We start from the raw sequence: 144,179 nt of genomic DNA, 5'->3' as shown, positions 1-144,179 counted from the left end.
CTATAGATATTAGAAAAATCTTTAATAAACACTGAGATAAGAATATATGTGACTTTATTTTATATGAACATACAAGAGCATTTTTAAACTTTTTTTTTAATTTTCTGAACATTATGGCTAAATAAATCATAGAATTAAAATTGCAACATAGCACTTAGCATATTATAAAGATACTTTACATGTAAAACAGACTATAGATATAAGATTCAAAGTTCTTTCCCTGTATTGTATTTACTCAAAACGTTTACACTAAGCTAAACATACAATTAACTTTTAGTGCCACAGCAATTATATAATGACATAGTATTTATTAACAGAGTACTTCAGTTTATAATAAATGCTAATAATATGTACATTGATTTATTATATATTTTTAGCAGAATAATCCAGTAATTATGCTTATTGTTATTGAAAATAATGTTACTATAAAATATATATTTTAATATTTTAGCACAATTTATCAGGATGTAATTAAAAACAATTTTATAAAGGTAATATTTATTTTATGGTTGGTGTTGTTTGCCAAGTAAGGATAAAGTTTGAAACAATTCCTTGTGTGTAAAGCAATGTGAATGATGTTTGATACAAATGTACAGTTACTATAATTAAAAATGCAGTTATCGAGACCCACAAACAAGGCTTGTGATACTCTTTTTCAGGTTCCTGGACTTAATGCATTCCTATACAATGAAGCCTAGTTTGGAAGAAGAAAGAGTCCCTTTTCAAATCCAGGTTGTGCTGCTTGTGAACTGTGCCTCTGAATGGAAGGACAGAAATGGTCATGTGACTGTGGGATCAGGGTGAGAAGACAACTGTGTTAGATTTGGCTACTTGACATCACTGCTATGCTTCTTTCTGTGTTGTTTTTAAAACCCTTTTAAGAGCCTTTGCTCCACAAATCTGTGGGTATTCCCATAGTCAAAGAGACTCTTTCTCACAAATCCAGCGATAGGTGTTGCTGCAAGAAGCTGAACTTATTATGTTCTGTGTGTTGTCCCAGTGCTGGGCAGCACAGTTACCTTTCTCATACTGATTAACCACAAACCTGTGAGGCAAAGAGACAAAAGAGGAGAACAGCAGTTATCAACAGACTTAGTTGACATTTGCTCGTAAAATGTCCTAAACATTAAAAGAACATTATTAAGGGGTGTAATGGGAACATTTGTGAATTGCTATAATCATATGGGAATAAGTATTAGTTTAGATTTTCACAAAGTCTAACTACACATTTTTTTTTTGCTTAAGAAGCCTCCACAGCCAAAACATTTTGTTTCTTTTCTTGTCTTTTCAGCAGGAAATAAACATTTCCTTGTCTTTTTGCAGCCTGTGCATGCTGGCACAGCAACCTACTTGACTGTTTACAATGAATTCACAATGCAGCAGCTAGAATTGTTCCTAGGAGCAGAAAGTACGACCATATAACCCGTATACTTAGCTCTCTTCATTGACTTCCTGTCAGGTACAGGGCAACTTCAAAATCCTTCTACTTACACTACTTATAAGGCTCTCAGAGGTCAGGCACCTTTTTACCTAATGGAACCTATTAATGTTTACCATCCAAGTCGCCCGCTTAGATCACAGAATGCAGGTCTTCTTCATATTCCAGGCATTAATAAAAAACAGTTGGCGGTAAAGCATTAGTTACAGGGCCCCTAGCCATGTTCGGGATGCTGAGTCAATCTCAGTATTCAAATCCAGACTGAAGAACTACTGTATTACTTCAGCCTAGCCTACTCAAACCTTACATCATAGTCTGCTGCAATCATGGCTGCTGGTGCTGCTGTACATGCTATTGTGTGTCTCTATGTTGGCCCACCAGGTAGATACATCTGTTCTGACCAAACTATCCTATTCTCCTCCCCGGGCAGGGCACCATCTGAGTTGGATGCTACATCACTGCCATGTATCCAAGAGGGACATAGTGGATATAGCTATCATTTAGGAGGATTTGGCTGGTCTACAGAGATCTGCATGGAGTACTGACATACAGAAGACATGATGGATGGACAGATTAATATCCTCATTTATTTATTTCCCTTTTTTTAATTATATAATGTTAGCATGCCCAAAGGGGTTTGGCAGCCACTTGACCTTGGACCCCTAGAGGTTTTTTTTCTCCTTACTAAGGAGTTTTTGGTTCCTCTCCTCCGTTGTCTTCTGGTCTTTTCTGTTCTGTATTCACAACAGAAGGCTTCACAGCCAAAATGTTGTATTTTCTCTCTTCTCTTTTCAGCATAGAATAAACCTATTACTTGTTCCTTTGTATGGTCACTTGTTTTGTTAAGCGTAACTGGGGCAACCTTTTTGCTCTCGTTTATCTCTTACAGTGACAGTGACACAAATTCGATAGTTTGAATTTACTGGAACAATTAGAAATTAAATTTAATCGAGGGTCAAAGTATTAGTTTTGCACCTGCTACCCAGAGCAAACTTTATGCCAGATGGCCTTAAAAAGTAGTATAATGGGTAGGTCAGGTGAACTATAAAGTCATCAATGAGATAAACAAAAGAATTACCAGATCTGCCATGTAAATGCAGTGAAAATTATGGGAAAAATGGGAACTGGATTTGCAGATTACCTCTTGTATGTGAGAGGAGTGATCTAGTTCATATTCCTTTGGTGCTTCCCTACCACCTTAACACACTCTCTATCCCCAGGACCATTAATGGCAATTTTCCTATCCTACAGGATGATCCCTCCACTGGGGTCCTCTTTTCTGACCGCCCATCATCTCATATCATCTCGATATCATCTCATATCACCAACCAACTAATCTGTGTAACCTTCTTGTTCACAGCTCCCTTGATCGCACTCAGCATTCATCCCCACCAGGCACCTTCTCCTGTAATAGAGCTTGCTGCATCACCTTCAAATACATATCTAACAACACGCTCATTCAGGGCCCCTCAAAGTCAATTCCGGATCACCCAGACAACATCCTGTACCTCCAACAACCTCATTTACCGTATCTCCTGCAAAAAATGTCAAGCTATCAACCGGAAGAAGACTAGGAGACCACTTCAGAGAACATGTTATGACTGTGATGATAAAAGATTTCTCCAAGCCCACAGTTTCTCACTTCACCTCAGATGGCCATGATCACACTGATCTCTCTGTCTCTGTTCTCAAAGCAGGGTTTCTCAACTCCCACAGCAGAAAAACAACAGAAATTAAACTCATCCTGAAACTATGTTCACACTAGGTCTCTCAATGACCAACGTAGTTTTGTGTAATCTTCTCTATTCTCATGCAGGTTTTGACTTTTCTTCACCCTTCTGCACTTTGCACTTCCTGAGTGGCCTCTCTGCCTCTCTGCCCCTCCTGCCTCCTCCCCTCTCCCAGCTTTTGTTCTTCTGTGCTATTTAATCTTTGTTGTCTGTCCTGTCTTTCTCACACCTGAAGAAGGCTTCACAGCCGAAACGTTGAGTTTTCTCTCTTCTCTTTTCAGCATGGAATAAACCTATTACTTGTTCCTATCTATAGCGTAGCTCAATCCCGTCCGGGATCGTGATATAACCTGCCTCTTCAGGGGGAACTGTATGACATTAAACCAGGGTTTAAATGGAATCTCTGCTTCTCACTGACACACTTGTCAGTGAGGAATTCGCTCACCCGGCTCCTCACTGCAAGTGCTGCTACAGTCCAGCCCCCTGTGAGCTGACCTTAGGATGATAACAGGGCGTCTCACTGCAAGACCCGGTTTCTCACTCTCCCTGTGACAGAGAGGATTTCATCCGCTTGGTGACTCACTGCGAGACCCAGTTTGGTCTAGCTCCCTGATAGCAGACAGCCAGAGACTTCCCATGAGCTCTGTCTCTCCCTGACACACCGGTGAGCATCTGACTCCCCATGAGTCAACCCAGACTAATTACACCCTTGACCCTATATAGGGAGCTTGGCTTCCCACTAGTGAGGCGAATTCTTCAATGACCTTGTGCCTATGTGATATGAACACATTCCTGCGTGTCTTGAGTGCCTCACCAGCACCCTCTGGTGGCGTAACCCTTTAACTGACACTACAGGTCCTGTTGCCCTTTTATACGTTGATGGGTGCCAGGTGTGCAAACCACTCATTTGGCTTTTCTGAAGAGTGTAGTTGTAACTAGGAGTTGACAATTCTATAATGAAAAACACATCATCAAGTTTTAGTCTGTGTTTTTCTTTGCGACGTATCTGGAGATTTTTTTACAGTACATCAGGAAAGACAATCAGACTAGAAATAAAAGGTACAAGATGAAAACAATATACTTCTTATTTACTGATGTATTAGACTGTTATTAATGACTTTATAAACTGGCGTTCACAATTCCCTCAGGCTCAGGCCATTAAAATAGTAAAAAGTATAGTTTTGTTGCTTCTGCCAATTCATCTCCAGTAGATGATGGTTATTATCTATTTGTGAAGCATATAAATACATTTCATTTAGGAGGCAATTATAAATTCCATTTGTAACCCCTATTCTGAAGTGTGTCCAACATTTTTCTGATTTTTCCCTCCTGTATATTTATGAGGAAACAATACAGGATCAAGCTTGTTAAAATGTTGTTCCATTGTTCCATCAAAAGAAAAGCTAAATTCTCTTTCTCTGCTCCGAGCCATGGAGGTCACACAGATAATGTATCTTTCACTCCGAAAGCCGAGAGAAACATACATACATGTCGGAGTTCAAAGGTTTGTTATCAGGCCACTTCCAGGTACCCTGATCCTTCTGAAGTCCTATCCAATGACCCACATCCATTTCTGTGTGATGTCGGAAAAAGATCTAGAAAGAGAAAGACAACTAAACCACATTTTCTCATTCTAGGAAGATAAAAAAGTCTTCTTGCATCACACAATCAAAGTGTAATTTTTATTACACTTTGTCACTATGGCAACCCACCGTGTCTCCATGAGGTCTGAAACATCCGCGAAGTCTGTCCAATATGGGCCTTTATCAGCCCCCCCTGCTGCTCATTAATGAGTTAATTAATGGGTTAAGTCCTAGCTGAGCCCTTGCTCATTGGGTTCTCCACTGTCCCAGCCAGGCTCCACTTGCTCGCTTTTTCTTCTGTGCTTGCTGTGTACTGACAGCTTGGGCCCTGGGTTCAGTTCCCATGTTGCTAGCTGTGTGGAGTTTGTATGTTCTTCCCGTGTTTTTGTGTGGGTTTCCTCTTTGTACTCCAGATGGCTGGTGACATACTGGTCACTTAATTGGCTTCCATGAAAATTAGCCCCGGTGTGAGTGTTAGTGTCTGCGTGTGCCTGCGATGCACTGGCATCCCATCCAGGGTGTATCCTGCCTTGTGCAATTGCTTAGGCTCTGGCTCCCCGTAGCCGGGTACTGTATAAAGCAGTTAAAAAATAGATGGCTGAAGTCATAGAAGAACTCCTAAAAAAATTACCAACAAACGATAGAACGATAGAACTTTTTAATATAGTTTCAGATACTGTTGAAACAGACTGGATTATCCATTTTAATACAGGGAGCCTCTGTTGTAGCAAAATTCAATTATACACTGAAAACAAAAGTGTGGAGAAGTGTTACAGCCTATAACGATAGAATGTATATTGATTAATCACAGGATTTTGTTAATCAAAACCCTAAAAGGCTGTTACTTTGTGAGAGTTTTCCTGTTCTCATAACCCTTATCCACATGTGTCTAGGAGTCACCCATAACATTGGAGCTCTATCCTGCTAGATCCTGCCACTTCTGGGAATTTGATCTTTCTTCCCCGGCACCTCACTGCAAGACCTGGCTTCAACCTGACAGGAGTGACAGTGAAGGTCTAGCCCTCAGTGAAGATGAGCCAACCTGCAGGTGTCTTCCTCTGAGATTCACGCCTGGTAGCAAGCATCAGATTTCCATGAATCAACTAGGGCCATTTTTCTCACTAACCTTATATAGGCTTGACTTAGGTGATGTCAGTTCCTTAATAACATCATGCATATTTGGCTTGTTTATGCATTTCTCTGTATCTGGAGCGTCTCTACACCACCCTCCAGAATTTTAACCTCTTATCTGACATTCCAGATCCAACTGCACTGCACTGTTGCAAAAATGTTACAGTCCTTCCAAAAATAACACTGAAACACTTCTCTACACATAAATTCAATGATACAATGAGAGGTTCAATACTGAAAACAAAACTTGAACATTGGTTATGAGTAAATATTTCGTAATGTTTTTTACTTTACTTGTATTTGAGCTTGTATGCAGAATCTGTAATGCACTCTGTAATGTTAATCATTACAGAGTGCATTACAGATCCTGCATACAAGCTCAAATACAATGACACTGAAACTATAAAGTTCTTGTTTAAAGTTTGGTTGCAGTCACAAGGAAAGTGTACAAGGAATCAGAACTGAATATTGAAGGTCCTTTGCAGACCATTGTACGTTTAGGCAGATACAGTTTCCACAACAACAATGCAAAATTTTACACACAATGTCATACCCAGTTGTAACAGTGTAGGTCTTTGAACCGACTTTTGGCTTGAGGGTCGATATTTTTGAGTGGAGGTAGCCAGTGTATATTTACTCAAAGTGAAGGTTTTTCACTAAGGTGAGATAGCAAGGTGTAAGAGAAAAACAAATTAGTGACAAAAAGAGTGCACCTTAGTTGTATAGTCAATAGCATAGTTCTGGGACAAACAAAGAGGAGTCACATGAGAATTTAATATGAGAGAGCATTCTCACGTGACTATTAGGCAGAGATAAACAATTAGAAGGCTGCCTTGGTGGTAAACATGGGAAGATTCCTTCTACTGTGTCACACAGTAATTAATTGCTAGTAAGTAATTACCAAACACCAGCTCTCAGTGGGGAGGAGAGCAGAGTGATGAAGCCAGTTCAAAGATGGGGATTATTAGGAGGCCATGATTAGTAAAGGCCAGGGAAAAATTTGGCCAGGATACCGGGGGTGACACCCCTACTCTTTTCGAGAAATGCCCTGGGATTTTTAATGATCACAGAGAGTCAGGACCTCAGTTTTACGCCTCGTCCAAAGAATGGCACCTTTTAGACATTACAGTGTCCCCGTCACTATATTGGGGCAATTAGGACCCACACAGACCACAGGGTGAGCGCCCCCTGCTGGCCCCACTAACAGCAGCAGCCTTAGTTTTTTCCCAGGAGGTCTCCTATCCAGGTGCTGACCAGGTTCACACCTGCTAAGCTTCAGTGGGCTGACTGCTGGGAGCTGTAGAGTGATATTGCTGCTGGCATGGATAATGACAGTGGATAATGTAATAATGGTGGAGATTAAAACAGATCAGAACATAAAAGTGATGTTTCATTTTGGGGAACTTTGGTGAATTTGCTTTTTCAATCAAGCCCTGTGTGCACCAGTGTAATGGCAGTAACAAAGACTTACTCATATTCTAACTTCATCATGAACTATTATAAAGCCCAAGATGCAGAAGGGTGGTCTATTTCAAGGACTCTCCATGGTTGTGAATTTTCTGGCACTAGCGCTCTGCTCTAAGCTACGATATTTCTGTTGCAACAAAGTTTCCTGTAACTACTTTCTGCCTTGATGCTTCAGTCCACACCTGTTTCCAATATCATCAAGACGGCTCATTCATTTAAACTAGCTTCCAGGCTTGTTCACTGCTCAGTTTTGAAGTTAGCTTCAGCCTCAGCTTTTGCTCTGCACTTATATTTGCTTTGGTTTTGACCCTTGCTTTCTCAAGACCTGACCTTTTGAGTGGTTCTGAACTTGACCCTCCTCTGCTTTTGTGGGGACACTTTTGCCTAGTGTTTGTGTTTTCCAGGCCCTGTACCTTGCCTGTCTCCACTGCTGCCTGATCCTGCCACAGGGTCCTGTTCAGTCATCACATTGGACAGTCATAGCTATTTGCCGCAATGTAAAAAATATATATCAGTGGGTATAATAAAAACGGATGTCAATTTTTAAATTATTAAGTATTAACGCATAGACCTACACTACATCTTTCTTAATAAGTTGTTTTATCAAGTCCAGTGTTCCCATAATTAATCAAGTGGTTATATTTCTGTTATCTGCATGTAACGCTCCTCACTTGCTTACATTATGTCATCTGCCATGGTCTGAAGCTCCACTATTTAGTAACCCTTGTGATGGAGTAAGCTGAGGCTTAGTTAAAGCCTCTTCTTTCACTGAAGTAAATTGTGAAATTCCATTCCACAGACAGAAATGGGATCTTCTGATTAGCCTGGAATTCCATTACACAGTAGTCCAATCTGTGAATCAAGGCAGGTGTGTCCAATTTACTTTACTAAGCCTCAGCTTGCTACATCACAGGCCTAATAATAAAAATGCAATTAAGGCATCAGAACTCACTATAAGCAAGTGGGCGGAATTAGAGATATTCACCTCTGTACATCCATAAGATAAAAAAGAAGCAAGCCTAATTTAACATCTTTTTAAAACTTTCAAAGTGGACAGCACAATGAAGAAAAGTAATCCATTAGTCGACTGCAAAGGCACTTAATTAAAACAAACAGAACCTTCTACAAAAAGAGCACCTGCTATGCTCTTCTGATCGGCATAGGTGTAGATGTAATAGAAATGAAGGAACACCTCACCAGTTCTTGATAATCGTTCAGAACTAGGAGACGGGATCCAAACTGATAGCATTGTTGACTGGCTTCTACCCAGGTTCCATATTTCATGGATATAAAGTAACATTTCCCATGCTGGCCCCTCATCCATCCTACTGGGCAGATTCCACAGGGCTCATCTTCACAGCACATGGAGGAACATAACAGTGAAGATTGAGGTGGGCAGAAATTTAGTCCAGGGTTAACATCACAAGAGCCTGGAGAAAAAACTTCACAGCTATGTAAAGGGTTCGGCACGTACACACCATAGCAGTTAAATACAGAAAATAAAAATGATTAAAGGAAACTTAAATATTAATGATCAACATTTGTTGATGAAACGTTCTCTAAAACAAAATTGTTGTAATAGTGTTTCTTGGTACAGAGACAAGAGTATGTGTGTTTTCTCAGAGTTGTAGCTTCAGATTTACAATGGCTCTTCAATGGATTCGACTTTTAACCTTTGGTGAGTTGTTTACAGAATTCCATTGGTCTTCACTAACATGACAAAACATACAGTAAGAGCAGATCTGACTAATTTTTACAACTGAACAAATTAGCACTGACCTTAACAAGGAAATGATTCCTGTCACTATCGCAAACCCCTCCTTTTAAGGGCGCTCCAGCCCTTCCTCATTAGTCTCATTCCCCGCACCTGTTTCCTGTTTCAGTTCACCTTTATAAGCCAGGCGCTCACTTCACTCGTTGCTCTGCATCTGATCTCTGCATCATGTGAGCCCGGGACCTGGTTGCGCCTGGCTCTGTTATGGTTTTAGCTTCCTGTTCCTGTTCCTGTTCCTGTCCTTGTTCCCCCCACTGGTCCCGACCCGGCATCTGTTTTTAATCCCTGGTTTGTGGACCTTTTGCTTTCGTTTTGGATTCTCCCTTTGGAATTAAACTGGACTGTTTGCCTCGGCCACACCTCCCCGAATCACCAGCACCGCATGGACACGCCCCCCTGTTTTCATCCCTGTTCCTGCATGACTTTTCCCTAGTGTTTTCCTTCCTCACTATTCTGGATTGTGTCGTCCGCATAGGGTCCGGAAAGAACTGTTCTGTTACAATTCCTAGGAGTTTCAATAAATAATATGCCTTTTTATGATTAACTCTAATTTGGGGTTTATATCAAAAATATGAAACCATTATTACTTGTAATAACTGTCACTCCAGCTGGGATTAATACAGTACAGTAGTAGTTTCATTGTGAACTTCAAATCTGCAGAATATGCCTATCCTTCTATACTCCTCAGGATCTAATGAACACTAAAAGTTCTAATACATGCAAAAAGTTTTCTTTTATTGTCTTTTTTTACTTTCTCATATCCCGAAATAAGGCTTACACTTCTAGTCTGGCTTACCTCTGACATGTCCACAAACTCGAAGGCGAAAATCCCTTTCAATCTGGCTGAGGTTTTTCTGACATTCTTGGTTGGCTTTAGTTAGAATGCTCTGAAGCTCCTGGTGTGAAGAAGTGAGATTTCTTGTACAGTCTAGTTTGGCTTCCATGAGGTTCTTCTGAATTTCTTCCTTCATTCTGCTGAGAGTTCTTTTACATACCTGCTTTGATGTCGTCAGGTTTGTTGCACACTCGTGAACTGTTTCACTGAGGAACGTCTGACATTTCCTATTTTCTTCCTGTGTTCTAGTGAGGTTTTGGAGGTACTGTTGTTCAGCTGCACGTAGAGTACTTGCACACTCTCTCTTGGCTTTTGTGAGGTTAATTTGGCACTCTTGCTCAGACTGAACAATTTGACTCTTCAGATTCTCCTCCACTCTGCTGAGGTCGCTGTGAAAAGTCTGTTGTGCCTCATGCAGGGCTCTCCTGCAGCTGAGGTCTGCTGCACTTTGAGCACTTGCACATTGTTGCCCAGCTTCGTCAAGGACAGTTTGCCATTCGTGGTCTAGCCTCGTGAGATTGACCTTACATTCCCATTGTGTTTCATTGAGGGTCCTCTCCCACTCGTGGTTCATTCTACTGATGTTGGTCCTACAGTCCATGTCTAAAGTACTGAGGGTACCCTTGACTTCCTGATGGACTTGAGAGAGGGTTTTTTCACAGTCCTGTTTGGATTCCTCAACCAAGTTTTTGTACAATAACTCTGTCCTACTAAGGTTACTTTTACATTCCAACTGTTCATCTTTGAGTAAAGCCTGACACTCTAAGTCTGCTTTGGTAAGGTTTTCTTTACACTCCTGGCTTGTCTGTAGGAGAGAAATTGAATACATCTGCTCCTTTTCATTGAGGTATTTTCTACATGTCTGGTCTGTCGTACTAAGCTTGGTCTTGCACTGTTCATCTGCTATGCTGAGGTTTCTCTTACACTCTAATTGTGCTTCAACAAGGGTAGTGTAATAGTGTTGACTCGCTTGTGTGAGGTTCCTCTGACACTGCTCATCCATTTCCTTGAGGGAAGCCTTGCACTCAGTGTGTGACAGCCTCAGTAGACTCTCACAGTTCCTATTGGAGTCGGTGAGGTTTGCCTCACACACTTGGCTCATTAACCTCAAGGAAGCCTTACACGCTAGATCCACTCTACTGAGGTTCAGCATATACTCCTGTGTGACCTGCTGAAGAGATGCTCCATATGTCTGCTCAGCAGCACTGAGGTTCCTTACACATTCGCCATGTGCTGCACCAAGGGCTCTCTCCCAGTCTTGGTTGATCCTGCTAATGTTGGTTCTAAAGTCTAAGTCTGCGGTGCCGAGGGTAGCCTTACACTCCATGCGGGCAAGAGTGTGGCTGCTTTCACACTCCTGTTTGGTGTCCTGGAGCAATTTCGTGTAGTCATACTCTGTTTTGCTGAGGTTAGACTTACACTCTTGTTTGATTTCATCGACTACTGTCTTACACTTCAGGTGTGCTTTGCTAAGGTGTTGTGAACATTCTTGTTTGACTTCCTGCAGAGTTGTTAGATGCACCTCGTCTGCAGCAGTAAGATTGCTTTTACAGTCTTGACGTGCTGCAGTGAGTGCCCTCTCCCAATTTTGATTTGCTTTGCTGAGCTTGTTTCTACAGTCTAGAACCACTTTGCTAAGTGTGGCCTTAGTCTTCTGCTGGGCTTGAGAAAAGTTTCTCTCACAGTCCTGTTTGGCTTCCTGGACAGACATGCTGTAGACCTGCTCCGTCTTACTGAGGTGACTTTTACACTGCAGCTGTTCCTCACTGATGGAAGTCTGACACTCTAGATGAGATTTGTTAAGATTTACTTGACACTCCTGTTTTGCTTGAAAGAGGGAAGCTGAATACGCTTCCTCCTTTTTATCAATGATTCTTTTAAACCACGTTTCCTGATTACTAAGGTTAAACTTGTGCTGCTGGTTCACAATGCTAACGTTGGTCTTACATTGCCAGTGAACCTCATTAAGGGAACTCCTGCATTGCACGTCAGCTATAGTTAGATTTCTGATACACTCTTTTTTCTCTGTAGCAAGGACACTTTCAAACATCCCATCAGCTCTGCTGAGATTTCTCAAGCAATCCTGGTGCATTTTGCTGAGGGACAGTTTACACTTCTGATTTGCTGTCCTGAGTATATTCTGGCATGACCTTTCGGAACCAGTAAGGCTCATCATATATTCCTCGTCTGATACATGGTGGAAACTATCCAATTCCAGTTGTAGCTGGCTGATGCTCTTTAAACACTCCTGAGTAGACCTGTTCATTGCACCAATGCACTCTTCTTCTGCTTTGATTAGGCTTCTCTTCAACTCCACACTGGCTATGCTGAGATTTGTTATGAATTCTGGGCCAGCAATGGCACTATTGTTGCTCTCTGGTATGACGAAGGAACTTTTGCACTTCCTTTGTGCTCTGTTAAGAATGCCCTTGCACCTCTGTTCCTCCCTTTTAATGGCCATCTGAAGCACTTCTTTGGTTTTCATGAGGTTGATTGTGGGCTGGGCATCTGCCTTCTGGAACACACTTCTAAAGTCTGATTTGATTTCACCAGAATAACTAGAATTCTGAAAGTCTGCAGAAGAAAGAGAAGGAGAACACAGAATATTCTGAGAAATTATTTTCTTGGTGGTAGGTCTGTGTATATACTGCATCTTAATGAAGTTAATATCCAAAATGAAAAAAATCAGGCAGTGACACCAGCTTGCCTAGCAGACAAATGTATTAAAGATAATCCTGTCTCCCCCGCCCAGGTGCCATATCTCATGGGTATAGAGTAACACTTCCCATGGTGGCCCCTCTACCGTCCTACTGGGCAGATTCCACAGGGTTTGTCTTCACAGAACATAACAGGAACATAACAGTGAAGATGGAGGTGGGCAGGCATTTAGTTCAGGATGAACATCACGAGAGCCTGGAGAAAAAATTCATGGCTATGTAAAGGGTTCAGCTCGTACATATTGTACCATAGCAATGACACTTTTGTTTTCTAAATTAAATATAGGTATCTATATATATAAATGATAAAAGTAAATTTCATTATTAATGTACTTTAATATTACATGAGTAATAGAAAAAATACAATTTGTTGGTATTAGCTTCAGACTAATAATGGTTCTTATTAATATTACATAGACATTTTTCATGATTTTTTTTTCTGTGTAGATTATTGAACTTTATGATGTCAGGCATTTCCTTTCCTGTGTAGAGCCCTTCAATGGATTACACTTTTAACCTTTGGTGAGTTGTTCACAGAATTCCATTGGTTTTCACTAACATGACAAAACGTAATCTGAAAGATAACATCTGACTCATTTTTACAATTGAACAAATATATACAGAAATCATGGATTGGCTGGATTGTGTGGTTTCTTTATACTTCAAACTCAATTCTACTGCTGCCTTCATTAGTTTCTTTATCAATAAAGATGAGAGAGGGTGTTTCAGAAATGATCATGTATGCCTACGTCTTAACTCTCCCCGAACACGCTATAGAATTTGTTTGGAAGTACAAAGATGAGCCAGGAGAGTTTTGGAACAATGTTGTTACCAACATGAACCTTTGACATATTAATAAAAAATGGTTTAAGTGTGGAGAAAGAAAGGAACTCCAAAGAGCTCCGCCTCATCTGTCTATCCTTAGCTAACACACCATACAAAAATAGCACAGAATTCAAAGTGACTGCAGTAGAGAAATGAAAAATCATTTAAAATCTGCTGAACTTACTGGATCTCAGACTCCATGGAATTATTGTAATATTTTATATCATTTATCAGCAGCTTAAGCTGATGTCACGATCATCATCCCTCCTTTTAAGAGCGCTCCGACCCTTTCATATTTTAGTTGATTATGTGCACCTGTCCCCTGTTTTGTCTCTCATTATTTAAGCCTGGCGCTCTCGCTATTCCTAGCTCAGCATTGGAAGATGGACGCCACAAGGCTTGCCTATTGTCCTGGCTCGCAGACCTTATTCCATGGCTTCCTGACCGTCTGAGTCCAGGGCTCGGAGCGCCTGGCCTCGTTACTCTGTTTTAACTCCTTGTTCCTGTTCCGGCATATGAAGCATTTGTGCTCTGGCATAGCTTTTGTAAAAAGTATAATAATTCAGGCACACTTGATTAAATAAATATGTGTTAACAGTGACAATACACACACTAAACAACACAAAACATAAACATACAACACACCCTGTGTTACAAAATACTCTATCCACCCAGACAATACGCAGGCTCCAAGGTTTCCAAGTGTTCACTCTCAAATAATGTCTGCAAAGGCCATAGAAGAGAAAAGCCGCTTTCTAAACTAAATAGAATACAACCTGAGGTTAAACATCTCTCTCTGTAAACCTGGATGACATTAAAATGAATGGGAAACTATCTTCCTATTCTAAAAATGCACGCACTAATCAGGACAGGCCGTTTTTAAATTAAGGATTCTTTACACAGGAAATCAGAGTTTCTAACATCAACAGAATAGCAAGCTCTCTTAACAAGGTTCAAATACTTAGCTCCAATCTTGTCTTTCCAGATGATTTGAATAAGGAGCTCTTGCCTTTGATAGTTTCCTCTTCTTCTAACCTCTCTCTCTTGTGCCTTGTCTTCCTTCACTTTCTCTGGCTCCCTGTTTTATATCCTCTACTGTTGATGAACATATAATCATTTACCCAGAATTAACTAAGGTAAGCCAAGGTAAACTTTATGATTGCTTTGATCACTGAATCTGAGATCACTGCATCTCAAAAAAAGTGTTGACCCTAGCCAGGTGTTACCTATTGTATCTAGATTTACTTCATACCAACATGCAAAGGCTTTCTAAATGCTGTCTTGAAATAACTGTAAGAGTAAGATGATATAATGTATTCTTTCTGGGTAAACATGGATGAGTACTCACAGACGATGCTTAGAGCAATAACGGCAGCCACAGAAACACAGCACAGCACCAAAAGAAGCAATAGAGCCCAACGATATGGAGTTGCAGTCCCTTCAGTCCCTTCGATGGTCTGCAGAGCAACTGTAAAAAGAAAAAAAACACAAAGTTTACATTGATTTACAGACAATAAGCCTTGTAGTGAAAAATGGCTTCTGTCCCATGCTGAGCCCCAGCACGTGTTCATGTTTGAAAAACATGGACAAAGAGGAAACATCAGAGCCACACCTTCTAGATTGAATTTATCATGAAAGTCTGGGAAGAGCAACAACAGCCATGTTTAACCAGCCTCAGATGTCAGATTTTCTTAATCCTTTCTGTCATTTCCTCACATTAAATTCTAAATACTATACAGTACATACCCTCCTTTTCTCCCTCTCTTTCGTCTTTTGCATTTATAGCACTTGGACTATGTACAATTCTGACTGTCTCTACCCGTTTCACTGCCGCTGGTTTTCACCTCACAATGGACTTCAGTACAAGTCAGACAGTTTCAGTTTGGGCTGTCCTGCTGATATCACAAAAGAATACTTGAAATTCAAGCAGCTGCTAGGTTAAGAGTTGATTGCATAGACAGTTATCTGCAGGTGATTTCTTTATAGGTGATTCTATAATCACAAGTTATAGATACTGTGAACATTATACTGTATATAGGATATATAATTCACAATAGGACATATTCTGTTTTTGCAGGGTGTTGCTAAAAAAGAAATGACAAGAGTGTTCCAGAGTAGAGACGTCCATGAGACTGGGGATATCATCTTTGAAAATACTGGTAAAGTCATGATTTTAATACTGTCAGATGCTAAGGTATTTTCAGCTGCCGATGATGGCTATAAGTTGTCTAAATTTTCTAAACTCTTGTAATGTATTTGTGGAGGGCTTCAAGATGGCACCGTTCCATGGCAGTGTAGCTCTCTCATTTATGTTGTTAATCTAAGTATTCAAATCCAGACTGAAGACCTATTACTTCAGCCTAGCCTACTCACACCCAACATTATAGTCTGCTGCAACCATGGCTGCTGGTGCTGCTGTACATGCCATTGTGTGTCTCTGTGTTGGCCCACCAACACAGATACATCTACACAGATACTGTAGATACATTTGTTCTGACCAAACTATCCTATTCTTCTTCCCACATATCCGGATGGCGCCCGGGCTGGGCACCATCTGAGTTTGATGCTTCATTACTGCCATGGATCCAAGAGGGACATCGTGGATATACAGTAGCTATCGTTTAGGAGGATTTTGCTGATCTGCATGGAATACTGACATACAGAAGACATGATGGATGGATGGATTAATACCCTCATTCATTTATTTCCTTTTTTTATTGTAAAATGGTAGCATGCCCAAAGGGGTTGGACAGCCACTTGACCTTGGACCCCTAGAGGTTTTTTTTCTCCTTACTAAGGAGTTTTTGGTTCCTCTCCTCCGTTGTCTTCTGGTTTTCTGTTCTGTATTCACCACATGTATGGTCACTTCCATTGTTAAGAACCTTGGGGCAACCTTGTTGTGAAAGGTGCTATATAAGGTGCTGGGGCGGAGCAGTGGCACTGTGGCTAAGGATCGTGCCTGTGGCAGGAAGGTTGCTGGTTCAAATCCTGTGGCTGGCAGAGGAATCCTACTCTGTTGGGCCCCTGAGAAAGGCCCTTAACCCCAACTACTCTAGATGTGCTGACCCTGCGTTCTGACCCCAAACTTCTCTCCCTGTCTGTGGCTCATGGAGAGCAAGTTTCAGTATGCAAAAGATGAATTCCTAATGCAAGAAATTGTATATGGCTAATAAAGTTATCTTATCTTATAAAAATAAATTGAATTGAATTGAAGTCCTTTCACATATAATACCTTATTCTCTTCCTGGGCCATTGCACATTTGTGATTCAGGAGATTACTGACATGCACGGGTTTTAAGGACATGAGGGGAGACACCATCGGGGCAGCTGCTTTGTGGCTTTTCACTCTCCTAAAATTTCTACACACACCATGTTTAGAGAGCTATAACACAAAGTCCCCCTGGTTCGCTCGGAGCTGTAATGGCAAGCTCAGTGCTGAAGTTCGTGTAGAAAATCTTCAGCTCATCTGGTAGTAGTGAATTAGCTGAGGAAATTGAGGAGAAAACTGCAAAATTTGCCAATGCCTAGGAAGACTAAGGTATTATCAGACAACTCATCCACTGATCATGGGCAACATTGACTTTGACCTTTGTTTGGCCTAAACATTAAACTCTCTGTTAACATCTGGTTGTTCCTGTTTACAACTGTTTTTTTGTGCAATATATGCTAGGGACTTGTGCAATATATTTATAATGTGCAATACAACTTTTTGTATACTGTTCTGTTTTTTTTTTTATTCTGTACTGTGAGCAACTCTTTTTAGTGTATGTTTCACTGACTGTACTGACTGTATTGTATGTATTGTTGTATTATTGTATAATTTTGTTAGACTGTGTTGTGTTGACTGTGCTAAGCTGCTGTTGCACTGCAATTTCCCTCACGGGATCAATAGAGTATCTCTCTATCTCTCTCTTCCTCTCATTTGAATGATTACTGCCCAATGGCACTCACTTCTGTGGTTATGAAGTGCGTGAAAAGCTTAGTATTGACCCAGCCACAAACTGTTCTACATTCTGGCAAATGGTACTGCACCATTGAAGCACAGACCTCTAAGCTTAAGAATAGCTTTTACCCTACAGCAGTGCACATCATTAACAGCTAACTGTAAGACAATGCCTCAGAATTCAATGCTTCTCTTTACTCCATACTTTTTACTTGGGTACCACATTTTCATTGTCCTGTTTTCCTTTTCTTCTACTATTATACTCTGGATGAAGCACTGCTTTCAGAACATACAGTACACACTCCACACAGATAGCACCCCAGAAATTGAACCCTGGGGCCCACTGCTATGATGCAGCAATGCTAACCACTGCACCACCATGCAGTCCAGTAATATATTACGTTTTCTATATAAAATGCAAGTTGTACACATCAACAGATATCTTTTAAACACTCAAAAAGTATGTGACAGTGAATACCCACATAGTCTTGTTCACATTAAATTGTTTCATCACGAGCATTTTCTGAGTTTCTAATAGTGAGACTACCACTTCAGATAGTCTAAGTAGATTGCACAAATAAATGCAGCACAGATAAAGACAGGACAGCTAAAGATCCATTTGTAAGGCTAGCCAGGAAATATATAACACAATTTCAATCAAAGATTCAATCATGGGTCAACAATATCCTGGTCACTCAACAAAGACAAAAAATGAACATTTTGGTTATAGTGCAAAGTGCTACATATCACCCAGTCAAAACCATCACCATTTTAAAGCATGATGGTGGCAGCATTATGTTATAGATATGATTCTGAACAGCAGGGACTAGGAAGCATGACTGTTGTGAATATACATTAAACAAAATACCGGTACAATGATCTAAAGCTCAAGGCTAAAGCTTCACTTGTCACGATTGTAATCCCTCCTCTTAAGGGTGCTCCGGCTCTTTCACATTTTAGTTGATCATGTGCACCTGCCTCCAATCCAGCTACTCCTTAAAAGCCAGACACACTCTATTCCAGGCTATGCATTGGAAGATGGACACCCAGAGGCCCACCTACCACCAATTCACCCTACGCCCGCAGCATAAGGGCATAGGCCTCCTATCGGCGTCCCTACCCAGCTGAGTCCGGGGCTCAGAGCGCCTGGTCCCGTCTTCCCCATTTTTATTCCCTCTCCCTGCACCGGATCCCGTTCAGGTTTTTAACTGTCTTGTTTTGTCCTGGATGGATCACCCAGCTCTGGACTCTTGCTATTAGCTCTGGATTTCCCTTTGGACACCCTTGGCCTTGGTCGCCTGGACCACGCCCCTCCGAGCACCTGTGCACCGTCGTCACGCCCCCCTGTTCGTCTACCAGCCCAGTTCCTCATCTCCTCCCCATGTCTGTTCCACTCCTGTCCAGATTCTGCCATCTGCATAGGGTCCTAATCTACGCATCGTAACATCACTGGAGTGGCTTAACAATAAGAAAGGGAAATATCCTTGACCCAGTCAAGGTCCTGACTTAAATCCTATTAAGAATCTAGGGAAAGACTTGAAAAATGTAGATCTGAGAAGAAGAATGGGTAACAATTGCAACAAGTTCATGAGCACTGTTGGTAGGCAGTCAACAAAACGTGTGGCATTAATTGCTATCAAAGGTGCTTCAAGTTCAAATGTCTGAATACTGGAGCAATTAACATATGCAAGTTTTTTCTCTTCTGTTTTTGCTGACATTCACTCTGAGTTATCTTACCATTCAAAGTATTCAATGTGAGCAATAATGTTTTGACTAAAATATTAAATTTAGATCCTGTGTAAATATTATTTTGTGATTTCAGAAAATAGGACATGATATCAAAAGCTCCAATTAGAGCAAGATTCAACAAATTGTCAAGCATAGCAGACTTGGAGAAAATTCCTAAAACGGAATTTGGAAAGGCAGGAAAAAAAACATGAAATACCCAGGGGACCTTCAAGGATGACAACAAAGTTCAGAATTTGGTGAAATAGAAAATGAAGAACCACTAGTTATAACACCTATCAGATGTTCTAAAAGAGAGAAACATTCCTCAGCGTATCTGAAGGACAGTGATACTTACTGTAGTGGTGAGAACACATTCTAGAAAATGGCAAGAATTCTCCTGATCTCACAGAAATAACAGAAGTCCACTTCTTAGAGTAAAAAGAAATTTTACTTTGTTTAAAAAAAATGCTTCTGTAGTTACTAATATTCAGAAGTATGTATATTTATTGGTATAGTGTTGTAGACTAAATGTTCTGGACATGTTAATGGGTAAATTTTATTTTTTAGGTTATTACCTGAAATAGTGGTAATCTGAGATACTGTATGTTGTGCAATATCTGGAGTTGCTACAAGATGTTGCCAATTGTAATACACTCTTTCACTTAATAATTGGAGTTACATTTAGCAGATACAGTATAAGTTGTACTGTACATATGTTCACAAAGGCTTTGAAGCCATAATACAGAGTTCTCATACTGTATGTGTAATAAAGTAGTTGTTTAGTGTTAGTACTGTCTCTCTCTTGCCTCGTCTTTCCTCTTGAAGTCTCAGCTTTCTGGCATTGAATTTGAAAGTATCAATTGACCAATCATCTTTAGAGATTTTTTTTCCCCTTACTAAGGAGTTTTTGGTTCCTCTCCTCCATTGTCTTCTGGTCTTCTGTTCTGTATTCAAAACATGTATGGTCACTTGCATTGTTAAGCTGTTACGATCCCTGTCTCCCGGCAACGGAAGAGGCAGAAGAAGGCCTAGACTTACTTCATTAGTCTACCTATCAGTGTACATATTCACCACTACACCCCCGTCTCATCTTGTACTTAAGCACTGGTCTTTTCCTACCTCCTCGCTCAGTATTGGTTTTCCTTCCTTTCCTAGCTGCGCTACGCCTTCTTCCTCTTTGTGTCTTTCTTGGTTTTCGGACTACGGTTTTCCCCTTTTACTACGGTTTTTTGGATCACGGCTTGGCTTCGATACTCACTCCCTGTTTTGTATTACTGGCTTCCCCTGGACTCTCGGATTGCTCTTTCGTCTTTGGTTTCAGATTACAGTCTGGCTTCGGTAACTCTCTCCCTGTTTGGATCTCTGGCTTCCCCTGGACTCTCGGCTCGTTTCTTAGACTACTGTTTTCTTTGGATCACGGCTAGGCTTTATCAGCTCCTGCAAGTGGGTTCATTAATTGGTTTCGGTTTCTCTTACCGAATCCCTAACATAAGCACCTTGGGGCAACCTTGTTGTGAAAGGCGCTATATTAAAATAAATTGAATTGAATTGAAGTCCTTTCAAATATAATACCTTATTCTCTTCCTGGGCAGTGGCACATTTGTGATTCAGGAGATTACTGACATGCACAGGTTTTAAGGACATGAGAGGAGACACCATCTGGGCTGGCTGCTTTGTGGCTTTTCATTCTCCTAAAATTTCTACACACATCATGTTTAGAGAACTATAACACAAAGTCCCCCTGGTTCGCTCGGAGCTGTAATGGCAGGCTCAGTGCTGAAGTTCGTGTAGAAAGTCTTCAGCTCATCTGGTAATAGTGCATTAGCTGAGGAAATTGAGGAGAAAACTGCAATTGTGCCACTGCCCAGGAAGACTAAGGTATTTTCAGACAACTCATCCACTGATCAGGGGCAACATTGACTTTGACCGTTGTTTGGCCTAAACATTAAATTCTCTGTTAACATCTGGTTGTTCCTGTTTACAACTGTTTTTTGTGCAATATATGCTAGGGACTTGTGCAATATATTTATAATGTGCAATACAACTTTTTGTATACTGTTCTGTTTTTTTTTTATTCTGTACTGTGAGCAACTCTTTCTAGTGCACGTTTCACTGACCGTACTGACTGTATTGTATGTATTATTGTATAATTTTGTTAGACTGTGTTGTGTTGACTGTGCTAAGCTGCTGTTGCACTGCAATTTCCCTCACGGGATCAATAGAGTATCTCTCTATCTCTCTCTTCCTCTCATTTGAATGATTACTGCCCAATGGCACTCACTTCTGTGGTTATGAAGTGCGTGAAAAGCTTAGTATTGACCCAGCCACAAACTGTTCTACATTCTGGCAAATGGTACTGCACCATTGAAGCACAGACCTCTAAGCTTAAGAATAGCTTCTACCCTACAGCAGTGCGTATCATTAACAGCTAACTGTAAGACAATGTAACTGTAACTGTAACTGTAAGACAACATTAATAATGCATTCACAGTTGTACCACGGGTAGCACATTGTTTCTGTTAGATGAAAGATTGAAAATCCATTTATACATTAAAGTTCAAATAAAAACTGGTGCTGTTCCAAAATACACGTATATCAACAAGGGATGGACAAGGAGAACATACAGTACACACTCCACACAGATAGTGAAATAGAAAATGAAGAACCACTAGTTATAACACCTATCAGATGTTCTAAAAGAGAGAAACATTCCTCAGCGTATCTGAAGGACAGTGATACTTACTGTCGTGGTGAGAACACATTCTAGAAAATGGCAAGAATTCTCCTGATCTCACAGAAATAACAGAAGTCCACTTCTTAGAGTAAAAAGAAATTTTACTTTGTTTAAAAAAAATGCTTCTGTAGTTACTAATATTCAGAAGTATGTATATTTATTGGTATAGTGTTGTAGACTAAATGTTCTGGACATGTTAATGGGTAAATTTTATTTTTTAGGTTATTACCTGAAATAGTGGTAATCTGAGATACTGTATGTTGTGCAATATCTGGAGTTGCTACAAGATGTTGCCAATTGTAATACACTCTTTCACTTAATAATTGGAGTTACATTTAGCAGATATAAGTTGTACTGTACATATGCTCACAAAGGCTTTGAAGCCATAATACAGAGTTCTCATATGTGTAATAAAGTAGTTGTTTAGTGTTAGTACTGTCTCTCTCTTGCCTCGTCTTTCCTCTTGAAGTCTCAGCTTTCTGGCATTGAATTTGAAAGTATCATTTGACCAATCATCTTTTTCTAGAAGGTGTGAAAGACAACATTTAAAATGAGCGGTATTATACCATCTTGATACTTCCGCCTGCTCAATGTGTACCACAAAAATACTTTCCATGAATTGATAGTTCTCTATGTAATTAAATGTTTTTAGGATTGCTAAGAATATGGCTTTTAACTGGTATCCAGTTATGTTCCAATGTTATTCTCATAACCTATGATAACCACTTTTTGATTGCCTTTTGCAGAATGCTGAGAAGATTAAGTGCTTTCATCTTGTTCTCATAACACATCACCTTAAGCCCTGTAATTTAAAAACAGCCTCTAAAGTCTGGCTTTTTTTCTTAAGCCAAAGCTAATTTGAATGAATTTCTGCAACTATATCACACTTCATCAATTAGCACGATCCGTATGATGAGAAACAGCTTCAAAATCATTTGTCGTTTAGGATAAATTCATTGTAAACAGTTTTCTAAAGTAATGGTAATAATGTTAACTTTCAGTATTATTTGATTCACTGATTACCTAAGGAACTCCAACCCTCTAAGGTATATTGTTGACAGCTTGCTCAATATCAAGTATCACTGCTCTTTATTTTCCATTATAATGAATTTATCTTATACACAGTACTTGCCTGGTGTCTTCCTCTGTACATTCTCTGCCGGCCCTTGCAGCAGGGTGTGTACACAATCCATTTCCATTTCCATTGCCTCTGCTATCCCAGTATAGCCGGCAGCACAGTGGTGAGTGTGGTGCACTAATGAGCACACTTCTTCTGTGTCTGTTTGCACGTGTGATTCATAGCCAGAAGTAGGATGGGTGTAACTAGCAGCTCACCCCTCTGGTCCCTATCGACACTTTGTTACACCCTCGGTGTGAGATCCCCTGAAATGAAATACCCTTTTCAGAATCTGATGATTAGTTTGTCAATCTGCCGATGAACAATCAGATGAAGAACAATCAGTTTTCAGAAGTCTTAGGGATATGCCAATAGGTGTTCAGAGGTGAAATAAGGAAGAGATGAGACGAGATCTATAAGGAGAGACAAGGCACTGGAGAGAGTAAGGTATGATATTGCAACGTTTTCGGGTTCGGTGAGGACTGACACAGGGCTTCAGACTCTAGTTTGAGTGAGAAGCAATGCTTTTATTTTTCGGATGAGTGCCCACACACCCGCTGAGAGAGAGAAAAGGAGAGAGAGAAAGAAAACATGTGAGAGCCAGAGAGGGGGAGAGAGCACAACACACTGGGGTCTATTTGGGTACAGTTATACAGGGATAGGGTGGCAATTGGGTACAAGTATAAAAGGGGTGCGAAACCAGGGAACTATTTACATGAATCCAGGCGATCTCACCACTCTGTACGCCTGTTTTACAATGGGTCAGCAGATCTCCTAGTCCCCTCCCTGGCCCCTACTACTCCCGTCCTGCCCCTTGCCGTGCACCCCAGCCGGGCGCTCTTCGGCCGCAGTGCCAAGCGAGGGCGCTACACTATAGTTTGCAAGGACAAGACTTTTAAATGGTTTGAAGGTATGGTAAGCTAGTTAAAAGCAGTGAATATCCAAGGCAAACAGTAGAATAAAGTAACTAGTGAGTAACATATGCGACTTAGGGGTTAGTGAAGGCAGTAATCTAAAGATAAGAAAACTTTATTGGCCATATACAATTTCTTCCATGAGGAATTTGTCTTTTCATATACCCCAGCTTGCTCTCCATGAGACACACAGGCAGGGAGAGAGAAGCTTGGGGTCAGAGCACAGAATCAGCTGTTTATACAGCACCCCTGGAACAGAAGGGGTTAAGGGCCTTGCTGAGGGGCCCAATGGAGTAGGATTCCTCTGCCAGCTGCAGGATTTGAACCAGCAACCTTCAAGCCACAGGTGCAGATCCTTAGCCACAGAGCCACCACTCCAGCCTTCCTAAAAGTGGAAGGATCTTGGATATAGTCCTACACCAGTAATGATAACTATTTCCAACACTCCACTGTACTTTTAACCAGAAATACAAAGCAAAAACAATTGGTTTATGGGTTGTCATTCTTTTTATTTGGATTGTGACTGTCTCCCCCTGGCATGTCAATGATAGTGATGAGAATGTCTGAAATACAGAGAAAGAATCCAACAGAAATGATACATTAGGGTAAAGAAATGTCACATACTTTTGTTGCTTAAGCACGAACCAGAGGAGGCCATTCACCCCATCTAGCTCATTTGCTGTTTGTTACGAGCTAAAGGATCTCGGTAGTTCATCCAGCTGCCTCCTCTGAAAGCCAGGGAATTGGCTTTAGCAACACGGTGTCAGATCTATCCTTGGAGGAGTGCTGTGGAGGAGGCTAGCTCTACTAGGCATTTCTCAAAAAGAGTAGGGGTGTAACCATGGCGTCCTGGCCAAATTTCCCCCTGGCCCTTACCAATCATGGCTTCATAATAATCCCCATCTCTGAACTGGCTTCATCACTCTGCTCTCCTCCCCACTGAGAGCTGGTGTGTGGGGAGTGTACTGGTGCATCATCCAGGTGGGGCTGCACACTGGTGGTGGTGGAGGGGATCCCCATTACTTGTAAAGCTTTGAGTGGAGTGTCCAGAAAAGCACTATATAAGTGTAAGGAATTATTATTATTATTATTATTATTATTATTATTACAGCAGCAACCATCCACGCCACTTGCACCTGTCTATCAGGCCAGCTGGTGCAGAAGCTGGCTTCACCTGTGGGCAATCACCTCCTCCCCTGTGTCCTAGTGAAGCAAGCTGTTTGAGGTCGGAGCACTGCTCCTTGGTTCTGTATTCCTAGTTCTCTGTCCTGCACTCATTTTTGATTCTCGACCCTGCTGTGTTTTAACCTCTTCTCCCAGACTTTCTAGATCTGTTTTGTAGGAAGACACCTCAAGTGAACTGGGAGGGCAGCTGAATGAAGTGCAGCCTGCATTTGTGGTACCTATCTCTTCTTTCAAATTTATTAGGAAGATGGAGCTCTTGGTAAGACTTGAGTCCAGTGAACTTGTTAGCATTTGCTTAGAGGGAGCATAGGCTGGATTGGTATTTTCCTTTTCCTTTAGGTGTTTTCTTTTCATATATAGCTTATTCTGTTTGTTATTGAAAGGCTTGCTACTCACATCTATGCAAAAAGGAACGTTTCCCTTTCAAACATACTGCAACAGTTCAGGAGTCACCACCCAGCTGAAACGTTCAGCTGGGGTTCCCTTCTAGCCGGCTGTTCTTTCCTAATTTGTTTCTATTAGACTTCCAGCATTGAACTTGAACTGAAACTTGAACTTTATTGCCATATGTAACCGGTACAATTGAATTCTTACTTACAGAAAGTCTCTTGATTGTTAAAAAAATGTAAAAACACAAAGTGCAGACAGTGCATCAAGACAATATACAAGCAAACAGTAGACAATGTACACACAAACAAGTAAACAGTTTGAATGTAAACAATGCAGACATGCAAACAGTGACGGAAGATGTGCAATTAATAAGAAATCATAATGAGGCAGATGGTGTAGGTGTGGTCCGAGGGGCATGGCCAAATGTGTTCACCAATCGCACTGCTTGTGGATAGAAGCCATTGAAGAATCTAGTGGTAAGTGTCCATATGCTCTTGTATCTTTTGCGTGAGGGCAGTGGGGTGAAGAGCTGATGCCCGGGGTGGTGATCCTCCTCTGTGATGGCCAGAAATCTACCATGGCAGCGGTCCTCATAAAACTGTTTAATCTCAGTGAGACCACGGCCGATGATCTTCAACCATTATTCCCATTATCTGACAGAAAGCCTTCCAGAAGTGGGAATCAAACTGGGGGCCTTTGTTGGAGACAATGCTAGCAGGGAATCCATCAAGCCAAAACATTTCTTTAGCAAAGATGTCTGCCATCTGAACAGCAGAAGGTAGTTTAGGCATAGGGATGAAGGGTGCTTTGGAATAGTGGTCGACCACCATGAGTATCACCAAGAGACTTCAGGTTCATGAGAGAACCATTATGATGTTTGTTGATATGTGCTGTCACAGTTGGTCTGGGATAGGCGAGTAGGTGGCTTGCTGGTGCTTGACAGGAGTCCTTTGCTTAATTGCATATGGGGCATTATGTCACAAAGGTGGTAACATCCATTCTCATGGGTGGCCACTAATAACGATGTCCGAGGAGCTCCAGAGTGCAGAGAGATCCAGGGTGTCCCATTTGTCCTTATTAGGACCTCCATAGACTTATAGCCTCATTGTTCCAGTGTTCCAGGCAGTGTGGAGGAAGAATGGTAGTTGGTTCCAGAGGGGTGTCGTTGGAGGCATGAATCCATTCATCAACCAACATGAGATGGTAAAGCAGAACCCGGAAAGAAGAGAGACCACCGCATTTGCTGAGGGTTCAGACGTTTGGTGGTCCAAAGGTATGTGAGATTCTTGTGATTGGTGTTCACCATGAATGGATGCTGAGCCCACTGCAGGAGGTGCCTCCATTCTTCTGGGGCCACTTTGTAATTCGGCTCCCAAGGCATTGAGAACTGTTCCCACACCAATGTCAGAAAATGGACCATGAGTGAATAAGAAGTCTTAAAAGATTAACAAGAGGTTTTATCTAATTCCTCAAGTTTCCTCTAAATACAGGGGATTTCTCGAAGCATAAAGCAGACACAGAAGCAGATAATACAGTTCAAATGGATGCTGCACATTGGTTGTGGTGAAGGGGAGTCCCCATGACCTGTAAAGCGCTTTGAGTGGAGTGTCCAGAAAAGCGCTATATAAGTGTAAGCAATTATTATTATTAAATACAGTTTGGGTGTTTGCTCTTTATAATGCACGGCAATACAGCTAGGGAATGCATTTCACAAGTCTTCACATGCTTTAGGTACTCAACAAATCAATGCCCAATATATACCTCACTACCATAATGTTAAAAGATAGGAAAATCATTCATAATATCAAATACGTAGGTACAATAGGTATCAGTCTTCATCAAGCCCTGTGTTTCTTTACAAATTTAAAACGGGGTTACTGCACTCTTGTCCAGGAGAGCAATAAGAATCTTCTCATTCATTACACCTAAACTCGGATTTTCTTTATTTAAAAACAAGTGGTTAATAGAGTTCATTAGTAAGAGCACATTTTGTTAAATAGTTCACCGAAAAATATTAATAACAAAGAAGTTATTTATTTTTTTGTTCTGTCTATTATTAATTTAGTTCATTGCATTTATGAAGTAAAGACTTGGATGTGTGAAAACTTTTTCTTACTCAACTCTGATAAAAATGAGGTTCTGTTGTTTTGAGGCAACAATACTGATAGGACTACTATAACTTCAGCACTTAACTCAAAGGATTTAAAAATTTGCCTCAGCACCTTTTTTGACTCAGCACGTAACCTAGGCATCATATTAGACACAAGGCTCTCATTTAACTCTCATGTTAAAACAGTATCTAAAACATGCTTCCTATAGTTAAGAAATATTGCAATACTAAGGCAGTTTCTCTCCACTCAAGACACAGAGAAATTAATACATGCTCTTGTATACAGCAGGTTAGACTACTGCAATGCCCTACTTTTAGGGAGCACCCATCACTCTTTCAACACCTTATAGCAAATTCAGAATGCAGCAGCTAGAATTGTTACTAGGAGCAGAAAGTACGACCATATAACCCCCATACTTAGCTCTCTTCATTGGTTTCCTGTCAAGTACAGGGCGGTCTTCAAAATCCTTCTACTTACTTAAAAGGCTCTCAGACGTCGGGCACCTGTCTATCTAATGGAACTTATCAATGTATACAATCCAAGTCGCCCGCTTAGATCACAGAATGCAGTGATCTTCATATTCCACGCATTAATAAAAAAACAGTTGGTTTAGTTACAGGGCCCCTATCTTATGGAACAGTCTCCCACCGCATGTTCGGGATGCTGAGTCAATCTCAGTATTCAAATCCAGACTGAAGACCTATTACTTCAGCCTAGCCTACTTACACCTTACATCATAGCCTGCTGCAACCATAGCTGCTGGTGCTGCTGTCCATGCCAATGTGTGTCTCTGTGTTGGCCCATCAGGTAGATACATCTGTTCTGACCAAACTATCCTATTCTCCTCCCCACATGTCCAGATGGCGCTCGGGCTGGGCACCATCTGAGTTGGATGCTACATCACTGCCATGGATCCAAGAGGAACATTGTGGATACAGTTATCATTTAGGAGGATTTTGCTGGTCCATGGAGAGCTGCATGGAGTACTGACACACAGAAGACATAATGGATGGATTAATACCCTCATTCATTTTTTTGTTTGTTTTTGGTTCTTCTCCTCCATTGTCTTCTGGTCTTTTCTGTTCTGTATTCACAACATGTATGGTCACTTGCTTTGTTAAGTGGCTTGGGGCAACATTGTTGTGAAAGGCGCTATATAACAATTAAATAAATTGAATTGAATTGAATAAAAACATCCATTCAAAAAATGTGACATAGTGTATCAAAATAAAGCTGGACATGGAGTTGGATTTAGATTAGATAGAGGAGTTTATTGCCATACAGTATGTACTATACATTGAGATTCTATTTCACAACATTCTTTCAAGACATGAACAGTACAGCAGACAGTGCCACACAATGGAGACAGTTCATTACCAAACATTACATAACAAATAGTGACATTTAGTACAGACAACCAAAAAACAGAACAGAAAATATGTCGTAGAATTGAAGGATTTGGATTGATCTTTGCTTTTGAGTGCTTAAATGTCTGAGCTACATCTTATTATTGGTTCAATCAACAAATGAACACTATCCTCAGGAAATCAACATTGGTTCATTGATGACCTAAATATGCCTATAAGACCTACTTGACTGTGAGGACTAGAGGTGATTCTGCCTGCTTTAGGTATGAATGCAGTAAGAGCATTAAGCTGCTATTTAGCAATCACTGCAGGGGAGGCTAAATATTAATCCTGCAATGGTTCACCCACACTGCAACGCTACGAATGGCAGATCAAGCTCATATCCCCAGGGTCCGAGGATCCACCTGGCATCCCAGGAGAATGTTCCCAGCCTCAACACATCGAGTCACATCAACCCCTGAAAGACAGGATCTGTGCTATGACCCTTCGGAACATAATACACTGTCCTCAAGAGATTAGAATACAGTATACACACACTCTGTATTATAATTTGTGTCTGGCATTTTCTGTTTTAATTTATTAACTAAATCCCGGAACAGCTTCATAGCTGGAAATCTGAAGATTATTAAACAGATTCTTTACTTTATGCCATGTCATGTCTTTTTTTATCAATAGTTTAGAGATTACGAACAAATTAAAAAAATAAATTGATAGACCAATCAACTAGTTCACAACATTGATTTTACAATCTGCATGGAGGGATTTTCATTTTAACCTTGTATTTCAATTACTTATTTTTCCCTCTTTAACTGAGCCACTCACTCACAAAGTGAACTCAAGATGTCAAACTGGAGGACAGCACACAATTCATAGGTGTAACAGTCACAGAATTTGACTGCAGTATTTTACACCACATATCAGAGTACCAGACAATATAATGTTTGTATAACATTGTTCTTAACGAAAATAACTACCCAGACACTGTAAAATGTGTAAATCTGTGAAGTTCCTGTTCTGAGAGACAGCACAATTCACTTTGAAAAAGTATGTTTTATAAAACATTCAGTGTATAATTATTTCAGCTTTTTAAGACATTGACCACACATACTGTAGTAATTATTTAGAAGTTCCATCTGAAGTTAGAAAGGTTCTGTGTGTGCAGGATTGGTCACTATTTTATTTTTTTGGACAGAATTTTGATGCAACATGTTTTGAGCTTCAGAAGAAATACTCTACTGTGTTTTCAAATTCTAGGGTTTCTATTGTAGCAGCTTACTGAGTGAAAGTGTCAAAGCACCTGGAGAATTAAAAACAGTAGCTGATGAATGATCAGAAAGGCTAAGCGATGTCAGTGAGCATTTTCTATATTCATCCATACTGTGGCAAACTTCTAACACACAGTTTTTTACGTTTTCTGAAAGCTAAAATGTCCTCCTTTTTAAAGGATTCTAATCTTGAAGCCTCTGGTATTTGATGTAATGACTATTTTTCCATTGTAACTCATTGATTGACAAAATATAAAAGAACTGTAACTTCTTTACATATAATATAAATAAATAATGTGATTTTAAAATGATTGTCAGGGTCAATTTTAAGTATTTGGTGCAGAATCTGTATATGAAATGGCGTCTCAGTTAATTACTGTACCTGACTGGGATTTAATCCAGGACACTGCTTTCATGGCCACAAAGTGCCACTCATCCTTGAAATCCAGTTTGAATCCATATAACCACAGCAGAGCTAGAACTGTTGCCCACATGTTGGTGTTCAGTGCCTAGAGAGGAAAAGCAGCAGGGATGACTGTCACCAAAATGGTTTAAAGTCACATCACAGAAAATGACATCAAAAAGATCTGAAGAATAGCCATGAAGTTCTATTAATGTAACTGCTGATTAGAATCTAGTCAGTCTAATGTCATTAAGCTCGTGCATGATTAATAGGAGATATTGCCTTTTGGTGATATATCAGTGCTCGAACTGCCTACCTCTTTAGGCATCTTGCCGGTCACCTCCTTCTTTGTTTTTCCCAAAACAGAAGCTACCGACTTGTTAAGCTCCCAGGATCCATTTGCTTTCTGAAGAGTGATCATCATTAGCATAGGATCCTCTTTTGGCTTAGAGACTGGAGACAGAAAAAACACTGGTCAAAGATGGGGATTTTGCATAGATACGACATTCTCATGTAATATTTATCGTATTTCTAGAGTTTAAGTGCAAGTCCTCTTACAGTACATATAGTAAATGGTGGAAAGAGACAAGGGTGGTGACAGACTCCAGAGTTAGGTAAAAAGAGTCCTTGTGGAGTCTGTGTGTCACATGCCCTTAACACCTAGAGGGAGCTGCTCTTCTGTCCTGTTCCTAGTTCCCTGTGATTCTTCATGTCTTTCTGGTGTGTCCTGTTGTGTTGCCTATTTCCTTCCTGTGTCTGCTCTGCTCCTCGCTCAGCATCGAGGGTCCAGATGTTGTGAGACCCGCCTCGTACCCAGGCCGCCCCCCATCTGCAGCCTGAGCGCATAGGTTTTTATACCGACATCATCTGACCCCCGTAGCCTGGGCTAACCCTCATGTTACCGCTACGCATAGGGTCTCTACTGCTTTCCTAGTCATTCCACGGCTTGCCCTTCCGCCATCCGTGACACCGTGCTGCTTGGAAAAGCTAAGAGATACAAATGATCTATGAAGTTGAATTGAAATCCTTAAACTCCTAACCAGTCAAAGCCTACAAATGAGTCAGATGAATAATTATTTTGAATTGGGAGCTCCATACTGAAGGCACTTTAAATCCAAATTAAGGGAAGAGCTAGTGAGGCTTGGCAGCTATCTGGGAGATAAATTCAAGGAGTGCTGTGAAACCGAAAAAAATGGAATACATCTAAAAAGAATCACTGAGTGTTTGTGGAAGATAGTTTAAGTATCATCTTGGCTTCTGAGGAACTCTTGGCCAGGAGTCCAGGAACATGTATTAAGGGACTCGGACTGATATAATCTATTAAAGGACTGATATAGTAATGACTGAGAAGGGTGGAAGGTGATATAAAAAAGCATTGAGAGATCCCTGATAATCAGTGCTCTGATGTGCTCCTGAAACAATTGGCACGTTTTCCTTCTGGTCCATCAATGTAAATCAGTGGTTCTCAAACTGTGGTACGCGTACCGGCAGTGGTACGTGGCGTGCCGCCCGGTGGTACGCCAAATGACCCTGGAACTGTGTTGTGTGCGCTGAAAAATCGGGACGGGTTTTCATATTTTGTATTTTAATACGTGTCGAATACGCAGCCTATGTACTACGATACATTGCGTGCTAATACTTCAGTGGACACAAGAGATACTCTGTAATTCTATACGACTCTATAGGAATGCGTGCTACGGATGCAAGTGACCAATTGTATTTAAAAAAAGGAACAAGTAATAGGTTTATTCCATGCTGAAAAAAAGAAGAAAGAGAACACAACGTTTCGGCCGTGGAGCCTTCTTCAGGTGTGAGAGAGACAGGGCAGTAGGCAAAGGTAAAGTAGCGGGAGAACAAAGGTTGGGAGGGAGGAGGAGTGAGAGGCGGGAGCAGGGGACAGAAAGAGAGGCCAATCAAGAGGTGTGAAGTCAGAATGGGTGCAGAGAGGTGTGAAATGAAACTTCCAATGAATGGAGAAAATTTAAAAGAACATTAGTCTGTCGTTAAGGGAAGGGAGAAGGTGTGATCCTAGCTGCAGAATAATTTTAGTTTCGGTGGTCTTTCTGATGTATGAGTTTGGAAAACCGTCTTTGAGAACACAGACGGAGAGATTAGAGTGGTCGTGGCCGTCAGAGGTGAAATGAGAAACAATGGGCTTGGAGAGATCTTTAATCTTTACAGCCCTGACGTGTTCTCTGAAACGGTCTCCGAGTCTCCTTCCTGTTTCTCCAATGTAGATGGCTGGGCATTTACTGCAAGAGATACAGTAAACAAGGTTGCTGGAGGTACAAGATGCTGTCTGGGTGATCCGGAATTGTCCTGAGGGGCCTTGAATGAGTGTGGTGGTGGCTGTGTATTTGCAGGTGATACAGCGAGCTCTGTTGCAAGGGAAAGTGCCTGATGTGGATGGTTGTTGAGGGCGGTCAAGGGAGCTGTGAACAAGGAGGTTACGCAGATTAGGTGGTCGGCGATATGAGATAATAGGGCGATCAGAAAAGAGGGCCCCAATGGAGGGATCATCCTGTAGGATGGAAAAGTTGTGGTTAATGGTCCTGGGGATAGGAAGTGTGTTAGGGTGGTAAGGAAGCACCAGAGGAATGCGGTTGTTACGGCGGGAGTTCCTGATCGGGTTGATGGTCCGGGGGGTGTTTTTGGCTCGGGCAAGGGCCCTGTCAATCACACTGCTGGGGTATCCTCTGTTGATGAAAAATGAGTACATTTCGAGGGCTTGGTTCTCGAAGTCGATGTCGTCGCTGCATAATCGTCGTAACCTAAGGAACTGTGAAAAAGGAAGAGAGTTTTTAGTGTGGTTGGGGTGAAATGAGCTGTACAGGAGGTAGCTGTGTGAATCCGTGGGTTTGTAATAAACTGAAGTGGACAGTCGGGGGTAGTTGATAGACAAGTGGATGTCTAGAAACGGAAGAGTAGTGGAAGATATGTTAATCGTATATTTGAGGGACGGGTGGAAGTTGGTGAAATGGTGCAGGAAGAACTCAAGCTGATCGTTGGAGCATGTGGCGGCACCGACGCAGTCATCAATATATCGTTTGTAGAGGTCAGGGACATAGCCAGTGTAGGAAGCGAAGAAGCGTTCTTCTACCCAGCCGACAAAAATGTTGGCATAGCCTTGCAGAATTGGTCCTCACACTGAACGCATTCTCTTTCAATAATCTTTTTTACCAACAGGTCAGTGGAGTTGCCATGGGCACCAGAATGGGACCCAGCTATGCCAACATTTTTGTCGGCTGGGTAGAAGAACGCTTCTTCGCTTCCTACACTTCTTCTTCTTCGCATCCCTCCATTGGGGCCCTCTTTTCTGATCGCCCTATTATCTCATATCGCCGACCACCTAATCTGCGTAACCTCCTTGTTCACAGCTCCCTTGACCGCCCTCAACAACCATCCACACCAGGCACTTTCCCTTGCAACAGAGCTCGCTGTATCACCTGCAAATACACAGCCACCACCACACTCATTCAAGGCCCCTCAGGACAATTCCGGATCACCCAGACAGCATCTTGTACCTCCAGCAACCTTGTTTACTGTATCTCTTGCAGTAAATGCCCAGCCATCTACATTGGAGAAACAGGAAGGAGACTCGGAGACCGTTTCAGAGAACACGTCAGGGCTGTAAAGATTAAAGATCTCTCCAAGCCCATTGTTTCTCATTTCACCTCTGACGGCCACGACCACTCTAATCTCTCCGTCTGTGTTCTCAAAGACGGTTTTCCAAACTCATACATCAGAAAGACCACCGAAACTAAAATTATTCTGCAGCTAGGATCACACCTTCTCCCTTCCCTTAACGACAGACTAATGTTCTTTTAAATTTTCTCCATTCATTGGAAGTTTCATTTCACACCTCTCTGCACCCATTCTGACTTCACACCTCTTGATTGGCCTCTCTTTCTGTCCCCTGCTCCCGCCTCTCACTCCTCCTCCCTCCCAACCTTTGTTCTCCCGCTACTTTACCTTTGCCTACTGCCCTGTCTCTCTCACACCTGAAGAAGGCTCCACGGCCGAAACGTTGTGTTCTCTTTCTTCTTTTTTTCAGCATGGAATAAACCTATTACTTGTTCCTTTGCAGCCTACGCATGCTGACGCAGCTACCCACCTGAACTAGTATTTAAAAAAAGCTACTTTATCTCCAGCAAATAGGGAGAAAGGAGAATGTGCGTGATTTTGGAACAATGCCAACGTTGTAAACACAGGAATGCATAGAAATACGCGCTACGAACGCAGGTAATCTTGTGAGCACACGAAAGCGTGATACCAGAAAAATATTTAATAACTGTTCTAATTTGAGAAAAATACACCGAGCGTCTCTGTGTTTCGCTCCCATGCGCATGAAATAAAAACTTTAAATACGGAAATAAAAACGGAAACGCGGAAAAATGCAGGCTTGCGGATTGCTAAAGCAGGTAAACTACACTATTTTGAAGAACCTTATTTACCGTTGGCAAAAGAGCTGACACGTATTAAGTGTGGAGAAAAAGCTGCTAAACAGCTCGACCTGCTGCCCCCCTCCCCGTGAAAGACACAGTCATTCATAGAATTATTGAAATGAAGGATTATATCAAACGTACACTGATAGAGCGCGTTAAGATGAGCAGATGTTTTTCACTGCAATTAGATGAGTCTGTAGTCGATTTGGTCAATTTCCTCGTTTACGTTAGATACGAGTTTGAGGGTACGTCCCATGAAGACTTTCTGTTCTGTAAACCGCTACCAACAGGAACTACAGGAGAGCACATATTTCAGCTTCTGAATAAATTTATCGAAGAGAATGGCCTCGACTGGATAAAATGCGTCTGAGTTTGTACAGACGGCGCTAGAGCAATGACATGCCGACATAACGGTGTAGTTGCACGAATTAGAGAGGCTGCTCCAGAAATTAATGTACGCATTACAACATCCACCGCGAGACCTTTGCCGTCAAGAAAATGCCTGACGATTTAATATCTGTTAGACTCGAAAAATTGTATCAAGGCTTGAAAAATTAATTCACCTCTGCTTTGCTCAACTAAACAGGCTCACCCCTCTCACTGAAATGGTGCTTTTTTATTAGTTGTTGTTAATGTTTTTTTTCCTGTAAAACACTTTGAGAAGCCACCTTCAAAGGCGCTATATCAAATAAAGTTTATTATTATAATATTTATTATATGTGTGTGAGTGTGTGCGCACACGCACGCTCATGTTGGTCATTGAGAATTTCTGGGGTTCCTATGAGATGATGACTTGTAGGTGGTACTTGGATGCTTTGGTTGGATTAGGGGTGGTACTTGGTCCAAAAAGTTTGAGAACCACTGATGTAAAATGATAAGATAATTTCATAAAGAGATGCAATATTGCACCACAACAAAAACATTGTTTATTCTACTTTTCAGTGTATGGAATTAACCTTCACTCCTTTCTTCGCAGCTCACGCACAGATGCAACTCCCTATTTAAAGCTCAGAATAAAAATATAATAGCAGACTTTACCTTATACAGCAACACAGTATGTGTTTATGGTTTCTAAACATGAATGACTTATCTACCCTACAGGACGGTTCCTTACATAACAAGTTCTGTCTATCTCTCTCAGTGTGGTAAGTGCTGTCAGTCATTCTCTTTATTGTATTCTGCTGTCTTACCAGGGGGAGCTGCTGAAGTCTTCTCACTTCTCACAGGAAGCATGCAGGGAAAGGGGATCTGTGTTGAGCTAACAGAAGAAGCCAACTGTTTTATGTCTTCATTTACTCCCTTATTTCCTCAATTACCAAAGCTTTGTCTTTCCTACCCATACAAGCACAGAGGTAAGGCTAGGGGAGGTCAGTGTCTCAGCTTTAAGGCTGTTAATTGATGAGGAATTCCAGCAAGCATTTGTACATGCTGCACCTCAAAAAATATCTGCACCTTGTTTATCAGAGTCTTGCCTCCAAAACTCCTTAGAATAGCAAAAACCCTAAGCATTCCAACTCAGCAGCCTAACCACAGTGTAAGTCTGCTGATCTGCTTAGCCGTTATACTGAACATTAAATACTGACTTCATCTGTTCACAAAACACAGCAATGTAGCAACGTAGCAACTGTAACAAGAGTATTTCAATTACCAATGAAAACTGCTATTGTTTTAACAGAAATGTAACCATTTGTACAGGACAACCTGAATGCAGCAAACATAATGGACATATCAAACAGGCACTGGTCTCACTCAAAAGAATAATATATGGATGTCAGATAGGCCACCATTCTGGGGAACCCAGGACCCCAGCACTGCAAAGCAGCAATGCTAATCACTGCACCCCCATGCCAACTGTATATAAACATTAACAATACAAATATTCAGTCAATGATTGAGTTACAAAAATACTTGCTACTATTCTATTTCTATTCTTATCTTTTAATTAACTGTTATTTATCAATCTATTTTGAAATTCATTTAATGAATTGTGTACAATAAAGCTTCAACATTTGAATTGAACATTGTAGTAATCATTATATGTATATAATAATTATAATTACCATCCAATGATTTACCAGATGCTTTTATTAAAGGCAGATATAGCAATGGTATACTCTGTGTAACACATTCGGGTACAGCAAAGATAAACTTAAAATAGTCAAAGATGGAAACATCCATTTAAAATAATCTTAACATTATTATTAATATTAACAATTATTTACATTAATTGTTATTGACATTAAATACTATTAACATCATTATTATTATTTATTATTAACTTATAAATCATGATTTTGTTAAGTTAATAAAGAGTATGTCAGTTTGGCTTGATTGGTGACAAGGTCTACCCTCAACAATCATTGCTAGGCACACTAAAGGTAAAGGGTAGATAAGTGTTTTGGATGATTCTGGTATTTGGAGAGACTGAACTTGTGCATTGAACCTCATTAAATATACTGGCCATGAGCTTATTCTTCAAGCTGTAGGAATATTGCATCACAACAACATGACAGGGGTTCTTGCTGACTTATTCGGCTCTGACTGTAACGCACAAGAAATGTTTTCTCACTTTCCAGAAATCCCTTCAGAATGTTAAAGTGCTCTTTCTTGCTTTGTCCAGTCAAGCAAAAGATCATCTCCTATGGTGAATAAAGTACTATACGTGAAGCAGAAAGATTTGTGCAGGAGTCTCAGAAAGTCCATGCACTGAACCTGTTGCTTTATTATTAGACGTGCCCATTTAGTTTATTTCTTCAGTCTGTCGTGTCTCTTGCGGATACTGCTGCTGTTGAAGTGCAGTCTGAAGAGTAGTTGCATAACAACCGATCCAATTTAATAAAAAACAGGATTTTCTTATATTGTACACTCAAACACCACTGCAGCACGACTGCCTGATCAAAGTGCACCAGTTGCCATGTGGGTATTTTTCTCTTGGCTTTGTAACCTCGGGAGCTGTTGTTTTCTGGCAGTGAGGGACATGAAATATGAGGTATTTATTTGATCATTTTTACCTTTCTATCCTTTTGATATCTGCTATCCCTGTAAGTTACCTGTTTGAAATTAACTGCAGAAGGTGTGTATTTTTATATAACAAAGGGTGAATCTAATACGTTTGTTTCAGAAAGTATTCATGTGGGAGTGAAATAGACCTCACTATTAGAATAGAAGGAGGGAAAAACAAAAAATCAAGATAAGGAAATCAAATTTTTAAACCAAGAATCCTACCATGAAAAGGTGACCATTCAGTCAAATCCATGTTAATTGTATTTATGATGTTGAGAATACAGTTACATACATACAGTGTAACATTATTTTATGAGCATATTTCATTAAAATATCTTCCTAATCAAAATTTTTTAAACAAAAATTCGGGGCGGAGCAGTGGCTCTGTGGCTAAGGATCTGAACCTGTGGCTGGAAGGTTGCCGGTTCAAATCCCGTAGTTGGCAGAGGAATCCTACTCCATTGGGCCCCTGAGCAAGGCCCTTAACCCCGACTGCTCCAGGGGTGCTGTACAATGGCTAACCTTGCGCTCTAACCCCATGCTCTCTCCCTACCTGTGTCTGTGTGTCTCATTGAAAGCAAGATGGGGTATGTGAAAAGACAAATTCATAATGCAAGAAATCGTAAAGGGTTAATAAACTGATGTTATTATTAAAATTATTGCAAAAATGCAATAATTGTGCCAGTTCTTACCAGGCTCTGACGAAGCGTATGGATCATAGAAACAGGCTGCTCTATAATTTGGTGTGTCTAGACGTGCTGGCTTGTCTAAAAGAGGAAAGTTCAAAAGATAAAATTTGTAAGCAACAAATTGATTCAATGCTCATTTGGAAAATAAGTCAGCATCACAAATCTGCGTGAGGAAACAGTAGCCACAAAAAACAGTCCAGACACAGCCAGGTCGCTACATGCTCTTCAAAATAAATAAAGAATCTGTACCTAATGAGAGACCTGCTTCTACTCCATCAAATGTTTGGTGGTCCGAGCTTTAACAAATTTGCATGCTACGTAATTGCCGCAATAAACATGCTGCAGTCCATTTTGATGAGTACAACAGCAAACGATTGTAATGGGAATGCAGTACTTACCTGGATTTCAAGGATACAACCCAAAGGGAAGACTGAATCAGAATTAAATAAAGATGTCTTGGAACTAACAGTCATGTTAAGATTACAGTGGAGTGCAGGCTTTCTTTCAGGGGAGATGATTAAATAAATTGGGGAACTAGAAATATTGAGCACTTTGGAATTATTAAATGGATCCTTTTCTGAAATAATATTTAGCATGGCCCCCTCTCGTTTGTGGTTATATGCTTTAAGATGTAAAAACAATTTTGGAACAGTAATATAAGCAAAACCTTTTCATTTTCATTAGTGCTGAAGAAATGTCAAGAAATATGTAATGCTGTAAAATTGGTTAAGCCTTTAAACGACTTTGTGAGATGCCAAGTTCAGATTGAAAGCTTTTGAAACCACAGCTAAAATACAACTTTGAGGTTCTGAACATTGTATGTCAAAAAAGCACTATGAATCAAAGTGCAAAAAAACACCGGGACAAGTCTGGGTCCTTTTCTTTAGGAAAGGATAAAGGATCCAATTTTAATAAATCCCCAGGGACCAACTGTATCCCACCAATTCTAGTCAAGGAAACAAGAGATGAAAATTGACAGTTCCAACAGCTGCTAAAGACAGGGGTAGTACTCAAGGTACTGGCTCTTCTTCAACCCGAGCAGCATTATACACAGCACCCACAACAAATACTTCACATGCGTGTTAGGAGTACCATACCTCGAAACACCAATGGTTCTATGCTGTAGGTTGTAGGCTCCTCAGAAAACAGCTTGTAGTCTCTAGATAGTAGGCTGCTCAAACAACGTACTGTTAATAAGCAAAAACAGAAAATTCTTAGAGTAGATTACAAGTTCTTGTGGTACTTAATAAACAACAAAATAGCTTTACAAAATTGATATGGAACAACATTCTGTACTTAACAGGAAACAGATACAAATGATACAAACACAATTATCAAAATTGCGCAGAAAAAAGTAACTAGCCTTTACATGAGATACACACACAAATTAATTTATTTGGAGGAACTATTTGCTCATACATTCTAACAAAATGGATTCTAGGAAGGAACAAAAATGACTTCTTTTTTAGTTGTTACATGAAAGAGCAGAGCCTACAGTTAAACACCAAAACAGATGACTCTCACAGCACCCAAATCCCGATTAAACCATAGCATAAACAGAAAGTAGTGCTTAGAAAGGGTTACCAATAAAACTAACAGTACAAGCACAAGTTTGTATAATAATTAGTGTGGTAACATTACTAATGTTCAACCTCAGTAACACTGTAGCAGGGCTTGCCAAAACACTACCAAACAGTTCCCATAACTAAACTGCAACATTCACTGCAGAAATTAAAACCACTTGCTTCTCACCAAGGCGTTGTTTTTATTGTGTTTTTATGTGTATTTGCCTTGACGTTTACGATCTATTGAGCTCACTAGTGTCTATGTGATGTTGTGAGATGGTTTGCCAAGCCTTTGCTGTGAGTTCTTGCTTAGTGTTTTCTGACCTCAATATTTTCTTCCTCAGAATGCAAAATGCATATGCATTTAAATTTACATCTGAAGCTTGACTTGGCCAGTTTGATATTTTCCACTTTTTCTCCTGACAAACGCCTTGTTCACATTTAGCCATATATCATGCTGCATGTTGAAGAACCCCAAATAAGTGTTTTCTTCTGCATATCCAGAGAAAACATCTCGGTAAATTTCAGAATTCATTCTTCTGCTGCCATCATTAGCTGCATCGCAGACAAAGACGACTGAGAGAGTTCCAGAAGCAATCCTGTAATCCTGTTGTCTCAATGTACAGCAAGCTGGAGTTGATAACTTCTCCACTGCACTCTGGAAATTGCTGGTGATTTCACGGACAGTTGTTTTAAGGTTTTTGTTCACAGCTTCTGTCATCAACTGCAAATGTTTTTTCTTGAACAATCCTTTCTGTACTGGGGAGTAAACAACTGTGCTTCACTGTTACAAAATTAGAATATATATTATTGAAAAGATCAAATTATATCAGGTGGGTAGCTGCGTCAGCATGCGTACTCTGCAAAGGAACAAGTAATAAGTTTATTCCCTACTGAAAAGAGAAGAAAGAAAACACAATGCTTTGGCTGTGAAGCCTTCTTCAGGTGTCAGATCAAATTATACTACACGCACCACATCACTATTACTGAACTTAAGATGGAATATTTGAACAAAGATTCTGTGTTTAGTTCCAAAATATAAATGGAAGTGGGACTGACAGCTGATGACAATCTGGAAATCTGGGTGATGCCTCATTGGGTGTGAGACAGATGCGTCCAAGGTGTGTCTTTTATGCACATCTCAGCAGTTGGGGAACTTTTTTGCAGTATTTTTCACATATAGTCTCTGAGAGTAGAGCTCAAATTTGCCCGCTCATCAGGGTAACTAGGAGTAACTAAGTTATATAGCGCTTTTCAGGACACTCCACTCAAAGCACTTTGCAGGTAATGGGGAACCCCTCCACCACCACCAGTGTGCAGCCCCTCCTGGATGATGCGCCAGTATTCTTCCCACACACCAGCTCTCAGTGGGAAGGAGAACAGAGTGATGAAGCCAGTTCAGAGATGGGGATTATTAGGAGGCCATGATTGATAAAGGATGCGTCTGTGTAGATGTTTGCCCTTTATGCCACTGCTGGCATGTAGGGCAACTACATCCTGTTGCTGTATCTGTGACATTAGTTTTTTACAGGAGAAGGTTGTTAACCTTGTGCCCAACCTCCAACATGGAGGGCCTGGCGCCCACTACCCTGAGATTATGCTCTACCAACAGAACTAGCTGGGGGCCATGATTGGTAAAGGCCAGGGGAAAATTTAGCCAGGATGCCCTGGGATTTTTAATGACCATAGAGAGTCAGGACCCCGGTTTTACATCTCATCCGAAGGACGGCACCTTTTTACAGTATAGTGTCCCTGTCACCATACTGGGGCATAGAACCCACACAGACCGCAGGGTGAGTGGCCCCACTAATACATCTTCCAGCAGCAACCTTAGTTTTTCCCAGGAGGTCTCCCATCCAGGTACTGGCCAGGCTCACTCCTCCTGAGCTTCAGTGGCCTGCCAGTAGTGAGATGCAAGGTGATATTGCTGTTGTTACACTCACTCCATCTGAGCTAATAATCCAGTAAGAAACTCTGAGCCTTTCACCCATGATATCCCAGGCTTGAAGTCCCGTATTCCAGGTACAGTGCCCTCAATGTCATCACACACTGTAAGCCTCAGTCCAATCTCTTCCTCTTCCAAGGTCACCCTCAAGTTTCTATCACATATCACCGAGCCGTCTGCTCATGGTATCCCAGGCTCAATGATATTTACACCTCTCACTCTTCATGCACATTCTCTTTAGGCAGTAGCAGTGGATATTCCTCAACTCGGTCATTCCTGTTTGGCCAGAACTGCTCTACTGCCTTTTTTACCTTACAAGTGGCCTGAGGCAGCTACTATTAGGGAGTCTTCCCCTGTTCCACAATGGCTCTGTGGGAGCCTCCCTGCTCCTAGACACCACACTCAGAGTCTATTCCAACTCCTCTGTAGACTCTCTCCCTGCTCCCTGCTTTCCCGGATAGAGCCTCTCCTGAGAGAGAAAGAGTTTCAGTTTCAGTATTTTCAGTTCTGCTGTCCATAAGTTTTGCTTCCCCGTCCTGTCCTATAATTCTATTTTAAAAGACCCCATTCTGTCCAATCCTGTGATAAACTGGAAAAAAAACGATATGATATCCACATAAAAATGCAAATAACTTCATATGTTTAAAATTTAGGATTGTAGCTGGTGAAGCTGAATTTTGATATACTGAATTTTGTTTATTCACAAGACCTCAACTCACTCATTATCCCACTTATGTTTATTTCTTATGTTTATTATTTAGTTTATTACTTATATTTGTTATAAGGTCTAATTTTGTCTTGTCTGACCACAAAACATTTTACCACATTTTCTCTTTGACCAACTGCCATTCAGTTTGGAGGGGTAGTCAGTTCTAGACAGTGTTTAACTGCCTTTCACTTCGTAGTAATCAGCTTTCCCATGCTCACCAAGCTCACGTCTTTGAAGTATTTTTTATGTCTTTCTCCTTATCTGTATCTTTATAAATCTTATTTCTGAGATATTCGGAAACTTCATTGGTCTTTCTCGTCGAAAAATTGTAATTTACTGCCTGAACTTGGGACACAAAAGAGCTAGAAATAGTGAATCTAACTGTGCAGCTACTGTAGTTATTTTTTGTCCCTAAGTTTAGGTTTGCCATAGCAAAGGGTTTCAATACTTATAAAATCTTAAACTTTCCATTTGTTATTATTGTGTTTCATTTTGAGTGTGTGTAGTATGTTGTGTAGATAACAAATATTAATTGCTACTTCAAAGTGTCATGAATGCAAGATTTAAAGCAACAAAACTTGATACTGTATATAACTTCATAAATAACCATTGCACCCTTGTGTGGAAATATTTTGTACAGTTCTAATGCATATTCAATGATCACTTCTAAATACCCATTCATGATAATAACAGACTATAAGCATTCCTGAAACATGGTTTGGATTCAGAGCACTATGGGTTATACACTTGTTGTGTACATCTTTTTTTCTCCTTAAGATATCCTTTTTCGTAACAGATTAAGACTCATTTCAAACCTTCACTGCATCCTCCTTCATCTTGCATCCTATAAACTTTGCAGTGGCCTGAATGCTTTTGAAAGATACAGTAGACTAAGGAGAAATTGCTTTGGAGAATCTCTGTGCGTCTCTGCTCCAACATATACTATGCAGCACTGAAAAGTTGCTCTAAAGTGCAGGTAGCAGGTATTCCTAGAATCCTTTTGACAAAAACAGCAAGAGCTGGCTATCCAGGGGAGTGGTCTTTTAAAACGATAAGCAGCTTTTCATTTTGAGTGTCTGCCTAGGAGTTGATATAATGAACTAAAATGTACATTGAAGTAAAAAAAACATTACTTCATGGCAGTGTAACCTAAATTGTTTTTATATCATAAGCTACCCTCTCCACAACATCCCGCATACAGTATGGAATTAAGGAAATATAATGCACTGCAAAATTAATATTTTACAACACACTAAATGTACACAAACATTTAAATTTGTAGTATAAGCTAATTCCACAGTAATCAAAATGTTTCATCTAAAGAAAAGAACCCATTGGTATTTGAACCTTGCTAAACACAGCTTGCTATTCTGTGTTTTTAGAGAACTTGGATTTCCTGAGTAAAGAATACATTGGTTAAAAGTGGCCTTTCCTCCTTGGTGGTGCATTTTTAGAACAGGGAGATTAAGTTTTAGAACAGGGAGATTTATTTGATGTCATCCAGATTTGCAGAGAGAGATTTAACTGCAGATTGTATTGTCTTTAGCTTAGAAGGCAGCTTATCTCTTATTTTGGCCTCTGCAGATATGATTTTAAGTCAAATACTTGGTAGAACTCTGGGGTTTTCTGGGTGACCTAAACATTATTCTCTTATTATTACTCTTTTCACCAAAGCTGTGACAGAGAAAAAGGAATTCACGTGCCTCTAATTATACCAACTGTTCTAGTGTATTCCTGGAGAAATCTTTACAGGTTGGGGGGTATGATTATTTATTTTAGTTATTGAATAAGCCACTCAGTTAATTCCTGCTTTATATACAGTATAAGCACAGTGCCTTACATGAGGCTGTTCTCATGCTCTGCTTTATGAAGATATTCAAGTGGACCCCAGAAGTCTTCAGTGACTCACAAATGTTGAAGTTGCAACAGAGGTGCTCCACATTCTTGTGGCTAGAGCCATGTCATAGTCTTTAATGCTCTTAAATGCTGGAAATTGCTGGAAATCATGGATGATCTGCAGGTCTATTCTTCAAAGCAACTTCTGCTGGTCTATCTCCCCCATTCCAGGGACTTGCCAGTATCGGTACAGGACCTCTGCAAGATGATCTTCATCACCCTGGGAAAGGAGTCAATGTCAGGTTTGACTACCTCCATCCTCCAGCAACGGAGCCATCTAGTCTTGGACTCCTCTGCGTACCATTGCACTAGCTCCAGGAAGTAGGCTCGCAGTGTCCAAGACTTGCATCTCATGATGGCAGTCATAGTTATGATAGGGATTGCAGCCTCCTCTCAGGCCCTTATTTTCTTGCCGAGTCCACTCAAGACATCAATGGGAGTCTCATTGTTTCTCTTTAGTCATCTTTTTAACATTTTTCACAGCCTTTAACAATCTCATGTTATCATCATGTACAGACTTCATGCCTCATGTTTCCATATAAAGGAAACAGGTATATGTAGCGGAGCTAGTTTGGGCACGGTGACGTCATCGCCCTCCCTGCGCGTAGCAGGGACCTCAGCCGCCTAGGCTGGGGGAGGTCTCCTTTAGCTCACTCGGCTGCTTCCCTGTTGCGTTACGCCAGTCCCGGGTCCGCGCCCCAGGTGTTGCAGGACGAAATTGGCGGGGTGGAGTGGCAGAGGGCACGACCCCACGCGGAACCGCGACAGTCACATATAGGCACGATGCATTGTTGAATGATTGCAGGAGAGACATGCAAGATGACCTAAATGTCCAAGCTCCTCCTCCACAGCTGTTCTAGTCTGAGACTTTATTATGCACTAAAGCATAGTTGAATGGCATGAATCTTGTTACCAAGTGATACAACGATATGGGGTCCGTAAAGAGATCATCAAACTACTGTACCTTGCACATTTCAGTTACTGCCATCTATAAACTCAAGCTTGACCTTACCAAGAACAGGTGGGCTCATGATGTCAGATGGTATTAAAGTGCTTCATCTATTCAGACCTGGGTAACTCTGTACATAGCCTGAGTGTCTGAGGTCACCACCATGTCATTTTAGGTCAGTATACACAGTAAGAACACACTCACAATTTAACACTCACAGTCAAATTCAAACTCAACCCTCTTCCCAGGGATATCCCTGCATAGTAGAGCACCCTGGACCGGCTGCTTGTTGTCTTTGTTGATGGCGATGAAGGCTGTGTGGGAGCAGCTCACTCCAGATTCAGTGCTCAGCTTAATTAATCTCTGCTTCAGCACCTCCTTCTCTTTACCCTGTGTTCTCTCCCTCTCTTGGCCCTCCAAGAAGCGGATTAGAGTACAAGCCCCAAGTCTGTGGATTGCGAGGCTGTGATACAAGGAGAAAACCACAGGAACAATTACTGAACTGCTTACATGACTGTTTTTCTCTTGATAAAGTTAAGTGATGGCCAATGAGGCAGCCTAGTGTCTTTCTGTCTTGCATCTCAGTCAGTGGTTTTATTAAATGCTAAATTATTTACAAACTAAGACTCCATTTCCAAAACACATGGGTCACAGACCAAAATGATTAAAAATAATTAATAACCACCTATAAAGGACATTAATATAAAGACACTGGATATCTTTATGTGTGTATATATTATTTATACATGGGAACAAGTAATAGGTTTTTTCCATGCTGAAAAGAGAAGAAAAGAAACACAAAATTTTAGCTGTGGTACATTTCTATTTAGAAACTGTGTCATAAAGTATCGTAAATGTAATCCTTAGAAACTCGATCAGTAGTTTTTCAAATTAAAACACAGAAGGACATTGACTGAGAAGAGACAGTCCATAATAATATTGACTTTTATCTCAGCAGAGAAGAAAATAATTCTCTTTACTGCTCTTCAGCTGTGATGTTAAGTGACAAATACCTACATGTCACTCAGATTTTCACTACAGAACTGTACAGAACAATACTAATTTTGTGGACTAACAGTTGTTGTCTTACCCACTGTCCATGTCAGAGTTTAGACTGAAGCTCAGCTCATTCTTTACAGATTTATCTCCTAGAGTGTATTGCAGACACACCGAGCCGACTGCACTGCTGTCACACTGAAGGAGAGATGGAGACAGAGAGACTTTTTGTTAGTGTTACTAACAAAGGTCTATAAAGAAATGCTTGTTTCTTTTTCTATAAAGCTTTGGCTTATGTATTATGTTCTATATAACATATTAAGTCACTGTATAAAAACATATTATTATGAAATGGCATAATACATTCAAGACAGCAGGCTGAGAGAGGTTATGTTTGATCTTTTTCTATTCTGTTTGTAACATTTTGAAGGTTTGTATTGTTGGAGCTCCTACTAAAGCACTACCATCACTAAAGAGTAATAACATTAATTTAAGATGTACAAGTACAACAAAAGAGAAAGACAGTACAGATTATAGAGGTATCAGTAAAAGTAAAAACAAATCAACTGGGCATACACCCAGGACATGTACTAACGAAAGCCTATTTATGCCAAAATTATGGACAGTGGACACCCCTTATTGGCACCCCTTGATAAACAGTTTAACAGTTTATCAAGGGGTGCCAATATAAACATGTTTCCCTCTTGTAAACATGCTGGTAATACCTGTTATTGAAGTACAGATATACTGCACCTTTTCCTTTCTGCCACAACTGTCTTTCCTGTTCACTACTGTGACGTGACATTTAATCTTTTTACTATTTGTTTTGAGTTAAACTCACAACACTGCAAAAGAGATGGAGCGACAGAGATCCGAGATCTAGGCACCCCCACATTTACAGCCAATTGTGTGATGTTTCCACCCTATGCACTTACCTGTCCTGTGAGCTGGGCATACAAAAGTGCCCTCTGACCCCGGAACAGCACTGTAGGGCTGGGTGACAGGAGGGACACCTTAATCCCAGGTGGGACATCCCAGCACACAGAGATCTCCTTGACTACAGGTTGCAGAGCAAAGCGCAGAGACTGCATCACCTGACAGGAAAGGGTTAATACAGTTACTGAGTACATAGAGCTATTTGTATAGAAAAAGGAAAGCATGTTGCAGTTTTTAGCTCAGATCTAAATGACAGTTTAAATTTCTGAGTATCATTATCACCCTCACAGGAGCGTTGCAGAGCAAGCTCACATTACCACAGAAAATGGCCACTCCTCTATTCCGTCAGCATTAGTTGGTCATCAGCATTACTTAATGGCTGCCCTGGCAGCATTCTGGGCTCTGTTATATTCACTCTGAGCCTCTCTTGTGCCTCTCAAATTCCCGTGTTCCTTACTTTATGTTTCTCTTTAGATTCCTGACCTCAGGAATTGACAGCCCGACTTCAATCCTGGATCACCCCCATGCTTGTTATATTCTTCTTCGATGACTCGGCTTGGACCTTGCTTGTTTATGCCTTTGAATTCACCCTGTGTTTCATTAAAGAGCCCTCCTGGACTTAAACCTTGCTTCGTAAGTCTGGACTGTGCCTTGCATGTTTCTTTTGTCTGCTACACACACTGTTAATGTTGAATTTATCAGACCAACATCCATACCATCATGGAAGAAACATGGATTGGGTATGAACTTTTTAACTAGCTCCTGTTACACACACTGCAAGGTCTATAGTGCATTACAGGAGTCAGCGCAGATTGGAGGTGGGATGTTTCCCTGAATTATGCCTCAATCAACTCTCAAGTGCCTGCAAAGACCTGGAGTGCATGGTGGTGCTCACGCCCAGGCTCAAACTGCAGAAGTCTAAGCTATAGAACTCAACAAGGACAATAAGCAGGTGCCCTTACTGGCTGAGTCAATAGGACACTCATTGCAATCTAAGCTCTTCACGTCTCTCAGATTGTCTCTGACCTTGGGCTGCAGTCGGTCTGTTCCAGTGATGAACTGGGGGTGTCCTGACCCTGCTCTGGCCATGCCTGTGATCAAGGAGCTGGAGGCCCCTTCCCCAATCCCAAAGGTAAAGCACCTGGACACCACAACACAACATTACACTACAAACTGAATGGGATACATATATGTACTGTAATACGTACTGTATGACCCATTAAAACCTTCACCTTGTGCACATTTACATTGATTCACAACAAAACATACATCAACCGACTGGATTTAATCATATATTTCAAACACAGTTATTAAATAAAATCACAGAAAATGTGAATGAAAATAAAGTTCGAGGAGACATGATGAGTTTTCAGTATGAAAGGTGAAATACTGTCAAAATGAAAACATTACAGAGGTAGTATCACTTCTGATCATCCCTGATGCATAGATCTGATTATAAAAATAATTGTGTAATTGTGCGTATTCTTAGTGTGACGTTTACAAGTATTATTGAATTGTTTCTATGTTTCTGCACCAAGAAACCAACCTCAGCTTCCTTGTATATGTAACATACATGGCACATAAAGTGATTCTGATTTAATATTAAGTTAATTAAGTTTCTTATTAGTGTTGGCCAGGCATTTTCCGATCCTACCAGAACTGACTTGTTAAGCACTCCCTGCAACATAATCCCCCAGTTTAAATACTACTCAACTACTCTACACATACACATCAGCCAGGACATCAGTGTCGCTCTGGTTCATACAGAACACCATCAGCCTGTCCTGCTTGTGCACATCCCATTTAATAATAATAATAATAATTGCTTACACTTATATAGCACTTTTCTGGACACTCCACTCAAAGTGCTTTACAGGTAATGGGGATCCCCTCCATGCCCACCAGTGTGCAGCCCCACCTGGATGATGCAACGGCAGCCATAGTGCGCCAGAACGCTCACCACACATCAGCTATCAGTGGGGAGGAGAGCAGAGTAATGAAGCCAATTCATAGATGGGGATTATTAGGAGGCCATGATTGGTAAGGGCTAATGGGAAATTTGGCCAGGACACCAGGGTTACACCTCTTTTCGAGAAATGCCCTGGGATTTTTAATGACCACAGAGAGTCAGGACCTCAGTTTTACGTCTCATCCGAATTCCGGCGCTTGTTTACAGTTTTGTGTCCCCGTCACTATACTGGGGCATTAGGACTCACATGGACCGCAGGGTGAGTGCCCCCTGCTGGCCCCACTAACACCTCTTCCAGCAGCAACCTTAGTTTTTCCAGGAGGTCTCCCATTCAGGTACTGACCAGGCTCACACCTGCTGAGCTTCAGTGGGTTACCAGTTGTGAGTCGCAGGGTGATATGGCTGCTGGCTTCATTTACCGTGACTGTCACACTCACTATGTTTAAAACACAAATAATATGATGTATTGTAACAATGCGCGAGTGGAGCCACGGCGAACACCAGTAAAAATTGACACCACCCCCCCCGAGGTTACGGAGGCACCGGTGTGAGGTCAGCAAAAACAAAACCAAGGAAAAAGGAGGAAAAGCACACTGCTTTGTGCAGTGTCGTCCATACTGAACTATCCATATCTAACATGGTCCAGTCTGGGGTAAAAAGAAACCACCTGGCACAGCGGCCGCCAGTCTGGACTATCCCTATTTAGTGGGGTGCTGACTGGAAGAAAAGGAGCAAGGCCGAAACAAAAGAAAACTCAACCTGCCCCGGTGAGTCATCACAGCAGGACAGGAGAAAAGAAAAAGAAAATATGCCCTTTAAGACACACTGAGCACCTCCACAGAGGGACGAGCAGAACCCCGCAAGGGGAGGACTTTCCACTCACTCCACAGCCCCCTCTGGGACTGTCGCTGGAAGGTCCTCCCCTTGCGGGGTTCTGCTCATCCCTTTGGGGAGATGCTCAGTGTGACTTAAAGGGCCCCACAGCTGCATCTCGTCCTTAATCAGCCAGGACTGCTGTGGTTGCTAAGGCAACGCGTCGTCTTTAATCCAGGGCTCCGCCTCCCCACTTAACACGTCACGTGTTCTGCCACAGCATGTACCAAATAAGTAAAAGACACAAAATTTGAACTGTCGAGTTTCAATTTTGCATTAGAATATACAGAATAAATATGTTATCCCAATGGTCATTATTTTACCGTCATATCATTTTGCAAATCTAACTGTAACAATTTATCAGACACACCTGTGAGAGAAAGCATGACTCCTTACAAGGTCAATCACTTCTTTAGTGTTGCTCACTTCTCCGTCGGTGAACACAAAGAGCTGAGAGGGAGAGTGTGAAGGACAGCAGTGTAGGAAAAGGGGTGAAGGTATGAAGAGAAAGGGAACCAGGCAAAAAAGAGATAAGAATAGTGAATGGTGAGCGACTACAATACTACACACTGCATAAGTATTTCAGTTGTTGAAGCACAGTTGTGATTGATCTGAAAGAACACAGATAAGATTCTCAAATTAATTACTTCAGACTTGTAAAAAGGACAGTCATTTCAATGACTCTGCTCTCTAGGAAATAATTATAACAATTCTTTTTGTCCTTGCTTAATAATACATTAGAATTATGGGATTGTACCAGATTTTTAATATAATATGGACAGAGAGTTGTCCTGTCCAGCCTCACTGCAGTGTGTGACAGTAGACAGAGACAGAGTTGTCCTGTCCAGCCCCAGTGCAGTGGGTGACAGTAGACAGAGTTGTCCTGTCCAGCCCCAGTGCAGTGGGTGACAGTAGACAGAGCTATCCTGTCCAGCCCCAGTGCAGTGTGTAACAGTAGACAGAGACAGAGTCGCCCTGTCCAGCCCCAGTGCAGTGTGTTACAGAAGACAGAGCTGTCCTGTCCAGCCCCAGTGCAGTGTGTGACAGTAGACAGAGACAGAGCTGTCCTGTCCAGCCCCAGTGTAATTGGTACCTGTCGGGGATGTGCTGCTTGGCAGGGTTTCCTGTAGATTTCTCTCAATGGAAAAAGAATCTCAGTTCCTCCCATATCAGCCTGCATTACCATCACTTTTTTCAGCGCTGACTCCATGGAGTCCTGAGTATACTCCACACTCTCCCTAAGAGAGAGGAAGAATGTGATCTGTAGATCACATTATACATACTGTATATAAACATATTCATGAAAATTTTGACAACATTTGAAGATTGGCAATGTTGCAGAGGTATAACTGTGCACGAATTTGCAAAGAATTATAGGTATACTCACCTTCCATCCTTCAGGACATTGGTTGCTCTGCAACTACCTACAAGTATTATTGATAGGAAATTCTCGTTCTCTTATTTACTAATAAGGGGTGGAGTAAATAACACTAATTTACTCCAAATACTAATAACAGGCTCTGTGCCTGTGGCTAGAAGGTTGCCGGTTCAAGTCCCACGGCTGGCAGAGGAATCCTACTCTGTTGGGCCCCAGAGCAAGGCCCTTAACTCCAATTGCTCCAGGGGTGCTGTATAAATGGCTGACCCTACACTCTGACCCCAAGCTTCTCTCCCTGTCTGTGTGTCTCATGGAGAGCAAGCTGGGGTATGCGAAAAGACACATTCCTCATGCAAGAAATTGTATATGGCCAATAAATGTCATGCCCAGTACACCTAGAGGGCGCTCTACTTTTCTCCTGTTCCTAGTTCCCTGTGATTATTCATGTCTTTCTGGTGTGTCTTGTTGTGTAGCCTATTTACTTCCTGCTTCTGCTCTGCTGCTTGCTCAGCATTGAGGTTCAGATGTCCTGAGACCCGCCTAGCACCAGGTCACTCCTGTCCTTGGCCTGAGGGCATAGGTTTCTATACGGCATTTCCTGAACAGCTGAGCCCGGGCTAACCCCCGTCTCGCCGCTACGCATAGGGTCTATTTTCGTTCTCCTGCCATTCCATGGTTCATCCTTTCCGACATCCGTGAAAATAAAGTGATTTGATCTTATCTTACTGGAAACAATACTCAACCAGAGACTGTGCTCTAAGTCTGCTTAACATTACAGCAGCTGGAAAAAAGTTAAACTCCTCTGCAGCTAAACCAAAGGAGTCAGTAATTAAAATCATGATGAGTTCAGTCGGAATTAAACCCAAACACCTTGTCTCCCGCTAGGAGCAGGAGTGAATGAAACTAGTCTGGTGTCAGAATGCCTGGGTAAAGTGTGTGACTTTATTTAGTGACCAGCAATGTGACTCTACATGGAATAGATATATGCGACCCAATAATGAAATTAGATTTGAACTTTGAGGCGGAAACATGACTACAGACTTGTCCAGACTCATGGTTGTGTTTCCTTACTCACGGGAAGAAGGACTCGTACTGAGATCCAAAGCTGTAGATATTGAAGTGGCAGCCCAGAGGGAGGCTCTTTAACAGGAGCACCAGTGTATCCTACAGAGAAACAAACAGAGGGAGGTTAATACACAGTCAGCACACAGCACTGCAGACACTGAAAGGGTAAGCTAGAGAAACACATTTGTGTCACTGTGTGTTTCTGTCTGTGCTTGTATGTCATTATGCATATCAGTCAGTGTATTTTTCAGAGTGTCAGAGTCTACCAGTCTCAGTGCCTATACCCTGGCACTCTCTATGCGCTGCTGTGCTCCAGATTCCCTGTCCATGGGATTCTGCATGCTGCCTGAGCAGTCCATCAGGAAAATAAATTCTCCGTTGGAGGACAGAGTTGACACTGCAGTAGGGAATTCTGGGAACAGGCTGAGCATCAACATAGGATCTGCCATCAATGTACCTAACAGAAAAATACAGAGAAGTTTCATTCAGATTTGCATACAAAAGCACTACAGTCACTGGTCAGTTTTTTTTAGCAAGTTATGTTTTAACTTTTGTCATTTATTACTCTGCAACCCCTTAATATAAGCAATGTAGTTAGCTGCGTTTCTCTGTTCATTCTACTCTAATTGATACATAATACTTAGTAATAAAGGTTTATCACTCAGATTAATTTCTCATGTTATGTTTGATGTTATGTTATAAGATGTAGAAATTAAGGAAATTACATAATTTCCAATTGCTTGTTCTTAAATTTGTCCTGATGTATCAGTGAATGAAGAGGCTGAAGGCTGAAGAGCTCCATGAAGTTGGCTTCACACAAAGACTTGTGCTGGTTTATGCCATAAAAAACAGCATTATGGAGGGCTGAGTGATCTTCTATTTTATGATTACCAAAACTGACCACAGAATTCAGATGAGATCTTATTAGTATGGCTGCAAATAAGACAGGTGGAAGAAACATGGCTAGTCCCGGCTATAGTTTTTTAATGAAACCCAGCCAGAAGCCTGAGTGAGTCTGAAAATCCCCAGTGGAATTACTCACAGGAATACGCTTGGTCTGCGAGGAGACCCAGGGCTGGGAGCTCCAGCTCGCCCATACGACTTTAAGAGCGTCAACTTTACTTCAAGACACCAGGCCTGGGGACAGTGTGTCTGTTTGTAACCAGCATTCTTCCCAAGACGTCTGTGACGATAAGACGCTCGCTCATTGACTTTGTTGTTCTTTAGAATAATCAACTTTTGTATTTTGATTTTGGTCCCTCTATATGAGCTGCTGCGTGTAAGGCTCAGTTTATTCTTTTTTTAAAGTTATGTAGCCATTGCTATGGATCCATAGTCCTGCCAAAAGATAAAAGTTTGCTTTTCTGGATTCACTAGCAAAGGTCAAACTATTGCTTATTTTTTGACAATTTTTGGCTCATTTTCTCAGGATATTGGCTTTCACTTTTCGGATTGAAGGTTAAAGGGGAACTTCAGTCCCAATTTCTCAGACCGCTTATTAAATCTTGGTAAAAACAAATAATTGGTGTTATTTCAAAATTTGACAAATTATGAATCATGCTCAATTTCGTGAACTTTGTGAAAGTACTGTAAAGTCACAATGTTGTCGCAAATCATTGGTCTCGCCAGGAGCGAGAGTGAGACCGAGAGTTTGTGAGATTGGTCACTGTAATGACTAATTTAATGTGATGGACGAGTGAATAAGTACAGGTTGTGCAGCAGACATTTTACCACAGTAAGTAGTATTTATAGGCAATATTTCTACAGGATCAAAAAATATATATTAACAAGCCTGCTTGTTTACAGTGTAATAGAGCTGCTTTACCTCACAGGAAGTTTTGTTGCCTCATTCTGAATCTCAGAATATATAGCTGTGCATGCCTGGAAATTGTGTATTTTGTGATGTAAATTCCCTTTGACTGAGGAGCTCTTTATGGCACCAAGCTAAGCAACACACTTCTGCTATCTGGAATGCCAAAGGACATCTATAGCAAAGACCCAGACAAAAGAGATTGGATATTTCTGATGTCCAGATAACTCCATCTTCAGCAAGAAAAAAAATGAGAAGCTCTTGGCCAGCATGTCTTCAAGCTTCAATCTTCAAATTATAAATATTAATAATAATAATAATAATAATCTTACTCTATACAAGTTTAATAAAGTTACATTCATGCTATAAAATTAATATTGACTGAAGAATATGAATGTTATTAATTATATGAGAGTGATTAAACTCATGAGGTAGACTATAAAAAATGTAACAATCACTCTACCGTATGTTAAATCTTGGATTTATTCATTCCTATCTTTGTAATCCCAGCATGGACAATCAGCCATTTGTATCAAAGCAGATGGTTTCAGATATACAGACAGCCACTATGTTATGCAGTACAGTATGTGTCTTTCATACAGTATATCCATTTTTTTAACAGTGTAATCGTTTAACATTGTGTATGCTTTGTATATGACTATATTAAACATCTTATGAAAAAGGTGAGTGCACATGATCTTGTACTGAATACCATTGTGACAGGAAAGGAATAAAAAGTAGAACACGCAAAAGGATCTGCCCCCAACAAAATCAATTATTAGAACTAAGAGAGGAAATGTTACTGAGGAAATGGAAAACCTTCACATTCGAAGATAGAAGATCAAACACAAAGACACATGCCTCTAAGCGTTAATTCTCATCAATTAAGGTATGTGCTATAAAATATTCCTGTTTTTCCAAGATTGGACTGAATCAGTTCCTTTTCAAAGTTTTCTTTTAATAAATAACGTACAAAAATATAGTAGAAACTGTACATGTACTGTAATTTTCCATACAAATGCATTAGACTGTCTGTAATGCTTAACTTTGTCGTGTTAGGTGCATGTCACACACAGTGTTTCAGCAGGGTTATTCCTATAACAGTGACCACCTCACTTTGTATTAATTTTTCTTTACTTCAACTGAGTCTTCAGTACAATTAATGGACTGCAGCTAGAACTCTGAAAAGCACCCTTATCATTATTACCTCAACAGTAATGGGTCCCGCGGAGAAACAAATCACACATTATACAGCAGGTTCTACCTATATTGCTACAGAGAGTTTCAAACCCCCTATAAAATGAAAAAATGAAATATGTTTGTGTTTATTCTTTTTTATGTGAAGTTTTTTTAATGTAATAATAATAATTGCTTACACTTATATAGCTCTTTTCCGTACACTCCACTCAAAGTGCTTTACAGGTAATGGGGACTCCCGTCCACCACCAGTGTGCAGCCCCACCTGGATGATGCACCAGCACACCGCCCACACACCAGCTGTATATGGGGATGATTAGGAGGCCATGATTGGTAAAGGCCAATGAGACAGCGGGGTAACACCCCTACTTTTTTCAAGAAACGCCCTGGGATTTTTAAGGACCACAGAGAGTCAAGACCTCAGTTTTACGTCTTATCTGAAAGACGGTGCCTTTTTACAGTATAGTGTCCCCATCACTCTCTCTCTCATCCTAGCGTTAATCCCGCATCAGCAGGGTCCGCTTGTCGGCACGCCTGTCTCCATTTGGTGGTTTGAACCAAATCTTTGAGCTGACGTTGCCATTAAATGCGACCGAGAATACTCCAACTGGCACGTCGCTCCACCTACCGTCGGGGGGGGGGGGGGGGGGGGGAGAGGAGAACAAAGTAATGTATCCAATTCATAGAGGGGGATTATTAGGAGGCATGGGCAATTTGGCCAGGATGCCGGGGTTACACCCCTACTCTTTTCGATAAATGCCCTGGGATTTTTAATGACCACAGAGAGTCAGGACCTCTGTTTTACATCTCATCCGAAAGACGGCGCTTGTTTACAGTATAGTGTCCCGTCACTATACTGGGGCATTAGGACCCACATGGACTGCAGGGTGAGCGCCCCCTGTTGGCCCCACTAACACCTCTTCCAGCAGCAACCTTAGTTTTTCCCAGGAGGTCTCCCATACAGGTACTGACCAGGTTCGCACCTGCTGAGTTTCAGTGGGTTGCCAATTGTAAGTTGCAGGGTGACATGGCTGCTGCCAAATAGATGATACTGTAATTTTATGTATAGTATACACACAGAATCATTTCTCTAATGCATCTACTGTAAGTGTTAGGCTCAATATTCATAAAAACCCAATAAGTATAGTGCGAAAATATCAAAATGTAGAAATTGGGTTACATACAGTAGCAGGTTCAGGAACATAACTTGGACTGTATACTGCTCCTCTTGTTGATTTCCTATACTTGTTTTGTATTAATAAACTGTTTATTGTGAATCTCTTTGTTAATCTACAGTATCTGAGTGATTCCTAATAGCCATAAAGCACTTGCAATTTTCTGAAAATGGAACCACTACATCACTGCACTCTTCACCCGAGAAGGTAGTTTCCACCCTTACCCTCGGCTCGTGTTTCACTCTTTATTCTGAAGAAGTGTGATGGGCTACCTAAGTCAATGCCTTTGAGGGTTCTGGGTGCTTGTATCAGGTCCCCTCATAATCTTCTCTACCAAAGATGTAAAAGGCTCAGTTCCTTCAGCCTATAAGTGTAGCATATTCCCTTAAGGCCCAGAATGTATTGGGCTCTGGTAAATTACTTCTGAGGTCACATCTTTCATGACTTTTGTAAGTTGCCATCAGGCTCTGGGGATTTATTCATCTTGAGTACTGCTCACTGAGGCATGTTGTTGTCTCCATCCTAGTGCACACTTGAATGACATTCATTTAATAGATCAGCCATGACCTTTTTATTGGGTAAAGTTTTTAAATTCCTTTTCTGTTGTAAATAACTTATTATAACTTTATAGCCTCCACTGTAATATTCATTTCAATTTCTCTCTTCAGTCAATATCCTTTATTCTGTGCTTGTAATGCTTCCTCTGTTAACACCTGAGTGAAATACTCATTTAATACATCAGCCATCTACCTTTCATTGTCTAGAAGTGCACCACTTTTGTCCCTGCTATATTTTACTTCATCCTTGATGGTTATTTTGCTGTTGGAGTACTAAAATAATTTTTTTGTATTTATTTTAGCTGCCATTGCAATAGTCCTTTCAATTTTCCTCCTGCCATTTGAATATCCTTTTTAAATGAATTTACAATTGTAAATTGTTGTACTTTAATAATTTTATAAAGCACTCTCCTCTGTTATTTTTCAATTTCTATTGTTGAAACATTTGGGATACTATTTTCTAACTTTTGATTTACATGGGTCCTGCCATCCCTTCAATACTGACATATCTATCCTACCCTATTTTACTTATTTTAAAATTCATTTGGTGAGGACTTAATTTGTGCTGTTTCTTTATATGCTTCAGAACACACCATATTATGATTACAACTCCTTTATGGCTTTCTCACATCAGCTTGCCTCACCAAGATCTTTACAAGAACTTCTTGGTGCTCCAACACACTGGATAAGAGAGCTGTCATTAACCAGGTCTTTTCCAGTCTACACGAGGAAAGTTGAACTCTTGAAAGTGCTTGAAAATTACTTTGTTTGCACAGAAATTCCTAGTTTCATTAAACAGTATTGAATTATAATCAACACTAGCATTTGGTGGCCCAGAGCATACTCCTAACACTACTTTTTTGAATGTTTATTGAGTATTCTGACCCATAAATTCAGAGACGCTTGATTCCTCTAGCTGAACATGAATACTCTTTTTTGATATACTGTATAACACTGCGCTGCCAACTGTTCTACCTTTTCTGTGTCCACAGAACAGATTCTATCACTAATGTCATATTCCTCACCTTCACTTTTGATTAGCCAGGTTTCTGTGATTCCATTAGCATCATAGTTGCTTTATAAAGTTGTTTATTCTTTCTTATTATCTGGTTTCTGATATTCCTAACACTTTTATGTTTTTCCTCTTTGTTTCTTCCTTGGCCTTTGTTCTCCACGTAAATTAATTTTCAGTTATCTTTGCTTGCTCTCCATACAATTCTACCTTCTGGATTTCCTTGCAGATCCTTGTGCCGAGAGGATTGGTGCCTGGTTCGTCCAGATGGGATCTGTTCTGTCGGTAGAGATGTCCTTTCTAACACATTGCAGATTCATGTGAAAACAGATAGAGGCCCAACCACACTTCTGATACCCAAGAGTCTTAAAAGCATTAAGTGTTACTGCCTGCTATTCCAATCAGGGGACATCCTTACCAGGAGAAGCAGATGGTAACCCAGCCTCGAGGATGGCAGTAGGCTGGTGGGCATGACAATAATAGACCAACAGTTCCACATCCCGATCAAACTTATGACCTGGAGACAGACTGAGCTGCAGAGATAGTAAAAAAGATAGTATTAAACAGAGCAAACCAAACCCATATTCATATCCCAAGTCTTGCTAACAGGGCAGTGCATACCTTGGCCTGGGTCTTGTCCTGGGTAAGGTATTCCAGTGGGCTGATTGGGCAGCTGCACTGCACCCTGTCAATGGCACTGGGGGAGGTGATGTGGACACTGAGAGACAGGCTGTAAGGCACAGATCCCCCAGAAGCACGGGGCAAATCTGCTGTTATACTGGCACTGCCTAACAGAGGGACATAGCAGGATAAAGACAGAGGGTCAGAGCAATAACCTGGCACAGACATCTCAAGAGGCAGCATATTGGAATATAAAAAGCCAGACAATTATTAATTTACAATTCTATAGAACTGGTATTGAACTGTCCACTGCCTGCTCTCAAGCATCATCAACACACAGGCCATCTAACCCAGCCCTGGTCCTGGGCCGCACTCACCTGCTGGTTTACATTCGGGCCAAATTCTCAGTTATACAATTAACAGACTTAATAACAGGATAAATCTGAACTGTGTGACTGTTTTCAGCTCTTGTTGTAACATGTTGGATTTTGCCTTTTAATGATTCAATTTTAAATGTAACATAAAATACCAAACTTTTGCAACTTAAGCAACTTGTTAGTTCAATTAAGGATTCATTAGGTAAAGCAGTTCGGCTGTAATGAAGGCCAGCATAGTGTGTATGAAATATATATTTTATGAAATAATGTTCTTTTTTAATCCAAATATAAATGTCAACTTTAGTACCAAGGAAGTATATTTTAAGACTGTACCAGAGCAGCTGAGTTCCAGGCAGTCAGAGTCCTCCTGTTACTCTCTTATTGCAGGAGCCACTCAGGTGTCCCAGGCAGGTATGTGAGGTAAACTTACCCACAGGAGTGTAGCGGGGGTTGAGTACAGCAGGCAGACAGAACCGCAGAGCCCTGTCCTCCTGCACGGGCAGCTCGGTGGCGTAGAACAGACTGACGGAGGCACTCTCCCCCGGGGCCAGGCTGCCCACGCTGAGCCGGAACACATCGGGGCTCTCATCGCTCTCCTCCAGGAGGAAGGCCTGCTGCCCGGAGCTCAAGGCATCGTCGTACTGCTCCCAAGCCTGGGAGACACACAGCAGCTTCACTGCTACACAGCTCCACACTGACGCTAAAGTGCAGATCAAGTGTCCGAAAGTGCAAATCAGGCACAGAGATGTGGAAGGAGAAACATGGTGACTCCCCTTCTGTGTTATCTCTACATAAATGATGTGCTGTATGACTTACTAGGCAGACAGCTACTGTATGTTTGGCTACATTACCATTCTAGTCAACCATGCTACAGGAACACAGTATCTTAGCCCAATGCTCAATTAAAGCAGAGCTAATGCCTGCACTATCAAATTTCAAATCACACACTTGTATAGAATAATGATCAGAGACTAGATGAAGCTCACCTCCTGTTTATCTCGAACCTCTGCCTCAATCTCCACCCCCCCAATTCGGGCAGAGAAGCGATAGACAGCTGAGCTACCTTCCATTGGAAACACAAAGACAGCCTCCACTGGACTGGACTCCTTGTTCTTATATTGCAGCGTGGAGGAGACATCTGCCACAAAGCCCCGCACACGGACCTCCACTGATATCGACTTCAGAGGCACTGAGACACAGAGAGAGCGTGGCTGATATGCATATTCAGCCTGACACTGACAGGGAGACATGAATACTGACACTCGCAGAGAAAGAAAGGGAGATGGATAAATACATAGTGCCTTGCAAAAGTATTCAGACTCATGCACAGTTTTTTCCCATTTTGTTGTTTTAAATCTTGTAGTCGTGACCCTTTGAAGGAGCAATTTAATTATGTTACCTCCTCCACACTTTCAAAGAAAAAAAAAAGAAGTAAACAGAAAATATAAAACAAACTTGTAAATCAGGGAAAAAAGTCCACATATACACATTAAATGATCAGCTGGTTGGTTTGACTGTTTAAGGTTCATTCTTGATGGACTAAATATGAGACAGGTCCAGGGCAACGCTGACTTGCTATGGCAACTGATCAATTACTTTATTAGGGGCAAGTCGTAGCTCACCTGCGGAAAGTAAGATCCCCAGATAACATGCAGGTTTAGGAACAGCAGAGAAGTGTTCAACAGGAAGGACAAAGGTTTATAACCCTAAGTTGTTTAGTTAGGAAGTACCTGAGTTTGGCTGAAGCCTTTGTATGAACTGATAATGACTCATCTTTTTAGAACTACTGCTTTCCTTTTATCACTCACACCTTGCACTGTTTTAGGATTTTTCTGTGTTTGTTCAAAAATCTAACAACCCTTTCTTTCTTCTAACAGTATTCATTTTTAGAAGCTCAGAAGCTCAGCTGTTTTTCTGAAGCAAATACTTGGACCTAACAATTTCTCTGCAGTATAATTTTAACAGTATTATATATGTCCTGAGGACAGTGTATCTGCATGTATTTATATTATCTGGAAAAACATTGTCTCTGCTCTTGGCACATCTAACATTATTAATATCCCAAACCTGTAAATATTTACCAGCTTTCCCACCTTCCCAGTTGTACCTTTTTTTGTTGCACAGTGTAGATTGTCATGTGAAGATCAGATGAGATCAAATTGAAACTTCTTGGTCTAAATGGAAAGTATTTCATCTGGTGCCTCATCCCTACTGACAAACATGATTGTGGCAACACTGTTATGGGGCAGCCTCTCATAAGAAGAGTCTACCAAGATTAAAACTGGGAAGAGAATGCACCTTTTGTCACGGATGTCAGAAGGGACAGGCCGTGGAATGGCAGGAGAGCGAAAAAACTACCCTATGCGTAGCGGTGAGATGGGGATTAGCCTGGGCTCAGCTGGTCAGACGATGTTGGGTAGAAACCTATGCCCTCAGGCCACGGAGGAGACGACCTGGTGCTGGGCGGGTCTCAAGACATCCGAACCCTCAATGCTGAGTGAGGAGGAAAGGGTGACCCAGAAATATATAGCCCCACACAAAGACACACCGGAAGGACAAACAAAGCACAGGGAAACTAGGAACAGGACAGAGCTGTAGAGGACGTGACACCTTTGAGCAGGACAATGAAACTACACTGGAATGGCTTAAGAATAAGAAAGTGATTTCCTTGGGTGGCCCAGGCAAAGTCCTGACTTCCATCCATTTGAGAATTTGTGGAAAAACTGCTGTCCACTGCTGTCCACAAGCAATTCCCATGAAACATGAGAGAGCTTGAGCAAATGTTACTAGAAGGGGCATAAATTGCACCAAAGACGGTAGAGAGACTTAAACAAAAAGGACTATAAAGCGCAGTAATTACTGACCAAGGTACTACTACCAAATACTGAGTTCATGGACCTCATTACTTATTATTACAGAGCTTAATAGACATACTGACACAGAGACAGAGAGATGCTAACACACAGACTGACAGCTACAGAGCAGAGAGAGGGGGTTACATACACATTAACACTGTGTCGGGCCAACTGAAAGAGAGAGCCATATGGCTTCTAAATTACATGTAAGTGGACACTGTAGGGAACAATTAGGCAATTATTTAACTGGTAAGGGTTTTAGAAACTCACACTGTCACATTGATTCAATTAATCTTTTGCTATAAAAAGGGTGTGCACAGACAGGATGGGGGTGGGCTGTTCTTTAAGTTGACTTTGTTATTGAATTGCCTGAAAAAACATATATAAAGCCTCATGGACTTTCTGTTGCAACGTTTTTGTGCCTGCAGACCTTGAGTCCGCCCTGGCCTGGTGTAACGAAGCATAGTTCTGGACCCTGTGCAGACATTATAATCTAGAAGTGAGTGGAAAAGGACAACGGGGAGGAGATGATGAGGATCAGGAGGGGTTGACAGACAGGGGGGCGTGATGATGGTGAGCTGGTGCTCGGGGGGTGTGGCCAGGGCAAACAAGTCCAAGGGAGTCCAGGGGGGAAATCCGGGGCGAAGTCCAAAAGTCCAAAACGGGGTGATCCAGCCAAGACAGGACAAAACAGTTAAAAGCCAGAACGAGATCCAGTACAGGGACGGGGAAATAAAAACAGGATGACGGGACCAGGCGCTCCGAGCCCCGGACTCAGCAGGGTCAGGACGCCGATAGGAAGCCTGTGCCCTCAAGCCGCGGGCGTAGGGCGACTTGATGGTAGGCGGGCCTCCGGGCGTCCGTCTTCCAGTGTAGAGCCCGGAATAGAGTGAACATCTGGCTTAAATAAGGAGGGGCAGGATAGGAGGCAGGTGGAATTAATCAACTAAAATGTGAAAGAGCCGGAGCTCCTTAAGAGGAAGGATTACGATCGTGACACCTGGTTCCTGTCCCACACTGAAAGAGAATGGGGTCCATACAGTGAGACTGACAGAGAAGTAAAATAAAGGCAATTCATCCACTGTGTTACTGTCACAGAGAGACATGGGGGCTAATCCAATCAGACTCTCTGGTTTTTACCTGGGTCTTTTTGCAGAGTCACAAGCCCACAGCAAATCACCATCTTGTCTGAGGAAAAAACATAAACCAACAAGTAAAGAGGTAGTTTCTCTGTTTAAATTCAGTGTTATCAAGTATAGAGACAGAACTACATACTACTACACAAACTAGCCACCACAAGAAGGTCTGCATCTCCAGTGTGATTGCTAATAAATACTTTTCTCATAAGCTTTATTACAGTTTGCCATAATTGTATGTCTATTTGCATAACAAGCAACAGTATTTACTGACATAGAGAAAATAAGAAGTAGTGTAAGTAACAAGCAGAAACTAAGAGAAATCATTGAAACTTTATTAATGGCAGTGATTCACCTCATTACTTATACTTACAGAGCTTAATACACATACTGACACAGAGACAGAGAGATGCTAACACACAGACTGACAGCTACAGAGCAGAGAGAGGGGGTTACATACACATTAACACTGTCGGGCCAACTCAAAGAGAGAGCCGCCCTCAGTCCTCCAAGTTACAAAGGTGACGAACAATCCTCAAGGAGTCACAGCATGGAACAGTGGTAATTAGAACTCAGTGAGGAATAAACCCAGAAGCAGCCAACCCTTCAGGACCAGACGTTACTATCAGTGTTGTAATCGTGTATAATTTACAACCTAAGGCCGACTGAGATAAGATCAGATCACTATATTAGCCATTTATTTAGCGACATAAAAACTCAGAATTACGACTTAATATCTCAGAATTACGACTTGAAAACTCAGAATTGCGACTTAAAAACTCAGAAATACGACTTTATATCTCGCAATTGCGACTTCGAAATAGCCCATATTTCATTGTCCTTTTGTTATTGTAATGGATTCGGGTTCTAGGGCTTGTGCCCTCGCCGCTCCCACCCTAGTTCGTACCTCACTACATGGGCTCGAACCCAGGTCTTGCCAGCTGAGCTAAAGAAGACCTTCTTTTTTTAAGTAAAAAGGGACATACAATGGAAATATGTAAAAAGTATAAGTTTCAGCTTTTGTAATTGTGAATTCCTCTGGATGTGAAGTGTCTATTTCTGTATCTCTTTTCATATTCTGTCTCCGTTTTTGTATTTCTGGTGTTTAAATAAAGACTTTTTTAAAAAGCCCACCGTCCACTATTCCATCCGGGTACTGTGGAAGCCTCACTGGCGGAAATGGGATTCCATAAAAAATAGTGTAATTAATTTGATTTTTTATCAGGGCACTGTACAAGACAAGTCTTCAGGCCTATAGATCCCATGATCCTGTACGATTCATGAATACAGTATAGTGTAACGGAACGGCCGACATACAGGTTGCACGATCTGGTTGCAGTGTGGTGACGGCACCGCCCTCCCCTGCGCATAACAGGGATGCTGGCCACCGGGGGGTAAAGAAAGTGTTCTTTAGCTCAGGTGGCAAGACCTGGGTTCGAGCCAATGCAGTGAGGCACGAACTAGGGTGGGAGCGGCGAGGGCACAAGCCCTAGAACCCGAATCCATTACAATAACAAAAGGACAGACAATGAAATGTGGGCTATTTCGAAGTCGCAAATGTGAGATAAAACGTCGAAATTGCGAGATATAAAGTCGGAATTCTGAGATACAAAGTCGCAATTGCAAGATACCATAGCGCGTTTTTTTTTGCTCCCTGGCGGAAACGGGCTTCCATATGTTGCCAATATCTTTGCAAATGAAACACATAAAGCCTTTAAACTAAATACATTTTAAAGACCGCGTATTTACGCAATTGCGCACCGACTGAAACACTGCGGGACCACTGTGAAACCCTTTCATTTCTGAAACCCTTTTTTTAATGTCCAGTTTTCATTCAGGTAAGGGTCAACTACATATACTACAATACTGCTGACAGCAGGAAACATGTACTCTTCTGTACTCGACAGCTTTTTAAAAACAGCACCCATGTTCAAACCGAATGTTTTAAACAGAAGACTGGTCTTTCACGGTCTTGCTTTGATTTGTGAAACATTTCTTTATTTTTTAGTTTTTTAATAAGACACCATTAGACACGCATTACACTGGGATAGGGGGTGCTCTTCATGAGTCAATAGCTTCAGAAATAAAACAAACTAATCCCACGCCTTACAGGCTGGATAATTGGAGACTACTTTGAGTTTGTCTCTGTGCTGTTCTGCTTCCTATGGTCATATGCGGGTGGTTCGCGTGAACACCTATTGAGCAGTATTTCTCGCATTGTGAACTTATATACTTATATTGTAATTGCGCATCAATCAAAAAGCTAAGGTTTTTAAAAAGATAATTTGCTTCCTGCTAAGTTTATGTAAAGGTTGTGAAAAATTTCACAAATCGCGGTCTTTAAATTCGTTTGGTTTGAAGGTTTTGTACGTTTTCCTTGCAAAGGTATTGGCAACAGAATATTAGTGTGTTGGCAAAAGAAATGGCGAAAAAACGACGAAGTGAAGGCTGTGAAAACATTCACAAATCATCTTATACACAGTGCAAGTGTTTTCATAACTCTTCGTGAAAACGCTATTGACGTTCCAAAATGAATACCGAAGTTCGAGCTAATTTTACCGCGGTCCAAGACCCGTCACCATACTTAATAAATTCAGAAATAGTTACCTGGCGTCCTCGCTATCGGGCAGTCTTCGGTTCCTGGCCGTCTGAAACAGACTGTGGGATCCAAATATGAGAATGCGCAGAGATACAAAGATCTGATATTGAATCACGGTTTCGTAGCTCTCTGTAACGTTCGAGTTTCCAAGATAATATCAATAATAATATTTATCGCGGCCCTTTCGCATTTAAATACTAAGGAAAATCCGCAGCTAGACGCAGCTCCGTCGTGTTCCCCTGCAAACCGCTTAGTGACTCGTATCACTCGTTCGTGCCAGTTTGGCTCTGGCTCCTGATGTATTAAGCTCTTTGTGGAGTGTATGCCCAGACCTTTGCTGTATGAGGACGTGCCTGGGCCGCATAAACAATACAGGAAGGTTATTCACAACATTGCAGTTTTCTTTCCGTTTGGAGCAGAAGGGAGGGTAGCGAATGCCTCTGTTAATACACTTAGTTTGGAACAATTGGAGTGTTCAAAAAGCACTTTTAGAAGTTGTAATCTACATCCAAATATTTCACTTGTAAACTTTACCATGATCTACACTTACATATACTGTACACTTTACCATGATGTAATCTTTCCTTTGGGATGAAATATGATTTAATATATATATATATTTTTTTGTGTAAGGTATTCACCTTTTTCTTTTATGTGCATTTAAAGTAATCCAATAAACATTTGATGCTGTCTTCAATCCTTGTGCATTGGAATAAAACAGCTAACTTCCAAAATACAGGAAGCACTTGAGTAAATGGGGGATACAAAGTACTGTATCTTGAAAGCAGGTCCTTCCACACAAGAGTAGTTCCTGATTGAATTAGGCAATTGACATCCCAGCATTCTTATGGTCCTGGATAAAAATGCTGGGCAGGTGTCACGGAGAACCGGACTTCGGTGGATTGGGATCCTATGCGAGGCACTTCTGATATAGACGGTTCAACATTGAGACGGGAGGCGAAGGCGTGGTCGAGGACTAGGCTAGGAGGTCAAAATCCAGAAAGGTTCCCTGAGTTCGAAGGTACCAGATCGGGAGGCAAAGATGTTGTCGAGAACAGGAGCTGGGGTCAAAATCCAGGAAGATATCGAGAGTTCAAAGGTACCAAATCGGGAGGCGAAGTCCTAGTCAAGGAGAAGCGTAGTCGAAATACCGGGTGTCTAGTAACAAGCAAAGTAGGGTTGGGAACATAGGAATACGGAGCTCAGAGAGGAGACCTCAATCGTGAGCGAGGAAGGGAGGACTAGTGAGGGTTTAAATAGTGCTGAGTAGATTGGTGCATGGATGTTTAGGGAGAGAAGAGTTTGTGGGAATGTAGGAGTGCTTACATGCCCGAGTGCGAATCGTGACAGCAGGCCCACCTGCCCATTATTTTGGCTACAATGGTTAGAACAAGAGATCTCAGTGACTGTGAGAGAGGGGCTGATTGTTGGATCATGTTTGGCAGGGGCTTCAATGCTGAACATGCTGATGTTTCATGAGGAACAGTGGCTGAGGTGATGTTGGCATGGGAGTCTGAGGTAAAGGTGTCATAAACGAGTGGTGTGAGACTGTATGGTCTGTCGAACTTCACAGAGAAAGGATGCAATGTTCGGGATGCAGTGCAAAAACCACATTGTGCCTAAAATTGAAAACGGGCAGTGGTCTACTGAGCAGTGGAAAAAGTCATATGGGCAGATTAATTTTTCTTCACCCTGATCTCAACAAGTGGATGAGTACATGTTGGGCACACCAAAATCCAACTACAGGCTCATGTACTTGTTTCCCCACGGTGAAGGGGGCACAGTTTAGGTCCACTCAACCCCTTAGAGGGCAAGGAAGCCATCCTGATCGATCAGTCCACTGCTGAAGCATTTCTATCCTGATGGGAGTGGACACTTCCAGGATGACCACGCTCCAATCCCCTGGGCTTGGGTGGTCACTGAAGGGTTTGATGTGCATGAAAATGCTGCACTCTGTATGCCATGGCCATCCCAGTCACCAGATCTCATGGAGAGGAGCTTGAGACACCATTTTCCTCACCACCATCAACAAAACATCAAATGATCTAATTTCTCATGGAAGAATGTTCCAGACACTTGTAGAATCTATGCCAAGGAACATTAAAGCTGTTCTGATGGTTCATGGAGGCCCAGAGCCCTGTTAAGACGCTCATGTTGGCGTTTCCTTTATTTTGGCAAATTGTATATACTGTAGAATTCTAACAGACTGAAATCAAGACATATTTTATTTTACCTTTATTTACACGTAGCACAAAATCACCAATCTGAAAACCAAACATTCTACTTTGGAAAAGTAAGTTGGATAAGTGAACACACCCCTGAGTTAGTACTTGGTGGCAGCACCATTTGCTTGAGTTACAGTCATATAATTCTGTTCTGGATAGGTCTGTACCAACGTCTGCCCATTCCTCCTTACAGGACTGTTCCAGCTCAGTCCAACTGAGAGGACACTGCTGAGGGACTGAACCTCTAAGTCATTCCACAGATTTTTAAATTGGTTTAGGTCAGGGTCTCTGACTCAGCCACTCAAGGATGTTCAGGATGTTTAGGCAAGACTAATCTTTTCTAAAATCATGATGATTGTTTCCCAGTCCCTGGGTACTACTCCTGTCTTAAGTGACTGTTGGAAGAGTTGCGTCAATGGCTTCTGAATAATACATGTATTGTACTCAAGGAAACAAGATCTACAACAGTACAGTTGTTAAAAAGGTAAAGACCAGTAGGGAAAGTTTATTTGTGGAGTAACACAGGGATATGTACTTGGACACTGCTCTTTTACATTAAATTTAGAGAAATAGCAAACAATGTGGAAGAAGCAAATATAATTTAAAGAGCTTTAGATACCTGTAGACAATGGTTTTTACTACTGTAATGCCACTAGGGGTGTCATCCTAGAGGCACAGTACAGACTTTATAGACTCCTTTGCATGTATAAAGATGGCCACATGAGAATGCCAGCACCTAAAATGGTGACACAGCCTATACAAGTTGCCTATACAAGATAATCAAGTTGCTAGCAGGCACACCTGCTGTAAAGGAAGGCTTGCGGACGATAGGTCAATATGATACAACTGCTTTGCTTTGCTAGATGTTAACACCTATTTATGTAATCCTGAGGTAGAATTGAACTATGAGATGACCTGAAGCTAAGTGAATGAATGGTATTAAATGAGGTAAAACTGCCCTGTATCAAAGGCTGTCCTGTATTATGACTATTGTGCTATTTCAAAACAGGTAAAAAAAAACACTGCTATAGCTGAAGCCAGGGGGGAAAAAATGTTTGTGGACAGACCAAGAAGGAAGACAGTGATGTAACACAAGACCCGAGGTAAACCAACAGAGTTGTACAAAAGGTAAAAAAGAAAACAAAAGGAGAATAAATGGAAAACAGATCACAGACAGGAGGTCACAGAGTAAAATGCAGACTTGGCAAAGCCAGTTTAGATTGTGATCTTGGAGAGATTTTTTGTTATAATTTAAATGAAAGAAGGCATTGAAGAAAGAATCTAAAATCCTATATATATATTGCAACAAAGCATTTAAGTGATAAAGCAAATATGTGTATCACCAGCTGGGAAAGCCATATCAGTATCTGAAAGAGACACAAAGCACAGCTGCAAGGTACATACCTAGCACTCTTTATTTACAGCACTGAAAATCTCACAAAATCCTGAGCTCCTCAATAGTCCCTCACTAACAAAACTGGGCAACTAAGCTGCTTACCAGTTTCCAAAACCATTTCTGCTAAACTCTTCACTAAAGCTCAGTCTCCCTCTGAGACACTTCATAAAAGTCACATTCAAAGTTACTCACTGTTTCAGAATTTCAGCATTTTGGTCAGATGCTCCTTCTACAGCTGGTCATTCCACACACAAACTCCATGTTTTCCAGATAGCAGGTGCAGCTGACCTAGCATACTTCCTGTTTTTGAAAGTGTCATCTGACCAATTTGTCTTCCAGCACCTGTGAGCCAGACAAGGGCATCATGCAGCAGAGGTGCTTGTACCCACAGCTCCACAGTTCCCAATAGGCTCCCAGTCCCTTATAAGATGCAAAACTCTTCCAATGCTCCTTGAGAGAAGCAGAACTAAAGAATACATTAAAGGGTCCATAAAAGCAAAGGTAGGAATCCATACTGAAGCGATAAATAATGACACCTTTCCCAGTAAAACGTTTGGCCCTGCTGCTTTAATGAGGGAAAAGGCTGAAGCTCAAGTCACTGACTGACGTTTAATGGAAAGAGAAATCAGAGTAAGAGATTGAGCCATTAATGTGAGGGACTTGAAATTCTGCAGAGCTGAACCATTAATTTTGTATTATAAAAGCATTTTGGAGAGAGAAATCGGCATTGGTTGTATTAAAAGCCATTTAAAGTCAACCAAACAACTCTGTGATAATTCATTACGAAGCTACATCTAGGTGTTTTTGTTCATGGAATATTATTTTAGATAAGAGCATCAGAAAGGCAACAGATAAGAGAAAGCCATCGAGCTCAGCTTTCTTTTTGCACCAAGGAAGGTTGTTCCAGAAGCCCACCACTGTCATCAGCCACTGTGAGAAGCCCAGTATTTCCTATTATTATATATTAACAGTTTTTGTTTTGCTGCCTACACTTGTCTACATTAAATGCCACCTGTGAATGTTTGCCCAGTCTTTTTTTTTCCATTATGCAGTATTAGTTTGTTTCCCTGTGTTGGAATTTTATGCTGTGGTTTACCTAGGGGTGTACGGATGGTACTGTGGGGAGTGTAGTGTAGTAAAATAAAATGAAAATAGCAGATCGGAATGGCAAGTCAGCTTTCTCGAATGCTTTCTTAACATAATTAGCCTTGTACAAATTTAAATTCATTAACTAAATAGTGGGGAAAGTAGAGTGAGCACTAGTGTAAAGACTCTGGATTATTTAAAACATAAAAATAACCAAACCTAATGACGAACCCTACATTCTCCACAGAATTAGGCCATTGGGAACTGTAACATTCCAAAGCTATTATAAGCAGCTCTTTAGAAAGGCAACTCACATCTATCATACCCATATATCATACTTAAAAGATACTTTCCACAGTACAAAATGTGAACTTCACTTTTGCACTAACTATACCACAATCTCAGTGACTGATAAAAAGCAAATGTTATATCTTTCATTAATGGAAAAAAATGAACGAGGTAACAAACCTTAAAATTCTGGAACCCTTAATCGGGGGATTAATCTTACACGAACCTTCCAGCCTGCTGCACGCTGAGCGCTCTTCCGATTGACCGGAACACGTGGGTTCCTGCTACAATGCGATCGTTGCTCTAACACACGTTTTCTGCTGAAGTGCTGCCGATATTGATATTTACATGGCAGCAGCGGTTGCTAGCATGGGGGAGATAGAAACTGAGCCGGTGCGGCCCAAAGTGACCGATGCCAAAGGAATCCTCCAGCAGAATCGAGAGTTCCTTGACTTTTTTTGGGATATCGTGAAACCGGAGCAAGAAATACGATTAAAAGCCATCGAAGATCTGATCTGCTATCTGAAAAACAGCGAGAAGGTAGGATTGTAATGATTATTTACGTACATTGCTATAATAGGTTTCCTGGGTTTTTGATAGAATTAGGGATATATTTAGGGGGCAAATACAAATTAATTTTAAAACAAAATGTTCAACGAAACTTTTCAGGAGTTTTGTGCATACACAAGACTTTCCAGACTTGGTTTAACCACGTGGGTTTTGGTGACACTCATGGGCTTCCTTTGCCTCTTGATAAAACGTCTTTTTAGGACCTGCTATAAGGACCTTAAAATTTAGAAGTTATGCTAAGCGAATCAGCAGCGGGTTCTTAAACGTTTGCCCAGAATCTCAGTTGTTAAAAGAAAGGTGATTTTTATTTTGTTGTTTTTGATTACTTGTCAATGCTGCGAGACATTTTATATGTCTTTGCTTTGTGTGCATTTTATTTTTGTGCATTTTTAATAATGTTACGCAAGGTTTAACATACGTTTTTTCAGCAGTTTTATCATTTCGATATTTTTTTACAATTTTACAATTCATGTTTTTACTTCTGTGTTTGGTTAGGAATTTTGTTTATTCCTCTTGCATTCTTATTATTTGATAAACAACGAGCTTTTATTAAGAAGCTTGCCGAGGACTGTATTTGCAATGAATAAATAATTGACTCGTCTAACCCAGTGAGTAACGTTGGTTAGCTATGCATTTTCATTGCTGGAATGTTAAAGAACTGATTGGGAATGATTTAGTTTGATGCCTTTGATGGCAAAGTAACTTTGTACAGTTTTATACAGCTTGGAATGGTCTTGAATGAACTTTGCTTAATGGTATAAGAGCACTATCTCACCCAGGGCGTGAACTCACAATTATTCAGGTACAAGTCTAGAGGTCTGACCACTCCTGCACACTTCAGTGGTAGTGTTTTATTTAGGCAGCATTGCTATTGTGGAGGAGTGGTGAGGACTCTGGGTGTTTGTGGTTCAGATCCTAGTGGGACACAGCAGTTGTAGCATTTAGCATAGTGCATCTCTGATATTTCTCTATTAAATTGCCCAGTTCTTTACATTTGGACAAAAGTGTCAACCAAAAAAAGCACATTATTCTTCCTTTTTATAGTTTGACCCTGTAGGTCTTCCCATGCGTAAATAATTAGGTACTTGTTTTTTACATCTGGGTGATCTGTGCCACACAAAGGGTCTCTGGGTGTGAGTGTGATGGGCTAATCTTCTCTTCTCTCTTTTGCTGTCCTTCCCAGCCGGATGAGCTGAAATACACCCTGAAGCGACTGGTGGACGGGCTGTCCCACACTAGAGAGACTGCGCGGCCTGGCTTCAGCTTGGCTCTGGCCCAGGTCAGTGTCCTCCACAGCTGTCTCTGAGTGTGTGTCAGGGAACGAAGAATCACAGCTTAAACATCGTGTTAGAACCTGTTAGTAGGTAAAAAACAAGTAACACGAGCAGTGCTTCTTACTGCCAAGTTAAAGAAGTTTTCCAGCACTGAACAACATAAGGATGATTACTTAGGAGAGGAAGCTATTCTACCCCATTTGCTAGGAGTATGATCCAAGGATCCCATCAAGCTGTTTCTTAAAGGATGCCAAAGGATCACCTTCACATGGCTGGGCAACCTGTTCCATAACTCTTTGAGTAAAGACCTGTTTCCTTTTTTCTCAGTTTTAAATATGCTTCGACCTAGTTTTCACTGGTGTCCTATGGGTTACGTTTCAAATACAAGTAAAACAGACTAGAAAATAATCACGCTTGTTACAGGTTAATTATACATGACTTAGAGTTCGAGAATTTCCAGCCCGAATGCTCGGCCACCTGAATTCTTTCTCTGCACCCTGAAGATGTTTTTTTGTCTGAGCTGTATGGAACTCAAATGCATTTGCATTACAGTTACATTGAAATGCAACTTGTGTTTTTCAACAGCTGGCTTCACTGTGGTGATTGTGTTGTACTCTTTCATAGTAACCCAGACCTAAACATATGGTATTTATCGCAGGTCCTGCAGGTGTTTGAGGAGATCCCACTGCAGACAACACTGGACCATATTAAGGAAAAGAACAACCTGGAGACAGTGAAGAAGGTCAGGAAACAGTTCTTCCACACTCCCGACTGGACACCTAGAGCTCCCAAGTACCACATTCTTGCCATGGAGTCCTCTCCTGTCCATGGTCTCCTGATCTGATGTAGATGGTCTTCCTGGCCATGGAGATGTCTGGAAAGTTTGTGGAAAATTTACATTAAACTCTAAAGTATTTGGACAGAAATGTCAACTATCCATCACCAAACATCAAATGAGTTAAATGCAAAGTATGTTTTTCTTGTAATATAGCATGTTCATAGAATTACCTCAAAATAATTCATATATTACCATTCATTATTTATCTTATCACTCATATTAACCTTGAGATCACAAATACAGATTGCTATAATAACTTGGATTGTTCTGTCCCAATACTTTAAGATAGCAATTTAGCATCTTCAGACATGGCAATGAATATGCACTTTTTTTCCCCATTTTCTTTCTGCTGAATCTGTGATCAGTCAGATACTTCAAATTGGAGCTAGAAAGTGCTTTATATTAAAGGTCATCAAAGTCCAAACTTAATCAATTTGTAAAGTCAGTTAAAATCAACATCAATATACTTTATACTGAAGGAAAGGTCTAATTAAATACTGATGGTCTTAATGTGGAAATCGATGAAGATGGCTACGTGTTTTCAGAACGGGTTTTAGTTTTTAGTAAACCTTGTGCCAGCTTCTGAACATTAGGGCGTTTTATTGGATTTTAAGACTTGGGAAACGGGTAGATCCAGCTCTGTTTGCCTTGGTTATTTCTCCGATGGCCTCACCTGATTTTTATTATTCCTCAGAAACTCAGAAGAAATGCTGCATTTGGGAATTTCTTCGGAGTGCTGGCTTTGTCCCAGTCGGGACGCCTCCCTAAGGTAACTTAAGTTTTGGAAAACGCTGTTGAGGGCTGTGCATTCAGCTCACTAGAGATTGAGCCCACGGGGGAGTGAGGTAGTTTCCCAGTTTAATACACAAATGTCTCAGGCCTGCCTGTGTGTTGCTGATAGGAGCCCAAAGTGGTCCTGGAGTGCGTGAAGCTGCTGCAGAGCCTGGACCAGTACAGAGAGCACCTGAAGGATCTGCCCAGGAAGACCATGGTGGACATCCTGTCTGAGGTGAGCCTTCAGGCCTGCAGTAACACTGCTGCAGAGTGACGCTCAACTGTTTCCTTCCTGTGGTGACTTGTTGGCCATGATGTGTGCTTTTGGCACTCTGCGGAGATTAAAGTGGATAAAGAAATTCCTTTCTTTCAAGAACAGCGTTTCTCCAGCAAGGAATTCAGTGACTGGTTCTATGAAATTGGTTAAATGTCCTTTAAATGTCCATCCTTTGAAGATGTTGCACAAAGCAGTAGAACACAGTACAGTCAGTGCTGTAGTGAAATGACAAGGAATTCATGCATTGATTCTGTGCCAACTCAGTTGCCTTGATGTTAATTGAATTAATGTTAAAGGGCTTGTATAAACCTCCTATAAAATGTCCCAATTGATGCCCTGTCATTATACTATCCCAGATTTTCAATTATGAAATTGCAGTCTGCAGTTCAGTTTTCAATACTAATTCGGAAAAACCTTCCCTGTCCTCTGGCAACATTTCTCAGTGGAAATGCTCCAAGTGGCCAGTATGTGTCACTCCTTCTGGAGATCAAACTAGATTTAAAATGCTTCCTGAGAAACAAGTAATTTGCATTTCAGGCTGAAACAGTTCTGGTTGGTGTGTGATGGCTGCAGGACCCTGCAGCTGCCAGACACTCACACAGTCAGTCTCCTTATAGAAGGTCCAGTCTCCTGGCTTTGTGGTCATTACTGCCACATATTTGAAGACCAAATCTCAGTCACAAAGTAATGAAATAACAGTCGGGAGGTTTGCCCCTGCAATCATGTCAACAGCTGTTAAGCTGGACTGGTCAGAAACATGTCGATAATGTGCCTGTCAAGACAAACCACACCTGTCAACGGCTGACCTCAAAGTTTGCTGAAAATATTTCAAAGATTGAAAGCTCATTTGGAAAATAACTTTATTAAGTCTGTAAAAAGACGAATTTATGAATAACATTTTTTGCTGTTTAATAACACTTATTATAAATCTCATGAGTTCATGGAAAATTACCAGTTTACAAAAGAGTTCTTACTTACTATCCATGATCTTTTCTAATGCAGGCCAAGAGGCCGTTCTGTCTCCCTCGCACTGTCACAGCCCCGACAGATCAGACTGTGTTCAGTGAAAGAGGTTTATTAATCAAAAATCTCCTCTTCAGAGTGTTTGTTGAACAGTATGTGCTGATGAATGCCAGTAGTCATATTGAATAAAGCTATAAGGTTGGCTTCCCCCAACACCTATAGATAGATATCAGGTCAGAGAGAAAACATGTTGAAGTCATTGATCCTGTGACAAGCATATTTTCTTTTTATGTGACTTGAAACTTGGAAAACACTCCGTGTTGCTGCTTATTTATGTAAAATCACATTTTATGAAAGTTTTGTTTGTCTTATAAAATTTTCCAGCCTTTTTATTGCTCTAGCCAGTCCCTGACGCAGCTTCCAAGAAATCCGGGCTCCTTCCCTGCTCGTTTGAAGCAGTAGAGGTGGCATGTTCGGAGCACAGTTTCCAGATGTGTTCCACCCTGTAGCAGCTCCATATTGAGGAGCTATTTCTTCCAACAAACTCTTGCATCTTTTTTTTCTCCAGACTCCAGAGGCAGTGTTTGAAGAGGTGCTGTTGGGGGCGCTGCAGAGCGACCTGTCCTCAGCGTTCAGCACCCCAGAGCGGCTGCACCTCCTGCTGGTCGGCATCCAGAAGTTCCCAAGCGTGCTGAAGCCTAAGAAACTGAAGAAGCTCCTGGGGACGTCCACTGTGGTCACAATGGAAAACATCCCAAAGTAAGAACCTTACTATATCGTTGGCTCCAGGCCTCTAGGGTCTGTAAATAGGGTTGCTGGGTGGCAATTAGATAATTAGATTATTGGTGATGGTTCTCACCTGGCATTAATTATTGATGTGTGAGCTATAAATGGTCTCATGGAGTTAGTCGGTAGTTGGGGTTTTTAGAGCAGTCTAGAGGAGTTGCTTTACGGTTTCTGTTGAATATGTTGCAGTAAAGAAATCTGGACTCTTCACTGTATAACACATGCGAAATTTCAGAAGGAGCAGACTTTACTTACATCTATAGTGCTGTAGAGTTTGAGCAATTTATTTAAAACTTATTTCAATGTCTTGAAAAAATGTAATGAATTTCCATTTCTTTCCTGTAAACGGTTCTCTCCGTTTTGAAAGTTCACGTTTAAAATGTTCAACATGATCAATCCTCATTTAGAAATGTTGAACCATGTAAACATCAAAAACGGCTCTTGCTTCCGTTTCAACGGGTTTCTATTCGTTCACTTTTCCCATTATACTGATCAAGTGTCATTTTCAGTGTAAGTGAGTCGATGCCTGTTTTTGAATTAATGTGGCATGAGGTCAAATAAAAATTGATGCTCATTTTAAGAACCATCAAAGCAGATTATTGAGAACAGGGCATTCGAAGCAGCAGTGCTTCTGTTTTTTGGGGTGAGCATGTTTTGTGCTTTATACTTGAAAGACGTGTGTCTGAAAATAAAGAGCAGGGTTCTGGCAGTGTGTTGCAGGGTTAGGCAAGCTTGGAACTTTCATTCTGTTGTAGTGGCACATGTGATCCAACAGTGCTGAGAGCACACTGGCCTGACTTTTGTATTATATATCAGTTTCAGTCAGACTTGAAGTGCAATCACAGATGAATGTCGATTTAAGGAAGTTTAAAATGAGAGGAGTCCTGTTTCCCCATCTCGTTCATTTAGTTGCTAGTTTCTTATTGATTCAAGGATATTATCCAGCGATTTCTTAAACGATCACATGCTTTTTATTTCAACAGCATGGCTGGGCAGTTTGTTCTGGATATCCTGTTTCAGTCCCAAATACATTCAGTGTTAGTTCCACTTGTGTACTCAGGTCTGTGTTCCACCATTTGCTCCTGAAGTAGCTCACGTGGTTGGCTCTGTTGGATTTTAAATGCTTCTCTCAAGCCCCCTTGTAGTCTGTTTGAGACTAGAGAGATTTAAGAACCTTAAATATTACATAAGACATTACTTTAAAGCAAAGAATTAACATCGTTGTGCATCTTTAAACCAATTTACAGAAGCAATATCCTGTTTGTGATATGTTGTCCAATAATTTAGTGAGAAATTGTTTAAGTAGGCTCTTCAACTTCTTCACAGAATTCTGTGTGGTTTTTCTGGAGGTTCAAGATGCTGGATCAGGTGTGGTTGTTCAGATTGTACCCTGTTCCTCATAACAATTTCTCACCTGTCTTCTTTCCAGGCTGATAGAGGTGTTAAAAATGGCAGCCAAGTCCGTGAAGAAGGACCACACTCTTCCTCCAGTGGGTCTAGACCTGTTACAGATAGCTCTCAGGGAGGACAGTTTCGAGCTCTTATGGAGAGAAGCTGTCGTCAATGGTCTGCTGTTAGATCAGTCAGGACCCAGCAGGTAAGGATTTCAAAAGGGCAAAATGTGATGCACTTTAATCTATGAAAGTAACCTGACCTTGTCATATCCCGCAGTCAGATCTGGAGGAAACATCAGACTTGGAGAAATGTTTCTTAAGAAAAATGAGAGAGCACACTATTATTAATACAAGAAAGGTTTTGAATAAAACAACATTCACTTTCTGTATCCTTATAAGGTAACTTGGTGATCCCTCTGGTCCTGGTCTGCCACAACGGTTAAGTCACTAATAAAGTCTTTAAGAGAGGATGTTCTAGTTTTCATTCTACGTGAACCATCACTAAAGTCCAAGAATTAAAGATCCTTTGATTCTGTTTTAATATAAATAGTAGTTTTGTCTGATTGTTTCCTCAGAACAGCTTTCAGAGACTGGCGGTGGACTGTGGTATCTGCTGCTGTAGTGTCCTGTAGTGTATTGAAAGGCGGTACCTTGCTCAGATCGGTTCTCATGGTGAAGCCTGGCAATGTCTGTGTAGAAAAAATTAGTGCAAACATTTTCAAAAGTTTAAATTTTGATGGGAGTCTAACATTGTGGGATCAGGTAGACAGTTTTACTAAAAGCACAATTTAAAAGAAGAATCACCATAATCTTGTGTATGTTTAATATGAACAATTTTTTTTATATCTAAAAGCAGCTGCACCAAAAAAAATGCTACAATTTGTGTGGGAATGTTCTCTTTTATTTGCCATTGGTTACAACCATTAACATTGTCTGGGTAATCGCACAAACAGTCCCTCTGTATGTAATGAGATCTCTTCTCAACACAGTCCTTATCTCTAAGAGACATTTATGATAAATGAATGTTTCATTTTGCTTTTTTGCTCTACTTCTTGTATGGCATGTCAGAATGCTTTAGGTGAGGGATTTGGTCAAATAAATCCTAAAATCTGTTGTTTCTAATTCAAATGTACTTCAGTTCTGACTCCGTTTGACAAAGAACGTTCTCCATTGTGAGCCACTCTCCCGATCAAGTATCTGTGACAAATGGCGTGGTGGGATCCGGTCTGGATCATGGATCTTGTCACACTTAAATACAAGCCATCTGCAAAAGCCATCTGTTGGGCGGCACCCATGAGTCCGGCAGCACCTGACACTCTGCCTTTCTCCCTGCTCCGAAGCTACATGTGTTACCGGCTGCTGGGCAGTGCGCTGCCGATGCTGTCCCTGCCACAGCTGCGCCATGTGCTGACGGGGGAGGTGATGAGGCACTATGGGGAGCACGTGGTGTCTGCTCAGGTTAGTGGTTTGCTCATGGGTATTCACTCGTGTTAGAACCTTTAACTCGTGTTTAACCTTCATGACACAGCCCTGGTCAGTTTATTCAAGGTCACAGAATACCATCATGGGCCCATTCTAAATGATTTTACTAACTGGTGCAACGGGTTCTCCCTGAACTTAAATGTTTCAAAAACAAAGGAACTGGTTATTGCTTTTAGGAAAAATACCACACCCCCTCAACCCACTATAATTGATGGTCAGCCTGTTGAAATTGTCGATGACTATAAGGACTTGGGACTGGTCATTGACAAAAACCTAAAATGGGACAAATGTTGTGACACGGTCTATAAAGAGGGCTGACAGAGACTCTTCTTTCTTAGAAAACTCGGCTGCTTTAAGGTAGATAAAACTATCCTTACACTTTTCTACAAATCATTCATTGAAAGTGTCTCAACATACTGCATCACTTGCTGGTGTGGCAACATGAGTACCGGTAACTGTAATAGACTGGTAAATTAGTGAATATAAGTGGCAAAATAATCAGGAATAATCAAATCAACTTAAGCATCCTTTACAAACAGAGGGTGACTAAGAAAGCCAAAAGCATCAGGGAGTGTGTGTCTCACCCCCTCCACTGCGAATTCACACTTCTCCCATCTGGGAGACACCTCTGTGCCCTCAGGTGTAAAACCAAGAGACTCAGGAAATCTTTCATTTCAACTGCTATTACACTCTTAAACAATGCAAAGTAACTACCTTGTCTCTTGTTTCTTTTCTCCTGTAACACTTCTGTATTCTCTTCCCTTTTGATTATGTTTATTTGGCATTGTGTTGTGTTTGACTGTGCCGTAAAAAAAAATCCCCTAGGGAACAATAAAGCTTGAATTGAATTAACTCAACTTATCAAAGGCGATGGACAGTGCACTGCCTGTTAAGGCACACTCAGATATATAAACGGGTAGTAATGCTCTGGTACTGGCTCACTGATAACTTGTAAGGTGAAGCACACCCTGTTTAAAGGGGATTTCTTCCTAGACAGGTTTTATCGTGCCAGATATCATTTAAGATGTTGAGAAACATGGTAACTAGATAGCATGCCCACTGCTCTTTTGGTTTCTATCTGCTCTTTAAGTACCATGATGGAGGGACCTTTGCCATTTTAAATCATAGAGCTTTTTTACGTCTTCATGTCTTTGCTGATTTGTTTATTTTGTCTGATATAACCCATCGGGTCAGGACAAGGCACTGATTGACCTGGGATTCTGAACATTCGCACACATTCACACACATCTTGAACAGGGGCCTGTAGCACCAGGTCACTGGGGTTTCCATGGGTTATTCATCTTCTTGTTCATAACTGGGTGATTTCCTTCTCTCACAAACACTTAGTGCAACTCGATGAGGTAAGAGATGGAATTAAGACTAGTGTTGTGTTGAATGTTGGCACATGATTTACTGATCGTGCGGTGTGGTTCTCTTCTTCCACAGCTCCCTGACCGGTTCAAGTTTGCCCCCGAGATGGACAAGTATGTGGAGGAGTTCCTGAAGGGTTGCACTGACCCAGAGAAACAGCTGGCTGTGGTGTTGAGCTTCACCTTGCTCACCAACCAAGGCTACCCTGTGATACCTACCTTCTGGAAGGCAGTGCAGCACCTGGAGCTGTCTGCCCTGCAGAGATACGTGGAGTGGCTCAAGGACATGTTCATCAACCCGCAGCTGGACTCCTGCCTGGAGTTCTCCACCAGAAGACAGCAGCGAGTCCAGGAGTCCGGAGAAAGGTGACTGTCTCCTCTTAGCCCATCCCTCTGTTCATGCTGGCATTTGGAAACTAAAGGTGTGCTCCAGGTGCTCTGGTGGCAGTGGGAGATATGAGCCCAGCTAGCTAAGTCCACCTGTACTTCATAAGAAACTGCACTACTCGTGTATCTTTGTGATTGATCTTTTATTAAAATATTAAAAGAATGTTAAACAGTTGTCCTTTTTAAAAGTTTCCTTTTTCAATCTATTAGAATGAAGTGTAGTGAATGTGCACTAAGTGAGGCTGTAACCGGGAGTTATGGGAGAAGAGCTTACCGGTCAGGATGCAGGATTATAAACATGCCTTTATAGGAGGTCAGCCTGTTGGCACAGTGGTCTTGTCTCCAGCCGGTATGGGTTGTGCTTCAGAGATCCCAGGTCTGCCTACACCCTCCATCAAAGTGTGTCCAGGCTTGTTCAGCAGCGCTGAAATAAAGGCAGGACATGGAAAAGGATAGACAGGCATCTGATTTCATGTGTGTTTATTCCCAACAGGAGTGACTCCTGTGTTACTCGCCTGCGGAAGTGGATTATCCCGCGCCTTGTCTCCATTGTGGAGAATCCGAGTGTCAAGAAGGAAGAGGATATGGTGATGGATATTGCCAGGTCAGGTGTCTGCTTTGCAGAGAGCTGCTTGAAGTTCACCTGGACAGTCCTCTTAGTTTAATTGTCTATTGTCCGTATAATGTGTAGAAGATCTTTTCATATTTAGGTGCAGTGCCATACCGAAGTTTGAAGGCACTATGTCCGTGAGATAGGAGAGAAAATGTTTTTTGTATGCTTCTGTACATTTTCTGATCCGCTTACCCAGTACTATGTATGGGAGGGTGCCCGATACTATCCTGGCAAGCAATGGCTACAAGGCAGGATACACCCTTGATGGGACGTCAGTCCATCACAGTGTAAACACAGATACAAACACACGCACACACACTCATTCCAGGGCCAGTTTTACAGAAGCCAATTAACCACCGCAACACCATGTTCCACAAATATCCCTTTAATTCACTTATTAGTCCCTCTTGGTTTCTATGATTCTGCATTGGTGGAATATGCAGTCTTGCAAAATTTTCTGTGTCTTGGAAACATTTTCATTATTTTCTTTTTGATTGCTTCCTACCGTCAATCTTTGGTGGCTCTAGAAGAGAGTATGAGTGTTATTTTTGCTGTAGACGTCTGGCAGGGTTTTAATGTGTGCTTGAGCTTAAGCCTTGGCATGTTTATAGTACTGGGACTCCTCTCCTCCTTTCTGTGATCTCAATCTCCCCTGTTCTAGCACGCTGCTCAGCTTCTGCCTGTGAGTGATACAGGCAAACCATCATTAACATGTCACTTTGTGGTTTTATCCAAAGAAAAGCTTTTCATGCATCACTTTAAGAGTAGGGGGCGTCTTCAGACTTGCAAGGGAGAGAGACCTGGGTGAGAAGCATATCGGGAAGGCTGAGGTGTTCAGCCATTTCCAAGCCTTATGGAAGATAATTTGGGCACAGACAAATTAGAGATAAATAGAGAGAGAGTCTATATTATCCCCGAGGGGCTAAGTTGTTATAGGAGGAATTGGGGGCACCTTGACTCCACAACCCCCAGTAAAAGAGAGGTAGTGATAATGGGGGACTCAGTTGGCAGGCACCTGGCTGTATACTCTGCAGAAGCTCAGGGTGGCTTGTGTTGCATTGCCTTGCATTGTGTTGGCGGCCTGGTGCCCAGGTAGCCAGCCTGCCTTGAACAAGTGGACAGGCTGCTGGTCAGTGCCAGAGTGGTTCACGCAGCTAGTCTCGAGGCTTGGACACCTGATTGTTTGTTTTTCCTCATCTCCTAGGTTTGTTTTCTTCCATTCTTTCTTTGATGCCAAGAAACCCACCCCCGACATCCCAGAGACAGAGGCCAAGCTTGCTGTGCCCTTGGACGAAACCATTCATGGGGTCTTCGCTAACTCATTTTTCGGGTAAGCTGTGGTCCTGGTCTGTGACAGAGCTGTCAGTCAGACGCTGCATTCAGGGATTGGTGACTGAAGTCCTACAGACTAAACAGCTGAAACTGGGTCCTTCTTAAGTATCTTTCTCATGCAGCAGGCAGGAGAAATTACCTTGTACACACTTAACCTATCATACTGGAATCAGAAGAACGGCAGGCTTTGTAATTGAGCCTTTCGCCTGAATGGATCCCATTAAAATGAAACTGGATCATCAGTACAGGAAAGGGAATAAGAATAGTGTGACTGAAATACACTGATGAGAACTGAATGGTTAGAATCTCCCTTCTTTCTTCTTGAGATTAAAACATTTTCTTGTCGATGGAGTCTGCTAGCAGAATCTGTATGTTACTCTGTACCCATATATTAGTAGGAGCTGTGAACTCCTGCTGAATTCACATGCTAAACTCTAACCTTCACTCTTGCTTTACCACAGATGCTTCTCCCTCCCTGTACTAAACTCCCTAATGGGGAATGTTTACACTAAACTCCTGATGAGAAAGGAATGTTTTAAGTGCTTTCTGAGTCGTGGAGTTTCTTGAGAAAACTAACTCAAAGACAGGAGGAGGAGGTTGTAGGGCAACATATATATTAGCTGCGTAGAGCCATATCCCCTTTGAACTACTATACCTACTGTGGTCCTTATTGTGGTTCCTTGTATGCAAACAATAAAGCTTGGCTTGATGAACGGACACTTCAGGCTCGAATCTCTTGGTTTCTACGTTATGAACCAGCAGTTTAAGCCGAATCTGTTTCTTAGTTATTCCAGCAAGTCTTTCATGGTGGGATTATATTATGCTGCTTGTGTGCTGTTGTGCGCCGGAAGCCATTCCCTTTTCACCCACTCTCATGGAAGTGCCCAACGTGCTATATGCTTATATTCCATCATCCCTGTATGTGTTCTGTGTCTGCAGGCTCCTCCAGCACCTGAACCACCTGCCTGTGCTGGGAGACTCGCCTGAGGTGGCTGCTCACAACGAGAGACGCGTCACTGGGGTCACTGCTGATGGCACCCTGTGGATCGTCTGCCTGGTGCAGTATGCTGACACCCTGTTGAACCACAGCAAATACGTCAGGCATGTCAAGCCCTTCACAGACCAGCAGAGACAAGCCTGGAACAGGTATGGGGCAACCGACTGGATGAAAAAAAAAACTGGAAACATACATGCATGCGGAGTCTTATAAGATTTAAGGTAAAAGGCTAAAATTGCATAGAAAAAAAGGTTAATTCCTATATATTGGGGTACTGTGCTATTTGATCTTTTGCTCCAGTGGTATTCCTAGGCAAATCTGAAAGGTTAGTGGCTGTAGATTTGATGCAGGCAGTTCACATAGTAAAAGTAAGACGTACATTTTTTTAATCCTTATGAATGTTTTGAGGCTGACGATTGTGGAACTAAAAGTGAATTCTGCTTCTTAATTTTGTCCGTCACTGCTGGAGTGCTGAAGGGTTGGGATAGAGATGCCTGGTGTAAAATGTTTGCACTGTGCTTGGTTTCTGTTGTCCTTCAGGATGTTAGCATCTGTGGAGACACTTCGTAAAAAGTCAAAGAAAGCCCAGAAAGTGGAGACCTCTGCCTTCCAGCAGCTGTTCCTTCTCGTGGGAATCTCTCTGTTTAAGGTAGACTGCTCACTGTTCACTGTGTGTAAAGCATGCGTAAAAAAACAAATAGAAAAAGGCTTATATCGCAACACTGTCAATAATAACGAACCGCTCCATTGACATGCTGTTGGTTGCTTTGTTTCAGAGCTCAGTTTAATGCTTGAGGAGTATTAGAATGTGTGAAGTCTTACACTCTTTTTCTCTTACCACTTACCTCCCCTAGAGCCAGGCCTCTAGTTGTAGTGCACCAACTCCTGAGTCAGTATGTCTGTCATTATTCCACTTAACTCTGAGTGGATCACATAGCCCTTAAAGTGAGATTAACGCAGCAGAGGGCTGTTTCTGATGACAGTTAAAATATCAAGTAGTCTGTCCTGATGGTGACATCATCTGGGTGCAGGATACAATCACTGTCTGGATTTAAATTTGCTCTTTCTTGGCATCTTCCATTTTTATGTTTCATAAGCCTTTAACATTGAGCTCCAGTTCTGGGCTGGCTGTGAGAGGGGTTCGTCAACAGGTAGTGTGCGGTTGGCTCTGCACCAGGAGGGGCAGACAGTCTGATTAGTCAGCCAGAGCCCTTGGCTCCAAGCAAAACTGCAGTCCTTGCTGCCACCGGTGCAGCGGTTGCCAACAGGCTTGCAGTGATGCCAGTGAGGAAAGGTGCCCATCTCCAGCTGGTGCTGCGTGGCTTGTAGCATGTGAAGAGATGAATGACTCTAAGGGTGGGCAGGTCAGAAGGCTTTGCACTTCCTTATGCTCCAAATGTTAGGTGCAAGTGCTAGCACTCTGAGCCCAGATGTAAAGACCCCTCTGGCAATAAAGGGTTTGAACATCAACTAAGGCCGAAAAGTCCTTACAGAATAGAATAGCGGAGCGGTGGCTCATGTGGCTCAGGATCTGCGCCTGTGGCTGGAAGGTTGCCAGTTCAAATCCCGTGGCCAGCAGAGGAATCCTACTCCGTTGGGCCCCTAAGAAAGGCCCTTAACCCCAGCTGCTCCAGGGGTACCGTATAAATGGCTGACCCTGCGCTCTGACCCCAAGCGTCTCTCCCTGTCTGTGTGTCTCATGGAGAGCAAGCTGGGGTATATGAAAAGACAAATTCCTAATGCAAGAAATTGTGTATGGCCAATAAAGTGATCTTATCTTGTCTTCTTGTAGTAGCGCACCACTTCCTAATACCAAAATTAGCATCTAAAACATAACAGAGAGAAGAAAAGATGATTAAATTTGTTCTAAAATTGTGGTTGCGTTCAGCTACATTAAAGCTTGGATCTTGTACCAAATATTAATGGCATTTGTACTGTTATCGATTGACCTTGTTTTCTCAGTCAGTGGTGTGGAATGCTTTCTCTAGGCTCCAGAAGAGTGTGCTGACCTGATTCAGGATCTGCAGAGCTGCCTGGAGAGAGCACAGGAGAAGACAAGCAAAAAGCAGTCCACTGGTGCGTGCTGGTCCAGTTTCACGAAGGAAGGCAAAGTTTGAAGTAGTGTCTTATGTTCAGAATAGGCACTATGTGCATTTGTACCTTGGAAGAGTATTCACCCCCTCCCCCGTGCAGTTTTTCAGCATTATGTTGCTCTCTGAGTTTGCAATCATAACACTTCAAAATAGGGCTTTGTTTAAAGTTCACTCCAATCTGATCAAAATAGAGCTGTATGAGTCCTTGAAGAACACTTGCACATTTCTGAAGGTGTCACTTTGTGTATCTTTTTGGAGGTTTGCTGATATTCAACCTCCTTTGCATACAAGCGTTAGGTCATAACAGTTTAAAATGGAAGGTCAACTGAAAAGATATGCATTATCTGTAATTAATCCATCTTTGACATTGGCATGGATGAGTAGTTTCTCAAGGCACTGTGTGTCTTAACTGCAGGCATCATGCCAGCCTCAGTTGTGCTGCTATTGTGTGATGGTGCTGCATATCTCTAGGAGCTGGTGCCTCTGTGTTGCAGGAGCTGCGGAGGGGGCAGAGGAGCCCCAGTGGGTGGAGGTGCTGGTGGAGATCCTGCTCTCTCTGCTGTCACAGCCGAGCCGCCTCATCAGACAGGTGTGCCGGCAGATGTTTGGGACGATCTGTCCCCACGTTACCCAGACAGCTCTGAAGGCCATCCTGAATGTGAGTATTTGGGGCACCCCAAGTCTGCCACGAAATCTGCCAATGACAAAATCCAAAGTACATAACCGACAGTTACTCTTCAAAATGTCGAGGCCATGCTTCTCCAGTGGCCTCCAGTTGTCCAGTTAAACAGAGCAGGGAAGGGCGTGGCCACCTGATTGGGGAGTTGTGGCTCCCCATGGTGGACACTGTAGTAACGTCCTTGAGCAAACTAGTTAACTCCGATTGCTCATATCCACTCGGGTATACTGTGGGTACCAGATATACCTGCAGGAGTAACCCTTTTGCACCATCCAGTTTGGACTCACACAGACGTAGCTCAGGTAATACAGTAGAAACCAGAATATGATCCTGATGGATTGCACATTTTATTTAAGTTCCTTTGTATAAACAGTGTGTTAGAAAAGAGGGGGGAATGCAGAGACAGGGTGTTGTAATTGTGAAGCTATGAGAAAGTAAAAGACACTGTTCTGATGTTACCTGTATTGCCCTCTACTTCAGACATTTCATTTGCGTCTTGAATGAAGGAACCCTTTGCTCCAGTCCAGCCATGTCTGTTCTCTTCTTTGACCAAGAGCACGAGAGTGTGGAACTGCCTGTGGTGCTTTATAGTGGCTATTGAGTGAGAAATCGAACCCTGTTGCTCCAGGTCCTGGACCCAGAAGGCAGCGAGGAGGAAAGCCTGGTGCTGGTGACAGATGAGAAAGCGTCTGGAAAGAAAGGCAAAACAGACCAGAAGACTGAGGAAGAAGAGGAGGATGAGGATCAAGAGGTAAGGGCCTCCAAAACAGGTACCCCAAGTCCATGACAAGGATTATTTCTATTCACCCCATCAGCCCATCTCTGGCTTCTAAACTCTAATATCCCTGTATTCATCACACATCACGTCAGTTTCCTAGGGCCTGGTCTAGGAAGGCAGAGCTTTACTTGGTATCTCACAGGTTGATGAAGACATCACTTTAAACGACTCACTTATAGCCAGCAGGCATATCACTCTGCAACTCTCAATTGGCAACCCACTGGAGCTCAGCAGGTTTGAGCCTGGTCAGTACCTGGATGGGAAACCTCCTGGGAAAAACTAAGGTTGCTGCTGGAAGAGGTGTTAGTGGGGCCAGCAGGGGGCGCTCACCCTGCGGTCCATGTGGGTCCTCATACCCTAGTACAGTGACGGGGACACTATACTGTAAACAGGTGCCGTCCTTCGGATGAGATGTAAAACCAAGGTCCTGACTCTCTGTGGTCATTAAAAATCCCAGGGCATTTATCGAAAGGTGTAGGGGTGTAACCCCAGCATACTGGCAAAATTCCACCCTGGCCTTTACCAATCATGGCCTCCTAATAATCCCATCTCTGAACTGGCTTCATTGCTCTGCTCTCCTCCCCACTGACAGCTGATGTTTGGTGAGCGTTCTGGCGCACTATGGCTGCCATCGCATCATCCAGGTGGTCCCCATTACCTGTAAAGCACTTTGAGTGGAGTGTCCAGAAAAGTGCTATATAAGTGTAAGCAATTAATTATAATTAATTAAAGGCATATCCATTTTCGAAATAGCACCCGTTGTTTTTTTTACCTCGTGACAAAATCCTCTTTAGCACACAGATCGCAGTGTAGTACCATAGTACCTAGCCTTGATGAGTGTTATCTCCAGGATGAAGAGGACTCTGATTCTTCTGATAATGACTCTGAGGAAGAGGAGGAGGAGGAGGAAGAGGTTGTAGATGACAGCTTCCGTCTGCAGCTCATGAAGGTCCTACAGGGTCAGAATGCCCTGGTGAGTTCTCTCGGAATACAATTCAAAAATATTATTTGCATAATTATTAGATTACTTTCAAGATGTTTAAGCTGAGTACAGTTTGGAAACTTCAGTAAATTGTCTGGTTTATTGCAGGTTCTTGTACAAGCTACTTGCTTGAGTTAGTCTCTTCTCAGCACTGCACACTGTTTTATTATACTTTTAGTCCTCAATTCTGTTTGACAGCAGATAATAACAAAGCTACCAGATGTGTTTGACGTGTTTCAGTTTTGCTGGAGGAGCAGCTGGGGAATGCTGTCTTCTCAGCAAACAGCAGTTGCTAAGAGGCGGTGTTGTCGCCATAGGCAACGGAGGAGGATGGAAACGAGGAGGAGGATGTGGATGACGAGACCATGATGAAGCTGGACCACAGCATCGCAGCACTCTTCTCCGAGCACAAGAAGCGGATCCAGGCCAAGAAGGACGAGAAGGAGAGGCTGAGGAAGGAGAAGAACCTGGTCAGAGACTTCAAGATCAAGGTACCGGCCGCATCCGCCCAGAGCTGTACGTGTGAACTGACCAATTTTTTCTTTACAAAAATAAAAGTAACTGTTGCCCACGTCAATCGAGCCACCTTCACCCAGTCTTCCCGGCATTGGGTTCCACCTGAAATACAGATTCTTTCAGGGAAATCCAGCAGCACTCTGAGCCTCAAGCGCCCCCCCCCTTGGCACCATGGACCCAAGCAGTGGGAAATTCCACATGTATCAGATAAGAATACTTTCTTGGCCATATACAATTTCTTGCATTAGGAATTCGTCTTTTCGCATACCCCAGCTTACTCTCCATGAGACACACAGACAGGGAGAGAGAAGCTTGGGGTCAGAGCGCTGGGTCAGCCATTGTACAGCGCCCCTGGAGCAGCTGGGGTTAAGGGCCTTGCTCAGGGGCCCGACGAAGTAAGATTCCTCTGCCGGCTGTGGGATTGGAACCGGCAACCTTCTAGCCACAGACGCAGATCCTTAGCCACTGTGCTACCGCTCTGCCAAAATTTCCCCCCTTGGCCCTTAACCATTTGACCAATTTGGCCTCCAAATTGTCCCCATGTATGATTGGCTTGCACTTGCCCGTCGATGGACTGGTGTTCCATCCAGGGTGTACCCTGCCTTGCTCTTTTTGCTTGCTGGATAGACTCCGGCTTCAACTTGACCCTCACCAGGAAAAGTGGAAATTTTTCGATGGCAGTGAGAATCAAAAAGCCCTGTTTAGTTGTCTTTCCTTCAGGTTGGGTTTGTGTAACTGCAGTCTATCAGGTGTGTGACTGTGTCGTCCCTGCAGGTGTTGGACCTCGTGGAGGTGTTCCTCTCGAAACAACCAGAGAGCCCGCTGGTGTTCGGCATCATTGAGCCTCTGCTGAACGTCATCCAGGCTGGCATGAGCTCCGAGTCCAACCAGCAGGAGCAGGACTTTCTCCGCAAGACTGCAGACATCTTCAGGTGGTGCACAGTGGCCAAGCCGCCTCTGCTTCACAGTTACTGGCCTTCACTGGGGAGGAAACAAAGAATAGACATGATTGACAAATGAGGCATAAGACCTTTAACGCTGTATTTTATGCACACAGGAACCAGCTGTGCAATAAAAAGCGCTACTGCAAGAGTGCATCGCACATGGGTGAGGAGCTCCACAGCATGATGGAGAGACTGCTGGCCAAGGCCCAGCGGCAGCCCGACTCCTCTGTCTCTCTCTACTACTTCAGGTAGGCAGGTAGATGTCCATCAGTTTTCACAATCACAGCCTCCACGCTGTGCCCCATGATGATGAGTGAAAATACTCAATACGTTTGATTTGCAGGATTGGAATCTGTGAAGCGGTTTGGTATGTTACTCAGTATTCATACTCGGTTTGCAATCGCACACATGCATGGAAATGTGACTTTCCATTTCCTTTCAAGTTGCATATAGGCTATTATAGGTTATTCCATATCCATTATACAGAACAATATATAAAGCAAGCAGGGGAGATTTAATTCAGATTGTGAAAATGATTTGGTTAGGATCCTCAAGCCGAAAGAAAAACTTGGCATCCAGTGTTATTTGGAATTTAATATTATTAAATGTGTATCCATAAGTGATGCTTATTGGCATCATACATCTTGAAGGAAATAACAATATTGAGAAAGGTGTTTTAGGGGAAAGTGGTGACCAAATCACTTCGAGTCTTGCTTCTCAGTGCAAAATACAAGTTACAAAGTGTTCAGAAGTAGTCACAAGCTAATCAGCCCTAGGTGTGGATATTATAAGCTAATTATCTTACTAAACATATGTTTTTAACTCTTAAAAATAGGAGTAGGTACAGACTTCTGTTAATTTAAATAAACAGGTATTTTTGTATATTGAAAAGTTAGCTTTCTCAGAGTTATGAGTAGATGTTCAGTCAGTAGATTAAGACTACCAGACTGCTACCAGAGAATGTATTTCACAGAATATCGGCTAGTGTATAGTGTGGGTGCCTTCTTTCTTTTATTAAATGGAGAGATCGATAATCAATGTTACGTGAATAAAATCAATAATTGTTCGTGCTCTTTTGTAATACAGAAGGGTTGGGTTCTGTGAGTTTAATGTGACCTGAATTTTAGCCATTGCCTGAACACATACAGAGAATCATCATTCCTCCAGAAGGCACTTGCTGCACATCTGCATACAACAAACACAACACAACACATAGCACAGGCTGACTGAACTACTGCACACGGTGGCTATCAATAGTATTCACCCCTTTGGACTTTTTTTACATTGTGTGGTGTTTCAATATGGAATAATGTATTTAACCGGGAGCTATTTTTATTGGTTGAAAGGAAACACTCTCTGTAAAGTGTCAAAATGAAAACAGTATTGTACAGATCCTCCTAAATGCGCAGAAAATAAGTGATTACTTATGTATTCACCTTTTCACCTTTTTTTACCATGACGCATCTAAATAGGTTCTGGTGCAACCTAACGTCTTTAGAAGTCATATATTGTGTTGAATGGTGTCCACCTGTGTGCAGTTAGGCTGTTTTACATGAGTTCAGGATAAATATACCTGGCAAAAAATCCCTCATAGATACGTATGATTCTATATTGTAATCTATTTAAATGTGAAAGTCCAAGGGGGTGAATACTTTTAACAGTCACTGTACAACACAACAAAACAACACGTAACACAAGCTTGCTACTGTATACAAAAAACTGCTAGTCAAGTAACACAACTGCATAGTGCTGCTTGTTGCACTCCTGTTACAGGTGAGACAAGCTTGCCTTACCTAGAAATCTTTATGGGACCCATAGGTTATTTTTGCAGCTGGGGAGGGAGTGTATTTCCTCACAACAATTCTACCTCAGTTACTCTGTGAGAGTGGGGAGGGGCTGCAAACCTGCTTTTCTGAAATATTTGATTTTATACCAAACGCAGTGTGCTCTACTTAATAGCTACCAAAGCGTCTTAAAAGCACAGAGTGTAAGTGGACAATTTTGTTACAAGAAGCACAAGTACTGAAATTGTAACAACTTACAGTTATGAAAGGATTTGACACAACAGTCCCATGTATGTGACACCAGCCAGATTCTTTAACTGAAGCCCATGGGGGGGGTGAGGAACTGTGGTGAGAAAGATCTTAAACCACATTGACCTGCTTGACTTCCTTTTTGATACCAAATGTAATATCTGACCACATAAAGGTGTTAATTCCCTTTTCAAAGGAATCGGAACAATTTTAGATGCCACACTCACTAATGTAGTCTGGGCACCGCTAGTAAAATAATTTTCAGCATTTGTATTTTTAACAAAAATGAAATACATTTTACATTTTAAAATGTAATTTTTTTAGGTTTCAGCTTCCTATTTTCAAAGTATGAACATGTTGCTTTTCATTTTTGTTTCAGTGGCGTGCTGTACCTGGTTCGAGTCCTGAGGGGGAATGAGCCCTCTTCAACAGTGCCCCCTGGTAGTAAACCTGAGGAGCAGCAGTCTAAGACTGTTGATGAAGTAGGTGATGCCCACAGGGCCACAGTGTTGTGCAACTGGTGATTTATTTTTTCCATCTCATCTCTTTAAACTTAAATTTGACAAATCGTTTCCCAGTTAAGAACACTAAACCTCTGCTGATTGCTAAACAGGACAGCAGAACTTTCTCAGTTCACTTCACAGCTACTGAATGTTTTGCCTTTATAAGTACTGATCGATCATCTCAGAATCTGTTTAACTTGCATTTCAGTCCAATAGTATAGCAGCTTTGTGTATGTGCATATTGAGTTAAATGGGGCATTCAACCGTATTACTTTCAACAGAAATAGAATAATCATTACCATAATTTCAGGTATTTAATGTTTACATTAGTACTGCAATGTTTTAAATAATTGTGGTCAATTATAGCGATAAACACCCTGTGCTCCAACAGTAATACGTTTTGCTACATTAGGATGTAGTGAAGACACAACAAGTGGTAATCGCATTATAAAAGAATTAAGTTAGGTGACTAAGAATACTAGTCATTTTATACCAGCAAAATCTCTCATACTTATTTGCTTAGTTGAGGCTTTTTTTCTGCATCTCCTATCTCCCTTTAAAATATATTAAATGCTTTTTAAATAATCGCTGTGTCTTTAATGAAAAGCACTTGAGTCTTCTTATGTTTTGGAATCTTTGTGTTGCAAATGTGGCTTTGTGATTTTCAGGTTGCAAATGTGCGTAAGGATTTTGTGCTTGAAATTTGTCATAACAAATAACAATCACAGTGTGCCAGTGTTTAACATAAACCAAAGATTGCACTGGTGGCCACGCTATGTTTTAGTCAAGCTTCAGGAGTCAAACAGGTGCAGGGATGCGTGCTCAGTTTCACCGCTCGGTTGTGTTAGCAGCTGTGGGAGTTGGGCAGAGCTAGTGCTCACAGACGCGGGTCTCTTTCAGCCCCTGGGCACCGGCTGTCTGGATGTCGAGAGGGTGAGTGCTTGCTTCAGAGAGGCCCTCGATACCTTCATGACCAGGAGGAAGAGCCCTCTGACAGGATCCATGTTCGTTGACGTCGCCACCAGATTCCCCGTGAGTATCCCTGCGTGGCTGAATCTGTGGTAATGATACAAGTGTAGCTGCTATTAAGCAGATCAGTTACCAACATAAACATGCAATGTGGAATGTTGTTTTTAGGCTGTACAATTGCAGCTGTTAGTTTCCACATACAGATGCAGCCATTCAAAATGCACGGTACAAACCCGCGGTACGGTAAACTACCCACAAGCCACCGCAGGGCACCGCGGTAAGTGATTGGCTGGCCAAGATGACCGACAGGGGCACTCGTGGTGCATTGGTTAGTAGCGAAAAGATTTATTCATTTAATCTCTACTGTGCACATTTTAATCCGCTTAGTATTGAATATTTATATGGAATTTTACCACTAAAGGGAAATTTAAGTAGCTGAGCATAAAAAGAAGAGGAGCATAACGCATCTGAAGGTCATAAACGATATTAATTTAGGAACATAAACATTACTGTATGTAAACTGTACTGTGTATGGCTTGTCTTGGTAGTTTAAAGAAAAAATACACACCAGTCTTCCATTTCTCCCTAAACATTTTAAGCATGAAAGTTTTATGAAACGGAACCCAAATATGCAATTGCTGTGTAGAATGAATTTTAATTAAAAAAAATTATTTAACACGAAAATTAAGCTGTTTACATCTTCCGCCTGAGAACAGTCACCCGTTGCTACCCAACACAGAAACACAGCCACTAACTAGCAAAGAGAGGACATTAGCTAGCCAATATGATAAAGAAATAAATGATTATTTTGTTTATTTCTTTTGCACATTTATTTGAACATTTCCATCGATTGTACAAGCACTTGGAAACTGTCCCTAGTTCGTCAGGCATTTTCTTTTACGCTGCGGGCATTCTCCCGGTCTGGCGCCGGTCTGTGTCTTCTAGGATATAATGCCAGTGATTTTTTGTTAAATTTGGGTTTCCAATAACGCCGCAGCAAACTCTTGTTTTTATGTCCACTATTACAGACAATCTCCTTTGCTTTTAACCGAGCGTTTAATAATTTCCTAAAATGAAAATGATTTACTTTATTTCCCTCACGGGATCAATAAAAGTATCTATCATCTATCTAAACTACGGGACAGAATTCTGGGGTCTCCCTATACCAGAGATTACGGTAGGGCTTCAGAATGGTGATTGGCTGACACCATCTGACATCCCTCTGATTGGAGAAAAAAGATGTGCTGGTCTGCTATACATACTGTACCAGGAAGAGGATTTCTTTCTATTCGAAACGTGTATTTTAAAAGTTTAATTAAGAAGTAAAAACCTTACAGCGTACACAGATTTCTAAACTGATCAGGAGGAAGAAAAATCACCCGTGTTTCGTGCATAAAAAGTGGTTATTAACTATCGAAACCTGTTTTATTTATTTTATTTTTATTTAGATTAAGAGTTCCCATCACCCCCATTCCCATTTAAATCACAAACCCGTGTTTAATTAAATATCTTTTAACGTAAATCGTTATCTTTGTCTTATGCATAATAATGTTCACCACTCTGTCCAGCAAGTTAATAATAAACTTTATTTTATATAGCGTTTTAAACGAATAAGTAATTAGATTGCTCATAAACCTAATCACTTATTCTACATAAACACAGCGTAATTGCTCTCTGAAAATGCCTTTTCTTTTTATTTAGGCTCAGATTTCAACTATAGATCGTACACTAATTACTAGCAGTAAATACTGATGTTTTGCTCCCTCTTACCACAAAAATATTAAAAATAATGTATTGTAGCTGGGATGAACTTTTTTTCGAACGAGTCTCTACCTGCAGCAACTCAGACACGGAATGGTTATGGCCATGGAATGGAATGGCTGTTTCAGTAACCTAAAGTATATATCTAAAGTAATAATTTAACAATATATGTAAATGTTTTAAGATATGTTTATGTTGTGAATGTCTGTAGATTGTATCTTATTTTTAGTTTTTGTTTTGTTTCAAATGGCCTTGCAGATCAGATACTGTATCAAGGAACAAAACAATTATCGCACCCGGCTCCTCAATGGAATCGCTTTAACATGCTAATGCGTTGGTGTAACACTCTGTGTCTACAGTACATTGTGAACAAACCGGTTTCACAGGTATTTTCAACCCCCAACCAATGTTGTTTCATCGGTTGTTATCCTGTAAAGCGCTTTGAGGAGCCACCTTTAAAGGCCCTATATAAAATAAAGTTTATTATTAATATTGATCATATTTTTCCTCCCAGAACTTGTAAATTGTTGTTGTTATCCTGTAAAGCGCTTTGAGAAGCATACTGTCCAGCTTGTCAGGTGCATTCTCTTGTAAAATAATAAGTAGAGCTTTGGGGTTATTAGTGCTCCACTTACAGCAACCCAATGTAAATACATGTTGTCTCCGAATCCACCACCACTTGTATGAATCATAGCCCTGCCAAACTATGCAAATTCCACTGCAATGGTTGTGTGTAGGAATTATTCAGTATGGCTTCTCCATGTTCAAGTAAACACTGCTCTGTGTGCAAATGCAAATGCATTTGCACCTTTAAAGGCGCTATATAAAATAAAGTTTATTATTATTATTAATATTGATGACATTCTTCCTCCCAGGACTTGTAAAATTGTTGTTGTTATTGTTGTTATCCCGTAAAGCACTTTGAGAAGCATACTGTCCAGCATATTGTATTTCATTGCATTTTGACAGATCGTCTTATAATCACTTGTTGTTAGAATATCCCCCAAGAGGATATTCCCCCCAAGAGGATATAGAGGATATCCCCCAAGAGGTATCCAGGTAACAGTGAAACGGGCGTACAGTCTGGGGAGATTGCCCATTTTCCATGTAAATAGTTCCCTGGTTCCGCACCCTTAAGAAATCTTAGTAGCTGAGCATAAAAAGAATAGGAGCATACTGTAACGCATGTGAAGGCCATAAACGATATTAATTTTGGAACATAAACATACAGTATATGGCTGGTCTCGGTACTTTAAAGAAAACATACACACCAGTATTCCATTTCTCCCTAAACATTTTAATCATCGAAGTCTTTAACTAACGTGATACCGGAGTCAACAAGCATACTTTTAGAATTTAATTTATAAAACCATTAATACTTTCGTTGGAGTTTAAATAAAGTTGATGTTTTATCTAGGGGCTGCTCGCTCGCCTGCATCTGAAGAGCGGCTTCTAAACTGTGAAAACATGTGTCTGTCTTTCCGTAGGGGGAAGGGAATCTGATCTGCAAGGCCCTTTGGCTACAAAAGTAAAAAGAAGGCTCTCTCTCTCTCTCTCTCTCTCGATTATTACATCCAGTAATCAAAAATGACACAATAAACATAATAACGACCAACCAACAAAAACAACCATATAAACATAATAACAACCAAAAACATAGATAACAGCCACAATACAAAATCAAATATATCAAACCATTAAACTCTCTCAAATTCCTCCAATTATCATAAACCCTCCTCCCATCCCAGTTTATCCTCTTTATTATAAACAAAATCCACCTCAATTTTCAACAAAAAGCATTCATTACACAAAATCAATACCTCAACACTCCATACTCAACAACGATAATTCACAAACAGCCAGAACATATAACTCCACATTCCCAAATATACCTCATTTCAATAGCCCCGCCCCTTATGCAAAACCAACACCCCTCCCCTGTTCTCTCTCACCGCTGGCGTTTGTAATCGTTTTTATTTTTAAATAAATTTTAGCAAAGTCATGTATTTTAAAAATCTTAAGATTTCTATATTTATGTCTTTATTTAGTGGTTTCATTAGTGACAAAGGCTAAACTTTCTTGGAAAAATGTCTTTTATGTAAACCATGTTTGCTATTAATTCATTTAGGGCTAGAATATGTTCATTGTCTTCCAATGAAAGAAGGGTTCCTTTCGCCGTAGTCAGGTTGACATTAGAAGCTTGCCACGCCTGGACTGTTACATCAACGCATTAGCATGTTAAAGCGATTTCATTGAGGAGCCTAGCTTTCTTAACTAGTAAGTACTGTACTTACTGGGTTTTTGAGGGGGGGAGGTGTCTTTGGCTGGAAATCTCGCCCCCTTCTACTTTGAAAATACCTGTGAAATTCGTCACAGCCAGCACTCCCGCAGAGAGGGGGGTTGTACTTGCAGTGTATCGGTATATGGTATCTATATCTGTATATAGATAGGAAAGCCAGAGCCGACCGCTACGCCGCCCACGTGTTAAGCTCTTCGTTAATGTCTAAGCCGGAACACATCATTATATCTCATTTTATATTTCTTAAAAAAAAAATTGTTTGCCCAGTCTAACAGTATTGTTGTTATTGTTTTTATCCTGTAAAGCGCTTTGAGGAGCCACCTTTAAAGGCGCCATATGCAATAAAGTTCATTATTATTACTATTGTTAATTTGCTGGACAGAGAGGTGAACATTATTACACAGAAGACAAAGATAGCGATTTACGTTGCATTGTGCATTGTGCTGCTGTAATACAGTTTTAAATAATTAAAAGTCTAAGCAGTATCAGCTTTATTTATGGGTTTTAAATAAAGGTGATTTAAACGCGATTTAAGTCAATATAAATGTTTATATTGTAACGCATAGGTGACTATTCATTGTTATTAAAATGACTTAAATTCGATCATGTTGTGATATTTAGAAATATAAATTTGTTTGGTGCGAGTGAAGTTTTATTTAATCTCTGAGCCAGGGAAATGTTTTATTTTTTCAAAGAAATGTTTGTTAAAAAAAAAGTCATGGCTCCAGCTGGATTCGAACACGCAACGTGTGATGTAGGAGTCAGGAACCTATCCCACAGCGCCACTGGCAAGGTCACATGAGGAGTGTTGAAAAAGCCCTACATTATCAACAGACATCGTACAGCTTGTACTATTCTTGTGTTGCGGTACATGAATATAATTATATCGTTATTAATTTCTTTAGATACGCGATTCCATATTATATTCCCTTTTAATCAAATTCTAAAAGTATGCTTGTTGACTCTGGTATCACGTTAGTTAAAGACTCCGATGCTTAAAATGTTTACGGAGAAATGGAATACTGGTGTGTATTTTTTCTTTAAAGTACCGAGACCAGCCATATACTGTATGTTTATGTTCCAAAATTAATATCGTTTATGGCCTTCACACACGTTACAGTATGCTCCTATTCTTTTTATGCTCAGCTACTAAGATTTCCCTTCAGTGGTAAAATTCCATATAAATATTCAATACTTAAACGGGCACAGTAAAGACATTAAATATAAATATACATACTGTATACAGTACAGTTTGCATACAGTAATATGTTTATGTTCCTAAATCAATCTCTTTTATGAGCATGTGAAAGGCATGGTTAATCGGAGATTCTCAAAAATTACTGTACTTTGCATGATTGGAAACAAATGCGTGATTGTGAAATGCTGTGGTGTTACTTTTACAAAGACGGTCAATGAAAAAAAGAATGTGGACCAGGGCAATACTTTGAGTTTACAGCTTGTCCAAGGTCATTCATTATTAATACTGTTAGTAATATCTTCGTTAAAGACTTTAATGGCGACAGCTCAAACATGAGAGGTTGAGCTTTATTAGCTCCACCTTGCGGAAATTCCGGATACTATTATTTTGCTTGTGGTACTATAGGAGAATTTACGGTAACTCGCGGTATACTGCGTAAAGCGCACTGCAAAATAATGCGGTATCGCCCGCTTGTTTTGAATGGCTGCATCTGTATTTGCTAGACCACTCTTATAAAGAGGTCCACAGATTTTCTCTTGTTAAAAAGTTAAAACCCAAGGAAATAATGGTCAGATAAAGTATTGGTTAGACCTCGATTGAAAAATTATGTTCAGGTTTTTATTTCCTTTGAATTTTTTACTTCTGTCAGGAAAGGCGAGATGTGAAATGCAGTTTACATAACGTCCCTCAAGCAGTAGAACAGCCAGCTGGCAGACTCAGGAATGTCTCTGACCTGCTGGCTGGCTCTTCATGGGCCGGTTTTACAGCTTGATCTGTCCTCTGTCCTGATCTGTCCTGTTGTTTGTTTGTGTCCTCTTCTGTATGGTCTGATTTCCTGAATAACCCCAAATGTGGAAGCAAATGTCCAGGACTCCTGTAAACTCAGGTTCCTCCACCGGATCTTCCAAACTCTCTCAAGGTCTTACCTCTCTCTCAGCAGTTTGTGATTTACTCTGTCATCTGAACTACAGTCTAGATTATTGATCCCCCTTCTGTGGTGAAAGGACATGCTGGAGAGAGTGTCTCCCTCTCCTGTCAGCCTCGGTCCAGCAAACTGCTCCTGTCCCCCAGCAGCACACGTCTGCATAACTGGCCCAGGCAGACAGGCTGGCCTGCGAGCCCCCAATGCTCAGAATTGGTTATGACCTCAGTACAGCCTCCGTCTAGATCTACTCACACCAGCACACAACTCACCGTGTCCTGCAGGCCTGTTAGCCACAGTCCAGCTCTAGGAAAAACTCCTAATTAAAGAGCTCTTACTCTTTGTCCATCCTTGCCTATTCCATTCAGGAGCACCTCTGCATACTAAACATTATGGACTCTAATATAGCAGCTAATGTGATTCCCTGTTCCTTGTCTTACTGAGTCTAGATGCAGATTCACTTGCTTTTCGTCAGGCAACACTTAGAAGGTTCTCAATTACTCCGGGCATGGCTAATTCCATAGGAGCTTACCCCTCCCTTCCCTGACATGGCATTCCTAACTCCACGCCTAATTCCACTCTTCTGTGTACACCACACCCCAAGCCAAGGGCTGTCTGATTAGGCACCTGTTTTTAGTAACTGTCTGCATCCATCTTGGCTCAAGGCCATACTGTGTCCCAGTTTGAAACCACAGTGGTAGATTCTCATATTGTCAACATTTTGTATTAGTATAGTATGCTAATACCTGTTAATATTTATTTGGCAAATATTTATTTTGAAATTCAGGAATTGTTTTGAAAGCAATTTAAAGGGTTGCCTGCCTCCTGCTGGGTAGTTTTTACCAACAGCAACGTAAGTGTGCTGAAAGAGCTATGGGTTGAAGTGTTAACCTACCTCTGTTTTGAGGTTAGGCATGTTTGCCCTTTCAACGGCATTTACTACTGATCAGGGCTGTAAATGAATGAAGATGGATACATGGTGACAGGCTAGCTTTCACTAAGCTTGGTCCAGTGTGCTGTGAGACCAGGATGAGTGCAGGTCTCCTGCTGCTGCTCTAATCCTCAGAACCGGCTTGGAAAAGCTCAGGTGGTTCATCTTCTTCACCTGTCAGGCAGCTGAGGACTTTTTTAGAGCCCTGTTTGCCGAGTGCGGGGGATTTCAGAACCGAACCTCTCCAATATAGTTTATAATTTGATGATATCTTTCCTTAACATAATTTTTATTGGAACAAGTAAAGGTTTATTCCCTGCTGAAAAGAGAAGAAAAGAGACACAACATTTCAGCTTTGGAGCCTTCTTCTGGTGGCTCCATAACATAATTTTTCACGTTTGCAAAAACATTGAATTTGGGTGGAGGCTTGATGCCTGTGAACTCGCTTTGTCTTTGTGTGAAGTGTAGGGACTGTGGCTAGTCCTGGCTTGGTGCTGATGAGATATGTGCAGCTCAGCTTGAGGGTTTGGTGTGGTCTTAGGCATCTAGCTTTAAATCTCGGAATGTTATTATAACTTTTCTAATGTGTCAGCTGCATGGAAAGCCACCTCTGTCCTGCACTGCAGACGTTTCTTAATGCTGGCCTGAAAGTATGCCACCTTCTCCATGTGCTCAGACACTCCCCCTGCAGCAGTGGAGAGACTTTGACGGGATCCATAGCCGACGCTGCAGTGTGTGTGACTGGGTGTTTCCTTGCTGTGCAGGTGCTGGGTCTCCGGCTGCTGGACGGTGCGCTGAAGTACATCACAGGTGGAGTGCGGCACCATCAGCAGGTGAGCTCTCGGGGGGTCTTTTAAGATTTCCCCTCTTAGAGGTCAGAGTCAGTGCAGTGTTCTTACGTGTTTGAAGAGCGAAGCAGTCTGATGAGCCAATAAGAACAGGATCTACTGTAGCACTGCCTCTCTAGTTTATTTTGTACAAAATGAGGGGAGGCTTACATTGGTTGATTGATCACAGAATCCATGCATTCTATGAGAGCTGGCTTCCTCCCCCTTCGTGTTGTTCAAGAGCTATTTGCATCCATCCTGGTATGGGGTCCAGCTCTCCATAGTCCACTTTATTACAGAGACAGGGGTGACTCTCGTGTTGGGCTGGGATAAATGATAAGAGAAGATCACTTTATTGGCCATATACAATTTCTTGTATTAGGAATTTGTCTTTTCGCATACCCCAGCATGCTCTCCATGAAACACACAGACAGGGAGAGAAGCTTGGGGTCAGAGAGCAGGGTCGGCCATTTATACAGCGCCCCTGGAGCAGCTGGGGTTAAGGGCCTTGCTCAGGGGCCCAACGGTGTAGGATTCCTTTGCCGGCTGCGGGATATAAAAATTGGTTTGTATTTCTTCCATAGAAATATAGTCTTTTCCGTGTGTAACAGAGAAGTCTCCAATACATACATTTCCTGTGACTACTAGAACAGTCATATGAGCAGAGCTCTTGTTCTTTTTTTGTTAGCCAAAATCACTCAAATGTGAACAAGTTACAGCAGCACTTTAATATCTTTAGATATCTTAAGATCTCACTATGTGTGAAGTTCTGTACAGAACTGTGCTAGAATTGGCTTTTTTGGAAGGTAAATCAGCCAGGGACAGCAGGAATACATCACCTCTTTCATGTTTTTAAAAGGCCATTCAAGAACAAATTGTCTTTTGGAAAGTGGTAAAGACATTTGTGGAATTAGCTTCTTTAAAAACTCCACAATTCAATTTCTTAAACAGAAGCATGGGCGTTATCACTTTTCATTTTTTGGTGTTCTCATAACTGGTAAAGGAAAAAAGGCTTTCGTAATGTTCGTAACGTTGATGTCTGAAAGTGGTTGGTCTTTGTGTTCAAGGGGCAGGCCTGTACGCTGGTGTTGAGGACCCTCCAGAAACCAGAGGTTAGAAAATTGCTGACAGACTCTGAGTTTCCCCCCCTGATTCGGCGAGCCACTCTCCAGGTGACAGAGGTAGGCACAAAACTGGGCTTTTCCCTCCAAAAAGAATTGTGGGGTATTTGGAAACTGCAGGCGTTATTTTACACACTGGTAATGAGTGAATTAAGTCTTTCTGTCTGACTAGCCTTCTGTGCGGACTGTGGCACTCTTCAGAACTGAAGAATGTCAGAAAGGTCTGCCAACGAGGGGGTAGTTCAGCCCACCTTGCTCATTTTACGTTCAATTAGTAGAAAAATGAACGTGAAATTGGCTCCAGGTGTTTCTTTAAGGTGCTCAGAATGAGGGTCTCAGTCACTTCCTGAGCAGCCATCTCTAGACACCACTATTTTCTGTTCTCTCTTCTGAGTGAATTTCCCTTAATTATATAATTATTAGCCCATGTCCTCACTTGACTAGTGTAGAAATGTCCCGTTGCTTAAGCCCATCTATACCCCATGGGATTGTGTGTACCTAAATCAAATCTCCAGGGTTTTAGCTCCCTCATTCTGTCCAACTATTACAATCCTGAGAACAATGACAAACCTGAGGAATCAATTTTATTGCTCTTCTTTAAACTCTTAAGGCTAAGGCTAACATTTTTAAATGAGAAATCATAGCATAATTTTCAGCCCACATGGAGTAAGGCCCAGCAGTGTGGTACAGAATGGTGTTAAATGCTGCAGAGCAGAATCTGTAATTTCAGACTTGTTTCAGTTTTAGCCATCCCTGTGCCGCTATTCATTTTCAAGCCCCCAGGAATAAACCTGTCCTTCTGCATTCTCTCAGAGTCTGAAAACGGTAACAGAACTCAAGAAGAAGGTGGACCAGGAGAAAGTGTTGAAGACCCTGGAGCTCACTCTGTTCCTCGTAAGGACTGTTCAGCAGCAGGTAAGACTAGAGAAAACTGAAGCATTTTCGGACAAACAGCACTGCTCTGGTGGTTTGTTGTCTTAAGTGGGAGCTACTGGGTAAATTAATCCTTAGTTTCTGAACCTTTTTACAATAACTATATATTGAGTTTGGAAATCTAATATCCATCTAAGGTCTAATATTTTATAATCATAGTTGCAGCTGATTGTCAGTGGCAGAATGAGAATTACTCATTTGAATACTCTCATAGAGCACAGTGGTTTTTCTACAGCCTTTTTATAAACCTGTTTGTTTTTTATTTAAACTAGTAATGAATTGTGAAATCTCCCTATAGTGAATTAAATTTTACTTTTGCAAGTGCAAGTTAATCCAAACACTTGTGGTTCTGAGCTACAGGAAATAATGTTCGAAAAGGGTTCTGTTTTTTTTCTGGTTTCGCCCTTGTCCTTATCAAGACAATGCAAGAAAGTAATGTAGAAACCAAAAGATTCGAGCCTGAAGTGTCCGTTCGTCAAGCCAAGCTTTCTTGTATGTTATTGCTATCTTGCTTGTTTAACAACCGAATAAAATTAATTTCCTGCATCGTGGAGACCCACCATTTCTAGTTCATTGTTGAAAAGTTTCCCATTATTATCTTGGATACATTTGACTCTGTCTTTTTCTATTATATAATATTAATAGAACTCTTTATTAACTTTCATTACAATATTCCTTTCTCTCTCCATCATTCCCTCTTAACTTGACTTTTCTAATATACTCCTTTTCAAGAACTGGATCCTATTCCTTTCAGTCTGTTCATAAAGTGTGTTCTTCCTCCTAGGTATTTGTATTCAAATGGTGATTTCTTATCAGTATAAAAGATGATTTATTAAATTGTGTTTTCTGTTTTTCTTATTTTTTAATGATTGAATATCATATCAGAATCTTGTCCCTTTCTTCTACTTAAACTTTCATTATTTTATAGCCTGCTGTCCTGAAATAGTAAATTGTTGATTTGTACTCTAACTTTACAGTTTCAAAGTATATGTCAAAGCACAGCATATATGAATACGCTGTGATGTTGCAACTTCTCCCCTTTCTTCCATCTGCCCCTTTCCCCTTTTTAAATCTAATCGCATCATAAGAAGTAAATGCTCTTGTTTTAGCATGTGATTGTGTTGGTCCTGGCATTATAAGCTACTTAAAAGCAGGTCCTTTGACGTTTCAGTTTTCCCTTGTGTTCCATTTTTGACTTTACTGCCTGGCAGATTCTCTTTGGATTCCACCCTTTTCCATTCTAGTTCGAATGTTTTCCAAAGATCTTTTTGAAGTCCATCAATAAATACTGCTGAATTCAAGCTTAAATAGTTTTTTCCTCACTAGATCCCTAAGAGCTATTTGCACAGCGATCGAACCCAAAAGAAGGAGGCTGTTTGCTCATCTTGTATCATCATTTTTTTTCCTTTACACCCACAATAAAAACATGTGAGGAGTGTCAGAATTCACTGCTCCTGCAGTCCACACCCCTGCTCCTCTTCACGGTTTCTGGCTCACCCAGAGTGTGTAACTCGTGTTTCCTGACTTTGTAGAAGCTGCCTGTGAGCCTGTCGCAGCTGGAGTTCGTGATGCAGCCCCTCCACCAGCTGGAGGGCTTCCGGAGAACTGGGCAGCTGGAGGACACCTACTGGAATGTGATGAAACTGCTGGGAGTCCCGTAAGTTCCTGTTTTAGCTCCTCATCTGCAGTAGATCTCCGTAACTTGGCAGGTCTGTACGGTTCTGTACATTCCAGCAAAGATACCAGACTTTTTGGTGACGTTTTATTTTAGGGGTTGTGAATCACACTTTATGAGAGCTTCACAGGTGAGATGTTCACACTGAAGTAGCCATTAATAAAGTATTTCTGAATGTAGGATGTGTCTTCAGTTAATAACCTTAAAAGTAATCATTAGTAAGGGTCTCTTTCTACCAGTGCCACTAAACAGCCTGGTTTAATGACACTGCACAAATGTTCTCTCTGTGTGTATGGAGTATAAGGGGTTCAAACAAACTTCAGCTTTGTTTGTTTGAGTTCTTTGATTGAACACTTTAAAAGCATTCACTGGTTTTGGTCAGGAGACTTAAAGGTTATATTCAGCTTGATGAGAGGAGACAGAGGTAAGCAACCAATTATGTGCCATTGAAGTTGAAGAGCTATTGCCGAGAGTAAAGCAGAAGACACCCAGGCTCTCAGGACTGAAGCTGCAGTCCATGAGTGTTACAGCCCTCACGATGATGATGATGAGCAGGTGTAGTCCCACACAGTGAAGTGTCTTCCCATCTCCTCTTTCTCTCCGCCTCGATGGTGCCGGTGTCAGGGTGGCTTCCTCGTGCGGTCCCCGTCTGGGACATCGGTGTGTTGGCCCCTGTTTCCGTGACGATCACTCTTCCTCTCTTTTTTACAGAAAGCCAAAAGTTGAGAAGGCCAAGAAACCCGAGGAGGAGAAACAGCCACAGGCTGCTCTGAAAAAGAAGAAAGGCTTCCTGCCTGAAACCAAAAAGCGTAAAAATCGCAAGAAGGCCCCTGTGGAAGAAGGGAGAGGGCAGCCCCCGAAGGACTGCAGCGACGCCGTGGAGAAGGAGGGCAAGTCCCGGAAGAGGAAGCAGGCGGACAAGAAGAGGAAGCAGGCTGGAGGAGGGGGGCCTCGCCCGTCTCCCCCCAAAACTGCAAAACTAGAACCAGCCCCCAAAAAGCAAAAGAAGAAGACGAAGAAAATGGGAGGGAATGAATAAAGAAAACAGTCCTTATGAGGGCTGATCAATCAGACTGACCTGGACTTGGCTAACTGATCAGTTTCAGCACCATTCACCTCTGCTTTGCCTCCCACTCATCATCATTTCTGGCTTGACCTGAAGAGTGAAATTTTCCCTCACGGGTTCATAATGGTCATGAATGGAGGTGCTCAGGCCAGTAGTTTTACTCCTGTGTAAAACTACTATTTTAATTCTCCTTTCTGTATGCTAAAGATGAATTTGGCTTTGAATTTGGTTTCCCAGTTCTAGAATATATGTATAAAATGATGTTATCTTCTCTTTCAGTCAGTATTAATTAATTTTACTATTGGGATCTCTGGTATACCCCCCCCCCCTTCCCAACAGCCTTTGGTCTCAATTGTACCCACATGTGTGGGCCCTCATGTCATGTTCTGCTGTGGTTCTGAGCCAAGCAAGTGATGATAACTCCTTTCATTTACACGGCACACAGGATCCCATAGGATAAGGATCTCACCGTGTTTCAAATATAAGTGCAGTATTGATCAGCTATTCACTATTCCTGTCAGTAATTAGAAGGTGTAAACAAGTAAAATATATTGTTGATTCAAAGTGTCATTTTTGGTCCAATGTAATAGTGAGCAGCTGATCACTGTCAGGTTGAGAGTGCTTGAGCAGTATCCTCCAGTTCTCATCTCAGAAAGGGTATAAGGTGGAATTTGCCAGTAAACATATTTCAGTTTGAAGCAGTTTTGAGATTCTGGCCTGACATCAAATGGTCCCGTTCAACGCCGGGCAATATAGCTACGTGAATATATTTATCTTGTAAATATTGATCTAATTGAATTTAGTCCCAGGTTTTCTGCCACTGGTGGAGTCGGAGAAGCGCTGAAGTTCAGTAACAGGTTTTGCGAGCTGATACTCCATGTCAGTCTGCTGTCAGAGCAGCGAAGTGTCTTGAGCAGGGAGGGAGGTGGTGGAGAAGATCGGTGGACACCTGCGTGAGCTTATTCAGTGCCTCAGCATCGCATCTGAGTAGATGTCAGAAAATCACCGTCCAGAACTTGAGACGGTGTGGATCTGTAAAAGTCCTGCATCACATTTCCTTCCAGTCTCTCCTCGCCAACTGATTGTTTTTAAATGTAATAACTTTGTATTGCTAAATGTTTGGGGTTTTTTTTGTAGTAATGCTTTATGCCAGGTTAGCTCAAATTCAGGCTATTGTTCACAACCTGCATCTGAGAAATTATGTCTTGGCAAGTTGAGATTTTGTTTATTCTTATGTAACATACTGGAGAAGAAGAAACGGTTACAAACAAGCTCATTCATCTGCCAGTTGGCCTGTCTGACAGTAGCTAATTGATCCAAGGATCTGATTCAGTGTCCTTGAAGAAACCAGGGAATCGGTTATCCACATGGCTGTGGGTAGCTTGATCCAAACTCCTACAACCCTTTGTGTAAAGAAGTGCCTCCTGATTTCGCATTTAAATATATTTCAAATTAATATCCACTATCTTGAGGGCAGAGCGGTGGCACTGTGGCTAAGGATCTGCGCCTGTGGCTGGAAGGTTGCCGGTTCAAATCCCAAGGCTGGCAGAGGATTCCAACTCCGTTGGGCCCCTGAGCAAGGCCCTTAACCTCAACTACTCCAGGGGTACCGTATAAATGGCTGACCCTGTGCTCTGACCCCAAGCTTCTCTCCCTGTCTGTGTGTCTCATGGAGAGCAAGCTGGGGTATGTGAAAAGACAAATTCCTAATGCAAGAAATTGTATATGGCCAATAAAGTGATCTTATCTGTTTATTCTGGACATTTTGTGAATTCACATTAGTAATGCCAGATTATCACATTGTGCTGATTTGTCTAATTCTATCATTTTACCCATTGTAAATTGTATTTGTACTTGCCATAAAGTAGAGTTAGACATCTGTTTTAATTTTTAATACATATTTACAGTGAGGGTGGCATGGTGATGCAGTGGTTAGCGTTGCAGCAGTGGGGCCCTGGCTTCAAAGTTGCACTCGGGGTGCTGTCTGTGTGGAGTTTGTATGTTCTCCCTGCATTTGCCTAGATTTCCTCCTACTCCTCCAGTTTCCTCCCACAAGACATACTGGTAGGTTAATGGGCTTCTGGTAGGTTAATTTGCCCTGGTGTACGTTTGTGCCTGTATGTGCCCTGCAGTGGACTGGTGTCTTGTCCAGGGTGTATCCTGCCTTGCACTCTTTGCTTGCCGGATTAGGCTCTGGTGACCCTGTTCTGGATGAAACAGAAAATGGATATATACTATAATGCCACAAGAGACAGTGCTGGATGCTGGCAATCTATTGAGCAGGTATCAACTGTGCCCCCTGCTCCAGTCTATATAAGTCAATATACATCACAATACATACAGTGGTGATCAAAAGTATTCCCCCCTTAGACTTTTTCACATTTGGCTGTGTTACAATCAAATTTGTTGTATTTTTTTCCATTGATCAAGAAAAGTAATTATATTGTCAAATTGAAAACAATATGCTATGTATCCTCCTAAATTAATTATAAATATAAAACAAAATAAGTGATAACATAAGCATTCGCCCCATAAAACACCCCTAAATAGGCTCTGGTGTAACCACAGATCTTTAGAAGTCACGTAACTTGTTGAATAGAGTCCGACTATGCAATTAGGGTGTTTCATGTGAGTTCAGGATAAATATACCCGTCTCTGGGAAGTCCCACAGTTGGTTAGTACAGATCCCAACAAAATCTACAACTTGACAGAACCTTCAGTGTAAATCTGGGACAGGGTTATTGAAAAGCACCAATCAGGGGAAGGGTAGAAGAACATTTCCAAGGCCTTATATCCCCCAAAGCACAGTACAGTCCATTATAAAGAAATGTATAAAATATGGCTAAACTGTGAAGAACAGGGTGTCCTCAAAAATTAAGTATCCAGGTGAGAAGAGCACTAGTCAGGGATGCCACCAAGAGCCCAGTGACAGCTCTACAGGAAATATTCTGAAATAGTCTTCCATGGCTGAAGTGGGAGAAGCAGTGCTTGCCAATTCTTGAATTGAAGCTTTGCTGTGGCAGAGCCTGGAAGACTTGTGAAGACAGAAAAATGGACATAGCGAACTACAGAGAACTGGGGACCTGTCACGCCAGATGCACTGCCAAGGCAGATCTGAAGTAGTGTGCTCCACCTGTGACGGGCGCTATAGTAAATTATGAACAGGTGGCAAAGGCTTCCTGTGTGCTTATGTAACCATGGCAACTGACGCTGCCTTACAGGCAGGGAAGGTGAGTGGCCGGGTGCCATTGCAGAGCTGCACCATAGCTCTCCAGCCAGCTTGAGCGTGATGCCTACAGTTCTGTTCCACATGAGTAGTGCTGTGTCCTTGAATTTAATCAAATCTGTGCTTTGATTTACTTCTTTTCTGGCAGAAGCTGGGAGAAGACCTTATGGCATTAGACCAATTGGCAGGACTATGTAAAACCCAGAACAGTTTCTTTGTCTTGATCTTATTTTGGTTTAATTTAATTTTGACTTTTGCTTCTCTTGCTTTGTTTTATGCTGTGAAGTGGCTCAAACTGTGGATGTACATAGGCACTAACATAGATCATTTTTAAATGGTATCTGGCTGGCCAATTTCCACCAACATACCACTAGAGGTCAGTGTAGGCTTCTGTTATCTGTGAATTAGCTCACTGGCTGGTGGTAATGGATTAGGTTGTTGTTAAGGGGTGTTTATGTACAGTCTCACTTGGGGCTAAACAAGGGTTTGTTGTATAGTGTGTGTGTGTGTGTGTGTGTGTGTGTGTGTGTGTGTGTGTGTGTGTGTGTGTGTGTGTGTAGAATTGTTTTAGCAAAGCTGTAGTAGACTGAGTCATTTTGTGCCATGATAATTGCCTGGGTGCAGGTTTTGTGCTCCAGGTTATGCGTCTTTGTACGTTGGCCTTGGATACAAGTGGTTTCCGAATGGCAGCCCTGACATAAATTCCAGCTTTGTGAAGCTCACGACGTACAGTTTTTGTTGAGACTGAGTCACAGAGGTGCTGATTCAATTCTGTGGTCATTTTTGAGGCTGCACTTTTGTGGCATTTAGCAACTATCCTGTGAAGTGTCCGTCTATCCCTGTCTATGAGTTTAGACTTGCAATCACTGTTCCTCTTTGCCCATGTTTGGCATCTGCTGTCATTATTTTTGAGACTGTTCCCCTTGACATTAAATAATTTTGCAGTTTTTGTTGCCGATGCCCCTGCAATTCAGGCAACAACAATTTGGCCTTTGGAACTCTGTCTTTGAAAACTCACACATCAAAGTGCTGTCTGACCTCTTTTATAGCTGACACTGCTAATACCGATACTGCTAATTGGCAATCAACCTAATATGACTCACCTTTGCAGCTGCATTTGGAATTGTGATTTTAGTTACTTGAAAGTTAAACTCCTTTGTCATGTGGCGTTTCCATTATTTTATCCACCCCCTGTATATGCAGACTGGTTTCAGGAATGATCAGGGTCTTTACTGAAAACACTGCAGCATACTGTCACTATGCCTGAACTCCTGTTTGCTCTGCCTGGTGCCCCCTTGTCCCACAGGACCCAGCTGTGCGAGAGCCACACCCTTTGTGTGCCATCAATGAGCTTTGCTTCACTTTAATCCATGCTTATCATGGCATAAAAATAAACTTTTACCAGGGTCAGCTAAACTCCAGTACACCGCATTTAAGACAAGATTTTTTGCATTGTCTTTCCACATTACATCACCATGAAACATCATCCTAGTTTCTCCCCCCCCCTTCCTTTCTCGAAGTTGAATCTGTAAGTTCGTGCCTTTATGCTCCTGTAACGCTTACCAGAGTAAGAGTATCAGGAGCATAAAGGCACGAACTTCCAGATTCAAAGACAGTTTCTTCCCACAGGCTGTCAGATTGTTGAAGTCTGCCCCGACCACTGACTCACACTGATGGTTTTTTTTTGGCACACTGCTTGTGCTGACGTGGTTGTATGTTATTTAATTTTATTGCTGTTGCTGCTTCTTTGTATTGGAGCATACATGAAAATAAGCATTTCATGGAACTACTGCATATGACAAATAAAGTGAACTGATAAATTAGCCAGGAAAATTGGACCCATTATCCCTGTTGTGTAGTACAACCCCTAGCCTTTAGCAGGGCTTGACAGCAGGGTTTAACGAAGCCAAGGGATTTGGGCTGGGTGTACTTTCCCAGAGTGCACCTCTTTGAGAGATCTGCCATCTTTCCTTTCTGGAGGGCTTAAAGGAGAGTTTGATTTGACTAGATAGAGTGGCCTTCACTTCCAACTCTGCCCGTACATAATTAACATAGTCCCTGGCACTTGTGGTCACAGTAGACTAAATGATAAATCAAATAATACTTTACGCTTATGAAATTCCAATGGTTTGGCTTTAAAGTAAAACACAAATGCCATTTTTGAGTAGGATTTTATTTTATTCTCCAATATACCTGCATTGGAAGATAAGGTGACAAAAAAGGCACAAATTTACAGTAATAGAAAACAATAAATCTAAGAAACCATACAAAGTTAAGCCCAGTGTGGACAGGCCTCTTGAACCATTCTCACCCGCATCAGTCACAGTCCGCTAACCTGCAATCCGTCCAGCTGTCTGATCGGAGTCTCCGTTACTGAGTAGCTGCCAGAGTGTGTGGACATTAGGGGCCAGCAGGCGATACAGACCGTTCTGAATCTGCTCTTGGCAGACTTCATTGCTTCTAATGTTTCAGATCTCTTTCATACACACAGAACATGGTGGTGACTTCTCATGAAATGTGCTCCAGTCGGAATGGTTCCAGACTCCTACAAGGTGCAGACATTTGTAACAAATGTACCTGCACTGTTCTGCCCAGAAATGAGCTGATCTCTAGAAAGAGCTGATCGCACACAGATTTGTATAGAGAGGTCAAGAGTAGATATACTAACCACACAAGTGGTCCTTTAATCCAGTTTCACAGCATACCCAGGAGTGGATAATTCAAGGTTACTAAAGTTGCCACATTTAATTACCATATAATAAACTATATGATTTAAGTTAATCTGGACATCTATGTATATTCATATGAACACAGTTATTGTTTTGCAGACAAGCATTATTGCAAAGTTTAGCAAAATCCGCTCAATGGTATTCGAAAGAAGAGCATGATGATATTGCCAGAAGACAACTCAGATTACTCCTGTCTCCCCACAGCTCATTACTGACCGAACCGTTTGACATGCTGTTCAATCATCTACCCATCACACGCTGTTCTCACATTTGCTTAATGAAGGAAAATCAAAAGGCCCTTTTCATAGGTTTTTTTTCCTGCTCTCTCAAGCTGCCTGGGCAGCAAAGACAGATCTGATCTGTTCAAAAGGTTCAAATTGACCATGAGCCCATGGAATCACCAGTCAGCTCACCTCCCTGATCCTAGCAAGAATGTGGAGAAAGCCCAGTTTACAAATCACCAGAGTGAGGTCTTTCTCAAAGAACTGACTGTTTCCTTTGACACGTTCTGCCTTGATTTGGTCTTGGCTTCTCCACAGAATCACATCTGTGGAAAAGCCAAGATACCACCTTCATGCCTTAATAACTGCTGTACAGTTCAGTAGCCTTTCTGGACCACCATCCTAAGGAGAGCTACACCCCTACCATGAAAAAGGTTCTGAGAGAAAGCTGTCCCTTTCTCCAGTGAAGAGACACTGCAGTTTTCACTCTCCTCTGGTGGGATGGAAGCCATAGGTTCCCACCGTGTAAACACTTATTTTACAGTGATCCTGTTTTACCCTGTTTAGATGGTTATTCTCCATTGCAAATGAACAAGTCCCATCACATTAACACTTTTCACCTACAGGGCAACATTGGTCCCAATCTAAAATGCTTCCTGACGTTACTTCCTCTGCAACTCCACTAGCTGACGGAAGGAGACGCAAAAGCAGTGTCACAGTCACCACATGCAGAGCAAGACAACGAACCAAGACAAGGGCTGACGGAACCTCTAGATTCAATCTAATAAAATGAGCACACAAGGTGGACCTGATCCCTAGGACCAACCGATCTTTAGGGGAGGGCAATCATTTTTTTTGGCAGGACAAATTTATATTCACAATCCACAGAGAACAACTTTCAGGCTCATGGTGCACCTTAAGAGCAAGCAGCCGTGATGAAATGTGAATATTAATTAGTCCTAGTTGTTGAACACTAGAAAGCAGAACCATCTGAACACACTCCTAACTCTGCGTGGTACATATAAGTTAAAATCTACAATTTTATATACCCGTGAAATACATATTCTTCATATGCAATATACAATACATTTGCATTTTTGTAGGCTTTTTAGAACTAGACATTCTATTGCCATTTACAATGTTTTAGTTCAGGTTATTTGCTCAATGTGTAGTTTGAGGAGGTTTCCATAGAAATTGGAAAAACACTCCGAAGGAGGTTGTACAGGAATGGGATATCCACAGGGTTTGTGGCCACTGGGATATGGTGTGGGTATAAACTCCAGAAATATCATCTTGTTACTGAGTTCCCACATCACATAACCCCTTATACTTCTTTACTCACTCAGCAGAATCTTATGCATTCTTTTTTTGTTTTTTCTAAGCTTTTCAACTCATGCTCAGACCTGACTCCGCAAACTTGAATAATCCTGCGGCTCCTGTACCTTCAAGCATGCCAGATACCCAGAACAGGGACGCAGGATTGTACTTCAGGGTAACTATTGCCTCAGACTGAGATGTGACTGTGGAGATTGAGATGGAGATTAATTGTCTGAGAAATCAAAGCGAGGAATTGGTTTAAGAAGAATTATTGCTCAGACAGGCGTCCGCGAATGTCCGCCTCACTCCTTTTTCACACGGAGAGAAACCACCCAAGACAGCACCGAAACGAAATTGGCTCAGCTGTTGTTAAAACACAACCTGTTGTTTTACAGTAAAGTCATTGGTGCACTGCAGAGCAGCACCTGACAAGCCTGAAACCATTTACTTTTACAGTAATAACATGTTTTTGCAAAGCCAAAGGAATAGTAAAGAAGGAGATGCTGCTATCTCACAAAGCGTCGTTCCTTCTCTCCAGAGAGGTGTCAAGTGGGAGAGCAGAAATCTAGTGGGCAGCTAGACATGAGCAGGGAGAGCCCCCTCAACAGGACATGGCATGTAAGTACAGCTCCAGAGAAGGTTAAGAGCTTTACCAACCCATGCCAGTGCACCATGCTTCCAGCACGATTGCCCTGAGGGGTGACAAAGACCCAGTGATCCTCTTGCTCTGGAACGGAGATCTGAGGGCTGTCCTGGCCAGTAAGATAATAGATGTGTGTCTCCTGCTTCTCAATCCAACTGTGAACTCTCACTGAAACAGTCTACCCACTTGACTCGAAGAGCCTTTTCAGGAATTCGAGAACATCTTTTAGATTAAACAGACAAAAATCTGATCCCGTTTTTATTTTTATTAATAGTTGAATATTGAAAATAATTTTTTAGAGTAAAAGCTTTGCACAAACATCAGAATGACAACCGGATCCCAGAAATGGAGCTCAAACTTCACCCCTTTCTTATATCAACCACCTTGCTGGTGCTCCTCCCTCCCATCTTTGCAGGCTGGAAAGAAGAGGTTCCTCTGTGTTCAAGCGGATGTAGTGTTTTGACTGAAATCACAGTGTCAGAAATAGAATCAAAGTGAATTTGTAACTAATGCCAAAAATCCTGCCCTTATACAAGACTTAGCTCTTTCTAAGATTAAGGAACACGTGATATTCAAGCTTAGACCATCATGTGCAGCCTCACTGCCATAACACTGTGAAACAGGCTGGGACCTGGGCACATGAGTATCCGGTAGTCAAGTAACAGATGCAATAAGACTACACATATCCCAGACTGGCCAAGATCCCTTCAACCATGTCTGCTGGCAAGAGGGGTTGAGGTCTGGAGGTTGTGCCGTTAGTAGAATGAACGGGGAGGCATGTGGAGTATCTGTTGAAACCTCATCAAAACCTAGCAAGTCTTTTAAGTAAAGAACAAGTGACAAAAATAACTGGACTACCACACACAAGTTACCTACAAGGGAAATGTTAATGAAAAGTCCAACAGTTCTGAAAGTTATTGCACTTATGGGATAAGGAAGGAAAAAAGAGTAAGGCAATCTGACAGACTACAACTGGGTTCAAAAATAGTAAACCTCTACCCCACGTCACTGATGTCTTACATCTAAACAATTCTGAACAATAAAACATCGATTTCTGCTTCTTCGTAAATGCATTGCAATCTTGCGTTAACAAAATAAAAATGGACTTTAACCACCTTTTTCCAAGTGGAGTTAAAAATACTGCAGATCTACCCTGTTACACTGCAGTCTGCTGGCTCCCACTATAGACTACCAACACCCAGAAAAGCCCTCAGCCCGTGTGCCATCGACCACTCCCACCTTTCCAGGCAATACGGAAAAACTATCACTGATGCTTTCAGGGCATTGTTTCTTCAGTAGCATTCTCAGATTGTAGGATGTCTGCCATTTTTTACTGAAGACTGCAATGAGACCCTCAGAAGTTTGACTGTACTGCCCATTCAGGAGTACGGCCCATCTGAATTTATTGTAAGTCTGAGAAATACAATGTCCAAGAGCCGAATGGACTGGTAAACATATCATTTGCAGATGCCTAAGCTGTCAAAAGCAGAGCATCTGTAGGCTGATACCATTCCAATTCGGAAGAACAATTTGGGGCTCTGCAGATATTGGGCATATTAATTCAGTATGTGGATTTGTAGTTCAGTAATAATGAACAATGTTCGAACAGCATTACTGTACGTGGAATGTGGCTTTGAATTTCTTTCAAAGCAGCTCCTCTGGCCAGATGTGGCTGATGGCTTATTTTCAGTGGTATGAAAGCTCTGTGGTAGTTTTATTCTCTGTCCCCACAGTGTCAGAGGTGGCGAACAGGGGGTTGTTCTCAGGGTCCTCAGTGTCTGTCACCCATCCCACAAATCTGACGAGATCAATGGAATCCAACAAGGCAACCAAAGGCAAGATCAGAATATTCTGAATGCCTGTATTTACTGTGCAGACCCAACAGTGTGCTAATTGTAATGTAAACTGTTTTTTGTAACTGTAAACACTTACATAGACCACTATACACAAACACATACTGTATGAACCTATGTACTTAAATACACACAAAATCTTCAGATCCGAAACACAGACATACAAACGTGTACAGTGTACACACTCTGCACAAGGGACAGGTTCACATCTGAATCATGCCCTCAGTGAGTCTTGTACGATTAGTGTGACAGCAACCAGATAATCACAAATGCAAAGGTTTTGCACGCGTACACTGTACACACCCACTCGCATATGTATGCGGAACCAGACAAGAAATCAGCACAATATGTAATATTAGGTCAGATAAACAGGAACTCTACAGAAAAAATAATTTGTTTTTTTGCTTTGGACAATAACGTAAGTGTGACTTAGTTCAGCCTTTCTGTCCGTCTGGGGCACAAACCTTTTACACTTGGAGGACAGAGTATTACAGGTGGACTGCATGGGTTTCAAATGAAAATGATGCTTTGTGTTACACATAGAGACAGATGAAATTGGGGTGTTCCTAAATCTGTCCGGCTCTGGGGTTCCCCTCGTAAAGGGGAAGGAAGAGTGAGAAGATAATCTGGTCCTCAAGCCCAGCGTCCCTGGCGAAGCCTGTGGAGCCCAGCTGCTGACATGCACAGGGCTGGGCAGACACTTCTTGTGTCGAACCGAAGTCCAGCAGGGAGACTAACCTCACTGAAACAGCGCCTAAGCCTCTGATCCCAGCTGACAGAGACTCAGGGGAGACGAAGGCTTCAGCTACCACGAGTGTCAGATGTGAGCAGAGAGCCGGCTGACCACTGTGGGACGTGTGTATCTGTTCTTGTCTCATTTAAACCGAACAACAAAAACGACTAACTTACAACTCCACAATATAAGTAATGCTTCTAGAAAAAGGAAAACAAAAAAATCAGTAAAAAAAAATCCACAAGAAAGTCCAAAATTAAACAGACAAATTCAGCTTGGTCCAAAAAACACAGAAGAATACAAACAATTATAACACCAAAACTGATATCTCTCTAATAGTAATTCAATATACTGGTATATATATATTTATTAGCAATAATTATTACATCATTAATTTCTTTAAAGATCACCTTTTTGTTTTTTCTTTCATACTGTGCTGAAATGTGGTGCATATATATTGTGTAGCCTGAACAGGTGTTTTTAAATCGATTGCTAGTTTGTCTATCAGGTCACCTCAGCCTCAGGGGCAGGTAGTGAGACAGAGCTAGGAGCTCCGGTTGGATACCCTGGGGCAGGAAAGAGAAACAGCCGGGTAGATCCAAAATTGTGCCAGTAAAAATAGGTAGGGCTGTGTCGCTGGTGTGTTGTACAGATCTGAAAAGAAAGAAGACAAGCTGCAGTCAAGAATACATAAAAAGAGTTACAGAGAGTGACAGACTTCAGCTCCTACAAAGTCATACTACTGTACAACATACAACAGCCATATCAGCCTGCAACTCACAACTGGTAGTCCTGGTCAGTACCTGGATGGGAGACTTCCTGGGAAAGCTAAAGCTGCTGCTAGAAGAGGTGTTAGTGGGGCCAGTAGGGGGCGCTCACCCTGTGGTCTGTGTGGGTCCTAATGCCCCAGTATAGTGACGGGGACACTATACTGTAAAAAGGCGTCGTCCTTCGGATGAGACGTAAAACCGAGGTCCTGACTCTCTGTGGTCATTAAAAATCCCAGGGCGTTTCTCAAAAAGAGTAGGGGTGTTACCCCGGCGTCCTGGCCAATTTTCCCCCTGACCTTGACCAATCATGGCCTCCTAATAATTCCCATCTCTGAACTGGCTTCATCACTCTGCTCTCCTCCCCACTGAGAGCTGGTGTGTGGGGAGAGTACTGGTGCATCTGGTGGTGGTGGAGGGGATCCCCATTTCCTGTAAACCGCTTTGTGTGGAGTGTCCAGAAAATAGCTATATAAGTGTAAATAATTATTATAATTATTATTAATTCTGTATGGCATTGTTTGCAGAAAGGCAAATAATCACATCACAAGAGCAAAGCTCAGGGCCCTTGGCTGCCTTCCTAGCCTCCTGCTGCCCACAGGACGGGGAGCAGAGAACAGAGAGAGGGGCAGTAGGGCTCCTGAGGCTTCAAGGAATTTCTTCAAATGGGAAGAAATGAAAAAGGCAGGTTCAAGTAGGTAAGCGTGCCAGCATGCAGAGGCTGCAAAGGAACGGGACAGGTTTATCCCATGCTGAAAGGAAAAGAAAAGAGACCCAACGCATTTCCCTCTCTCCCTCACACCCGAAGAACGCCCCACAGCCGAAATGTTGTGTCTCTTTTCTTTTCCTTGACAATAATAATAATCAACTTTATTTTATATAGCGCCTTTAAAGGTGGCTTCTCAAAGCTCTTTACAGAATGACAACAACAATAATTAAAAAGAATACATAAGATAAAACAATTACAATATACAGAGGAGACTGAGGATGGTGGTACTAAGAAAAGCAGAGGGGTGAAGAATGGAACCAATCAAGTAAAGGCTTTTCTAAAGAAGAGGGTTTTAAGCCTGGATTTGAAGGAGTTTAGAAAAGGTGACTCTCTGATATCCTTGGGGAGAGAGTTCCAGAGCTTGGGGGACAGTAAGGAGAGCAGAATTGGAAGAGCAAAGGTTGCGAGGTGGGGAGTAGGGCGATAATAGTTCAGACAGGTACTGAGGTGCCAAGCCATGCAGAGCCTTGTAGGTGAGCATGAGGATTTTAAAGTCAACAGGGACAATGAGAAAGGAGACAGATGAGGGCCCAGGGCGGGGAGAGCGGAAAGCGGTACTCACCAGTCTCCATCTGTGCTCTCAGTCTTCTGTAGCCGTCATGCCCTTCACCGGGTCCCGTACTCGCATCTGCAGACAACAGGACAGAGCTCGCATCACCGAGAGCCGCCGCAACCCGCCGCACGCCACGCCACACTGCACTCGGGCCGACTGACCTCATCCAGCTCTCTCTTCGTCTCCTCCTCCATGCGGCGGATGTCATCCATGGTGAGCTCAATCCACCTGTCGATCCAGCAGAACAGCTGCCGGTGGAAATTCGTAAAGAGACGCTTCTCTTGCTGGCAAACACATAAAACGAAACAACCGTATCAAACCGCAAGCTCTCCTCACATTTGGAAACTGGTTTTGTTCTCATGAGCACCTTCCCTGGAGCCTGACAGCGGGCCCAGGCCAGTGATCTCCAGCTCTACAGCCCTGCCATGCTGCAGGCTTCGCTTACATAATACAGAACGAGTTTACTCATTCACCACTAGGGGGCAGCAAATGCTTTCAATTCCGCACAGGATTAAAATCCGAGGTATTGCATCTGAAAAGGTTAAAAACTGAAATACAATATTGTTCTTGTATGGTGTCCTTCATGCCTGGGGATCCCAGAGAAAAATCAGCGCAAACAAGTCTAGTTACAAGCTGTTACACAAAAAATGTTTTAAACAAATTTAAACGGCATTAGAAAGTTTAATACTGATTGGGAGGTAGTTCTGGACATAAGGGCTATAACAGCTTTGAGTTCAGTTTTCAGCCAACTGAAGGCAGGGTCATCTTCTTGGTATAACCACTAACTCTACTCTAAGTAAGTAAGCAAGTACAGCCTGAAAATAGGTCTTCCTGATTGGTGGTTTTCAATTACCCTGTCCCATTTTTACTCTGAAAGTCCCCCGTCTTCATGATGTAGATTTTGTTGGGAGCTGTACTAATCAACTGTAGGACCTCCCAGAGATGGGTATATTTATCCTGAACTCATGTGAAACACCCTAATTGCATACAGTTGGACTCCATTCAACAAATTACGTGACTTCTAAAGACATTAGGTTGCACCAGAGCCTATTTAGGTGTGCCTTAGTAAAGGGGGTGAATACTTCCACAATCACTTATTTTCTGTTTTATACTTAGAATTAATTTAGGAGGATATATAGAATTTTCTTTTCACTTTGACATTACAGAGTGCCGATGAATGGAAACACATCCCAAATAAACACATGGCGATTCTATAACCGTTAAATGTGGGAAAAGTCCAAGGGGGGTGAATACTTTTGACCGCCACTGTAATAGCTGCTTGTCACGGGATAAACCAGTTGCACGTTTCCTAGGACAGGTCCGTGCCAGACTGGAGCAGCCCTGTGCTCACTCCCTCACCTTCTGGATGAAGTTCTCGACTTTGTTCTGCAGACCCCACCACTTGAACTTCACCGTCACCAGCTTGTAGGCACACATGTGCGGGCAGTCTGTCTTCTGAGGCAGCTCTTTCTGCAAAGAGGGCAAGGAGACGGAGGCTGAGCACAGACCCACGACCACAGGCCGGGGGGGGGGGGGGTAAGGGGGGCATCTTAGGCTGGGGAGGCACTGCGAGCGCAGAGCTGGAGGCAGATGTGTGCTGTCCGATACCCAGCTCCACACACGCTGTGACGAAGGGGGAGCGCAGCCACTCACTCCTCGGGCTGCCCCAGGCAGGAGCGGCTCAGAGTCCCGTCAGCCCCACGGCCTGCTGGGAGCTCCCGGTAAGGCCCTGGCTCTGATCGCTCCTGCCCCAGAACACACTGTACCTTCCAGTTGGGTCCCAGCGGCCCGCGGCCCGTCTTCACTGATTTGAACTTGGCGGGGTCCTCATCCGGTTTGTAATCCTGAGGGCCAGAGGGAGAGCGGGGTGACTTCAGCACTTGGCACACAAGACGGCCACACTGCCAGCAAGGCCCCAGGTAGACAGCAATAACTTTTTTTTCTAATAATTTCTTTTGAGTAGAGAAACGACAGATCCTGGGATAACCTACAGTTGATTTCACAGGCATTCTAAAGCTAACAATAATGATAGCTTGTATCGACTGGGATCCACACTGACCTTTGCGTTAACCTGGCTGCGGTCGGCGATGTCAATGTGCACAACCTCCACGTTCTTCCAGGTGTCCGGGTCCAGCCCATGTACCTGCCCACAGCAGAGTTCATGGTTATGTGTACCGAGGACAATGAAATGCTTACTTGAGTATTTTCCTCACATGACCAATGACATAACAGATGACATAAAAGATGATATAACATTGACTTAGTTAATGACATCACAATTCTTGGAGACAAGGCCAGGGTAGCAGCTATAATGTTAACCAGCATTTAGATAGCAGTTGTGTATGAAATTCAGCAGTGGCAGTATTTTCAGAGCAGTGCAAAATTCAAGTGGTGGCAGTATTTTGAGTTCAGTGCAAAACAGAGGGGTGTAAGTAGGGGAGGAGGATGTAAGAGGTGGAGTTTAGGAGTCTTGTGGCTTTGGGAAAGCCATACAAGGTCTTTTGACTCCCCAATTGCAAAATCAGCACTTTGAAAAATACTTTGAAAAATGTCCAAGACACTGCTGCTCTAAATCTATCGCCACCAGATCCGGGGTAGCAGACGACAAACCCACCATCCCACCAGGCAAGGCCTCCCAGCCAGAAGTGAGACAAGATCAGGGATGGGCAGGTGACCTTAGTGCCGTCAGCAGGACGGCTCTGGGCCCCAGGCCACTGGGCTCTGGGCTCTGGGCTCCAGCGAGGAAGGGGATGCAGGTACCAGCAGGGGAAAACGGAGAGAAATCTGTGTCTTCACTTACATTCTCCTGAGTGCCATTGTCAGGTTTGTGCCAGGTCTCGATTTTGATGAGGAAGTTGTCCTTCATGTACTCGTTCTGTGAAGAGAGGTAAAAGAAAGATTTGCAAATGTTGTGGCAGCTCAAGAGTGAAGTGGGAGAGCTATAATCACAATCTATGCATAATTTAGGCAAACTACTTCAGTTTTTTAATTCCAATGCACTGTCTCAAACTAATAGTGCAGTTCTTAAACACACCAGCAGGGGGAGACCTTATCCATTTGTCAGGTTTTTTTCCCACATTTAATTTTCGTTCCTATGTACTGTACATCCAGCATGACAGCAGCAGACTTCTCGAAGAGCAGGGGTTTGCAGGTGAGAGGCTGTGTATCTCCACAATTCACGTGCAGCACGAGGACTGGGACTTGGAGGTGTTAAGATATGAGGAAGGTTGAGGTTTCTCCTGAGAGGAGGAGCGATATCATGGGAAGGAAAGTTTTTATTTTTCCTCCAATTGCTGGATGTGTGGGGGAGGTGTAGTCTGCCTGTTAATCCTGATCTGATATAAGGTTGGATAAATCTGTAAAAGTGTTGAAGTCGGGTGACATAAATGCCCCACTACCACATTCAAGCCTTGCAAAATGTTCCCAAACCACTTTCTGATTTATGTTCTTCCCTGATCACCAGATCAGAGACGACCCTCGAATTTACCTGCCCATGTTGGGCTAGGCATCTGAAGGTTGTTTTTTTCCCAGCAGGGTTCACCCAGGATTTGGACCTGCTTGTGAATCAATTGTCAACACAGACCCCCAGCTCTGCTGACTGCACTAGTCTGTCCCAGGACTCTTGTTCAGAGCAACATGGCTGCTCCCCTTCCCCTGTAGGGATGTGGTTACCTTCTCCTATTACTGCTGCTCTGCCCTGCAGCCTGACTGGCTCCATACACCCTGGAGTTGCAGTCTGGGAGAGCTGCTACACTGAACTCGCCTACCTGTGCTAAAGGCATCGTTACATATTGTCAAAATGAAGTCAGTACTCCAGAATTACAGAGGTTTATCAGGCACAGCCTGAACTAATAAACACAGCCTTCCTTGACATGAAATGTTTATTTTCCAAGTACAAATCCTTGAGGAATGCATTTAAGTGTCACTCAAAGCCTCCTTTGTTTGTAGACAGCAGCTTGACAGATGTCCCAGAGCTCACTGACACCCAGACAGCCCACAATCCTAGGCAGACCCCATTGCAGCCTCACAATCACACCGGGCCTTCCTTCCTGACTAGCTGGAAAACAATCTCTTATCTTCTTAGAAACTGTGGTTCACTGGAAGTGCCGGTGCTACAGCTCCTGCACCAGAGTCCTGATGGACCCGATAGAGTCATCTCATTTGTAACCTTTTGTTTGCAGGGGTGACCACATTGCATGAACACAAAATTCACCAGCTGCTGAGACTTCATCCCAGTTTGCTCACTTGAAAACCCAAAAGGTAATAATGTCCTGGAAAGATAATCCAGATTAAATATAGCAGGTGGTACTGTTTTACATGCTGACACAGACATTACATTTAACACAGCTGAAAAAAGATAGATCAGACGATGTGTCTTATCTTTCATTATCACTGCTGGTCAGAAAAACCACAGCGTCTCGCTCTCTGCAGTCCACAGTGAATGACTACCAACACAGCAGGTTGCCCGGGTCTCTGCTGCACAGAGGAAACCCAGGATATTCAGGCCCACCCAATCCCTGCGTTGTCCCACCGGCTCAGCTTGTGCTCTGAGCCTTTACAAGCATCACAGGAGCCCCCGAACACTGCAAAATCCCAAATGCAAATACAGCTGCCGTAGAGCAATACTTACAGTAATGACTGCCCGGGGAGAGGAGACACATGGAAGAGAAAAACAGATAAAAGGTGATTAGAACAGGTTAATGCAAATCAACTGCTGCTCTGAGCTTCACTGCACCACATCTCCCTGCAGACATGAGAGCCACCATGAACTTGTGCTGTGCTGAGGTATGACACAGTGCAAAGGGACATGCTGCACAGCACAATCTACTGGGGAAAGAGACTGTTCCAGCTCATCTCTGCTGGGGAAAAGTGCCCTGTAGCCTAGAAAGGTGTGGTGCATTTGTTTTTCAAAGTTAACAGCTGGACGGCAGAAATGTGTTTTCTGAAAGAGACTGTAAAAGTCAAAAAGCTGCAAATAAAGTGAAAATCGAGAGAACAGCATCCAGTGTAGTGAAAAACAGTTTTTCATCACTTCTTGTGAGAAATAACTAGAGCCCATCTGAAGAGGAACAAACTGCTGGCTGCAGGAAAAGGCTTCAAAGTCGTCTTGCTGTCAGAAAGGGGTCAGTGCAGCGCGAGGCTGTAACTCAAACCAAGCAAGTGGCCTGAATAATTCAGCAGAGCAGCTGGCTGCTCATGGCAGGGGAGATAGAGTGACCAGGCCACAACACAGGACAGGCACAGGACATTCTAACTAACATTAAACCCCTGCAAAACACATCTGCACTGTCATGACAGAAATGGAGCTGCAAAAAAGCTGTATTCTTATGATACTAGAAAAGAAACACAACGTTTTAGCTGTGGAGCCTGGCTGCATAGCTGAAACGTTGTGCATCTTTTTTTCTCTTTTTAGCATGGAATCAATTTGCTCCTTTGCAGCCTACGCATGCTGATGCAGCTACCTCCATGAACCATGAACTTCTTATGATACTGCCCTGTTATTTATTGGACCAAAATATTTTCATGTGTTCAAATAATCAGCTATTAAGGTTCCGTCACGATTCCTCATATTGTGTAAAGTTACTCTAAAACTTCTTGAAGCTGATTTAGGATTAGTGGAGGAGACATTATTATTAATTAACATTCACTGCAATTTTAACAGCTAGAGCAAAATCCAAGGTGTTCAAGCTGACCAAAGTAAAAATTGAACTTGGGCATGGGACCTGTCAATGGTCATCCTGGCCAGCACCACCTGTCCAACACTGAAGCAGTGCTGTAAGACAGAGGCTGGGCAAGCCAAGCCCAGGATTCCACTGGGATCACCAGGGACGAGCTGGTCTGTCTCCGTTCCTGCAATTCCTGCAGCATTTATGGGCATCTCAGCAAGGCGTCACAAAAGGTCAGTTTTAAAGTAATAAAGGCAGAAGGGAGCTGTGAAAACTTAAATCTATTTCCTTTTATCTGCAGGGATTTGGGTCTAAAACCTGTCCGCTTGCTGGTTACCTGTCTAAACAGCATGTGTAGTTCATACATACTAGTGTGTGTACACAAATAACCTTTGCAGAGAAAGAAAAAACCCTGCGTAACAGAGAGGCTGAGCATTTTTTCCCTGCACTATTGCATCCTCCATGAACTCTTCCTGGAATGGACTGCAGCTCACTGCATGCAGCAGAGCACTCATCTGAGGATCAGATCCCTTCTCCTACAAACTCTTATTCTTTCCCAGCCTCATCAAATGCCTGGATTCAGCCTGGCAGGTGCAGTCACACTGTATCCCATCACTGTGAGTGTCAGACAAGGTCCCCAGGCAGAAAGTCATATCAACAGACCAGGGCACTAACGTGGGTTACTGGAGTCTGCAGCAAGCCTGACACTGTGGCTTCAAGAAGGATGAACCAGCAATGAAGCCAGCAATAGCATCTCCTTCTCTTGTGTGTGTCTCTCTATGGTGTTTATGATCCCATACTCTTAAATCCGTCAAACGAAATCATTCATAGATTAAATCTGACCTTTGAAAATAGTCAGCTCTCTATCTAAGGATATATTCCATTTCTTAATTTAGGACATTACTGGTTATCACTTTAAACTGCTTTGGTGCAGCCAGAGACAGGTAGCGTGACGTAGTGCTTGACACACAACCAATACATGCAAGCAACATGCCAGGATGCACAGCATCACAGAAATGACACACAGATAACAGGGTCATGTCTGTGTCAGTGCTCCTCCAGCTCACATCTCCTTAATCTCATCCTTCATCCCTCAAGCTTCATGAACAACTGATCTGTAAGGGTATTTACAAGACCCAGAATGCATCCCCTATTCACAGGTCTTCTTTTGGGGACTTAGCTTTTAATTTGCATTATTTACGGTGTTTTTCAAGACCGCATCTTCCATGCAAATCAAGAACTGTCTGTACAAGTAGCCGTTTCTAAGACGCTAAAATAATTTATACATTGTCAGCTCCGCACTTTGTCACCTCATAAATTATCATCAGTCAGCAAAACAAAACTATCAAATAAAACTTTCAGGTGTTTTTTCTCCCAGTGGTTTTTCTCCCAGTGCAATAACCGTTTTGTCAGTCACCTGTGGGAGAAAAAGCTCTCCTTCAGGTACATGAGGTATCCAATCAGACACAGATATTCTAGTTAGACTGAGCCCTCCCGACTCTGGACTGACCGGTTCAAAACAGAATTGAAAGAGGACAAAAGCTTATTCCTGTGAAACTGATGACTCGTTTGGAAAAACAAGCTGTATAAAAGACTATACAAATTAATTTCAAAAATGGTCAACACATATTCTTAAATACCAAATGAGCTAGAATAGTCGATGGCTTTCTTATGTTTTTATTGCTTTCTACATAAGACCTTTCTTATGTAATCGTAGACAAATTTCCAAGATTTAATTTTTGAAGGGGAACGTTCCATTTATGAAATAAAATGTATTTGTTCATTAATTGATGGATGGGCATGAATTGACAAGTTCATTCACGATTGTCCTTTCTGATGTCCTGTACATGTTTCCACTGTGTAGTTGCTTTTCACAGATGTCCATGCTCAAGAGGTAAAGAGAGTATGAGACCATTTAATGAAATAATAATGAACTTATTATTTAATTAACCTCTTGTAATTCCACTCGGACTCCTAGGTGGAGAGGTAGCTATTGAAGTGAATATTTTGAATTATCAACTATACAGTAAAAGACCTAAAGAAGAACCCTGTATGGGTCTAACACAAATAATAGCTCGGTAACTGGCTTCCCAGATTGCTGTAAAAGGCAGGAATGGAGACTCACCGGTGCGGCAGTAGGGGTAGGCATTCCAGGCTTTCTCATGGATGTTGAGTGCAGAATCCGGGGCCAGCATCCTTACAAATTTAGGGACTTTACTAAGGAAAAAGAGAGAGACACTGTCAAACTCTTCAAAGATAAGGGATCTGCAAGCCCACGGCAGCCAAATCCTCTCTAAATCACTCGTCCGTGGTCTCCAGATCTCACCACCAGACCTGCACAGGGAACGGCTGCTCAGACCATCCTGAATCAACAGCTGCCCTGCTGTACGGTCATCATCTGCAGTTTCACTGCTCCTCGAGATGGGCAGTCACCAGCCCTTTCACTAGCCATTCAACCAAAAGGCTTTGATTGGAAAATAGTCAGATGAATGATACAAAAGCAGAAAATAATTCAGAAAATGGCACAGGATACTAAGACAATATTTCATGCCGGAGAAACTGTAGCCTGTACAAAATGTAAACATGACACCACCACCTCCCAGCAAGAAAGCAGCTGGAACCAATTTCACTCCTTACTGCCACCCTGGCCCCTGACTGGCAGCAGGCTGGTGCCTCTCCGTGTCAATGAGAGGGAGTACAGTATGCCGCAGGCACAGCACTCTGTCTGATTCTGGCCACACTAACCTCTGCAGGTGGTAGATCTTGTGGGTGTACTGTCCTTTCTCCCCATCCTTCTCGTACGGCTCGTTCTTCAGCACCTCCACGCCCTCGCCGCCCCCGGTCTCATTCTTACTGGCCTCGGCCACCGAGTACAGCTGGCCCACCTGGTACTGTGGAGTGTGGAGAAAGAGAACAGGTTACCCAGGAGCACAGATCACGGTCCTGCACTTGGAGGAGCTGTTTGGCCCTGTTCAGCCTGCAGCTGGGCAGAAAGGTGACAATTCTAATACTGTTCCTCCATCCTGGAGACTGGACACCTCAGCCTTGCACCTACTGTACAAGTCTGACTTTATACGTCGTATAGAGAGACAGTTTCCTGCTAAAGGGATCTGCAATAGGCGCACATGCTACAACCTTTCAAGCCAGCAGAACTCTCCATTAAGACACATTCAGGGACACAGACACATTTCCACAACCAGATCCTTTCTTTCGTAGTTGCAGGAGCAGAGTTACAGACTCATAATCATACAAATACTGTATACTAACCACAGCACCAATGCTGAAACGCAAAGAAACTATATTAGTTTGTCTAGTTTTCCTAGATACTTGACCTTTTCACAGAGGCAAAGAGGTACAGTACTTGAGCAACCGTGAGTCCCAAGTTGGACAGTCCTGATCACAGCCTTAAACAGGCAATGTCAGAGTTTGCCAGTGAAGAGCCAGCTTTCACCAAAACCAAACCTTCCTAAGAGTCAATGTTGTACAATAGCTTGCTTATTCTGCATATGCTTCTTAGCCCAAAGAACTGGCATTTACAGCAAAACTCCTTCAATTATATTATTAGTATAAGAAAAAGATGAGCTGTGTCCTAGCCGGACTGCTGGACCGTGACGGTACACTCCATCAGTCCTGAGCAGACTCCGCTTCAGAGCTTCTGCTAGCATGCAGCCCATCCAGCAGGATCTTCATGGGCCAGCAGTAGAATCTGCTTCTCCAGAATAACAACTGGGTGGGATTTCCCCAAAAAGTACAGTGCAACGGGCCCACATGTGTGGGGCCCCATCTCCTAATGACAAGCACACATTTCAGTCTGAATGCCACAGCCAGACAGAGCCAGCCCACAGCGCGCCCTCCTAGAGACCAAGCTCATGCACCGCAGGCTGCAATGGCTGTGATCAGAGAAGTAAATGATTTCTGAAGCTGCTCCACATCTCATTTTCAAACCACTGTCCCCTGCCTGCTGGTTAATCACTGTCACACAGTGCCAGCTCAGTCACTGGACCTGGCTTCCTACAAGCAAAGCCTGAGTCAGGGTTTTCAATCAATTAGCTGCTGAAATAAACCAAATAAGCTTGATGGGCCGAATGGACTTCTCTCCTTTGTAACCATTCTCGTGTTCATTTCAAAGGGTGGTGATCTGGGCATTGATCTGACCAGGCAGCCTGTCTCTTGCTCGTGCCGCAGGATAACCTGTACTTACAGCAGAGCTTCCAACACAGCTGTTATGTAACCCTGTCAGCAGAGCCAGTCAAGTTGTGTTCTTTCCTTAATTCCTTAATAAAAAGTCACTGGGCTGGTAACACACTGATCCTCAACAAGCTCTGGGTGTTTTCTGCTCAGCCAAATGGGTTTCGAACCCAGTTCCAGAGTTCTCCAGCCAAAAGACTGCTTCTGGTTCTCCAGCCAAATGAGCTTCAGCTAATTGATCCCTTTATTTAAAGTACTGGCTTGATTAGAGCCTCTTAAACTGCTCTCTGCCCTCTGACTTTAGCTTTAGTAAGCAGCCAAACAGAAGGTGTTTTCTAGCCAAAGGATTAAACAAACAGCTCTTTTCAGCCTCATATTACATAATAAACTGATGTTCCCCAGTACCTGTCTAAATACCTCCCAGCTGCAGGACTGGATCATGAGGTATAGAGGCGACGCCAAAACTGCCAAAATTTTGTAAAAAAAATAAAAACAGTTTGAATGGTTATAATTATTAGGTAGGCTAAGAAATTACACGACCAGCTGGAATGAAGCCCAGACAAAGACAAGACCAGGGATTAACATACAGGAAACCAGGAAAGTTACTGAACAAATTTTAAGGAAGCCGCAGTTGGGTGCTGGGAGAGTATAGTCCCGAAACACGGCAGCGAGCATCACCACAGCAGAGTTGATCACATCTGCAGTGTTCAACAGCAACACCAGTGGCCTTAGTTGGTCCTAAACTGTGAGGAAGAGCTGTGTCAGTTTGGCTTTCATTTGTTTTTCAAAAACAGGGAGTAAATAATAAGATAAAGACCTTTGTTCCCGCAAACCATACCTAGTTTAGCAAATAAAACACAGCTGTATCCGGAATCAACTTGCAGAGCTCTTCCACACCAACCAGATATAAAAAGCCAGGAAAAAACAAACACTTCTCACTGGTACAACGTTTCTGGCGAATGGAGAGTTCCGGAGAGAGACGTTGAAAACAGCCTACTGCTGCGGTCTGCATCGGCAGGTGCAGGCGCCAGACAGCGGGGAGTGTGGGAGAGGGAGCAGCAGGGCCCGCGGTCTTGGTGTTGCTCTTCCGCGCGCTGGACTTGCAGAGCAATGATGCGCCGGGAGCTCGGCCGCGGCTTCAGGCGGAGGGCTAGGCTGGAGGAGCAGCGCGAGCTCAGTGCGCCCTCACGCCAGGATGCTCAGAGGACAGCAGAGCGGAGCAGACACCAGCGGGTGGAAGAGTTACACTGTACAAGTACACTGAGCAGACTGGATATCTTTGGGGAGAACTGATGAAACCAAAAAACTAAAAATGAGGTTTTCAGATGCATGCTTGTGGGTCTCTGAGAACTTGCATTTTTCTGAGAACTTTTTTTATTTGTTCTCCCAAGTAAAATGTCATGAGGATGATAGAGCATGTTTGTGACTATTCCAGCTTGCGTTCAGTAGGGCTTGTGTTTACTCCAACGTCTTTAAGGCAAGACAGCAGAGCAAGAGAGAAAGCACGAAGAAAAATCCAGTTTAATCTTGCCATGTGGAAAATCCTTCTTAAATTCTTGATTGAGTTGAGAGGACAGAGCTTTATCCTGATTTGCACAGATATTAAGTAAAAACTGCAAGAGCTCTTCCTCAGAATGAGGAAGCCTGGAGAAGACACCTTGTCCCGACAAAGCAGAGGCAAGGGGCCACATGCTCTCTTCCCTCTCCACCGCCCACGCCAGGACTTTGCTTTCTAACAGTCTGAGCTGTGACCTCTGGCATCCATCCCAGATTAACACTCTTAAATCCACTCTCACACGGTGTCACACTCTCTCCCTGCCCAACCCCCACCTTTCTGCCATCACCATGCTCGCAGTCACCACCCCAGTCCCCGTCTCCCTGGGCGCGCTCGCACTCACATTCCCAGTCCCCGTCTCCCAGGATGCGCTCGCAGTCATCACCCCAGTCCCCATCTCCCAGGACGCGCTCGCAGTCACCACCCCAGTCCCCATCTCCCAGGATGCGCTCGCAGTCACCACCCCAGTCTCTGTCTCCCTGGGCGCAGTCACCACCCCAGTCCCCGTCTCCCAGTGCACGGTCACCACCCCAGTCCCCGTCTCCCAGGGCACGGTCACCACCCCAGTCCCTTGCGCGCTCCGATCCTCAGTGCAGCAGAGGGGTTATTTTTGCTCCCTGGACTACAAACTTCAATCCTCCGTGGATAAAGCAGGAAGCTTCCACTTTATTTATAGAACGTCTGTCGGCGAGTCACCTTTCCTCCGACCAGGAGACAGAGGGGCGGGGGGGAGGTGGAGAGACAGGCTTTATTGACTTGTATTGACAGAATGAGAAGGAGTGTGGGATCTGACGACTCCGATTTGATTTCCAGAAGCAGCCCCGAAGCTGAGCACTCAGGTGAAGCGGTCTACCCACTAACTGCTTACTCACAAACCACTCCTCCCCACAGTTTTCCCACGCGGGAAAGAGCAGCTTACTTTATTGGTCAGACTGGTCCTAAAACAGCTGCCCTGCAAGACCGCACAACCTCACCTCTTCACGACCCCACTCCACAGGCGTGCTGCGGGAGAACCCCCAGACCCCTCGCTTGTTTTGAGTAAAGAAGGATGAAAGAGCTGCTTCTCGGGGGAAGACAAGCCTGCGGACGACGCAACAGGGGGTGAGAGCACCTCGAGTGCAGAGAGAACCCTGCTCTGACCCAGCGTCAGCTGAAAGCTGCACAGATGCATGACAGAGCTGCTACACCCCTTCAGTGGGCTAAACCTATCTGTTCAGCCAAAGCTGTGACCAACATCTATATGCAAAGGAAAAGAGAACTCCCAAAATGTCACCACATTTCCTAAATTCCTCACAAGATCTAAAAAACATTACTCCCGAGCTAAATCAAAGACCAAAACAACATATTTAATAAAAATAAAGCATTGGCAATTTCAGAAGCAAGCACTGATTTCCAGTGGAATGCCTGAAATGTCCCTTTTATGTAAATGTGTCTTTATTTCCTCAGCCGCACAAAAGCAACAATACAGGAGAATAAATTAAATGGCTGCAGTCAGGTTTCCGAAAAGCCGACGTCCACACTTCACCTCTGAAACAAGACCCTGATACTCTGTGCTTAGATATGGAAGCAGGGCTGCTTTGAAGAGGAAATTTAGTTTTCCCAAAGGAAAGATGGCCACTTTCTCAAAATCCTTTGATCTCTCTGTGGTTGGGGGTGGGAGCAGCACTGTGAGCTTCCAGTACATCAGTCTGCTGTGACAGAGAAGATTCAGCACAACTGTCACAGTTCCATGACTTCTGATGTTAAATTAAAGAGCTTGCCTCAACAAAAGACTTGCAGATCTCACACAATATGCTTCCCTGACAGAACCGGACTAGCAAGGGAGAAGTATAGCATTTCCTCCCAATTGTTTCTGGACTCTGGAAGAACAGGCTGAACAGGCTCCAGAACGGAGAGCCAGGAACCGGAGTGGCAACACTCTCCATCTCCAGCCACCAGAAGAGCTGGTTGAGCTGAGGAGTGAGAGGCCTTTGTGTGGTGAGCAGGCAGAGCCGCCACATCACGCAGTGACTCATGAGACGTGCTCATCCAGTTTGGTGAAAATCATTTTTTCCAGTTGTTCCTAAAAAAAAAAAACTCAGCCGACAGTCTAATCGTGCCAAGTCCATGCAGCAATGAAGAAGATCAGCTGGTGATGATGGTGTGGAGTGGTGGCTCTGTGGCTCAGGATCTGAGCCTGTGGCTGGAAGGTTGCCGGTTCGTATCCCGTGGCCGGCAGAGGAATCCTACTCCGTTGGGCCCCTGAGCAAGGCCCTTAAACCCAGCTGCTCCAGGGGCACTGTATAAAAGGCTGACCCTGCGTTCTGACCCCCAGCTTCCTATCTGTGTGTCTCATCTGTGTGAGAGCAAGTTGGGGTATCTGACAAGACAAGCCCCAATACAAGAAATTGTATATGGCCAACAAAGTGATCTTATCTCTTATGCGAACCGATTGATCCCAACTGTGGTGTCAGTATGGGCTAAGTCGTTAGCCAGGTATTCCCAGGATTCCTTGGACAGTCTGCTCCTCCAGTGCTCGCCGGCTCTCCTGCTCTCCTCCGGGCTCTGATGAGCGACAGTACTGAGGCAAGAGCCACCAGAGCGAGGGGAAACCAGAGTTCAAGGACACTTCCATCACAAACACACAGATCAATGAAGATCTGGCTTACGGCTGGAAAACAAGCCCGTTTCTTTGGATCTGAAAACGAGCAGCTCATGGGTGGCGTTTGGAAAGACCATGTCACGCCTGTCAGTGCCACAGCATGACTACCTCAACCCTCCAGCTTCTGAATGACTTCTCGCATTCACTGCGAAAATAAAGCACTGCTTGTTTAATGGAAAATAGTTCCAAAAAGAAAAGATGATAACACAGAACTGTGCAAAGAGCAACGATAAACTTCGCTCAAGGCTTCCCTCCAAGTCAAGGGGCTGATGAATGCCAAGGCCTCGAATGAGTGCAAGTGCCGGCTGCAGAAAGCCAGGCAGCATTGCCACAGGGCAGGACACATGCGAGCAGCTCTGCGCCAACAAGAAGGCCGGGAAGCCTCACTGCGATAAAGTGCAATTGTCAGTTTACAAGTCACATGAAAAAGGCCTGTCTGTGAGCTACACAGGATGTGAGAGAAACTAATGACTGCTTATTGATTCCAGCTCTGCCAACACGCTAATCGCTCACAAATAAAGGCAATTACTGCAAGAATAAAGTCTCAGAAATTAAAGATTTAAGCACACCTGTTCAGCTGTCACACATCTGAGTTCTAATCTCACTCTATTAGAGCACTGTAACGACTTTCATTAGATGCACACAAGCGGTGAGTGAATAATTCAGGACTCACTGATGAGACTGTGTGATACCTGACTGAGCACAGCTCTGCACACAGGCTCACAGAATCGACAGTCTTGATCAGAAGTGAGAGTTAGCTTCCTCACTAATTAAACACTCCGAAAGCCCGTTCCTAAAAAAGAAAGAAAAAAAACAGAAATCTAACCTTGGCAAAGCCCAGTTAAGACCCTGACTTGTCAAAGGCTCACAAGGACAACAGCAATGCAGTCTTCATTTATGCTTTACAAACACCCTCCATTAAGACACTGTCACTGTGAATCCATGCAATTTAATCTGCCCCTGCAATCATCTTTGTCCTGACCTACTGTAGATGTCATTGAATTGTACAAATACTGCCCCAAAAATTATGACCACACAAAAGACCTTAAAAGTCTCGCTATTAATTATAACGGAGACTCAAAATAACCAACTGAGAGCACTCAACAATCAACTGTAAACAGTTTTCTAAAGGATGAAACTGTAAATAAAGAGATGTTGTTTTTTTCAGAGATGGTTCACAAGACATTCTCGAAACATCTGTTATTGCAGAATTATGGTTCAGAGCTGGTTTTTAAGCTGTAATTAAACTGCGCAATGGTTTTCCGCCCAGCTGTGCCCACACATCGCATCACTCTCGGTTTTAAGCGTGCAAGACTATAGGAATCAGAATCCTGCATGAGGTTTCCTAGTATCATGATGACATTGACTTTTAATGAGTTGTTCAGTCATATCCTTGTGCTGAACCTAAATGAGATACAGTGGATGACTAGGGTCCACCTTCTCTTTCAAATTTGGAAAAATTCTCATCAGACTGATAAGACTCACGTGTCGGTTTTCAAAGAGACAAAAGATAAAACAGCACAGACTTTCTACTGCTTTACATCTATGCAAACCTTTTAAAAAATGAACCCTAAAGGTTCTTTAGACCACCTTCCTAAACCCTAAGGTGAGTTTCTAAACTGGGTGGTTTAACCATAAGAGTGCAGGAACTGTGTTACAGAGGCAACCAAAGCCCACTATTCTGTAGGAAAATTCTGTATGTGATCACAGACTTCCCCACAACACAACAAGCACATCCCTAGAGAAAGTACAGTTCCTTCACAATTAAAGCAAGCGTCATGTGCCCCAAGATTCCAGAGTATTATGGCCTTGTTGAGTATGCCGATTGTCACAGTCTTCAGACAGAGGCTACACTATTGAAAGTGAGCTGTTCTCATGTGCTTGTGCTAGTTGTGGACTCTGTACAGACAACCCCAACAAATCCCTGATGTTTCACTCACTCCCAGTCATTAATCTCTCTAAACTAAACCCACACTGGAAGTCTCAAAGCTGCAGCTCAAACATGTGACAGTACCTCACCGTAAAGAATGAAAAAGAAGAAGGACGTTTAATTGAAAAGGCAAGATGATCTCCAAGCCTGCCTGTGCAGCTTATTGCTAAGGGAAGTCTGAATGCCAAATACAGAGACACGAAGGTGTGTCCCAGTTGCAGGGATTCCTGTATAATTAGCAGGTTAAAGTTGTCTATTGATTTTTCGAGCTGATGCACTACCAAGGAGGGGCTTTGTACAGATTCCAATTGATGTGAGCACATTTCATTTAAAAAAATTGTTGATTAAGATTAACAAGGTAATCATAGCAGGAACACTGCATTTTACTTTTTTTTTTCTAAAAGTATTCCAATATGGAGAAAACTTCATTTTAAGAGAGAGCACCCAGAAAAACAACACTCGACACTTGGCGACAAGCTTCTGAGGCTGACACACATTGCTGAGAAGCCCCAAGGGAGTACTCACCTCCTCCACAGAAACTGGCAGGATCACCCGGCTGGAAGAGAAGGAAGGACAGAATGTTACAACCATGACTTCACAGAAAGCACAAACCCGCTTTTTGGCACTCCAGAGAGTCCAAGAGGCAGCCGAGCCCTTAATAAACCTGTCAAAAGGTTGGCAGATGTTTCAAATACACCTGATAAAGTCAGGTTCAGAGCAAAGAACAGCAAATTCGTTTTTGAAAATGCAGCACATGCCCAGGCCATGGTGAGAATGCTAAGACCTCTCTTGAGAATTATGTCCAACTAATGTTCCCAAGATGAAAACCGTAGGAAGCAAATAATTTCACGGTGGTCCTGCAGCCTGCGCAGTGCCAAGAAAGGGCTTGTCTTCTTGGAGTGGGCTGATCTGTTCCGCCTGATCAACCAAGGTGCTGGAAAGCAACATCGTGTTCAAGGCATCCTATGACATCCAGTTTAATTGAAAACGCAGAGGAGAGTTAAGGGTCACAAGTGTTGTGCAAACGCAAGGCTGGTCAACAGCAGCAGACAAAGTGAAGCAGGCACGAGGAGTATAAATACAACTTCCACCATCTTCCTTGGACACAACACAGATCTCCATCCTCCTGACAACTGGTGCTATTAGTGGGATGTGCAGTTCAAGTCCACAAACCACTGCACTCATCTCAGCCTCAGCTGAAGGCCACCCTAATGGAAGAAGAAATGGAAACCCTGCACTTCAGAAACCTGAAGGTGCACACCCCAACCTGCTCAAGCTGTACCTGGGGCCTGCAGATGCCTAGTAGAGTAATCAGTGAGGGAGTTACGTCTCTGAGCAGCAAGGAGCCCAGTTTTATCAAATGCAATTCTGCTGCCCACACACCTGGTACCCAAGTAGTCATCTCAGTCCTAAAATGGGCAGGGCAGAGCAAGGATGTCCTACTCTAAGCGCACAGGCCTCGCGGAGAGCAGCCCACCAGCTGCCTCCCTGATCTCTGGCCGTCACTGGGAATCAGCAGAAACCTGCTTCCACTTCTGCAGAGGCTGCTGTGTTGGAGTTGTACAAATGCAGCCGAGTCACACAGACATCACCACATCCCCGCCTGAAAGAATAACCGCCCAGCAGCTCCCTGCAGCAATGCACACACAGACGCACACATACCTGCTAAATCTCTTGCAATAAATGTATTTCGTAAAAAGATATCCATTTTGGCAGCTTTGGCAAGAAAAAAAGATTCTGCAGAGTGCTGAGAAAGTAGCTGGGTTTAGCTAAAACTAGTGTATAATAGCAATTGTGACAAATCCAGCAGCAAAGCTCTCCATGACCATGGAGAGAAGTTCCACATCGACAGCGACACGTCACAGGAAGGCTCTGACATCACCTCTGTGCCAGAGAGAGTGTAGCACTACCCCAGGGTGTGAAACAGCCACTCACCTGCCAATGTAGTGCTACATGGTGTGATTTTCGCAAGGCAGAACTTCAAAAGTCAGGATCATGTTGAAGACAAGCAGCTGGTGCACGATGGGAAAGAACAGGTTTAGGATGCAAATATAATCACTGTATCGCACTGTATTAACAGCAAGGCTCCAGCCTTAAATTGCTGCAGCATCTCTAAGAGACTCGGCTCACTCAGCTGACAGTGCGCGTCTCATATTTATCCATCTGCACATTTTAATTTCATGTTTGTTGATAAGGGCTGGCAGGTAGGAGAGCTTCATGTTGACACTGTAAGAGAAACTGTGGCTGTGACTGTAGAAGTGTCATCATCTGTGACACAGCAACACCAGTTAACTACCCACCACATGACACCAAGACCATGCTACACCCAGAAGCACCAAAACAACAAGGTCCTTTTTATCCATCTGCTTCTTAATGCAAGGTTATTTTTAAACCTTACAACCTTACAGAAAAAACTGTGGCATTAATTGAAAGGTGGCATTGTGGACAGAAAACTTGTGAATCTATAAATAAATGGTGTTGATATGAAGAGCAACACCGAAGGAACACTAATAATGTCATACCTGGCCCCCACACAAAGACCTGAATCAAAGGTGGATTATTACAGCGCACAAGCAAGGTTATTTTATAGGCAAGTGCTAATATAAGAGCCCTGAGGAAGTTCTCTTTTTGTCAGCAGGCAAAATGAGCTTCACGTGAGCCTGACTCCTCCCTCGCTCAGCGGCAGGAGAGGCGGGGAGTCTATTTAAATAACCACACCCATGCTGTGACGTAGCAGCCGTTCCTAGCTCAGCTGCCCTGCTGCCTGGCAGCCGGCGCTTTCCTGCGGTTGGAAACGGATCTGTGGGCTAACGTGTCCAGCCCGTCGTCTCTCTTGATACTGGGAGGACCATCTGGAAACATAAATCCAGTTATTCTGGCAACGTAGAGAGAAGTTGTGATTCACTAAAAAAATCCTGACGGTGGACCAGACCCGGCGCCACGGGGGGGGCAAAAGGGGGCTTCGTCCCCTCAACTGAACTGCCCCGCCCCCTCGGTTTTGGACAAAAGGCTTTTTGAACACTTGCGCTTACTTAACTTGCGCCCTACAAAATAGTTGTACTTCAGATAACTACACTAACCCCGAATTAACAGTCCAGGACCGGCACCTATTACACAGTGTCTACGTTACTGGGTGTCGACATTATTACGGTCTTGTTTGCTCAGGTGGACTGATTCCTTGCAGTAGTTTATCCTTATACTTACAATCGTTATATAACTGTAGTTATAGACGTTCGTGCTTCCTGTTGGTTTAACACCTATTTTTTCTTAACGATTCAGAACCTCGTTACCATCGATGTAGCTGCACAAATGAGCGCACGTGGTATTTTGTCGCTCCAGGCACTAATAATCGCGAGAGGGCTGATGAACGTGAAACTGTACTACATCGCTAAATACCAGACGGCTCGTCGTTATCTTCTATCATGAAGCACTAATCGGTGGCATGGTTGCGAGATTTCACTTGGGTAGTAGAATTTCAGACGCCCCCCTACAGATTTTTCCCCTGGCACCCGCGGTGGAGACCACTTACCATTAATCAACTGGAAAGTCCCAGTTTTACTATATGACCCTAAACATAGGGAGCAGGACTAAAGAAACCAACCTCAAACACCCCTGGCATCTCCCAGCCAGACTGTCCACATCAACACACACCCCCAGGTGCGACACATCAAGCTCTGTGTGACTGCAATACTACAATGCTCTCCTAAAACCTTTCAAATGTGCTTGGCCAATTTGTCAAGATGGAAAAGCTTCAGCACTGAGCAAGAAATATTTTTGGAAGATGATAAGGTTTGGCTCCCCACAGTACTCTAAACTTTACACCAGCCTTACTGTACTATTAGAAAAAAAGAACACTATTATCCTCAAAGTTATATCTTCCCTTTCTTCCCAAATGGCATTGCTTTAAAACACTTAGAGACTCTTGCTAAGAGGACATCACCCCCCCAGCAATTTTCTCACACTGCTGTCTGTCCCTGCAGCTGCAGGCTAAATGGCTCCCAGCGCTTCAATGTAAAAGGCAATTCAAACCTCATCCATTCTCCTTCTTCGTACAGGATCTAAATATTTTATTAATACAGTAATAAATGTAACAAGAGACGCCGGCTGCCTGCTGTATCAGCAGCGCCTCAGTGACAATGCCTCCTGTTTAATACGTGCTGCTAGGGTAACAGGAGCACGGAGCACAGCAAGGGCCAGGCAAGGCGTGTACAGTTAAATCACTGGAGCAGGAACTCTCAGTCAGCATCAGCTCTTCCAGACATGCTAAGGATCATTGCGGAAGCTAATTCACACTTATGAGCTGAAACTAGTCAAAGAAAGTGAACACACGGGGCCCTGCGGACACGACCGACGCCCGAGAGTGTATCACCCCAAGCCCAGCCTTCACTACGGGCGCAATCAGGACATAGTACAGGAAGAGATTCATCAAAAAAGGGTGTGGAACTAGTACAACTCACTGTCAAGAACCCTTAAAACAAACAACTGGATGATGAATGAGTTTTAGTGTGTCAAGAAGGGTAGTTTGCCCCCCCCCCCTGCGTTGCTCAGAACCTGTCTGGAACAAATGACCTCTGATCAAAAGAAAAAAAAGAAAGCTTTCTCTCTTCCTCCAGTCCCTGCTACGTGGGCTGAGGAATTCACCAGCTTCAAAAACGTCCAAACCGGTCTCACTTGTATCGCTCTGTCAGGGAGTACAGCTCGTACTCACCTGAGGGGGAAACTGGGTCGGCCAGCGTGTTGCAGGCCCTTCACCTGTGTCAGTAAGAGCATTGGGCTTAAATAAGATTAGCAGCCTGCTCGGGCAGACGGACACAGCTCATTATCCCAGTGGGTTGACAGGCGTAGGCAGTGAGAGGAAAGTGAAACCACACAGAAATCAACACAGACGGGCCAGGCAGCCTGGACACAAAAGAGGGAGGAATCACTAGCTGACTGATCCCGAGTCCAGACCAACAGACCAGTATCACGGCCAGACTGCAGCCAGCTGCTGAAGTACAGAATGAGAGCACACCTCAGCCAAGCTCGTATGCATCTGTACAGACCACGGCTAGATTGTCCCGCTAGTTTCCCTTCCTGCGTCCTTGGGGAATCGCCAGCTTCTCCCGCCAGGAGTTCTGGCTCTAACCCAGGACAATACGCAGGAAGAGGCCAGCTGCCCTGCGACATGGTCAAACACATCATTCTTATTTTCCTGCAGGACCCCAATCACGCCGCCCGTGCCGAGCTCAGCTACATCACCGGAATATCCACCACCATACGCAGAGCCCAGTCACACCCACATTTTGGATTCTAATTCAGTTCTTAACAAACATGCCGGCACTCGACTTTTGAAAGGAGTCAGAACAATCCAACTAATGCTGACAAATGACTTTTAAAATTAACTTGTAACATTCAAACTTACTCAAGTAAGTTCAAACCTACTGCTATGGGGATTGCTATCCTATCTTGGAGGCAATACTTTGTCACGTTAAAATTCCTCCAATTACAGCCCAGCTTCAACTCATGCCAACTGCCAACACGTCTATCTGCAGCTGGATACAGACACTCCCAACAACCTCAAACTTTGTTCTCGGGTCCTTCAAAGACGTGACGGGAATTGAAATGAACAGAAAAACGGATACGATCATGATATTACATTTTCTGGTGCCACAAACATGAACTAGGGGAGCGGCGACTCCTTCTCCTCCCAGGGCAGGTGAAAAAGTAAAGACCAGGCTGGGAGGCGGAGACGCTCTGCACTCAGAAGCGCTCCAGGGGTGTGGAACCTGATTCTCCAGGACACGGGAAAGAAACGCCCTGGTGAACAGCCTCTTTTCTCTTTCTGTTTTTTTTCCCAGTTTCTTAAATGTGTTTAACAAATGAAAGTCCTTTTCCTTCGGCCTTCATTTTTACACCCAGCAGGTCCACAGGCGCAGATCCTGAGCCACCGCTTAAAAAAAAATGGGGGTGGAGCGCTGACTCGGTGGCTCAGGATCTGCGCCTGTGGCTGGGAGGTTGCCGGTTCGAATCCAGCAGCCGGCAGAGGAGTCCTACTACGTTGGCCCCCCTGAGCAAGGCCCTTAGCCCCAGCTGCTCCAGGGGAGCCTTATAAATGGCTGACCCTGCGCTCTGACCCCCAGCTTCTCTCCCTGTCTGTGTGTCTCATGGAGAGCAAGCTGGGGTCTGCGAAAAGACGAATTCCTAATGCAAGAAATTGTACAGGGCTAATAAAGTGACCTCTCTCTAAAACACGACCCGTTTTGTTGGTTCTGCCGGCCTACAGTACAGTCAAGGCCTTTTCCAACACAGCTTGTAGGAGGTGCAGTCAGCTGCAGGTGCCTCATGAGTTATTTAGGAGCCTCGAGGTAGACGGGTCAAAAGCAACTGAACTGCCTTGCCTGAGTCTTGAGAGGTCACCTTATAGCCTCCTAAGCGCCATCCAATTCCAGACAGGTCCTGACAGAGGCAACGCAACGGGCAGGCCGGCTCAACACTGAAACACGGACTTATATCTTGTATAAACAAGTACAAAAGCAAATCGAGAGGCAGTGCCCGTGGAACTGTGGGAGCCTATGAGGCGCAGGTGGATGAGATCTGCCCTTCGAGACACGAGCAGCACTCTAACAAGCTGGACAGAGCGGACTCTGTTATCCAACATTTCTAATTGTCATTTGTTATGGGGTTCTTAAATCCTGCACGTTCACTTCATTTACTTTTTAAGAGGCATGTAATTTTACATGAACACTACAGACGTCCACAGGGGTCAAGTGAACTGCCCCATGTATCGAGTGGCAGCGGGGCCCTGTGTCCTGTGTCCTCTGTCTCAAATGTCACCTCGGGCCGGGGCCTTCCTCATCTCATCTTCCTCAGCTGCTGTCCTCTGGGGAGCAGGAAGGACAGGGCAGCACTGGCCTCCTGTAGCACATTAGGGTTTTTTTTTTTTTTAAAAAGGTGCTACAGTAATAAACGTCAATGATTATAAGAGGGTTGACTTTTGGACAGTGTGTGCATCAGTGAATCTAACGCAGCACACCACTGGAGTTAAGAGAGAGGAGAGAGACGGTGGGAGGCGGGAGGCCTACAGAGCACTCCTGCCTTCAGAGCAGACGCTGCTCTGCTCTTAACACAAGGGCATTTTCTCACACGCTGTGGAAAGACTGGCTGTTGCCTCAGAGCCTGTGTCTGAGCCACTGAAAGAAAAAATTGGGACTGGGACCTCATTCTCAATACTTCATTCTGAAGTAACCACGTTCAGTGAGGTGTTTTTTACAGAAAGAGTTCGGTTAGGGAATAATTCTAGCTTTTAGAGGAGATTCTGGTGCCTTGTTTTGGGTCACCTGTTTCTGGAGTCTCAAGCACAACAGGCACCGTGTCCAGCACGGCCACACGCCGGCGGTGCCGGTAGGATCAGAGCCGGACAGACGCCGGCCGGGCGTCCCGTCGCGCTCGGACCTGCCAACTCCACGGAATCGCGGCACCATCAGTGACTTGTGTTTGCTGAATGTTAAAATGAAGTTCAAGGACAGATTCCTGCTAGCAGAATTATTATATAACCTAAACAGTAGAACGAGAAGGACAAATCCCCCGCTGACTTACAGAACAGCGATAAAGCAGCGACTGTGCTTTGTTTTTTCTAAATTATGGCTAAAACAGACAAGTGACCTGTAATGTAAAGGGATATTTTGACTGTTCCTAAAGCGCCGTGACTACAATAACATTGTCCCTGGGGCAAACAAACAGCCCCACTGGACTCGGTTACCCCACAGGAAGAGCAGGACCAGCCCCCAGCAGATCCACGCGTGTCCGCCCCGAGCGCGGCTGACCGACCACACCGGAGCCCCCGCAGGCTGAGCTCTCGGTCCTGCTCTAAAGGGCACCCAGAGGGCTTGTCCTGACAGCTGGGCTCAGACTCAGTATTCAAATATACGAGCCAGGTTAAACAGGAGACACGTTCCCTTCCTAACCAGGGCCGCTACAGAAATTCATTCATTCCAGCTCACCTCCGCCTCGCCGAGCGGCCAGACACAAGCGAAAACACGCCGGCTGTCTATTATTATTATTACTAATAATAACAAAAAGAGTATTATGAATGATATTAATATTACAATGAAAAATCATCACGTTTGCAACCTCCCCGCAAGCACACAACCCGCCTACACGGGAACAGCGGACGGAATCAAAGTCAAGTTTAGCACTGAAGCCGCGAACACAAATTTCCCCGTGAACAATTCCCTGAATCCCCACAGACGCTGGGGCTTGTACTTACAACTCCTTGATGATCATTCTTGCTGCCTATGTGTTTGCACGGCGTACCGGCAGCTCTGTCAGGCTCTTCGCTGACGCGGATCTCCGTCTCCTACCCTCTCATCCCGGGCTGTATTTTCCTCAGTTTCACTTCCTGATTGGAGCGCAGGGGGGCGCGGCGCCGCCAGGGCGGCCACGCCCCCTCGCCGACACGACGATGACGTCGACAACCGGTATCGGGCTTTAAGGTCACCGTGGCAACAGCTTTCCTCGTTCTGAGGACTGATGTCATGATGTCACGGCCACAAAAGAAAGCTTTGATTTGAAATCCTAATCCCAAATCCTTTAAGATGCACATAGGCGAATGCGATCCGCATTTCCTGTGAATGATTCTCATTGTAACATTTTATTTACGATTCGGTGCTTTGCGTTTATGTAACGATTCATACTAAACCCCTCCTAAATACAG

The 144,179-nt window shown here is 42.6% G+C and overlaps 3 protein-coding genes across 3 annotated transcripts; 1 reads left to right on the top strand and 2 right to left on the bottom strand.

The window, feature by feature from the left end:
• Positions 1 to 28,872: 28,872 nt before the first annotated feature.
• LOC148814444 (von Willebrand factor A domain-containing protein 5A-like) lies at positions 28,873 to 66,674 on the bottom strand. Its single transcript, XM_088906856.1, has 19 exons — positions 66,423 to 66,674; positions 63,820 to 63,867; positions 60,811 to 61,013; positions 60,255 to 60,477; positions 59,448 to 59,614; positions 59,245 to 59,359; positions 53,360 to 53,532; positions 53,086 to 53,174; positions 51,726 to 51,870; positions 51,003 to 51,082; positions 48,817 to 48,931; positions 47,790 to 47,948; positions 46,949 to 47,052; positions 46,077 to 46,321; positions 39,892 to 39,981; positions 38,798 to 38,872; positions 30,974 to 31,110; positions 30,637 to 30,763; positions 28,873 to 29,446 (listed from the first exon to the last, which is right to left on the bottom strand). Exons 2-19 carry the CDS (start codon positions 63,860 to 63,862, stop codon positions 29,367 to 29,369), a joined length of 2,370 nt encoding a protein of 789 aa, XP_088762982.1. The 5' UTR covers positions 63,863 to 63,867; positions 66,423 to 66,674; the 3' UTR covers positions 28,873 to 29,366.
• A 4,990-nt stretch (positions 66,675 to 71,664) lies between these two features.
• mybbp1a (MYB binding protein (P160) 1a) lies at positions 71,665 to 108,448 on the top strand. Its single transcript, XM_088906997.1, has 27 exons — positions 71,665 to 71,949; positions 73,163 to 73,258; positions 73,912 to 73,995; positions 74,786 to 74,860; positions 74,993 to 75,100; positions 76,674 to 76,864; positions 78,321 to 78,488; positions 79,626 to 79,743; positions 81,214 to 81,503; positions 82,018 to 82,128; positions 83,342 to 83,467; positions 84,409 to 84,615; positions 85,007 to 85,115; positions 86,455 to 86,542; positions 87,054 to 87,217; positions 87,867 to 87,989; positions 88,867 to 88,989; positions 89,316 to 89,489; positions 90,289 to 90,446; positions 90,572 to 90,706; positions 92,871 to 92,973; positions 93,895 to 94,026; positions 101,839 to 101,907; positions 102,969 to 103,082; positions 103,836 to 103,937; positions 105,488 to 105,612; positions 106,342 to 108,448. The coding sequence occupies exons 1-27, from the start codon at positions 71,758 to 71,760 to the stop codon at positions 106,667 to 106,669; spliced, it is 3,813 nt and encodes a 1,270-aa protein (XP_088763123.1). The 5' UTR covers positions 71,665 to 71,757; the 3' UTR covers positions 106,670 to 108,448.
• A 6,630-nt stretch (positions 108,449 to 115,078) lies between these two features.
• Positions 115,079 to 143,859, bottom strand: LOC148814442 (phosphatidylinositol transfer protein alpha isoform). Its single transcript, XM_088906713.1, has 12 exons — positions 143,733 to 143,859; positions 136,013 to 136,043; positions 127,919 to 128,064; positions 127,299 to 127,390; positions 124,138 to 124,145; positions 122,308 to 122,382; positions 121,567 to 121,650; positions 121,274 to 121,351; positions 120,867 to 120,977; positions 119,669 to 119,791; positions 119,517 to 119,582; positions 115,079 to 118,072 (listed from the first exon to the last, which is right to left on the bottom strand). Exons 1-11 carry the CDS (start codon positions 143,747 to 143,749, stop codon positions 119,535 to 119,537), a joined length of 813 nt encoding a protein of 270 aa, XP_088762839.1. The 5' UTR covers positions 143,750 to 143,859; the 3' UTR covers positions 115,079 to 118,072; positions 119,517 to 119,534.
• Between the last annotated feature and the right edge of the window lie 320 nt (positions 143,860 to 144,179).

The sequence above is a fragment of the Atractosteus spatula genome, chromosome 27 (genome assembly GCF_055471065.1).
Source record: "Atractosteus spatula isolate fAtrSpa1 chromosome 27, fAtrSpa1.hap1, whole genome shotgun sequence".
NCBI classification, from domain to species: domain Eukaryota; kingdom Metazoa; phylum Chordata; class Actinopteri; order Semionotiformes; family Lepisosteidae; genus Atractosteus; species Atractosteus spatula.
This window is presented reverse-complemented; position numbering and strand designations above follow the sequence as displayed.

What these genes read in the sequence shown, in the direction of transcription:
- LOC148814442 (XM_088906713.1), bottom strand. An exon ending in GCAGCCAGGTTAACGCAAAG is followed by an intron (nt 121,352 to 121,566) that starts GTCAGTGTGGAT and finishes TCTGGCCCTCAG; the next exon opens with GATTACAAACCGGATGAGGA. An exon ending in CGAAGAGAGAGCTGGATGAG is followed by an intron (nt 119,583 to 119,668) that starts GTCAGTCGGCCC and finishes TGTTGTCTGCAG; the next exon opens with ATGCGAGTACGGGACCCGGT.
- LOC148814444 (XM_088906856.1), bottom strand. Translation starts at nt 63,862, where the DNA reads ATGGTGATTTGCTGTGGGCTTGTGACTCTGCAAAAAGACCCAG. An exon ending in CCCCCGCTACACTCCTGTGG is followed by an intron (nt 59,615 to 60,254) that starts GTAAGTTTACCT and finishes TCCCTCTGTTAG; the next exon opens with GCAGTGCCAGTATAACAGCA. An exon ending in CAGACCGACTGCAGCCCAAG is followed by an intron (nt 47,949 to 48,816) that starts GTCAGAGACAAT and finishes CTTTCCTGTCAG; the next exon opens with GTGATGCAGTCTCTGCGCTT.
- mybbp1a (XM_088906997.1), top strand. Translation starts at nt 71,758, where the DNA reads ATGGCAGCAGCGGTTGCTAGCATGGGGGAGATAGAAACTGAGCCGGTG. An exon ending in TGGTGGACATCCTGTCTGAG is followed by an intron (nt 75,101 to 76,673) that starts GTGAGCCTTCAG and finishes TTTTTTCTCCAG; the next exon opens with ACTCCAGAGGCAGTGTTTGA. An exon ending in GATCAGTCAGGACCCAGCAG is followed by an intron (nt 78,489 to 79,625) that starts GTAAGGATTTCA and finishes CCTGCTCCGAAG; the next exon opens with CTACATGTGTTACCGGCTGC.